Source organism: Neovison vison, chromosome 5 (assembly GCF_020171115.1).
Source record: "Neovison vison isolate M4711 chromosome 5, ASM_NN_V1, whole genome shotgun sequence".
In the NCBI taxonomy this organism is placed as follows: domain Eukaryota; kingdom Metazoa; phylum Chordata; class Mammalia; order Carnivora; family Mustelidae; genus Neogale; species Neogale vison.
Genome location: NC_058095.1, coordinates 122,225,646 through 122,369,824, shown reverse-complemented (window position 1 = coordinate 122,369,824; position 144,179 = coordinate 122,225,646). Strand labels below are relative to the sequence as shown.

The following is a 144,179-nucleotide window of genomic DNA, read 5'->3' as shown; positions in this document are numbered from 1 at the left end:
CTCACTTTCTCAGCACATATACTAAAAATTACACAATTATTATTGATTGTTAATATTTTTTAACAAATTAGCTATATCTAGAATATTGTTAGAATTGATATCTGTAATATTTAACATTTCTTTTTAAAATTAAAACTAGGGGCACCTGGGTGGCTCAGTGGGTTGAGCCTCTGCCTTTGGCTCAGGTCATGATCTTGGGGTCCTCTCTGCTTGGCGGGGAGCCTGCAGCCCCCTCTCTCGCTTCCTGCCTCTCTGCCTACTTGTGATCTCTCTCTCTGTGTCAAATAAATAAATAAAATCTTTAAAATAAATTAAATTAAAACTAGAGAGAACATGAGAGAGCACAAGAAAAGGGAGGAGCAGAGGGTGAGAGAGAAGCAGGCTTGGTGTTGAGCAAGGAGCGCAATGCACAGCTAGAATCCAGGACCCTGGGATCATGACCTGAGCCAAAGTCAGATGCTTAACCAACTGAGCCAACCAGGTACCCAATATTTAACATTCTTTCTAAGATGCTTTAGTCTGTATAATTCCATGTTTTCAGTTAGACAAAATAAAGATATCATTTTAATTATTATTGTTTTACATTTAGAGATGTCTAGCATCTGTAATTTTAGAGACCTTCCTTTGTCAATATCTAGTCTGCCATTCCCATTCAACCAGCATGTCCTGAGAGTCCACTGTTCTTTTACAGGAGTGAATAAAAGAGATCTGGTCCCTCACGTCATGGATCTTGTGTTCTAGTGAAGGAAGAAAGCAAATAAACAAATTAAGAAATAATGAGTAATAAAACACAAGGCAGTGATAGCAATAAGGATGAAAAGACAGAAAGAACTTGAAAAGACTGCTAGATCAGGTTGTTGGGCAGGACTCCCATAAGGAGTGATTCTACTAAACGCCTAAAGGATAAAAAATCTCTGACACTCTGGGAAAAAAAATAACCACCATGCTGTGTAAAATTAAGCACTCCTTAGGAGTAAGCTGGAGTGAAAGACATGGTATTGCTCCCTAGAATCATGGAAGGGAGCAAAGTAAAAATGAAACAGAAGAGGCCCCAGGATCCTCTTATTAGCATATCAGCAGTTGTCATGATCTTATGTACATCCTAGAACTATGACACTTTTTATGACCTTGGTGATTCTTCAGGCAGAAATGAGTTCTGTGATTTCTAAATTAAAAATGCAGCATTCCAATCAAATGGGCAAGTTCAAATTTCTGTGGAAAGAAACTCAAAATTCCAAGTAGAAAAAATAGTAATCAAATACCCAACAAAAGTTCAGAGGACTCTAAGAGCAAAAAGAAAGATGTGGTTCAAATCAAAGAAATAACTAACATGTTCATAGGTCCTGGAGTCAAGGTTGAGGGGTTAAGAAGTCCAAATTCAGAAGTTCATGATTGTCTTGCAATTTTGAAGAATATACTGATTTCTAACACTGTTTTCTTCAGAGGCAAATTAGTATCTCACAGATACTGATGTATACTGATGTATACTGAGTTTAAGCTTGGAATACTTTTTCTATAATAAGGAATCTAATATTCATGAGTGGGAACCTACTTTTTATTTTGGAAAAGACACTATAACCACCACCCCCAAAAAAACCCCCACAAAACTCTCTAAATATGCTGTCACTGATTTTTGTTTTTGTTTTTTTAAGATTTTATTTTATTTTTTATTTTTTTAAAGATTTTATTCATTTATTTGACAGACAGAGATCACAAGCAGACAGAGAGGCAGACAGAGAGGCAGGCAGAGAGGGAGGGGAGGAAGCAGGCTCCCCACTGAGCAGAGAGCCCGACGTGGGGCTCGATCCCAGGACCCTGGGATCATGACCTGAGCCGAAGGCAGCGGCTTAACCCACTGAGCCACCCAGGCGCCCCTTAAGATTTTATTTTAAGGCAATATCTACACCCAACACAGGTCTTGAATGCACAAATCCAAGATCAAGAGTCACATGGTTCTCCACTGAGCCAGCCAGGCACCTCTGCCCATTTTTTCTATCCTTATTTGGGAATATGAGTGAGTCCTGCAGTGAAGGGCTAGGGAAAGCTAAAGCTGAGAATTAGGTAACAGAGGTCATGGGGCTGTCCAATTTCCCAGCAGCCAAATGTAGAAGAATGAAACTGGACCATTTTCTCATACCCTACACAAAGATTTACCTCCCCCAAATACATTGCCAAATCATTTGTAAATTCCTCTAGATACCTGTGTGTAATAGACATTGTTCTTTAAAGTTATTTACTGAGAAGTTCTTTCTATTTTCATGAATAGAGGGCTGCCACATGGTAATTCACTTGTGTAAAATGTGAACATCATCTACAACAGAGTATAGGGCATTGCCATTATTGTTTTTAAAAACAATATTGTTTTTAAGTATAGGTTTTTAAAAGTAGTGATACTGATCTCTAGGGTGATAAATGAGTAACTTCCACTTGGTAGATGTGTTAAATTTGCCAAGATGTCAGAAGATCCTTTTAACAAAGGAAAAAATAATTTATTATATTAATAATAACGTGTTAACTGGCATACTGATTCTTAAAATAGAACATTTTTTCTTCTCACGATTAGGATGAGAATTCTGGCATCACTAAGTATTCGCAATCAAATGCCATCCCTGCATTTTGTAAAAAGTTAGTATTGACATTTTTAGGTATAAAATGACAGGATGATTTGTTTTGTTACCAAGGATTTGATAAATTGCAGTTTAGCATGAGTAACTCCTATAAGCATATATAAATGAAGTGTGGACAAAAATATTGTTTAGGGAATTTTGTATTTGTGTATATTAATTGCCTGAGTTTTCAAGGATGACTGATGCATTATAATTCAAACTTCAAATGCCCTTCAGATTAACAGCCTGTACATGAATTTAAACCCTTAAAAGAAATAGCACTGGAAGCTCTACTTTCTATTTTGAGGGTACCTAGAAATATAAATCAGTCTTCCACCTTCAGATTAAACTGTCTACTGACCATCAAATTTTTAAATGATCTGAAATATTTTTTCTAAAAAACAGTTTGTGTCAATGGATAAAATTTCAAGGTTAAGGGAGAAATAAGCAAGTTAAAAGCCCTATTCCAAAACTTCCAAAATTCATTTTTCTCAAAATCAAGTAGTAGTAGTAAAATAAATGAAATAAGAGTCCCCTGCTGTCTTCTTAGCATCAAAACACTTACTTAAGGATGTGTGGCAAAGAGATCTTCTCAGTTAGTCCACTCAATCTTGGTAATTTAGACGAATAATCAACTCAAACAAAACCCACCTAATTTTTATTTTAGAACAATCCTTTTCCAAGTCTCCTAATATTTCCTGGCTCACTGAATCAGGAGTGGTGATTTAAAAAATATTTTAGGTAGCTTTTCTTTACTTGTTTTTGTAACTTCATTTCCATTTCCAGACAAAATCAGGGAGTGCTAAAAATAACAAACGTGACTAATTCTCAATTACCTGCAATAAAGAGAAGGCAAATGGGGACCTGGCATGATGGAATAAATTACATCCACTGATAGCTTAAAAATCCAATTTTAACCATTACTTTCAAATTCCTTCTTATTAGCAAATAAAATTGGACTTCTCTAAGTTCCATGTCCTCTTCCTTCATCTGAAAAATCCCCTGATGGAGTTGCGGGTATGAAGATAAAAGTTCCAAAAATTGGTAAACAGAGACAGGGAGCAAAAAATATGGGTTATTTATATACTTAATGTTTCACTCCAAATAAAGAAAATTAGGAAAAATAACTGAACTGCCTTAAATATTTTTTCAAAGTACTAACCCACTCGCTCCAGAGTCAGGGTTCAAACGGACATTAGGGTTGGAAAAAAACAGAGAATACTAATATTGCTTTTAACTTTAAAAGTGCAGGCTTTTGTATATAATTATAATACAGAATTATATCTTCATAAATGGACTGCAAAATAATTTTTTACAACTCAGTAATTGGAACACATTTTATTCATTTAAAATATGAAACATTAGTATTGTGAGAAAATGTGGATTTGCACACAGAATGTTGATCTAGAAATCATAAAATCTGATTCATGATTAACCTTATTATCTTCCACAAATCATTTGATTTGGCCATAGATTCCTCATTTGTGTAATGAAGAAAATGATGATGTTAAGAACTACATGATCTCCAAATTATGTTCTAGATTAGATTTTTTTAATCTAACAAGAAAATATCAGCTATAAGCAAAAAATCTTAAAAGAAAACATAGTTTTTATTGGATGATAATCTGTGTCTGAAATCTGTGTTAGTCCCCATTATGCTTACATATTCTTTCATCCCTTGAAAAATTGAGTGGTGATAATTGAGATGGAGATAAATGTATAGATAGGTGATAAAGCAATCACAACAAAATAATAATTACTAGATTTAGATTGTATATATATATGAGTGCTTACTGTACATTTTTTCAACTTTTCTGCCTGAAACTTTCATAATAAAATTTTGAAAACAAAAATCAGAATTCCCTGAGAAATTCCCTACAAATAAATTAAAGGTAATATTAGAAGAGAATTAAATATCGTGTGAGTTGGTCTTTTCTGACCATAACAAGTATTTTGAGTAAATGGAACAACTAGAACCTTTGATGTGGGAAACAAAGGCAAATGAAAAAAATTAAATCTCCTTATTGCCTATAGCCCACTGGCAAGTCCTTGAAACAGGTAGAGTGACCTTCCTCTATGAGCTCATCTGTCTTGATATTGACACATCAAGACAAAGCCTGACCCCCAGGATCCTGTGAGTCTACTTTAACATATAAAAATTCCTTTGGAACTTCCTTTATCTCTATTCCCCAAGATACATGTTAGCAAACATCTTCCAAGCATAAGGCCCACTGATGTACATCTGAAGGGTCTGTGCCCGAGGGTTTACTAACAGTAATAAATGACGGTTTTCTAACAATAGGTAGCCCCCTCAAGGTTCCAGAAACTTTGTTTCCAAAATAGCTTGGAGTCTTGTGGTGCCCCTTGGGGGCTTGTGGTGTCCCCTCCCAATTTGAAAATATATAATCAGTCACCTGTCACAACCCCGGCGCAGCTCTTTCTGCTCATGGGTCCTGTCCCCATTTTTTAATAAAACCACCTTTTTTCCCTGAGGATGTCTCAAGAAAATTCTTTCTTGGCCTTTGGCTCCAAATCCCAACATTTTCTACATCACCTTCACACACTGCTGGTGGGAATATAAGATTCAACAACCACTTTAGGAAATAATTTGCCACTACCTTACAAATTTAAATGTGTAACTACTATGTAACTCAACTATTCTTATCCCAGGTATTCACCCAAGAAATTAAAAAACATATGGTATTCATAGTGGCTTTACACATCAGAGCCAAACACCAAAGAAAACAGGCATGTCTATTAGCATGTGATGGATAAAAAATTACCAAAAGGAATACTGATCATCAATAAAAAGGAATGAAATATTAATACATGGAGCAAAACAAGTGACCTTCAAAATCATTATGCTGAGAGAAAAAGGCTAAACAAATGTACATATTCTATGTTTTTACATATTCTATGTACATATTCTATGATTCAAACTAATCTACAGTGACAGATTTGTGCTTTTCAAGACCATTGGAAGCATTAGAAAACAATACGGAGAACTTTATTTAAAAAAATGGTATGTATAGGGCTTTCCTTGTGTAGAATGGCTATCTACTGGGTATCATTTCTAAGTAACCTTCATGGGCATGGGTCTTATTAGGTATGCCAGCTTTGCAGATGAACTTTGTGGTTGTGGAGGCTGAGTGGCCACAGAGGATTCCATGCTTGGCATAATGCCCTGCTGTTGCCCTCGCAAAATTCTTCATAATTTCTATTTTTATGTATTTATATTTAAAGATTTATTTATTTATTATTGGTTGCTGGGGAGGGCAGCTCTGGGAGAGGAGGAGAGAGAATATCAAGCAGACTCCTTCTGAGCACAGAGCCCAAAGCGGGGCTCCATCCCAAGACCCCGAGATCATGACCTGAGTGGAAATCAAGAGCTGGATCCTTAACCAACTGAGCCATCCAGGTGCCTCTCTTCACAATTTTTAACCAAGGGGCCTCTCATTGTCATTTGTCACTGCACCTGGCCAATTATGTAGCCAGTCCAGTCCCAGATCAAGGAATCTCCATGGAGGCAATTTAAAAGAATGAAGCCCCTTGATAATAAAGAGGAGATCTGTACTGGAAGCATCTGTGTCCTTGCTTTAGAAATTCTACAAGGGACAAGATATGAGAAATTAGGTTGCACAGTGTGGGTTTTTTTGGTATCATTGGCAAGATGGAGTGTTTATAAACTCAAAGTACATGCTAAACACAGACTTTCCTGATGAAACCAGGAAATAAGAACTACTCAAACAGCTGCTCAATTTTTTTTCACTTTTTTCTTTCTATATCAGAATATAAATTATACAACATTCCCTGATATGTGCTCAGTAGTTATAGGCCATCTCAAAGAGTTATCTGAGAGCTGATGAGGTACATGTTATTTGCTATGGGGTTCTGCAGAAACAAACATGTTACACCATCCTACACAGATGTTTATTACACCACAATTACTGAAACAGCCATGCACTGTACTAAATTTCCAAATAGAAAGCAGAAACAGAGAACGATTGTAAGAGTACTGATGTTATTCAATATCCTTCCCCCTACGCCCCCCCTTTTTTTTTTACCAACAGACATGGTGAATATCAACAAAGTGAACCCAGCACTGTCAACAAGAGGACCTGATTAATAATGCATCCCAAGGTAACTCCCTGGGATTTCTTTGTGAAACAAAATCTTACCTTCTCGGTTTCCTCTCCCACGTTAAAAGCTTCAGGTTTTTGTATATCACTGAGTAGAGGCCAAGAAAAAGCCCTTGCCTCAGCTACAGAAACTGAGATGAAAAATAACAAGTCCTGGGTCACTTGCTTGATGTCTTATAGCTAGATGCAGCTGCCTTTTACAACCTGTTTATTTAAAAAAAAAAAAGTTCTAAGACTTTGCAGAGCTATGAAACTTCTTCACTACAGAAAAAAATAGACAAATAAAAATTCAGGAGCTAAAAGCAAAAAGAGCTACGTGAAGTGTTCACTTTAATAACCATGAATTAGGCTTGCAGGATGGGTAGCTTGATAATAATGGGTATCATACGGCATTTTTCAGCTCATAGGCAAATTGTTCCTATCATTGAGGAAACTACTGTATTATGACAGGTTTGAGTCAGAACTCTGAGGATGGAAGAGGTGATGTGTCAACAAGTACAGTAGATGATTATCTAAGAGTAATGTCAAATGGCCTGAGCATTTCACCAACATGAGTTTTATGCCTTAAATACTGACGACTTGTTCATTCCATGGTACAGGAATGACCTTGAGCTAATTATTGGTTGGTTGACTGGCTGAGGAATATCTCAAGGTTTGCATTAGCAAAGAGCTCAAGAAGTTTGACTCTGTCCTGGGTCATCCTAGATCCAGGGTATAAGGAAAACCAAGAAAATTACTAGACTAACTCATGGTTTCTAGGTTCCAAGCCAGGATTCCTCAGCCTAATTGTGCCATGACCTTCAGAATCAGATGACAGCCAAATCTCTGATTTCATAATTTCAATTGCATTAGACACTTTTTAAACCCATTGAAGTGAATGCTCTATAAATTTAAAATAATATATCACACAGATTAACTGAGATCCCTAACTCAAGTTAAATTTGGTCACCCTGCTAAAGTGGACATTATTCCTGTTTTCACATTTATAATTGTGTTCTGGGTGTCACTCTCTTTTCAAACTTTAATTTTATTATGTTATCCCCACCATCTTGGAGTAGATACACCATCTCCCTCCCCTGTGTCCCCCGCCATCCCTCTCCCCCTCCCCCCACCCCAGAAAAAAGCAGAAGACAGAAGAGGAAAAGATGTAGAAGTAAAGGCAGAAACTGGTCATTCTACCAATGTATAAGGCTATACACGAAGTCCACTCAGCCATCTTTATGGTAAGATCACACAGAAGGGAAAAAATTCAGGATGTCAGAATAGGAAAGTCCTTAAAGCTATTCCAGGTCCTGCTTCTACTCTAAGTTTAAAGGCAAAGATTTTCATTTTCACAATAATACTGTTATGTGACATAGGAGTGCAAGTGAGAAAGATACATACTTAAGAAGAAGCAAGAACGTTATAAAATAATTTTACATTTATTTGGAGAAGGGCGATGTCCTAATAAAATCTCTGTTTTATCATACTGACCCCAGCTTGGTTTGATCTATACCAGAGTTTCTCAGCTTTGGAACTGTTGAAATTTTAAGCCAGATAATTATTTGTTCTGTACATTCCAGAGCTTTTAGCAGCATCCCTGGTCTCTACCCATTATATGTTAGTAGCAGCCCTGCATACTCCACAACTCATGGCAATTAAAAACTGTCCTCAGACATTGCCAATGGCCTCCTTAGAGAAACAGAATCACCCCTGGTTGAGAACTGCTCCCCTAAATAGTACTGCCTAGAAAAACACATGGCTCAGTCTCCTCATACACAGCATCTGTATAGACAGTTTTCTCTCCTGGCTTGATCTTCTTCACAAACACACACACACACACACTCTCTACTCTTTCAGATTTTTTTAAAAAAGATTTTATTTATTTATCTGAGAGAGAGAATGAGAGAGGGAGAGAGAGCATGAGAGGAGGGAGGGTCAGAGGGAGAAGCAGACTCCCCACTAAGCAGGCAGCCCAATGCAGGACTCAATGAGGGACTCGATCCTGGGACTCCAGGATCATGACTTGAGCTGAAGACAGTTACTTAACCAAATGATCCACCCAGGCACCCCACTTTCATATCTTAAAAAATGACTTTTTAAGGGGCTTGTGAAAATTTAAAGGCTATATTTCCTTACCTGAATTCAACCAATATTTACTGAACACTTACTATATGCAGAGTAGTGGGCTATGCATTAAATATGTTCTAAAGATGAATAAGGAAAATTCCCTTCCAAAAAGGGTTCACAATCTGTAAAGAGGGGCTGGAATAGAGTGCAGAGTAAATTAGCACCATAAGAGGGGAAATACGGCGAGGTATGGAAGATAGGACACCTAGGCGTATTGCTCATACAACCTTGTCGGGGCTCTTTGTAGAGTACTGTGCCCCTCCCTGCCCTGCTTCTTGAGGACATATTTAAAAGCTTCTGAACATAAATCTATCTCGCAAAACCACCTCCTCATGTTTAAGAACATTAGGAGACATAGAAGGATCATGGATTTCCCTCAAGTGACATGAAATTTCAAGACACTTAATCATAAGTGTGTGGTTATTTGTCACTCTTCAGTATTAATGCTCTTATGTTACGTTCCCTGCTGATGATGGTTTGCTCTTCACAGAACTTTGGGAAATAACTGAGAGAATTACTAACTTCATTTTTAGGAAAGAACTAAAGGCCCAGTAAAACTCACTGATTTTTTTTTTAAGACTGCTGTGAAAATTAACTTTACATTTTCCTCTAAAAACTTAATATTGGCAGCTTAAATGTGGATTAAAAGTTATACTCCAACGAGCTTAAATTACAATGGACAGTAGCTTCAATGAGAACCTGGTTTGGCTAGGAGCTAAAAAGCCAGCTAATCCTGTCATTAAGAGAGCCAGAAGAGAAAAGGTGTCACTTATAAACCTTCCCTATAAAAATCTGTAGCGATCCAAGCTTTAGTTTCAAAACAAAAGCTATGTGTCAGAAAGTTGATGACTACAGAAAGATCTTATTTCTTCCCTTTTGGTAATTATTTGCTTCCGTACAGTAAGAGCAAAGAAGTTAGGTGGAACATACAAGAAATCTGCTCCTGATCTGTTGTTTGTTTGTTTGTTTTCATTAAGTAGTTTATTTTAATTCCAGTATAGTTAACATACAGTGTTATAATAGTTTCAGGTATATAATATAGTGATTCAACAATTCTGAAGACCATTATTCAGTGCTCATCATTAAGTGTGCTCTTAATCCCCATCCCCTTCACCGATTTCACCTGTTCCCCCACCCACCTCCTCTCTGATATGCTTTATTTTAAATGACTAAACCAGGGATATTTTAAAAAATATATGTCATTTCTTTAGCTAACAGACTAAGCAAGATGAACAGAAAAACAAAAAGTCCTGTTTTGTGAGAATGCCACAAAAAAACCTCCCAAAACAGAGTAATGATCCACAATGATTTATTATCCTGTACCCCAGAGTTGCAGACATAATAGGTTCCAGAAGAGTAATATCTAATATGGCCACTCAGGCCTAGATACAGACAATGCTAATACTGAGCAAAGGTGAATAACAGAAGGATGGCTGGTGTTCAAATAAACCTCTTAAATAAACCTGTTTAAAGGAATACTGGCATTAATATTTATTATTAGAAGTTTTAATTAATACTAAAAATTATCATTTTTTAAATTACATTTTATTCTCCATGTGAGTCACATCTATGCATAACCTGCTGGTTTAGACTGTAAAGAGTAATCATCTTGCCACAGTACAAGTTAATTTAATGGTGGGTTAAGTATACAGGAGAAATGCGATAGCTCCCAACATCTTGACCTTATACCGGGTCACGAAATGGAAGTAAGTAGAATATTTTGATAGGAAAATCATCAGAAAAGACACAGCTTCATCCATGTAATAACCATGGAAAATGGGATCTGGGGCAGTGGGTTAACTGCAAGCTACTTCGGTATTTTGATAGCATTGAAGAAGGTATTTAAAAGATTTTTCTAAATTTTGAAATGATTGTGGCTTACAGAAAAGTTGCAAATATAATACAGAGTTCTCACTTTACGCAGTTTGCCTTAATGTTAACATTTCATATAATTTTGAATAATTACATGAATAATATTGATACAGTACTATAAAACTACAGATATTATTTGCATCTAATTTGCTTTCTCCCTTTTCTTCTTTTTCTGGACCAGAATCCTACATTACATTTAATTGTCATGCCTTTTTAATGTCTTTAAACCTGTCAGAGTTCTTTCATCTTTGTCATTCATGACCTTAACATGGTTGAAGAGCATTAATTAGCTCTTTTCTCCCTTAAAAATATCCCCTAATTCTCGCTTGCCTTCTGTTTTCTCAAGATTGTATTAAGGTCATCTTTTTTTTTTTTTGGCAAGAATACCACAAAACAGGTTATAACTTTCTTAGAACATCATATTAGGATAAATAATAAAGAACAATATGACTCATTATTTATGATCAACATTATACCTGCCTAGATTTGTCCACTATAAAATTACTAGAACCTTCAGAAGCAACACTGCCCTATGAACAAATTAGTTTTAGTGAACCCATTTTGAACATCTGATATTCAGAGACATATGAAACATTTTTGCATTGTTTTAAACTACTGAGTTTGTGATAATTTATTACAGTAGCAATAGGAAACTGATACATTACCTATATTATTAGTTAAAATGAAGGTATCCAATTTGTTAGAAATTTCTGAAGAAAAACTATTTGTATTAATCAGTTTATGTCCTTCAAAAATAATTTGACCTAGAACTCCAGAAAATAAAGCAGCTCTAATTCCATAGACCGCACTAGGTTGGAAACTACAGATTTTGAATCTGAAAGTGTCAGCATTTGCATTTGCTTTTAATTCCACACCTAGCCTAGTCCAGAATTAGCAGAGCCGTATGACCTCCTCAAAGAAACAAAAATCTGGAAAAACCTTTCAACTCAGTTGGATAAATGAGTGAAGTACATCAAGTTAACACCCAGATTTCTTAGTAACCAAGAAATTTTAGAAAACTATAAAAGGTTATCTAACTAAATCCTTTGTCTTGAATTTAACTGAATAAATTCTTCCACATACATTTATTTTTTCTGCAACCAAGTATATGTGTTTGGATGCATGTGCCTATGTTTGTATATATTCATGGTGGCTTAAATTTGGAGTTAATTTTTTTGAGAGAGAAAATGAGCAAGTGGGGGGAGGAGCAGAGAGCAAAGGAGAAGCAGACTGCACACTGTGCGTGGAGCCCACACAGTGCTTGATCCTACAACTCATGAGGTCATGAGCTAAACTAAAATCAAGAGTTGGGGGCTGAACTGACTGAGCCACCCAGGCATCCCTGGAGTTAATGTTTTCATTTCATTAATACTGTAGGTATTCCACAAGTATTTTCTATTGTTGATGCGGAACATGATTTTGATAACAGTGACAAAAATATTCATGTTATTTATTTTTTTCCCCTTGGATCACTGTAGACATTCTTTAATGTCAATTTGATTTTTTCTGGGTTAATTTTTCAGAAAGGTCAATTTCTTTTTTTCTTTCAGCTTTATTGAGATAGAATTGACTTATAACTTGTGTAAGTTTAACATGTATAATGTGATAATTTGATATATGTATATATTGCAAAATGATTAACACAATAAAGTTAGTTACATACCCACCATCTCATAGTTACCATTTATGTGTGTGTGGGGGGGGTGAAAACACTCAAGGTCTACTCTTTTAGCAACTTTCAAGTACACAACACAGTATTATTAACTATAGTCACCATGCTGTACATTATATCCCCAGGACTCATTCATCTTATAACTGGAAATTTGCATCGTTTGATCAATATCCCCTACTTTCCCCTTACCCCAGACCCTGGCAATCACCAATCTACTCTCTGTTTCTATAAGTTTGGCTTTTTAAGATTCCACATATAAGTGATACCAGGTAGTATTCATCCTTTTGTGTCTGACTTATTCCACTTAGCTTACTGCCCTCTAGGTTTATCCATGTTATCACAAATAACAGGATTTCCTATTTTTTAATGCCTGAGAAATACTATATCCTATATGCCTATTATATACATACACACACATATGCATATATAAATATATTCATATAAGTACATATACATACCACATTTTCTATATCCATTCATCTACCAGCAGACATTTAGGTTGTTTCCATGTCTTGGTTATCATGTATAATGCTACAGTGAACATGGGAGTATGGATACCTCTTCCAATTTCATTTCCTTTGGATATATACCCAGAAGTGGCATTGCTGAATCATAAAATAGTCCTATTTTTAATTTCTTAGAAACTGTCATACTGCTTTCCATAGTTGCTAAACCAATTCATACTCCCACCGACAGTGCCTAAGGGTTCCCTTTTCTCTATCACATTATTCTTAAACATTTCATACATTTTTGCACCTTTTCTTGGGTTTTACTTGAATAAAGTCATATACCTTTGGTTACAGGAGAACTGTTCTCACTCTGACTGGACACATTCCTTCCTAATCTCACTTTTGCTGCTTTTCTTGATTAGGGCATAAAATCAAAGCTTGATTTTTTTTTCTTGACTATTTCTAACAAAAAAAAATCATTATTCTTCTAAGTTTAACAATTATAAATTGTTGCCTATTTGTCAGATTTTGAAGGCACTCTCAAGCATTTTTCTCATTTTGGTAAAATAAATTTAATTTCAGAAATACCATACAAATTTAGAATATCCTAAAGGATGTCTTTGGTTATTAAAGTAAATGTAGTTTCTTTACATTGACTTATTCCATTTCAATTTATTTCCTTACAAAAAAAAAATCTGCAGTGTAAAGCAGAAGCTAAAATAAAGGTGACAGATGATAGGTGAAAGATGATAAAAGTGATGATCCAGGTAAATGTTGTAAGTCCTACTTCATTTAGAAATATTATCAAATTGGGCACCTGGATGATTCAGTTTGTTAAGCATTTGCCTTCAGCTCAGGTCATGATCTCAGGTCCTGGGATCAAGTCCCATGTCAGGGCTCCCTGCTCAACCTGGAGTCTGTTTCTCCCTTTCCTTCGTGCTCTGCTCTCTCTTGCTCATTTTCTCTTTCAAATATACAAATAAAATCTTAAAAAAAAAATATAACCAAATCAGGACACACTTTTTTTTCTTAATTCCTAGACAGAATTAGGAAAACAAGGATTTTTTTAATTTTATAAAATGCAAATGAATACCCTTGTTTACTAAAAAATATACTTTTGCTTCTCAGAATACACAGCAAGAAAGATTTTGTTTGTATTTATATTATATATAAAAATGATCATAAAATCTATTCTAATTTCTATTATTATTCATGGAGTAAGACATTTCTGAGTGTACACTATGTACAAGACACTGTGTTATAGTGATAAACATAACCAATGTGTGAAAATAAACAATAGGATACTGAGAAGCTAGCTGGAAGTGTTATTAAGCTTTTGGCTAGATTTTGCTTAGGGCAACACAGGCCAAGAATGGTAATAATAAACTGTACTAAGACAGCCCAGCATGTCAGGCTAAAGCCTGATGAATGAGATGGAGACACAGGCATTAGTGAGTGGGCTTTGCTTTCACTGATTTAAGTATAAGAGATAAAACTTGGAAAAGTAAAACTTTCCCTTAGGCAGGGAAAGAGATGCATGAGTGCTTCTCCAGGGGATGGGCAGCTGCCAGTCTAGAAAACAAGCTAACTAGTGTACCAGTCACAGCCAAGAAAGCCAGGAAGCTTTGCCAGACAGGCAAGGATGATTAATATTCAACCATTTATCCACCCACTGGGATACATTCATACTTCAGACAGCAGAAGTTGAACACAAAAAGCAATTTTTTCCCTTTGTAGTCTTTTGTGATGGCTTGATTGTTAACTAGCTTGCCTAGTGATCATGGTGATCAAATTACCCATATTGTCATCATTTCATTTATCTTCTCATATTCTGAAGAGATACAGCTGAATTGTTGCTGACTTGTTTCCTGTGAAATATTCTGTATTATATACAGAAATTCTTAGAACACTGCAGTAACTTCACGTGCTTCTTGTTCTAAATTACCTTAGAAAATTAACAGGAAAGGTCTCTTAGAAGCTCAGGGAGACTTTTGTATTTCCCAACACTAATGATAAAACTGGTACCTGAAAAAACAGCAACAAATTCAAGAGGCCAAACAAAGGTGATAGGGGACCTTCATTTATTTGTTATGCTACCCTTCCTGTGTCTTATTTGCTTAATGTTGCTCTATTGTTATTAGAGCCCCTACAGTTAGGGTAAAAATAAATCATAATTAGCATTAATAAGTTACCTTTTGGGTAATAGGACTCCTAGGTGAGTCTGGCACAGATTAAGCCTTCCATGAGAGTCTAATTAGAGTGTTACTTATTCTGTAGCCACTACTCGCCAATTATTTAAAATAATCTTTGACACCAGCTTATTCCAAAATCTAAAAATATTAAGGTAAAGTTAGAAGAGGTCTTTTTGAGATTAGTTCCTACACTTCCGTGAAACAATTAGGGAAGTAAAATAAGGAAAAGCCAAGATTATCTTGCTTAGATGATCTAGAACAAAAAATGCCTACCTCTATTTCTGTGGCACAATTATTTCACTGAAGTTTGTGATATGATGAGTTTCACAAGACTTAGGAAATTATATCCAGAGTATTTTTATGAATAAATGTGTACTTAAAACTTCTCTATCCTTTGTAACATCTGGGAAATTTTGGAAAAGCTTACAGAATTCTTTGAATCCAGTAGCCAATAAAATGCACAATGTATAATAAGATCCAGTAAAAATGTAGCAGTAGCAGTCAAAAAGTGAAGAGTTACAATTTTATGCCTTACATTATAAAATATAATAGCCAAAACAAGGGATAGGAGGTTCTAGGTTTGCATAGTGTTCAGTTCCTTCCACTGCTCCCATCCCTGCTAAAACAGGATGGAAAAAAAAGAGGTAAGTGAACAAAATACTCATTAATATCTTCCAAATTTTCTGAATTTGGAGGAAAAACAGTTAAAAATGAGAAAGATCTGGGGGCAAGATCCCATGAATAGAAGCTCCGACAACCACTTTGTGAACTACAACAGAGATAAGAGGGAAATCCAGGGCTTCTCATTCTATAGGACATTACATTATCAGAGAAGGAGATGAGGGAGACAATAAAGGGCCAAAGAATAATATCTTTTTCTTAATCAGGTTCTGAATATGTCAAAAAAAATAAGGCAAAAGAATCAGTATATGGAGACAAATTTGTCCCCACTAGTGAAAAAATTGCAAAGGAGGACGAGCATGTAGTTGCAAGGTAGCGGACTTCTTAATACTGATTTAGGTTCACTTTCCCAAGCAATAACAACCAGAGCTGGAAATCTGAAGACATTCCCCTGTGAAGGCTCACCCTTGTAAAAGTTAACAAAATCCAAGAGCAGATCAGCGCTCATGCTTTTTCCAAGTACCTTAGTTCCCAAAAGGAAAGAGTGGCTTAACTTCCACGGCCCAAACACCAAGCAAAACTCCTTCCAACTATTCTCATTTCCAAAGGTGGTGGATAAAGGTGGTAGTCTGGTCTACTACAGGAAATGTCTTCTTGGTAAAAGCTAAAGAATTGAAGACTAAGCTCCCTTTCCAACCAAAGTTATACTCCTGTTGACAGAGTGGGTTCTGTTAACAAAAAAATAACTGGGTCTTCGAAGAAAGACTAAAGTCTCAGAAGAACCCAGCTTCATCCCAGCTCTCCTTGTAGTCTCCAGAAATGCCAGGCCTCAGGAAAATGAACAGAAAGAAGTGGTAAGTGGGGTAGGAAAAGGTGGATTAGTCCCAAATAAGAGGAGTATCAAAAACATCTCTCACATTTCATCAAAACAAATATAAAGTTTGGATGAATATGCCTGTATCAGAGAGGCAAGTGAAAAGTAATGGTATGGCACTTCTGCAAACATCCTATAAACACATTTGAAGGAAAGAATGAACCAAAATGAGCAAAGAAAAACAACAAATACAGAAGAGACACAAAGAATGCAGCATGGGATAAAGTATCATCTAAGAAAAGCAGCATTACATAAGTGCTGCAGAAACACAAAAGTTAACACAATATAAAAAGAGCTCAAAATTAGACTGAGAATAAAAAATTAGACTGAGATGCAAACATAAGGAAACTTATAGAGTTAAGGGAAAAATATAGAAATAAATAGTTCTATTACAAATATATTGCCTAAAAGACAGTAATGAGTAGAATAGATATGGGTGAATAAGAAAAGATTTGACAAAATCATAATGGGTAAAAAAAAAAAGGCAAGAATAAAAAAATAACCAATGAGGAGGTAAAAATGTATAATGGAGATAAGTAATTGACATGAGTTCAAAGTAATGGTCATAAAAATGTTCACCTCTCAGAAGAATAGATAAATAGAAGAATACATGAATCCAGGGAGAGCTTCAACAAATAGATAAAAAATATAGGTAAGGACCAAGTCACAGAGCTGAAGAATACAATAACTGAAATAAAAGATACACTAGAGGGGTTCAATAGGAGACTAGATGAAGCAAAAGAAAGGATCAATGCCCTGGAAGACAGGTTAGAAAGAACTCAAACAGAACAGCATAAAGTAAAAAGAATTTTTTAAAAATGAAGATAGTTTAAGGAACCACTAGGACAATGTCAAGTGGAACAATATTTGCCTTATAGGGGTCCCAGAAGGAGAAGAGAAAGAAAGAAACAGAAAACTCAATGAAGAAATAATGGTTGAAAACTTGCCTAACTTGGGGAAGAAGGAAACATATCCAGATCCAGGAAGTCCACAGAGTTCCAAAAACATGAACCCAAAGACATCTACATTAAGATGCATTATAATTAAAACATTAAAAGTTGAAAATAAAAAGAATCTTAAAAGCAGCAGAGAAAAACGACTTTCTACATACAAGGAAACCACCTTAAGAATATAAGCAGATTTCTTAGCAGAAACTTTGCTGTCCAGAAGACAAAGCCATAATACTTTCAAAGTGTTGAAAGCAGTAAACTCCCACCTAAGAATACTCTACCCAGTTTCATTCAGAATTGAAGGAGAGATAAAGAATTTTCCAGACAAGCAAAACCTAAAGGAGTTAATCAGCCTTACAATAAATATTAAGGGGACTTTGTTAAGTTGAAAAGAGAGGACACTAATTAGTAACATGAAAACATATGAAAGTAAAAATCTTACTGGTAAAAGTAAATATATAGTTAAGGTAGTGGACTTATAATCACCTATAAGCTAACACGAAGGCTAAAAGACAGAAGTAGTAAAAATAACTATAACTACAATTCATTAATGAACATAAAAAATAAAGAGATATAAAATGTGACATCAAAAACAAAATCAGAAAGGGGGAGTAAAATTATAAAATGTATTTTATAATGTATTCAAACTTGTTATCAACTAAGGATAGACTAGTATATATGTAGGCTGATATATAATAGCCTTGTGGTAACCAAGAAGCAAACACCAATGTAAATACCTAAAAAATAATGAGAATGAAATCTAAACATAACACTAAAAAGAGGCAATTAAACTACAAGGCAAGAGAACAAGAGAAGAAAGGATCAGAGAGGAATTACAAAGTAGTTACAAAACAATGAACAAAATGATAATAAGTATGTACTTATCTATAATTACTTTAAATGTTAGTGTACTAAATTCTCTAATCAAAAGTCATAGAGTGGATAAACAAATAAAAAAACAAGACCCATCTATATGTTGCCTACAAAAGACTTATCTCAAATGTAAGGATAAACAAATTGAAAATGAAGGGATGGAAAAAGATTTTCATGCACATGGAAACCAAGGAAATACAGGGCACCTATACTGATATCTGAGAAAATTGACTTTAAAGCAAAGGTGGGCACTAAATAATGATAAAAGGGTCAATCTAGTAAGAAGCTAAAACATTTGCAAATACTTAAGCACTCAACACAGAAGCACCTAAATATATAAAGCACATATTAAACAGAATTAAAGGGAGACTTATTTCACTCAGCATAATCTCTTCCAGTCCCGTCCATGTTGCTACAAAAGTTGGGTATTCATCCTTTCTGATGGAGGCATAATACTCCATAGTGTATATGGACCACATCTAAGTCAAGCAGAGAGAGTCAATTATCATATGGTTTCACTTATTTGTGGAGCATAACAAATAGCATGGAGGACATGGGAAGTTAGAGAGGAGAAGGGAGTTGGGGGAAATTGGAAGGGGAGGTGAATCATGAGAGACTATGGACTCTGAAAAACAATCTGAGGGGTTTGAAGTGGCGGGGCAGGTGAGAAGTTGGGGTACCAGATGGTGGGTATTATAGAGGGCACGGCTTGCATGGAGCACTGGGTGTGGTGAAAAAATAATGAATACTGTTTTTCTGAAAATAAATACATTGGAAAAAAAATAATGAATACTGTTTTTGTGAAAATAAATAAATTGAAAAAAAAAAGAATTATAGGGAGAAGTCAGCAGCAATACAATAACATCAGAGGACTTTAATACCCTACTTAAATCAATGGATAGATCATCCAGACAGAAAAGCAGTAAGGAAACATTGGCCTTCAGTGACACATTAGATCAGATGGACTTAACATATTTACAGAACATTCTAATCAAAAGCATAATAATATGTATTCTTCTCAAGTGCACACAGAAGATTCTCCAGGATCGATCATGTTAGGCAACAAAAAAGTCTCAACAATTTTAAGAAGACTGAAATCATATCAAACACCTTTTCAGACCACAATAGCATAAAAGTAAAAATCAATCAATCACAGAAAAAAAAAAAACCTGGAAAAGATTACAAATGTGTGGAGATTAAACAACATGCTATTGAACAACCAATGAGTCAACTAGAAATCAAAGGAGAAACCTTGAGACAAATGAAAATGGAAAAACAATGCTAAAATCAGTTCTTAGAGGGCAGTTTATAGCAACACAGCCCTATCTTCCTAATTGGATGAATTAATATTGTTACAAATACTATTACCCAAAGCAATCTATAGACTCGATGTGCTCGCTATCAAAGTTAAATGGCATTTTTCATAGAAATAGGACAGCTTTAAAATTTGTATGGAACCACAAAAGATCCAATATTGCTAAAGCGATCTTGAGAGAGAATAATACTAAAGGTATCATGCCTCTGAAATTTCAAACTATATTACAAAGCTTTAGTAACCAAATACTATGGTATTGGAATAAAAACAGCCCCATAGGTCGATGGAACAAAACAGAGTTCAGAAATCAATCCATGGGGGTGCCTGGGTGGCTCAGTCAGTTAAAAGTCTGCCTTTGGCTCAGGTCATGATACCAGGGTCCTAGGATCGAGTCCCACATCAGGATCCTTGCTCAGCAGGAAGTCTACTTCTCCCTCTCCCTCTGCCTCTTGTTTCCCCTGCTTGTGCTCTTTCTCTGTCAAATAAACTAAACTAAAAAGCTTTTGCACAAGCAAAGGAAACAGCAAAATAAAAAGGCAACCTACTGAATGAGGTTAGATATGTACAAATCATATATCTAATAAAGGGCTAATACTGGAATTATATAATGAACTCCTCCAACTCAAAGACAAAAAACCCTAAACAATCTAACTTAAAAATAGGAAGTGGATCCAAGTAGACTTTTTTTTTTTCAAAGAAGACATAGAGATGGCCAACAAGTACATGAAAAAATTCTCAACATCACTGATCAGCAGGGAAATGCAAATCAAAATCATAATGTGATATTACTTCATACTTGTCAGAATGGCTATTATCAGAAAGCCAAGAAATAACAAGTATTAGTGAGGGTGTGGAGAAAAGGGAAACTTCATGCACTGTTGTTGGGAATGTAAACTGGTGCAGCCACTATGGGAAGCAGTATGGAGCTCCCCAGAAAACTAAAAATAGAATCACCATATGATCTAATAATTCTACTTCTGGGTTTTTAATCTCTAGAAATGAAAACATTAATTTGAAAAGATATATTCACCTCTATGTTTATTGCTGCTTTATTCACAATAACCAAGATATAGAAAGAACCAAAGTGTTTATCAATGGATGAATAGTGGAAGATAGAGAAGGGTCAGCAAAGTATCTTCTGAATTGAAAAGGCAGTTTGAGACTGAAAAGCAAAGCCACTGCATACCACTTACACAAATTTTTTTTCAGGGTAACTTACTGACAGAGGGAGTGGGTAGACAGATGATCTAGGTACTATTCTGCATTCAGTCTGGAGCTGAATCCACAGCTTTTATAGAGTGAAGGGTCACTGTAGTGTTGTCAAAGGATACTTATCTAAAGTAGCGCCATCTCTGTGCCAAGGATCTCTACTAGTTATTTAAAGGGACACTCTCTGTGTGCCTGTCATCTCTACTAGTTATAAAGTGGTGTACAAAATACACGCACACTTACTTTTTCTACCTAGTGGCTATAATTATTTTCCTACTAAGTGTATCAAATGAACAACAGAATTTTGATACTATAATTTAGGCAAAAGGTTAAATCCAAACTCCAAAATTGAAATGAACTCATCCTCTGTGAGATACACAAAGATCCCCCATGAAAAAATATCCTTGAGTCAATTCTCATTTCCAGTAATATATGTGTGTGTGTGTGTGTGTGTGTGTGTATCTTTCCACAAAGATTTTTTTTTAAGTTTTTTCTTTTAGGGGTGCCTGGGTGGCTCAGTTGGTTAAGTGTCTGCCTTTAGCTCAGGTCGTGATCTCAGGGTACTAGGACTGAGTCCCATGTCAGGCTCCCTACTCAGCAGGGAGTCTACTTGTCCATCTACCCCTACCACCGTTCATGCTCTCTCTCAAATAAAATCTTTTAAAAAATAAATTTTTTTGTATAATTCCAGCATAGTTAACATACAGTATTATATTAATTTCAGGTGTAAATATAGTGATTCAGCAACTCTATGCATCGTTACCCAGTGCTCATCATCATAAGTGCAGTCTTAATCCCCTTCACCTGCACTTCCTGAGTTGAGGTGACAGAGTCTGATTGAGAGTCTAAGGACACCAAAGGGGCAAGGCCTCACAGGGCAAGGTTTCAAAGAAGAAAAAGCTAAACACACACAAAAATCAGGAGATCTTCATGAAATCCACCTCAAATATTCAGCACCTGTCTACAAGGAAACTACACAAACCTGAGACAAGAACCATCCTAAATGATTAGAGGGGGCAGTTAACAATGCTCAAAGAAGGCCAGTAATAATTCCTTTTCCACAACAGTGACACTTGCAAACATTATTATCATGGAACATTAGAAATGTTTAATCTGAAGTGTTTTTCCCTAGCAGCAGGGGATAATTAGGCTCAGACTAAATATTGCTCTGGTCTAGCCCAACAAATCATAAGAGGATCAAACTGTTTCCAAGAACCCTGATTGTATCCCAGAAAAAATTTCAAGAAGACTTATAGAAATACAAACATATCTAGAACTCAAGTTAAAGTTCATATTGCTTGGCATCTAATCAAAGATTATGAGGCAAACAAAGAGGCAGAAAAACATGACTCATAAAGAGGGAAAAGTCAATTAATAAATGGTCCCAGAAGTAACACAGATTAAGGATTAGCAGGAAGACATTAGGACAGTTATTGTAACTGTAATCACAAATTTAAGTAGAAACATGTAAAATATTTTTTAAAACCTTTCAAACTTCACTGATAAAATCTATCATGTCTGAGAAGAAAACTACTACAATGAATGAGATTAGTATCAGATAGACTTTGAGGAAGAAAAGATTAGTAAATCTGAAGATACTGTAAGAGAAGCTTCCCATAATGAAATACACAGAGAGAAAAAGGATATTAAAAAGGGAAAAGAGGATGAATTAGTGACCTCAAGTGGCCAAGGATATTTATAATCAAAGTCTCATAAAGAAAGGAGGTATAAAGCTGAGAAGATACCTGAGGTAATAATGACCAAAGGTTTTCCATTCTTCATTAAACCATAGAACCCCAATGCAAGCTCAACAAACCCCATGCACAACAAACATGAAGAAAAATGCCAAAAGTCATAATATAATATGATGTTCAAAACCAGTAACAATGAGAAATTTTAAACATAGCCAGAGAACAAAGACACGTTACACAGAAAGGAACAAAACTAAGGATGGCAGAATTTGTTTAATTGGAAACAATGCAAGAGAGAAGAAAGAGAAGCATTAGGGGTTTGAAGTGGCGGGGGGGGGGGGGGGGGGGGTGGGAGGTCGGTGTACCAGGTGGTGGGTATTATAGAGGGCACGGATTGCATGGAGCACTGGGTGTGGCGAAAGAATAATGAATACTGTTTTTCTGAAAATAAATAAATCAATTTAATTAAAAAAAAGTGCAATTAAAAAAGAAATAAACTGTCCACAGCCAGTCTCTTCAACAAATGGCGTTGGGAAAACTGGGCAGCAACATGCAAAAGAATGAAATTGGACCACTTTCTTACACCATACCCAACTAAATTCAAAATGGATTAAAGACATAAATGTGACATAAAACCATCAAAATCCTAAAGGAGAACACAGGCAGTAACCTCTATGACAATAGCAACTTCTTACTAGAAATGTCTCCTGAGACAAGAACAACAAAGCAAAAATAAACTATTAGAAACAAGACAGGATAGGGAGGGAGACAAACCATAAGTGACTCTTAATCTCATGAAACAAACTGTGGGTTGCTGGGGGGAGGGGGGTTGGGAGAAGGGGGGTAGGGTTATGGACATTGGGGAGGGTATGTGCTTTTGGGTAAATTGGAAGGGGAGGTGAACCATGAGAGACTATGGACTCTGAAAAACAATCTGAGGGGTTTGAAGTGGCGGGGGGGTGGGAGGTTGGGGTACCAGGTGGTGGGTATTATAGAGGGCGCGGCTTGCATGGAGCACTGGGTGTGGTGAAAAAATAATGAATACTGTTTTTCTGAAAATAAATAAATTGGAAAAAAAAGAATTAAAAGCTGTAATAGATCAATATTAAAAAATAAATAAACTATTAGGAATTCAACAAAAATAAGAACTGGTACAATAAAGGAAACAAACAACAAAACTAAAAGTTAGCCTATTGAATGGGAGAAGGTATTTGCTGATGATATATCTGATAGAGGATCAGTATCCAAAATATATAAAGAACTTATACAACTCAACACCCAAAGAAACCAATAACCCAATTTTAAAAGGGCAGAATGTATTTAGAGACATGCTCAAAGATTGTGAGCAAAGACCCTGCAGCCAGCTAGAGTTTGAATTCAGTTTCATCATGACCTTGGGTAATTTACCTAGCCCACAGTGCCTGAGGCTCCTTATCTATAAATTAGGAATAATAATGACAGTACCCCATAGGTTTACTTTTAGGATTAAAATGAGTGAATGTAAGCATTTGGAACATTAACTGGCATGTAATAAGTGCCATAGAAGTGTTGCTATTGTGGGGTACCTGGGTGGCTCAGTAGGTTAAAGACTCTGCCTTTGGCTCAGGTCATGATCCCAGGGTCCTGGGATTGAGTCCCACATCAGGCTCTCTGCTTAGCAGGGAGCCTGCTTCCCCCTCTTTCTCTACTTGTGATTTCTGTCAAATAAGTAAATAAACAAATCTTAAAAAGAAAAAAAAGAAGTGTTGCTGTTGTATTACCATTCATTTTTAAAATGTTTAAATTGTTAATCTACATGTAAGTGTAAATTTTTAATTTTTACATTTAAAATTTTAAAATGTTTAAAAACTATGTGTGTGTGTGTATATATATATATTTTTTTTTTATTATATAACAGCTTAAATTGCCCTTTAACAAAGTAATGTATGAATTCTTCTCCTACCCACTTAAGCCCCCATGTTGCATCACCACTCCCTCATATCAGGGAGATCATATGATAGTTGTCTTTCTCCACTTGACTTATTTCGCTAAGCATGATCCATGAAACAAGATGGGATAGGGAGGGAGACAAGCCATAAGTGACTCTTAATCTCACGAAACAAACTGTGGGTTGCTGGGGGGAGGGGGGTTGGGAGAAGGGGGGTAGGGTTATGGACATTGGGGAAGGTATGTGCTTTTGGGTAAATTGGAAGGGGAGATGAACCATGAGAGACTATGGACTCTGAAAAACAATCTGAGGGGTTTGAAGTGGCGGGGGGGTGGGAGGTTGGGGTACCAGGTGGTGGGTATTATAGAGGGCACAGCTTGCATGGAGCACTGGGTGTGGTGAAAAAATAATGAATACTGTTTTTCTGAAAATAAATAAATTGGAAAATTAAAAAAAAAAGTAATGTATGAAATATTAAATGAAACATTTATATATGACTTTGTTAAATATATATTAATGAAAATTTATTTAAATGAAAATTTATTTATATAATTATAATATAATATACAATATGATATATAAATATTTATATATAAATATATAAATGAAATATTTATATAAATATAATGAAATATATAATTATATATAAATGAAATATATACAAATAATGAAATACTTATATATATATATATTACTTTGTTAAAGGGCAATTTAAGCTGTTATAACACACACACACACACACACACACACACACACACAAAATGGGTAGAAGACATGAATAGACATTTTCCAAAGAATACATACAGATTGCCAACAGACACATGAAAAAATACTCAATATCATTCACCTTCAGGGCAATACAAATCAAACTACAATGCGACATCACCTCAAACCTGGCAGAATGGCTAAAATTAACAACACAAGAAATAACAGGTGAGGATATGGAGAAAGGGGAACTGTCCTGCACAGTTGGTGGAAATGCAAACTGGTACAGCTATTCTGGAAAATAATATGGAGGGTCCTCAAAAACTTAAAAATAGAACTACCCTAAGATCCAGAAATGCACTACTATGTATTTACCTAAAGAATAAGAAAACACTAATTCAAAAGGATACTTCCACCCTGATGTTTATAGGAGCATTATCTACAATGACCAAAGTATGGAGGCAGTCCAAATGTCCAGACTGAAGAATGGATAAAGAGGTGATATTTATACAAAAACAATCCAGAGCTCAGAAAAAAGGTACATCCAGCATTGGTGATTCAACAATGAAAGTCATACTGGAGAAAAGATGGCATGCTTCTCTATTTTGAAGATACATGGGGGACATGGTAAACAATAAAGGTGAAATGAACAGTTCTTCTATCACAGAATCAGTTGCAAAGGAATGTGCATACTTGTGGCCCAGGTATGGGCCTCCAATGCTGGCAGCATCACACGATTCTTTGGTACATTTGTTTAAAAAAAATTAAAAACTATTTTGCTACCCAAAATAATTTTATATGCATATATATTGTGTACACATACACACATACATACACAGTAATATTACTCAGCCATAAAAAAGAATGAAATCTTGTCATTTGTAATAACATGGATGGAGCTAGAGAGTATTATGCCTAATGAAATAAGTCAGAGAGACAAAAACTATATGATTTCACTTGCATGTGGAATTTGGGAAACAAATTAGCAATGGGACATACACTATATGCTCAATGTCTATTAAATGAATAAGTGAGTGATTGAATAAACCATGAAAAACAAATTAGTCTGAATGTTCTTTCCCAGTAACAGCATTTGCTTTCTTTATATGTTTTTCTGCTAAAATCTTTGTCATGCTATTTCTTATGTATTTTTAAAAATGTCTATCTACCAACCAGAAGCTGACCAGATGTTCTAGCATGTAGCACAGATCTTATGAATATAACATATATTTTTATGAACAAATGAATGAGGGGGAAAGAAATAAAGGAATAAAAGTTGATAAAATATTTCATATGCTAGTGTTTATAACAAGTTATCTATTCACTATTATTGATAAAAAGATACCTTTGTCACTTCAACAGCATTTTCTTCTAGTTGGAGATAAGTTCTGGGATTTAGACAGTATCTAAATTTGTGCATTTTGGACCAAATATAATAGAAATTAACAATAATGATATCCATAATCCAGAGAAAAATGTAAATCTTTTTACAGTTTCCAAACTTTTCTGCATATCATTTTTAAAACTACATGTCAAATTGTAACACCATTTTATAAATAAAACAACTTAGTGAATTCCTGATTTTTTTAAGCAGTTTTTCTGGAGTTACTGGATTTAAATAATTTATTAAAAAATTGCCAACATACGCATTTCAATTTTTTTTATTATGTTCAGTTAGCCAGCATATAGTGTATTGTAAGATTTTGCTATAGTGTTCAGTGAATCATTAATTGCATATAACACCCTTGCTCATCTCAACAAGTGCCCTCCTTGATAACCATCACCTGGTCACCCCATTCCCACACCCTTCTTCCTTCCGTAACTTTCAGTTTGTTCCCCAGAGTCCAGAGTCCCTCATAGTTTGTCTCCATCTCTGATTTCTTCCCATTCAGTTTTCCCTCCATTGACCTGTGGTTCTCTGCTCTATTCTTTATGTTCCACATGAGTGAAACCATCAAATGGCGGGTATTCATCCTTTCTGAGGGCTGAGTAATGTTCCATTGTATATATGTACCACATCTTTATCCATTTGTCTGTTGAAGGGCACCTCAGTTCCTTCCACAGTTTGGCTATTGTGGGCACAGTTGCTATGAATACTGGGGTACAGGTACTCTTTCTTTTCACTATATCTGTATCTTTAGGATAAATGGCTAGTAGTGCAATTGCTAGATCATAGTGTAGCTCTATTTTTAACCTCTTGAGGAAACTCCATATAATTTTCATTGTGGCTGTACCAGTTTACATTTCCAACAACCATATAAAAGTTTTCCCCTTTTTCTATATCTTTACCAACATTTGCTGTTTCCTGTCTTATTAATACTAGCCATTCTGACTGGTGTGAGATGGTTATCTCATTGTGGTTTTGATTTGTATTTCCCTGATGGCTAGTGATGATGGACATTTTCTCACATATATGTTAGCCATTAGAATGTCTTCATTTGAGAAGTGTCTGTTCATGTCTTCTGCCCATTTCTTGACTGGATTATTTGGGTTTTGGGTGTTGAGTTTGATAAGTTCTTTATAGATTTTGGTATCAGCCATTTATCCAAAATGTCATTTGAAAATATCTTCCCCCATTCCGTGGATTGCTGCCTAGTTTTGTTGACTGTTTCCTTTGTTGTGCAGAAGCTTTTTATCATACGAAGTCCAGAAGTTCATTTTGCTTTTGTTTCTCTTGCCTTAGAGATGTGTCTTAAAAGAAGTTGCTGTGGCCTATGTCAAAGAGGTTACTACCTGTGTTCTCCTCTAGGATTTTGATGGATTCCTGTCTCAAACTGAGGTCTTTCATCCATTTTGAGTTTATCTTTGTGTATGGTATTAGATAATGGTCTAGTTTCATTCTTTTGCATATGGTTGTCCAGTTTTCCCAGCACCATTTATTGAAGAGACTATTTTTTTTTCATTGGATGTTCTTTCCTGCTTTGTCAAAGATTAGTTGACCATAGAGTTGAGCATCCATTTCTGGAGTCTTTATTCTGTTCCATTGATCTATGTGCCTGTTTTGATGTCAGTACTATACTGTCTTGATGACTATTGCTTTGTAATATAGCTTCAAGTCCGGCGCTGTGATGACCCTGGCTTTGGTTTTCTATTTCAAGGTTTCCCTGGCAATTTGCAGTCTCCTGTGGTTCCATACAAATTTTAGGATTGTTTGTTCCAGCTCTGTGAAAAAATATCTGTGGGTCTATCCAACAAGAAGAGCTAACAATGGTAAGTATCTATGCCCCAACATTGGTGCAGCCAATTATTAAAAACCAATTAAACAAAATAAAGAAACATAGAGATAGTAATATATTAATAGTAGAATTCAACATTCCACTCACAGCAATGGACAGATAATTTAAGGAGAAGATCAAAAAAGAAACAAGACCTTTAAAAGACACATTGGACCAGATGGACTTTGTAGATAAATACAGAACATTCCACCTTAAAACAACAGAATATTCATTCTTCTCGAGTGCACATGGAACTTTCTCCAGAACAGACCATGCACTGGGTCACAAATCAGGTCTCAACTGATAGCAAAAGATTGAGATTATCCCCTGAATATTTTTGAACCACACTGCTGTGAAACTGGAACTCAGCTACAAAAAGAAATTTGGAAGGAACTCAAACACTTGGAAGTTAAAGAGCATCTTGCTAAGGAATGATTGGTTCAACAAGGAAGTTAAAGAAGAAATTAAACAAGTCATGGAAACTAATGAGAATGAAAACACATCGGTTCAAAGCCTATGGGATACTGCAAAGGTGGTCCTAAGAGGGAAATATATAGCTACCCAAGCCTCTCTCAAAAATTAGAAAAATCCCAAATGCACAAGCTAACCTTATACCTAAAGGATCTGGAGAAAAAACAGCAAATAAGACCTAACCAAGTAGAAGAAGAGAAATTAATAAAGATTAGAGCAGCAATCAATGAAATAGAAACTAGAAGAACAGTAAAACATCAATGAAACTAGAAGCTGGTTCTTTGAGAGAATTAATAAGATTGTTATTATTCAGAAGAAAAGTGAAAGGACCCAAATTAATAAAATTATGAATGAAAGAGGAGAGATCATGACTAACACCAAGGAAATAGAAACAATTATCAGAAATTATTACCAGCAACTATATGCCACGCAATTAAGCAATCCAGAAGAAATGGAGGCATTCTTAGAAACTATTAAGACAGAAACAGGAAGAAATAGACAATATGAACAGACCAATAAACAGCAAGGAAATTTAAGCAGTAATCAAAAACCTCCCAAAAAACAAGAGTCCAGGGTGACATGGCTTCCTAGGGGAATTTTTCCAAACTTTTAAGGAAGAAGTAATACCTATCCTACTGAAGCTGTTCCAAAAGATAGAAATAGAAGGAAAATTCCAAACTGCTTCTATGAGGCCAGCATCATCCTGATCAAAAAGGAGAATTACAGGCCAATAACCCTGATGAACATGGATGCCAAAATACTCAACAAGATTCTAGCCAATAGGATCCAACACTACATTAAATAGATATTCACCACAACCAAGTGAGATTTATTCCTGGGATACAAGGGTGATTCAACATTTGCAAGTCAATCAATGAGAAGAGGGGGGAGTGGCAGAGGGAGAGGGAGAAGGAGGCTCCCCACTGAGCAAAGAGCCCAATGCAGGGCTCAATCCCAGGACCCTGGGACAATGACCTGAGCCAAAAGCAGATGCTTAACCAACTGAGACACCCAGATGCCTCCAATCTTGAGGTATATTTAGGTTAAAAATGTGAACATCTGTTTTTTTCTTATTTATGTTTCAGGAAAAAAAAAAAAAAAAGCTTGGTAAATCTCATCAGACAACATTTCAAAGAAACTCACTGGCATCTATGTCCTAAGTAAGGGCTGGAAATCTTGGTCATCTCCACAGTATTTACTCACCTTGTCTAAACCACTTGTGCACAGATTCACACTATGAGGTTTGGAAGTTCCAAACCAAATGGACAGATTGTAGGTCCTGTAGTTAACTTGTATATGTGTGTCTGCAGGCTTCTGAGCACTCAGCTATTTCTGGGCCATTATCACTTTGTCTGGAGGCGTATTTCTTGGCCAGAAGTGACTAAACTACATATTGTCATCTTTAATGAACTTGTTGTTAGTCATTTACCACCCCTTTTTCACTTGCCATTTATATTATCAGAACAAGTATGCTTTGTAAGCCTCATCCAAATTTTATTTTGGGAAGTGCTTTAAAAAGGAAAATTCTTGGCTGAAGCATCATTGGAGTAATGATATATTTTAATCTTTTTATGTGGGGGATGTCTATATTGGAGACTCTCTAAGTTTTTAAGATGAGATCACTGAAATTTCAAATAATCTAGGATTCTGAATGCATCTATGACTTAAAATACATGTTTTCAAGGAAAACAGAGGTGAGATATGTAAGTGCTGGTTGAAATATAGATAAGGGAAAGATTTCATAAGGAAAAAGCTTGTCCTGAAAATTTTAAGATTTGATTATTCACTGTCTCATCTCTTGCTTCATTACTGTAAATGTTAGTATTTTCTATCTCTAGCATTTTTCATCAACACTGGCTTTCACATAAGAAGATTACTTTTGAAGACTTTAATATTGCCAATTTGGTTATAGCCAACTCTAATAAATATAAATTCAAAGTTATGAGCACAGTGTGGTGGTGAAAAAGGCTGTGGTGTCTGAATACTTGATTTTTCTTGGGCTACATCACATGCTAACTTTATGATGTAGAGCAACTTGCTTAGTTCTTCTGTATCTCCATGGCTTCATTTCCTTTTATTTTTTCAAGTTTTTAGTTAAATTCCAGTGAGTTAACATACAGTGTAATATTAGTTTCAGGTGTAGATTTTTTTTTTTCAACTGAGCCACCCAGGGCCTTGTAGAACTTTCTTAAAAACCTTTTTTTTTTTTCAGGTGTAAAATTTAGTGGTTCTTCACTTACATACAACACCCAGTGCTCATCACAAGTGCTTTCTTTAATCCCATCACCCATTTAACACATTCCCCCAACCCCCTGCCTCCCACCTCCCTTCCAGAAACCCTCGGTTTGTTCTCTATGTTTAAAAGCCTCTCTTAATGTTTGCCCCTCTTTTTCCCCCCATGTTCATCTGACATGTTTCTCAAATTCTACATATAAGTGAGCTCATGGTATTTGTCTTTCTCTGACTTATTTTGCTTAGTATAATACTCTCTAGCTCAATCCACATTGTTGCAAATGGCAAGATTTTTTTCTTTTTGATGGCTGAATAACATATATATATATATATACACACACAAATACATACACACACACACATACACACACACACACACACACACACACACACCATTTCTTCTTTATCCACTCATCAGTTGATGGACATCTGGGCTACTTCCATAATTTGGTCATTGTATATAATGCTGCTATAAATACCGGGGTGCATGTGTCCCTTTGAATAAGTATTTTTGTATCATTTGGGCAAATACCAAGTAGTGTAATTGCTGGATCTTAGGGTAATTCTATTTTTAACTTTTTGAGAAAACTCCATACTGATTTTCAGAGTGGCTGTACCAGTTTGCATTTCCACCAACATTGGAAGAGGGTTCCCCTTTCTCCACAACCTCCCCTACACCAGTTGTTTCTTGTGTTGTTAATTTTAGTCATTCTGAGAAATGTGAGGTGATATCTCATTATAATTTTGATTTGTATTTCCCTGATGATAAGTGATGTTGAGCATCTTTCATGTGTCTGTTGGCCATCTGTATGTTTTCTTTGGAAAAATGTCTACTCATGTCCTTTGCCTGTTTTTAATTGGGCTATTGACTTTTTGGGTGTTGAAACTGGTAAGTTCTTCACATATTTTGAATTTAACCCTTTATTAGATATGTCATCTACAAATATCTTCTCCCATTCCAAAGGTTGCCTTTTAGTTTTGTTGATTGTTTCCTTCACTGTGCAGAAGTTTTTATCTGGATGAAGTTCCAATAGTTCAATTTTGCTTTTGTTTCCCTTACCTCAGAAGACATATCTAGTAAAAAGTTGCTATAGCCAATGTCAAAGAAGTTACTGCCTATGCATGGCTTCATTCCCAAACTGTAATGATAGTAACTTAAAACATAGGCTGTTTGGGAGCATCTGGATAGTGCAGTTAGTTGACCATCCAACTGTTGGTTTCAGTTCAGGTCATGATTTTAGGCTCATGAGATCAAGCCCCGTAATGGACTCTGGGCTTGGTGTAGAGCTTGCTTGAGATTCTCTCTCCCTTTTCCTCGTCCCTCCTCAATCTCTCTCTCTCTCTCAAATAAATAAATAAATCTTAAAAAATTAATGGGCTGGTTTGAGGTTAAATGAGATCACGCTATGCTTTGCAAGAGTAAACATTCAAATATCAATATTACTAACAGTACTGCAAATAACTTCAGTGGGTTTCTGCTTCCACTTTTGTCTGTCTACAATCTGTGCTTCTCACAGCAGCAGGAGAAATATGTTTAAGTATTAAAACAAAAATAATGTCACCATTGTGCTTGAACTCTTCAGGAGCTTCCTATACATTTAGAATAAATTCCAAACCCCTTAACAAGGCTTAAAAAGTCATGGTGATCTATCCCCAGACTGCTTTTCTGGACCTGTTTCCTAATGTTAGTGCTCTGGCCACAATGGCCTTCGTGCTTCTATAGCACACCAAAGTCTTCTTTTTTTTTTTAATTAAGCTAAAACAATTAAGTTTTATTTTAATTAGGTTAAACATTTGTTTACAATTATGTCAATTTATTTATTTTCAGAAAAACATTATTCATTATTTTTTACCACACCCAGTGCTCATGCAAGCCGTGCCCTCTATAATACCCACCACCTGGTACAGCACACCAAAGTCTTCTTGACATAGCACTTTGCGTGAGCACTTCTCTTAGAGCACAGGATAGTGCATGGTTCATACTTTATTTTCCTTTGGGCCTCAGTTCTGGTGTTAGCAAAATCTTCTTTAACCATTATATTGTCCTGGATTCTTTTATTTGTAGAATTCAGCCCTAACTAAAATTACCTTATTTATCCATTTACTACTTGTTCTTTCTCTCAGTAAACTAAAAGGCTCACAGTTATAGGGACATTTTCTATCTTATTTTCTATTATCTCCAAAGCCACAACTGTACTTGATAAATATTTGCTTAATGACTATATAATTATAGCTTGGCTCAAAGGTGATACAATTTACGATAATTTGGCCAAAACCCACATTAGAGTAAAAAATCTCTATTGCAGGAAGAAATGATTTGTAGCTTAGGAGTGCTTTATTTCATTTAAATTTTATAATCCCTTTCTGTCGTGGCTATGCAAACCATGGGAGGTTTGTGACTCTTGTTTTTTTAAACCACATACATTCATTTAAGTCTCAAAAATCAAGTTCCAAGTCTAGAATTATGTGAATATTCATAAAGGTTACAAGATGGCAGAATTTTTATGAAGAATAGCCTATATACCATCCAAAAGACTTGACTTCTGACAAGTTTTCCTAAACAAAACTTTCTTCTCCTATATTCTTCTCATCCAGAATCCATACTCTGACTCAATGTTCTCAAGAGATTTTGCAGATTTGCTGCACCTTCCTTTTACTTTTTCTAATCTTAAACACTACTTTAATCAATTATGATATTAGATGAAACAGAGGACACATTCAAAGTTGGATAATGTGAGGAAAGATTAGTAGGGGAATTATTTCCTAAAGAGAAGTGGGTAGGAGGGCTGGTACATATTCTGTTTCTGGGCCTTCACAAACCACTGATCTTAGAGTGACCAGAATTCAGAGTTAAGTGCTTGAAGAGGGTAGCCAGACCACAGATGGCATGAGGGGAATTTACCCATCTGGTTGCCTACTAGCAAGCAGGGAGGCAGGTAATCAACAGCCGATCTCATTTCTCCCAACCTGCAGACATCTTTTGCTGGTGCCTCCCACTGACCCACAAAGGCAGTCCATATGAGTAATTTGTCCCTGCCCTCCTCCAACAGGGAGGATGTTGACAAGGGAGAGCAGACTCTAAGTTATGAAGAGAAGATGGGCAGCACCTCTCTATATAGTTTGTCCTCGCTCTATAGTTTGTGACCCACCCATAACAAATTTGAAAGAATTAAACCCAAACCTAGCAGTTTTGCTACAAAAGTCCTTCCTGAGACCTCTTGTGTGCTCTGAATGCTACATGTGGCCTGTACTTCCACTCTCCACTTCTCAGACTGTCAGTGTCTCCTACTCAGTTTTGTCCATTATGCTGGAACACATGCTAACCTCAACCCAGAGAGAACGAAGCAGCAAGAAGGGCAGTACACCTTAAAGGACCTCTATATTTTCTCTTCTAAACTCTTCACAGAAGTAAACTACTCCTCTTGTTCCCTTTATGTTATCATCTTCTCTCTCCTTTAATCTACCATATCAATATGTTTCCACTAAATCTTCAAACATCCACTACAATTATTTAAAGTTCAGCCTACCACTAAACAAATTACATTATCTTTCTTCAACTTTCCATCCTTTTTCTCTGTCTCCAAAGTCACTGTCATCTGCAGGGTTCCACTCTTTGCTACATTTCTACATGTTGTTTTAGTTTTATCCTAACTCTAAAGAGTCTAAGTCTTCTTAGACTTAGTCTTAAGTCTTAGTCTTCTTAATACCATGACTTCAAATACTTCTATTTAAGATTTTGTACATTGACAATGCCTCTATTTTTACCAAACTAAATAATTATTCCCTCCCATTTGATCCACTTTCAAACCTGTTCTACCTATCTTGGTTATACTTGGCTATCTTTCTTCTAATATCATGGGAGAGAAAAATAATCTCATTATTTATTCTACAAAATCAATTGGTAGGTAAGTCCTCCTACATTTTCTTTCGTACTATCTCTACTATCAACTTATATCAACATCAAGCCTTAATATTTCTTGACTAGACTGCTGAGGCTATCAATTGTACTTTCTTCCCCTTAAAGTCTTCCCTAACCAACCACCCTTCTCAGCACAGGCCAGAACGATCTTATAAAAATCACAGAACTTATAAGGTAATTGCCCTGAGGAGAAATTTTCAGAAATTTTCAGTGCAGTTTCCACTGCATTCTGAATAACTGACTCCAATACTAATGCATATAAGCAATTTCCCAGAGAGCCTTTAGTCATCTAGTTAATGTTTTTTTTTTAATTTAACAAGAAAAATTCCAAAGAATAAAACTTAATTTATCAGTTAAAATGCAAATATTATAAAAATTTTACTAAGTCACTGAGGAAAAAAAACATTTCTTTTGAAATGATTTAGCCTATTATTTTAGTTGTCTTCATGACTCACTTTCTGAATTTTGCTAGATGTGGATGAGGAAGGAAAGCACTAAAATTTACATGGCTTTGTGATAATTTACAATTAAAATATTTACACTCTTGCTGTTAATTAATTTTATCTTTTTTAAAAAACTCCCTATCTATTTAAGTTCATGGAAAGATGCAGCTTTCCAACTAGACCGGGGAATTTAACTATAGAATTAGGTCTTACTTTTTTTGTATTATGGATGATGTTGATTAAAAGGGTAATAGGAAATGACTGTAATTTTGATATTAGTTATATATAATAGAAGTATCCTTATAAGAGCTCTACAGAAAAGAATCTAAGTACTTCATGCAGAATTAACTGTACTTCTAGAAAAAAAATTTACATTATTTCAAAATGAAACATGAGAGTACGACAGTAAAATGTAGTGGGAGATTATATGAAAAGACATTTGAAACAATCTGTGTTAAGGGGAAGGGACTGAGCATCGCATCTAGAGCAGCCCAGGAGGTCACCAGTCAGGAGCAGGCAAAACAGTCTCAGGAAGGAACTCCAGGAGACTAGCTACCACAGAGTCAGGCAGCCAAGGAGAAGCCAAGGAGAACGCATGTTCTGTAGATGCTGGCAGTGAGAACATCACCTCCCTGGAGGGGACCTGGTAGATTAAAGTGCCATTTCTATGTGCGACTTTACCTGACCCCAGGATCTGAGGCATACAAATTTATTAGCTCACTTTATTCTCCAAGCACACTAAGAGCCTGTCCACTAAAAGACAAAGAGACTGGCTGCTGCAGGACTAGCCTAGGGTACAACAAGGACTTGGCTCTGAGCCCCCCAAGTTTTTGCTCACAGAATGTCCAAGAAGCCCTCCAAGAGCCCCTCTGCCCCTCTGCCAGATGTTACCCTGAAGCCAGCTATAGAAACTGCAGAATGAGCACAGCAATGGCCAGTACCATGTCCACCACCAAGATCATCCTGTCAGCACTGGGGACCTGCATACTTATCAACTTGCTACAGCAAAACAAGAGCCAGGCATACTGCCTGCAGGAGGGGGTGGAGAATGATGAGCTAAGACCTTGTGGCAGAGGATCAGCCAATCTAACAGCCAGGTGCACAAGCTTCAGAAGAAGCTGGAGTCACCTTCCACCCCTAGCTGCAAACCCCCCAAGATGAATTCAATTGTGGCACCACCATCCTGGATGCAGGTTATCTGGATGCCAGATGACCAGGACCTACCCCATGCTACAAACTTCTAGTACCTAGAAGAGGTACCCATCTCCCATGTAGTTCAGTCCCTGTAGAAATTCTGGTTTGACACCTTCTACCCTGACACATAAATCATGCACAGGGAGTATAGCTTCATCTACCTGAAGCCCAATACCAACAAGGTGGCCTTAGCACTCAGAACTCAGGTATTGTAGAGATGGAGGGCAAAGTGTACCAGCAGGAGCTGTGCATGGTGTCCCACTCCATCCCCAGGCTATCTTTGTCAAGGAGCCCTATGTAGGTCAGATTACCTGAAAATTCAGACTGAAGTCAAACTTGAACAGTTTCCATGGCAATCACTACACAGCCCATGACTCAGTATCTTCATACGAACTACAAGAAGGTGACATCCTGATGCAAAGTAGAACTTCGTCCTAGGTGGGGCCTGGTCATCTGTGTGTCATGACACTTCAGCTTCTATGTCCATGCTCCACAGCAGTCGTGCGTGTGACCAAGAGCAAGAGTATTGCTACTCAACAGAAATTTATTTTAAAAAAAAGGGGGGGGGAGGGACTCCACACAGATAAATGATTTAAATGTTTTTATTATTAGAATGAAATTTATAATGTATAAAACTAATTACTTACATGTTTATTACTACAAATATTATTTTAAGTTTCTAATCATAATTTAATACTGCTATACAGGTCTTGAAGCAAGAATTTGGCTGATAACCATGTTCATTAGCATTTATGAATAATAAAATCCTTGAAAATTAAGCCTTTTTACCTTCACATAATTGTTCTTAGAATTATTTTATGAATCAAAGAAATACTAATATAATACAGAATCATAATATAAAATTGTATTTTATAGCAACTGTATTTTATAGCAACTGTAAGATCAGAATAACACTAACATACTTTGAACTAGTTGCATTGTGATCAAGAAGACATAATGTAAATCATCATGAATAGTCTGTTTAATGTCAAGATAATATAAAAATGAAGCAATTATTAATCTAAAATAGTCATTCAGACATGAATGTCTAAAAGTATCTGGTGAGGACTAAAATATCTGATGCTCTAATTGCTAGGAAATATATTTTTACCTTATTATTTTGTTACCTGATCCTTCAGCCTACCACTAGAGCATGCTCCATTAGCTAATTAGACTAGTTGAAATAAAAGACTAAATATGATCTTGATTAAGAACATTCAAAAAGGTTTTTAATTTAAAAAAAATAGGAAGTTAAAAAAATTTAGCCATGTTCAGCCAGCTGAAAATAACTGAATGTCAACTGGCCAAAACCTATTGCCAAGTAGATATATATATTTTTTCAGTTTTAGGAGTGTTAATAGTAGGTTTTAGTGTGTTATTAACTTCCAAGCTCAACAATACGCACTCATCAGTATTCTCCTAACCTTTTCAGAATGAATTGCATAGGACTTACTGTGAACTCCAGTGTTAATGTGACCATCTAGAAACAGTGGTCAAATTTCAGTAAGATGGTTTCTCCCATATCACAATATAATATATCAGTGGCAGTAGTGTTTAAAGTTTTTAAAACATTTTCAGATCCTTTATTTTCTTTTTCTAATAAATGAATTTGTGAAATAGGGAAATCAGATATTTTTCTTCCAACTAACTAAAGGAAGAAAATAATTTATAAGGAAGTTAACTGGCTTACTAAAATGCATACATATATATACAGATATATATGCAAAATCAGAAGGCTAGGCTCCTTGACATCCTGTGCTTTTTTGCAGTGAGCAACAAAACCTGATGGGCAGTGAGCACATTCTCTCAAAAAACATTTTATCATCATTGTTACCTCCAGAAACTGCTCCACTGATAGGCTCAAGACAACCCCACTTCTATTTCTGCTAGCATGGTGATACCTAATTAATAGCTAGTCATCTTTCCATTCTTCCCTTTTTTCTTTTCTTTTTTTCAACATAAACCATTCAAACTATGTCCTCTCCTCCTACTCCCCCAAAGGGAGAAAAGAATATCATCAATGGCAATAGGCAGTTGTGGAAGCAACACCTAAAGCCAGCTTCATGCTCAAGAGAGAACACTGAACATCCTCCTTGTGGTCCTTACTTTAAAATAGACATCTTTCATAGATACCTGAACAGCATGACCCTCACCTCTTTTAACAGTCCATTCACAACACTTCAGTGATATCACCTTTCCTAAAAGGATCTCTACCCAGATCTTTCTGTTTCTCTGGAATGATGGTCACAGCAACTCTAATATATTCATCTAGAATGTAGGAAATCCTGGATTGCCTAATAAATGGTTGAATTAGCTCACATAAGTAACAGGATTGCTGATAACACTGCTTAGAGATTTAGGTTCAAATAAACTCACCTTGCCTCCCTACTTTATCTTCATAAATACATCTTAAAGAACACCATGCAAAGGTTAAGAAACATGCTGTTCATAAGCTCAATCAAAAAGGACACAGTGATAACAGGCCTACCACAATAAACAGGGAAAAGTTCAAATAAATAATCTGACCTTACACCTATGAAACTACAAAAAGAACAACAAACAAAACCCAAGATGAGTAGAAGGAAGGAAATAAAGATCAGAGCAGAAATAAATCACATGGATATTTAAAAAATAGAAAAAAAATATCAACGAAATCAAGAGCTGGTTCTTTGAGAAGATAAAATTGATAAACCCTTAGCCAGACACATCAGGATAAAAGGAGAAAGTACTCAAGTAAAAAAAGTCAGAAGTGAAAAAGAAGTAACAACTGACACCAATATAAAGAATTATATAGAATCTAATAGAATTATAATTCTATATATATATAATATATTAATATAAATATATATATTATATATAAAGAATATATAAAGAATTATAAGAGAATACTACAAAAAATTATGCCAACAAATTAGACAATCTAGAACAAATAAATTCCTATAAACAGGAAGAAACAGAAAATCTGAACAGAATGATTACTAGTAATGAAATTAAATTAGTAATCAAAACTACCAAAAAATATAAGTCCAGAACCAGATAAATTTACAGGTGAATTCTACCAAACATTTAAAGACAAATTAATAGGGGTGCCTGGGTTGCTCAGTGGGTTAAGCTTCTGCTTTTGGTTCATGATCATTCAGCTCAGTCGTGATCCCAGGGTCCTGGGATTGAGCCCCACATCTGGCTCTCTGCTCAGCAAGGGGACTGCTTCCTCCTCCCCCTCTGCCTGCTTCTCTGCCTTCTTGTGATTGCTCTCTCTGTGTGTCAAATAAATAAATAAAATCTTTTTTTTTTAAAGACAAATTAATATCCATTCTACTCAATGCATTCAAAAAGCCAAAGAGAAAGAAAAGCTGCCAAATGTACTCTCTAGGGCCAACATTACCTTGAAACCAAAGCCAGATGAAATGCTAAAAGTGTATTTAAGTTAAATACTAAAAGTATATTTAAGATAAATTGAAGTATCTTTACGGACAAATTTGTAAATATCTGGAGCTAATAATGAATAAATGAGTAAATAAATGAGGAATGGGAGACACACAGTAAGCACCTAATAAGGATTAGAACTTACCCCCGTTGGTTTTGTGAATGTATGTGAACGCACAGATGTGCATGCACAGATATAAATGTAGAGTTTAGACAATTTTTTATACTTCCCAAATCACCAATCCCTTCAATTAGCAAGTGGAATATGATAAATCCTTAATTCTGATACAGCTCTGTCTTGCTTGGTATATTAATCCTCTCAACATTTTTGCCCAGATTTTCCTTAGCATAAAATAGCTTGGCAGTACAAGGAAGACTAACGGTGAGACTATAAATTCTGAGACATGCAATTCCAAAAACTGTAAAGAAGACACGGAAAGCAAAAGAAACAAATCTGGTAACTGGAATACAGAATTTCTCTAAGTGGTTCTCAAGTATATTTAACAGAATGTCATTAATGTCAGTGGAAAGGGGAAAATATCCCCAGTGAGTTTAAAGCATATAGTGTAAATTACCTGTCACACATGAATTTTCAAATTACTTTTCTTGTTTTATCATCAAATTTCATCGTTTCCCTATCCTGATTTATAACATATGTATGAATGTTTTAATATTAAAAAGTATCATTTAAAAAAATAGAGAGAGAACCAAATCACTTTTATGTAATATTGACATTTAAGGTGAGAAATGCTGTGTTTGTCTTTAAGGCTTACATAATGCCTGGGACACCAGCATTTGTCTTCATATAGTGAAGTATGTGTCTTCAATAGTGCATTCCTTTGAGAAGGACAGAATTCCATGATATCATATTCTATAAAAGATGTTAAAACCAAGTTTGTCCCAGATTTTCCCACTGCAACAAGTGTAGTGTCTACTAAGTTATTGGGTAAGTTGATATCACAAAATTATATATTTAGACAAGTTTATTGTATGAAAGAAATAAATAGAAACCCATTCTAAGTCATTTAAGAATAGGGAAAACAAGAAAAAGCTAAATGTCATTAATGAAAGTTTAACTTGAAGATTGTACTGCATATAACTATGAAAGGCAGTAAATTATGAGCTGAAGAATAGGGAAATAAAATATTAAAAAACTGCCAGGAAAAACTAAAGTCATTTATTTATTAAAAAAAATATATATATGACAGATGTAGTGAAAAGAAGGGCCATCTGTACCCCAATGTTTATAGCAGCAATGGCCACGGTCGCCAAACTGTGGAAAGAACTAAGATGCCCTTCAACGGACGAATGGATAAGGAAGATGTGTTCCATATACACTATGGAGTATTATGCCTCCATCAGAAAGGATGAATACCCAACTTTTGTAGCAACAGGGACGAGACTGGAGGAGATTATGCTGAGTGAAATAAGTCAAGCAGAGAGAGTCAATTATCATATGGTTTCACTTATTTGTGGAGTATAAGAAATAGCATGGAGGACATGGGGAGTTAGAGAGGAGAAGGGTGTTGGAGGAAATTGGAAGGGGAGGTGAACCATGAGAGAGTATGGACTCTGAAAAACAATCTGAGGGGTTTGAAGTGGTGGGGGGTGGGGGGTCGGGGTACCAGGTGGTGGGTATTATATAGGGCACGGCTTGCATGGAGCACTGGGTGTGGTGCAAAAATAATGAATACTCTTATACTGAAAATAAAAAATAAATTAAAAAAATATATATGTGTGTGTGTGTGTATATATATATGTATGTGTGTGTGTGTGTATATATATTATATATGTATATATGTGGGGGGGTGTAGATAGATAGATTTTAAGCCAAATTTTAAAACTTGATTCAAATTCTAAGATTGTGTGTATGTGTGTGTGTGTGTGTGAGAGAGAGAGAGAGAGAGAATGTAGTCCTCACTTTACATAGTAATGCAAGCCCATAAAGGTAGTCATGCAAACTAAAACAACGCAAAGCAATCTTTATCATTAGTGGGAAGAGTTGCAATTGTTCTGTGACATATAACTTGCTTTGGATTATCTTTTTTTTAATCTTTATATCATTTATTACTTAATGTTTATGTAATCCAAATGTTTCACATTTCATTTCCCTTTATTTTTTTTTCACTGCTACCTTTCTTTTTATTTTTATTTTATTTTTTTTTCCAATTTATTTATTTTCAGAAAAACAGTATTCATTATTTTTTCAACACACCCAGTGCTCCATGCAAGCTGTGCCCTCTATAATACCCACCACCTGGTACCCCACCCTCCCACCCTCCCGCCACTTCAAACCCCTCAGATTGTTTTTCTGGATTATCTTTTTCAAAGAGTTTTGTATAGCAAGAAGCTTTGGAAGGCAATATTTGCTGGAGATTTATTTACTTTCCAATTTAATAAAAATAAGCACTCAACTCTGGAGCAGCTACACTTAACAGGGTGTAATACATAAGGCCCCTCTCTCAGATCAGACTTCCTAAACTCAAGGTTCTTCTATAACATACTCCACTGTGTATACAGGCATCACCTGGCTCTCCTCTAGTTGCCTTATGGTAACTGGGGCTTACAATTCAACAGAGAGAAAGAGAGATTGAGTATGATCATGGGGAGCAAGAGGGAGTTGTCACAGGGAGCCCAATGTGGGGCTTGAGCGCAGACCTTGAGATCATGACCTGAGGCAAAGGTGGCCACTTAACTGACTGAGCCACCCAGGCACCCCAGAACTGGGGCTTAGACAAGCAATACCACAATGTTACTCTGGCTGCTATTGTTATAAGTGACATATTGTTTCTGCCACCTACCCAGGAGTGTCCTGTCTTCTGTCAGTATTTATTAAACTATGGCAAGCTAAATTTTCCAAGGACGTCATGAATAGGTCAAGAATTCTATCATTTCTATTTTTCAAAATTATTAAGATTTAGAAAGCAGTTACCAAAAAAGAGTTTATACATTAAAAAGGAGAACATTTTTGTATTATTTTCACACAATTGTAGAAGCAATAAATATTAATTGGAATTTAACTAAATTCAAAAAATTATACTTTGAACTAGTAATTAAAAAAAATAAAGCAGCCTTATTCCCCTCCCTGAAACAGCTAAAAATGAAGGGCAATCAGAATGAGACCCAGCCAAATACTAGACTTAATATAAACCTAACCTAAAATAAAGTCACTGTGCTCTGTAGACGACCTCACATTTGAGTTGGCAGGCATGCCTAAACTTATTAGTTTCATAATTTCATAGTTTTGTATAAATTGGGATTTAAAAAATGTTAACATCTTTGTGTTCTTATTTGTAGTTAATAATATTGATAATAGTTTATTTTAGGATATCTTAAAAATTACGAAATACACAAAAATAGAAATCAAGCACAATTCCATCATGCAAAGAAGTATTTGTTTCCCTTTTTTTACTCATTACAAAAGCAATACATTTGGTCATAGAAAAATGAGCCTCTACAGATAAGTCAAAAGATGAAATAAATTTAAAATCTCCCACAAACACACCTCTTAAGAAATGAATACAGTTAATACTTTCATAAACTTATATCCACACATTTTTCTATGCATATAGATTAATATCAATATTCTGCTTAGTAACTTGAATTCTTCACATAATCATACATCATAAATATCTATTAATGTTAATGTTTATCTGCAATACCATCTTTAACTGGGTGAAAGGTGTTGCATTTTATTAATGCACTATAATTTACTTAACAACAATTTATAGATATTAATGGCTTTTTCCTCTCAATATCTTAATATAATAAATAAGGCTACAGTTTCTTAGAACTAGCAGGTATAGTGCCTGGGTTTTATAATCTAGACTCCTGACTTTAAGCTTGTTTCAGCTAATAATCATTTTGTTTCTGTAATACATTTTGCTTGTATTACATCCAGCTGATGGATCCTGTTCAGAGTCTTAGATGTTTTTGTGCAGCCACTGCCCCCTGAAAAACTCTCACAACAAAAGAAGGCAGAGAGACTGCCTCTAGTCCAACCACAGATTACATTCTCTTAAGAAACTCCTGATCAATAAAATCTTAACAATGGTAGAAATCCAGATGGCATGAATGAATGTCCTGTGGCCTGATTTCATCTGCCCGGGCCTAAAGTGGGGGCTAAGAATGAGAAAGGTGCTCTTTGACATCTGGGAACTAATCTGTACTGTCAACTAGGCCTTGATTTTCTCCTATTGAACATAAACAACTTTTTAAATTTCAAGATTTTATTTATTCATTTGAGACAGTGTGAGCATGCATACAAGCAGGAGAGGGGCAGAGGGAGAGGTAGACTCCCTACTGATCAGGAAGCCCCACAAAGGGCTCCATCCCAGGACCCTGAGATCATGACCTGAGTGGAAGGCAGATGCTTCACCGGCTGAGACATCCAAGCACCCCCAAAATAAACAATTTTGTAGAATATCAGCATCATAAAAGGCTACATATTACTACATGACTATGATGGTTCAAGAACAAAACAAGGTCAATCTGTAATCATGCCTAAACACAGAGAAAAACCTGAACATTGTCCAAACAACAAAAATAACCCAAACATTCCTTTATGCTGCCAAATGAGTGACTACTTTCACAATTATAGCTTTGGCCCTATTCTATTTCCCTCCTTCTAGATAAGATTAGCATAACCAATCTGGAGCAAAGTCCTGCTTCCTTAAATCTTCCTGAAAATGACCAATAACAGGATAATAGGCCCAAATCTGTAAATCTTGTTGATAGTTTCCTACTGAGATGCCCCATTGCTCCCCATGCCCCATGGCTCTCTTACTCCTTAGAAATATTCATGATCCCAAATTATTCAACCACAGATGTGGCTAGAGAGCAATGACACTTTTAAAAGACTTAGAAGAATTTCTGGCACAAGGTAAGTGCTTAATAAATGTGACCTGTTGTCATTATAGGAAAGAGCTTATTATAAGCTAACATCTATGGATTGAGAAATCAGGGGCACCTGGGTGGCTCCACTGGCTGGGTGTCTGACTCATATCATGCTCGGTTATGATCTCAGGAGTCCTGGGATGGAGCCCTGTGAGTCAGGCTCCATGCGCAGCAGGGAGTCTGCCTGAGATTCATTCCCTTTGCTCCTACTACCTGCTCGCTTGCTCTCTCTCTATCTCTGAAATAAATAAATAAATATTAAAAAAGGAAAAAAAGAACTGCACTGTCTTGGCCAAATCCCAGAATTTTCTGAACTTCATTTCTTTATCTGTAATGTGAGTTATAGCAACATTTCCCTGCAGAAAATTGAGTATTATTAGATGAAGACCTTATTTAATATTAATTTATTCCTCCATTTATTTTATCAAATTCATACTCTATTTCTAGGACAGTAGGTGAACTTTCAAAGGAATAATACATTTGTTTTTAGTTCTCTCATAGATACCCACAACAAGCACAAATAAAGAAACCTTTTAAACAGGGGGATCATTTATGCACAGTCAACTTTTAAAATATTTTTCAGGGGTGCCTGGGTGGCTCAACGTTAGTCATCTGCCTTTGGCCCTGGTCATTAACCCAGGGTCCTGGGATTGAGCCCCACTTCGGTCTTCTTGTTCAGTGGGGAGCCCGCTTCTCCCTCTCCCATTCCCCCTGCTTGTATTCTCTCTCTCACGGTCTCTCTCTCTCTCTCTCTGTCAAATAAATAAAATATTCTAAAAGATAAAATAAAATATTTTTGCAAACAAGCTATTGCAAACTTGCAGGAGAGGGTAAAGAAATGAAAGATTGAAGGTATAGCTTTTTCCTTGGCCAAGATAGAAAAGACCAGAACCAGAAAGAAACGTTTCTTAGAGACTACATGGCTAGTTATATAGAGCCATCCCTATACATATTTAACACATGGTCGGATATCTTAAAAATTCAAATTATATGTAACTTCAACAACCATTCACTGCATAAATAAAAGTATGCTTGAGGGTAAACATTCTTTATTAGTCAATGCACTAACAGAGGACATTTGACATGAGAAGATAGTAATATAACCTTTTTCCTGCTTTTTGAGCTTAGGTCTACTATGAAAAAAAAAAACAAAAAAGAAAAAAGAAAAAGAGCTTTTTTAAAAGCCCTTTTCCCCACCAAGGGTTGAATAAGAGAATAGAGGGGGTGAAAAAAGACAAGGACAATAGGTCATATTCAAATCAAATATAAAAATAGAAATATGTGTACTGGAACTAAATCAGTGCCTGTATTACACAAACACTTTAACTGCTTCAGGTATCTTTAGGTTTATTGAAGGATGTTATATACTGTTTTTCTATGAGACTGACATTCTTCTCCAAGGGAAAAAATTCAGAATAAAGGGCTAAAATGAAAAAAAAAATAAATAGAGTGAAGAAAACTGTGTCCAGTGGAAATTAATTTTCAGTATATTAGAAAACATCTAGTCAGTTTGCTTAATCTTGATTTTTTTCCATTTGGTTACTTAGAAAAACACTTAGTGGAACTTTAACCTCATCATTTAAATTACCTCAATTTCTGATGAAAGCAAGAGAGTGAAATATCAATTTATGGATATACTAACAAAATGGGTCAACTAATATGGACTAATCAGGAAATCACTTAGAAAACAGGAAATGTAATTGAGGAGAAATTTCGTTGGAATTTATTGGTATATTTTCACTCATCTGTCATTTTGTGATTTCTGGAATATTTTTTGGTACTTATATTCTAATATACTTAAATATATATTCCATTTGTAAGTACATACAATTTTACATTCCAACATTAACCATTTCATTCAATATATTCGTTTCAATTAAAATTCATTATTTATATGCATAATTTTAAATGTAGATTTTGCATTTTTTAACTTATACATGCCATAATTGTTAAGTTATTCTCTTTCTTAAGATTGATTATTGAGTTTATAGCCACTTACTGCTCTATTTACTGATTATCTTACATATAATGAAAACAATGCAAGTATCCTATTGGTTTTACCACATGTGGACAGATTTGAATTTTTTAAAAAATGGCAAAACTTTGGTATTGGTTTGTGACACTAATTATAGTTTGGGAGGGCTGTAAATAGTTAGGTCTTTAAAAAATTCTCTAAGGAGTATGTAAATGGGAAAAATAATTAATCTTTAATGTGTGTGTTAATGAATCTCAATAGCCAACCAATTATGCAAAAAGTCAAGTTTTATATTTTGTAAAATGACATTATTCCTCACTCTGTGACTCCATTCCATCAACCTATTGAGAAATAAAAATAACTTCAGTTCTTCCTGTGTTTCTTCTTCTTCCTCCTGGAATTGACCAGGAAATTGATTAGGAATTTAGGGGTACCCCTCAGCTTGACTAAACCTTAGGCTTCTTACTTACCCTATGCCTCCTTCCCTCCCATTTATTCAAGCATTTGCTTCAGAAAACTTTAATTAATTTTTTTCTCTGTCCCTTGGAGATGTAAATGTTTTAAAAAGCTTCCTGACAATTTTATACTCCAGGAATGTCCTTCTCAAAAACCTAGAACCATCCTTTTTAAGTTGAGGTTGGTAACACCCCTATCTGCCTCTCTCTGTGACAGAGCAAGAACTTACCTTCTGTGGGAGCCAATTAGCAAGCACAAATGGCCTCATTACAGAGGAAAATATCTCAAACACGAAATAATTCAATGTGCTCCTCACATCCCATTGATCACCCCTCCACTGATGTCCTCCATTGTTTTTCCAGTAGCTCACCCCAGCACTTAAAAACCTTTCTACATTTGGGCCACCTAGGCGGCTCAGTTGGTTAAGCATCTGTCTTCAGCTCAGGCCATGTCCTTGGGGTCCTGGGATTAAGCCCCATGTTGAGATCCCCACTCAGCTTGTCCCTCTCTTTCTGCCCCTCTCTCTGCTTGTGCTCTTTCTCTCTAATGAATAAATAAAATCTTAAAAACAACAACAACAAAAAAAAAAAAAAAAAAACTTCCCACTCTTCATTCTTAAAGATAAGTAGATACCAATATCTTTCACTTACTCTTGAAAATTACTTGTCCTATCACACTTGCTCGGGAGCCCACCTACACATGGCTACAACATTTTTATATTCTTCTCACTAGAATGCCCCTGGATCAGTTCTGCATGCAACAGAAACCAATCTGGTCCCCTTACCCAAAAGTGGCATTTGTTGAAAGGATTGTGAAAGGGTGCGCTTGGGGCTAAACAGCCAAGAGCTGCAGCATCACGTTGCAAGAATCACCAATGCTTTTGTCTCTCTATTAGGCACAGACATTATTACTACCACTTGCCTTGACAATTGCACTGACCTGGCATATTGCTGCCTCTGCTTTCCCTAGAAATAGGAAATAGCTCCTTTTGCTACTCATGCTGCTGCTGATACTATGGAATGCCACTCATTGCCAGATTGGATCCAGGGTGGACCTGACTTCCTCATGGTAGCCTTGTACAGTATGTGCTTATTTCCTAGCTGCAGAGAACCCTGGACTATGAGTATTTTGCATTCAATAGTGAGGAATGAGCTCTGCCATATAAGCTGGAAAATCCCAAAATTATTGGGAAGTGTTTTAGATGCTAAACTCTAAGATAATGACAAAACCCATGTAAATTCCTTTTCCTTTCAACCTTACATAAAAATCTAACACTACTTATTCCATTATCTTTTCATGCCTTTGCTTCCAAAAATCTACCTGGTGCAGCGATATGAATGAACCTGGAGGATATTATGCTATGTGAAATAAGCTAGACACAGAAGGACAGATACTACACAACACTTATGAAGAATCTAAAATAGTCAAACTCATAAAAGTAGAGAGTAGAATAGTGGCAGTGGGAAATGGGAATATTAGTCAAAGGACACAAAGATTCATCTATACAAAATGAGTAAGTCCTGGAGATTTGCTGCATAGCATGGAGTCTATAAGTAACAATCACATATTTTATCCTTAAAATTTTGCCAAGGAGGTGGATCTTATGTTAGGTATTTTTATGCATATAAAAAGGAAATAATAATAATAAATAAAGAGGGTGAGAGGAAGTTTTTGGAGGTGATGGATCTGTTTATAACATAGATGTTGTTTCACGGGTATATACTTAGCTACAAACTCATCAGGTTGTCTACACAGATATGTACAGCTTTATATATGTCAACCATACTGCAATTAAAATGGTCTAAAAAGAGAAAACTGGCTCTCAGGAACTAAGTGAGACTAATATTCTAAATGAACATCTGTGAACCTCTGGGATCCACACTGTAACTACCCAACCTCCTTCCCCTATTTCTCAGCGTAAAACCTCACCTTCTACTGGACACAAATTCTAAGGCCAATCTTTTCCACATGTTCCACCCTCTGCCTAGAATGCCCTTGCCTTAATTTCTCTCTACAAATCAGGGATGATAAACACTTTTCACCTCTGATGATATCTGTGATGAAAAACAGGGTCTTCCTGCAGCACTACACTGAGAATGATTAATATTGCTTCCAGGTTCAGTGGCAAGATGACTGATTAGTGGTGTCTGCCATGCCTGCAGGAGAAGGAAGTGACTCCTTCAGGTAAGATATTCATCCTCCCTGGCCCAAACACAATTTTCAAAACTCTGCACAAGTACATCCTCTTCTATTAAGCCTCGCCCATCTATTTTAGCTCACCATGACCAATCTAATTTTAAAACTTAGCACTAATGTTTTCATATTCATTTTGATACTTCTCTATCTCTTTTCAGTGCCATGTACATATCATATATGCATGTACCATGTTTTGTAGGTGGTAAATTCCTAAAGGGTAGGATTTTATTCTTTCCTTCTTTTGCACATCAGCACATTAATCTGTACTCTGTCTTCAGCGGATAGTCAAGATGTTTGTTTGTTGAAGAACAAAATGCCACTGTAAACCTATCTCAGGCTTGTCTTCCTTTTTAAGATGTTGGGATCACATATTCTCCACAGTGACTCCTATGATATTTTATGTTCCTGATGTACAAGCTGGTTTCTCAAGTTCCTAACACATCCCTGGCAATGATGCTAGTAGATAAATTGGCTCAACCTCTCAAGTAAATTCCCTAAGGTTCCTTGAAGCCCAGCAGCTGCTACAAATGTGCTGTACTTGATTCCCTTGGCAAGCTCATTATGCTCACCCCGGTCACCTGTTCTCACATTGCTTTGGCAAATTCACCTGTTGTGACAAATGTTCTTTCTTTTCAGCCAAACAGTGGTTCGGCAAATATCTTAATCAGGAATTTCCTCTTCTAAGTCTTTCTATGCATTTGTTCTTCTCATTATTCCTCTGTTCTGAGGAAAATAATGTCTCAGATCCTAGAGAAGGGAAAATCCTCTATTAAAGGGCCTGGCAGGAGAAAACTACGGCAATGTTTTGTGAGGGTACAGGTTTTGAATTTTGAGTATGTGAGTGTAATAGTTCTTGTCGACTTTCTAGAAATTTGTCAACAAAGAGGGGCCTCAAGGAAGTATTATATGTACGTGTGTGTCTGTGTGTGTATGCATACAACCGTTTTCCATTAAAATCATTAATTTTGGAGAAAGTAAAAATTACCTTTATTCCTAGCTCCAACTTAAAGTAAAATGAAAAAAAATCTGTATTCAAGTAAGAAGCTGTTCAACAGTCTTGCAATTTCTCCAAAGAGCAAATGTATCTAAAGTCTCTTCTGATATCCTCATTCATTTCCTCATTAAATTTCCAGCTTACTGGATATTTTCAATACCACAAAACTTTCAAATGCCTAATCTAGCAATTATTCAAAATCTTTCTTTCCAATATGATCAGTACCCAGCAAAATGCATATCCTGAAACCCTGTCATAGTTCATCCTTCAGCCACTTCAATGCTCCCAGCTCCACACAGATCTCCAGATGAGTTCTTATTTCTTCATCTTGCAATAAGTCCCTAAACCCACTTTCTGCCAACGTTCTGCTAAGTCATCATGAACCACTTCATACACCTCCTTTTCAGCAAAGCTTGCCTCAGATTCTCAAGGCCAATTAAAAGTGGTCCACTAGGGGGTTTGAGTGGCTCAGTTAGTTAAGAGACTGCCTTCGCTTCAGATCACAATCTCGGGGTCTTGATATCAAACCCCACATCAAGCTTCCCGCTCAGTGGAGAGTCTGCTTCTCTCTCTTCCTCTGATGCTCCCCTTGCTTGTGCTCTCTCACTCATGTTCTTTCTCTCAAATAAATGAATAAAATCTTTAAAAAAAGAAAAGTGGTCCACAAAGTTCCCACAAAAGTTTTCTATTACGATTGTCTAGGTTTCTGAAAGTCTGCACACCTGGAGACTGTGAGCTCCAAAAAGGCAGATCTTATCCTATTCTTTATATCTTTGATTCCTTGCATAATATATGATACATATGATGAACTCAAATATAGGAAAAATCACTGTAAACTTATAATCACTTTTGATAGATTTTGTTTGTTCTAAAAAAAAAAAAGCAAAAAACAAAAACCTAAGATAGAGATTTGCATTTTCAGCTTTATGGTATTTCTACATAAAACATAAAAAGCATAATTGTAAACCCATTACTGGACTGATGAGAGAATTAGAAATCCATAATAAAACTGAAGGCAAAGAAGATAACTGATGATTCGGAGGTTCCTTTTTAATGTGTATATGGGGTACAGCATGAGAGGTAAGGAGGGGTGGGTCCTGGAATGTTAACTCTACCCCCAAGTCAGTGAGTCTGATTAGACACCACTGAATAATGCTAAAACTTAGAGCCGTACACAGTCAGTGTGACAGTGAACTTGAAATAAACTGCTGTGCAGGAACAAAGAGCAGCAAGGGAACTTCCCTTTCCCCATATTATTACTGGGTTTGGGAGCAGATATATTCTCTCCCCATAATTTGGCCCTCCTCAAATGTGTGTTCACAAATCCCAGTACTTGGATGGTTCAAAAATCCTGAAATGGAAATCTTAATTATAAAGTGACTATTGGTTAATAGCATTCCTAGGGATCTGGCAGAAGCAAAGGCAACTCCTTTTTGGATTAACTGAGTTCTCAGGGATTTATCACTAAAAAAATTTCTAGGAACATAAATTATAACACAGAATCATAATCCACACAAATAATACCATAATATCCAAAGAAACAATAGAAAGAAATGAAATGCACAAAGTTTTTAGATACTGAAGTTACTGATATAGAATATATAATAAAAATAATCACGTTAAAAAAAGAAACTGAAAAATATGATCAAGGAACAAAATTCTTTCTCTAAATAACTAAGAAAAAAATTTTTGGAACAAAGATAACTTCTAATAATGAAATAATTTCTACTAATAACTGAAATTAATTTCACAAATGAATTAAAAGACCAGATTAGACAGAGCTAAAAAAGATAACTAAAGAAATTCAAGGATGACTTGTAAAAACTCTCCATATTGCAGCCATGAAATGCAAGGATAAAAATGTAAAGGGTGTTATGTAAAAAGATTAAAAGACTATATTTCATTTTCATGAGTAGGAAAAATTATAAAATAATGATTCAGTCACTCCCAAATGCTATGCAGACTCAGTGGCATTCCAATAAAAATACAGAGAGATTTGGGAACTTGAGTAAGCATAATCTAATGTGTTTTGAAATGAGAAAATATCCAAGAAGGACCAAGACACACCTGGAAAATAATAAGGAAGGAGACTCACCATGTTAGATAGTAAGACCTGTCAAACATTATTATATTAAAATGATAACATAATAAAGATCATGTCTATAAGCACAAAAACCAGAGAAACAGAGCAATGAAACAGAATGAAGAATTCAAATTATAGTGAAAATATTTAAAATGTATCTCCATGCCTTTACCATGGATGGATTTCTTAAATATGATGTTGAGCATAAATCACATCATGAAAGAAACATCATTATTCTATTTCTATAAAATTCCAAGTTATATAAAAATAAGTGACATATTTTAGGAATACATTCACAGCTGATGAAATAGTAAAGAAAGGTAAAAGACTATGAGATACAAAATCAGGAGAATCTTACTCATGAGGAAATCGAGACAGACTGAAATACAGTCAGGATGATGTGGGAAACAAAGTCAGGAGAAAAATTATTCAATTTCCTTACTACTTACAGCCCATTGACAAGTCCTTATAACAGGCATAGTGACATTTCTCTAGGGACTCAATTGCCTGGATGTTGACACTTTGCTAAGGGCAAAAGGCAATCTTAGCCCAAACTCCAGGATCCTGTAAGTCTATTTGAACATATAAAAATTCCTTTGGAAATTTCCTTTATCTCTACCCTTCAGGATACTTGTTGGCAATCATCCCCTAAGCATATGACCCACCAATATACATCTGAAAGTTCTCATGACTCAGGGATTACTAAACAGTAATAAATGACCTTTTCCTAGCCATCAATAGCTAGCCCCCTCAAGGTCCTGGAAACCTTGCTTCCAAAATTCCTCAGAGACTTATGCTATCCCTAACCCCTTTCTAACTTGAAACTATATAATGGACCACTCATGACCTCAGTGCAGCTCTTTTTGCCCACGAGTCCTGTCCCCATGCTTTAATAAAATCACCTTCTTGCACCAAAGACCTCTCAATAATTTTTTCTTGGCCATCAGCTCCAGACCCCATCAACATTCCAAAACTTCATCATTTGGTGACACAGATGGGAACCCTCTCATTCTAAAGAGCTTTCTTTCTGTTCTCACCTTTAGTTAATAAACTATCACTTCACCTTTTTGTGTCTGCGAGATTCATTCTTCGACATCGTGAGACAAGATCCCTGCAATCCTGTAACAAGGACACAGCAGAGTTCTATGAAATTGGTCCTACTCTCTTACTCATTTGGAGTGGTGAGATTACAGATGTTTGTGGTGGTTATTTTTTATGCGTCCATTCACATGTGTTAGGAATACTACTTTCTCCCCTTATAATAAAAACTGAGATTTGATTTTGAATGACTAGGATTTATTAATGAATTCAACAAACACTTATTGAGAAACTCCTGTATTCCAAGCACTGTTTTGGGTGCTGGAATAGAGCAGTAAATAAACTAGATTAAGTTTTTATTCTGGTGTGGCTGACATTCTAGTTTTAGAAATAAAATGGTGAACATAATTCTTTTATCTTACTAATGAAGAAACTGAGATATCCAAAGTCTAGATGACTTTTTAAAAGTTCCAAAATGAGGATAAATCCAGACTTAAGCATCAACTGTGCTAACACCTGTGCAGTCTTCTTTTCCTTACAAACTCAGCTATCTATATGCAGGAGAAATTCTATATAAGGGAGGTAGAAAGATGAATCAAAGGTGGGGAGATGGGGAAGAAGAGGGATACACGTTCATAAATATTATACCTAAACAAAAGTAAAAACAATACACCGAGGATTGTGTTCCTGCAAGCATTTGTCTGTTGGATGACAGCATGTACTTTCATTTCTGAAAAGTCCTCATAAAAGGTCATCTCCTAACAAACATAATCATTAACATCTCACTTTCATTTTAAATGGTGACAGACACTAAAATATGCATTTCAATACCCCTAATTAAATGTGAGTAATTTAGCATCAATGATTAATCGATAATAAATCAAAAATAGCAAACTGCCTATGTGGATGAACTTATATATTTTTTTAGTAATGACCTAGTGCCAAGAGTAATACCTTCTTATTTTCTTTTATGCTTCCAGGCCTAAGTGATAATTGATCAAACAAGGAGGTCTTTGTTAATTTGGAAAGAAACAGATCTGGCTTACACCCTATATTAAAGACAGGATGCGGATCATGTATTTAAGCATCTTTAAAATGAAAGTGCATAAAGCACAAATAAGTACTTGATATTCTGTAGAGATGACACATACTGGTGAATAGCAAGAAAACCTCCTATGCCATAATGTGTAACTCCACCTCTATCCTTTTTTCTAGGAATATCAGTGCTACTTACAAAAATTCAATAACTCTTTAATGAAAGGATTTAATGCAATAGTCTCGAGGCTAGTTTGATTAGTTATTCCAAAGAGCAATCAGTTAAGAAATATTGACTATTTTCCCTTGAGAAGAATAAATAATTATTCAATAATTGCAGCTTTTTTTAAACCAGCAAGAACATGAATTTATAACAATGGTTATAAAAGACACACTACATCATGTAATACATATTTACACAACAGGGATGGGAGACAAGGAGACAGGAGAGAATTGGAGACAGTGTCAGGGGTGAACACAACCACAGCGAAAATCCAAATAGTTAATCGATGTGGCTTTCTCTGAAAATGTCTTGAAATTTTATTTTTATAGAACTATAAAAGTGTATCATGCAAGCTACAAATTATGCATGTTATTAAGTGAATTTAAAAGAATTGATTCAAAAGTCCTTGAATCGGTCATAGTTTCAAATTATTCAGCCACTCAAAAAAATCCTTCTTATTAATAAAGTCTATTATTTTTCTTTTTGTCATAAATAAAAAGGTGTTTGCATTGTCAAATCATCTCCTCTTCAAACCCATTATAGAGATTCATAGAGATAAATAATATGGTGTGATGTGACCCAGAATTCAAAACTACCGAATGAAGAAAGTACAGCATATGGTTTTAGCTTATTTAATATTTCTAATAAATAAACCTATCAGTCCTAGAATAGATTAAGGAATATGGCTTTTTATAAATCATACAGTGTTAATGACATCATCATTTATGCTCTGAATTAAAATGACCGGATTACCAAAAAATTATATAGGTACTTTTTGATCTGGAAATATAATTAATAAGCTCATAGCTCAACTAGTCAGGGGTGGTTATAATACTTATTTCTATTTTATTTAAGTCTGTGTCATCTGTATTGCCAACTATAGACCCCAGTATGTCAGTCACTTAATATTACATCCTATCCTTTGGGAGACTTGAGGTTTTCATATGCTAGTTGAATCTACTAACTCAACAATACTTAGTTCTATCTTATTAAAACTCAACATATTCCCACACGGCAGTGACTCCTTTTTTCCATAGTATTCTACATGTTTCATGGAAAGATGAATGAGACGTTGCCACTGGCTCTGTGATTCTGACATCCCATTCAGTGAGAAAGACAAGAGCATGAAAAAAATTCTCACAATGTATAAAGTACTTTATTCAAAGTACTTTGAGAAATATAGTATGGCAGATACTGTACATTACTGCATATCCATGGTTACTCCTTTTCCTTACTAATTTCTTCCATAGAGATCTATTAGCCAAAAACTGATTATTAAGCTAAAAACCAATTAACTAGACCCACTGCAGACAGGAATTGCTTTGCTATTCAATTCAATGAAATGTAAACAGAGGAGTGCTGTTTCCTTTTCTTTTTCCTCCTCCCTGATGTGAATGTGAAGCTTGGTTTGGGACCATCTGTATTGTAACCTTTAGGATGACAAAGCCACATATTAAAAATGGCAGAACATATGTTGATTTCCCATCTCAATGCTTAACTACCACTTTTGAATCTCTGGGTGTGTAATATATAAAAAACCCTTACGTATTTCAGCCACTGTTGTAGGCTGTTCTGTGACACTGGGATTTGACCCTAACTGATGCAACAGTGAACGGTAAGTTAGTGCTGCTCTTGACATTAAGGGAAGGTTTCTTATCTGAAAACCTTCGTAGGACCTTGAATGAAGCAGAAACAGTGAGGGGAAGGAAATTTGAAAAAAGTGGAGAAAATAGCACTCTGTGTTTGAAGCATAGGTTTTGGGGAGTGAGTGCAGGGAGCTGGTTTAGGCACCTAGAGGCCTAAGTTTGAGCTGGAGTTTGATACTTGGGGGTCTTGTGTTTGAGGCACCGAAGTCTGTACTTTACTGCTGTGTTCAGTGATTTATGATAATCTCCCATTCACAACCATTTGCTTTAAGGCTCTGGATTAACATTTGCCAATGCACAAAATTCAAGCATGATTTACAAAGTGAATTAAGCTGGAAGCCAATATTCTCACAGGTCAGGGAGGTCGACAAAGTCTTGCTGTAAGTTCACATGATGACTGCAGCGGCCAATGATGATTTTTGTGATTTCCCACAAAAAGAGAGGCTTTTGGGACGCCTGGGTGGCTCAGTTGGTTAAGCAGCTGCCTTCGGCTCAGGTCATGATCCCAGCATCCTGGGATCAAGTCCCACATCGGGCTCCTTGCTAGGCAGGGAGCCTGCTTCTTCCTCTGCCTCTGCCTGCCTCTCTGTCTACCTGTGCTCTCTCTCTCTCCATCTCTCTCTGACAAATAAATAAATAAAATCTTACCAAAAAAAAAAAAAAAAAGAAAAGAAAAAAAGAGAGGCTTTTCCAGCATCTCTACTCGTTTACAGAAGTCATGCTAGTTAGATTAGAAGCAGTCTATTTCTGTTCTGGCTTCCAGATCTTTATTCCCTGCACCCCTCCTTCCTCCAACGTAAATGCAAGCCTGATTCCCATAATCAGTACTTCACTGGTAGAGCAAATTTACACTGGTGTGCCTGAGAAGCGGTGAGAAGCTAATTTTACATGAGTTCTCATCTGGTTCTTTTGCCTCTCGTCTTACGTGTTCCACCCACTACACTGTGATCAGAATGCTCTTTCAAAGCACACACTATAGATTTTCATGACTTCAACCCCTTCAATGGTTTTCTGGAAGCCACAAAAACTGCTCCTGGGACCTGCTAGATAATTGAGGTAGAGCAGCCTTCTCCACACAGTCCAACATCAGCTCTCTCATCATCTTTGTTTTCAACCTGACATCTACACCAAACTGTCTGGCTTCCTGGCTTAAAACTCTTTTCTGCACCTTTGTACCTTTCCTCCACCCTTTCCCATGCATTCTTTCCCAATTTTCATCTCAGTAATTTTCTTCACTTGCTCATGGTATAATACAAACATCTCTCTATGATATGCTCTTTCTTTGCCATTACCTCCAACCTTGCCCACTTGATTGATACCACTAAGCTCCCTGTGCGCTCCTCAACATCCTACACACACTTCTATTACACACTGGCCATCTATTGTTTCATTTACCCTTGTCTTTCTCCCTCAGTAAGACATGACTTGACTGTGAGTAATTATTGTGACTCCATTGTTTAGTTTAGTAATAACATACTCTGAATACTTTTGAAATCAATGTCTCTTTTTTTTAAATTTTTAACTGAAGGTTTTTAGGCCAGTAATAGCATAACTGGATTTGTATCTAGAGAGATACTCTCATGAAATGTGAAATAAAGTGTGTAGTGAGAAGAAACAAAAGACAGCTAAAGGAGTCGTTAAGTATATGATTAGAAAATGTATGAGAAAATTGACTACATTCCTATTTGGAGTGGTTACAGTCTACGACATTGTCTTGAAATCCCTATTTTTCTAGGCATTTGCTGCTGAGAACTTGGCAATAGTTTCCCGATGAATTTTAAAGCTGAATTAGCTTTCTTGAGGATCCAGAGAGACTGTTGCTACCCTCCGATCACTATTCTACTATGCTACAAACCCCAAGGATCCTCTCAGATCACTATGTGCCCTGACTTCAGGGCCACTGTAAAGGCCCCCAGAAATCAAAACACCTCTTTAACCCAATCACTAATACTTGAGGAATAATATCCATCAGCCAATAGTGATGAAATATAAGATTGCCCCTAGGATATAAAGCACTCTGGCTTTGAGATGTATTTTTAAGCTATGACTAGCAACTGACTTTTTCTGTTTTTTGTTGTTGTTGTTGTTGAATACAAAAAGATAGACTGCCAGGCATGTGAGTTTCTGAAAGAGAAGTAAGAATAAGGCCCATGAAACCCATCAGATTAAATGTACCAATTGAAAACTTTGTATTTGTGATAATTTGGGCCTCAGATTGCTTTCCATGCATTCATGTGGTTATTTTTACAAAAATTTACTGGTGTCAAATATTTACCAAGTATATAATTGGACACTAAGGATACAGAGGCACATGATCATCACCATTTGTGTGTCAGACACTAAGGAGACAAATAGAATACAGCATGGACAATGTTCTGATAGGCCTCTAGCCAGCAGGCCTCTACCACCAAATGTCCTGCTTTAAAAAATAGATGTCTAAACATTTGCCAGCTAACATAAAAAATAATCCCACAATGGTATAAACCTACCATCACATCAGGTACTTATAATCCTGGTAATCCACTATAATTGACATAGGGCTGCCCCATAAAATATCCCATTTGACCGTGGAGTCAAGTGTACCTGACCCTTGTTGTTTCATACCTGATCCTCCAAGGTCTCTTTCTTTCCTAGTTAAATAATGCTGCTGTTGACTTAACCTCCTACAGCACATAAAAGATGTATGTCCTCAGATGCACTTGTGCCCAAATTACATGCCATTAGAAGCCTCTGCAGAGGGCCACTCCCGTGCTATTATCCTGCCACTGCTACTCAGTTAGCTACTGACACTCCTTTAAGTAAATGGTGCATAGCACACAGGCCTCCCTTCCCTGATCCCAGTGCCCTTAAATACACACCATTAGCATCCAAGGTCCTTCCACTAGTTCCATGACTCTTGTTATTTTATTTGTATAAATGTTGAGCGTTCACTCTGTGGACACAACTCGTGTCCTGCTCAGAGGGTGTTCTGTGAGATTCCTGAGATTCCCCGTTGCCTCTCACTTTTGCTCAGTATACTTCCTTAGACCCTTTAATTCAGTGTATACTAGTCTTCTTCAGCTTTTCTACCCAGTGTCTATGGCCTATGAGAATCTTATTTTTCAATTCTTCAAAGGGCCCCAAACATTGTCGCCAACAATATTTACAAATATTAAGCTCCTCTAAGAGCTAGCAAACCCGTTTCCAGAAAGAAACTCCACCCAGAACTTCACTGGACCTTCAGTCTTTAGAAATTAAAAATCACAAAATATGTTATCCAGTCAAATCCCCATCATAGTTCTTAACACACTGACATTTAAAACTACATTAAAGTTGCTTTTTTTTAAATTGGTTTTAACCTCTAGGGAACTAAACACTCCTGATATTTGAGGCCATGTTTAATTCAGTTATTGTTGGTTCTGCACTCTGCTCACTGACTTGCCCAAAATAGAGGTTGAGAAATATTTGTTGAATGAAAGAATAGATGCCTAGATGGATCCAATAATTAGGCACTTTTTAGGGTCTATAGATCTCATGCCATCAGACTTCCTGCTCAACCTCTTCATATACCAAAGTCCAAAGACTTGCATTTGTATAAATCCTGACTCTGCCCTTTATAGCCATGTGAGTTTGGGAACTTAAAACTTCTTAGAAACAGTTGCTCACCTGCAGAGTGAGATTCAATGATAGTGCCTAACTGAAAGGTTGTTATAAAGTTTAAATTACAGAATACCTGTAAAATGTTTATTAGAGAGTTTGGCGTCTATACATACTTCAGATTATTATAATTAATATACTATATTTGCCAACTTCATTTGAAAATAAATGACCCAATTTTGTTTATAGAACACTTCTAAAGGGAAATTTTCTCACATCTCTGTACTCCTTAATCAACAAAGGTTGACATATCTAATGCTAATATGAAATAATCTTCTGATAGGTTCTTCAAAAATGAAAAAGCCTATTCCATTACCTCTCTCTTTTCCAGATGTTAGCAGGAGCTAAAAGAAGAAGAGAAAATTAAAGCCTGACAAGTAAATAAGTGGTAGAAAATATTCTATGTAAGATTGAGGTCTTGTGCTTATAGGACTTGGCAAACTATTGTCTGTTTAATTGAAGATTATTTCAAAGACTGTCTAATGAATACAAAGTTAATTCATTTTTTTCCTGTGATAAGAAATATATATATTAGCTTCTGAAATATAGTCTGAACCATTTTCTCTTTTCATTTCAAGGACATTTTAGATACCTCTGCAATTCAATCTTTTATTGTAATTTCATATTGGTAAAGTACAAAGGATTGTTTATGTCAATAATGGACTATTCAGACATGAAGATAAAAGTTCAATAATCAGTGATAATGTATCTTAACAGATAAAATCAGTGTAACTTTAATGTGGTAAACTTTGACCATATTTGTATAATTAACTGTTTATATCATTCCTTTAGTGAAATTCAGAGGAAATAATATTATCCTTCACCTTGAACAATACTGATGTTTAACCAATTATCCTTTTTTTAAAATAATCTTTTTTTAAAAGATTTTATTTATTTGAGAGGGACAGAGACAGCGAGGGAGAGCAAGAGCAGGGAGGAGAGGGAGAAGCAGTCCTAGCTGAGCACGGAGCCTAATGTGGGACTCGATCCCAGGACCCTGAGATCCGGATCTGAGTGAAAGCCTGTTGCTTAACCACCTGAGCCTTCCGGGCGCCCCAAACTGATTATCTTTAAGAAAAGTAGAGATTTATCTCTGTTCATCAGAATACTCTTATAAAAATTATTTTTACATCTGGTAAGTAGCAGTGCATATTTTATTATTTTTAACATAGAAATAAATTTTAAGAGGAGATGATCACATATTGACAAATTTATTCTGCTCTATTAATTTTGGTGATTAACATCAAGTTAGTCATTTTAGTAACAAAATATAAAACTGTTTAAGCCTTACTGTTTAAGCAAGCTTGTAATGCTGGAATATTTACTTACTATTTTTGTGATAAGAACACTTAACATAAGATCTATGCTCTTAGCAAATTCTTAATTATGCAATACAGTAATGTTAACTAAAATAGTAATAGTGATAAATAAAGAAGGTTGGAGGAAACTATTGGTTATTGATACATATGTTCATGGCACGAATTATGGTGATGATTTCATGGGTATATACTTCTCTCTAAACTCATCAAGTTGTAAATATACATTAGTATGAACAGCTGTTTGCATGTCAATCATACCTCAATAAAGTGATTTTTTTAAAAAGAAATATTTGAATATTCATGTCTTGAAGCTTCTTATTAGGGGCCCTCATTCCAGAATTTCATTAAGCTTTTAAGGAATATTTGTGTAATTACAACTAAGGGAAGATATTTCTTATCCTCTGGGGCCTGTTAAAAAATTATATAGTTAATAATAATAGTAATATTTCTATAATGTAGATTGCCTACATGAGAGTACTGAGTTCAAAACACTGAGTTACATGTAACTACTTATTAAAAAATAAACAGCAACTTACTATTTGGCTATGAAGATTACTCATTCTTCAAGAAATGGTGATTTTTTTTTTACTCTTTTAAGATTTACAAACTTTCCTTTTCACTTTTTAAGCATTACATCCTTCTTGACAATTTTTGAATTAAGCACTGAGTAAAAAAATGATTAATGAAATTAGGATATCCCAATTACCTTGTAACTCTTCCTTTCAATCACTTAAATGCAAATCAAATGGTTTTTAGAAACAGTAGTAACACTCTGCCAAAATGTAATTGGCTGTAAGCACTGATTAAATTTATCTTTTTGTGTCTCATATTTAATTATTTTACTTTGACACATTATCCTCACTGGGATTACTCACGGGGTCATAGCTGTCTATATTTTGCATTGAGATCTGTCATTTAAAAACACAGCTCCTGCTTTAACTTATATAGCCAGTGAGAACCCTTGAGTCCTAACATTTAAGAATATATATTATTTGAGGAATCAAAACAAAAATACATGGATTGAAGGAACTGCTGGTCACAGTATTAGGGTCAGAATTAAGAAAGTATTTTTGCTTGTGACATTTCCCTACTTGAGTCATTATTTGCTTTAGTCTGCTCACACATCATTAAACTATAGTTATTTCAAAATATAAAAGCTCCAGGGATAGATGGAAGTGTTACCAGTGGAGAAGAGGGAGACACACAGTAAAATGCAGAGTGAAACCTGCAAAGCTTGGGTATAAAGAGCAAAAAGTTTCTCTTACTCCTGAAACAGACATGTGGAGTTTTGTGACAAAGAAGAAATCATGGTAGATCCTAATGTTCAATTTTCAACCAAGAATGTGGTTGTCGAGACCTTACCAATTTAACCTTCTGGGAGGAAATGTAATGTCACTCAGGCTTGAGGCAAAGTTAAGTATACGTTAATGTGAAGGTAAGTAGGTTGACACACTGTCATGAAAAGTTGTACTTTTCTCTGGGCTTGCTAAAGGTCAGAGACAGAAAACATGTGTTACATTCTCTTCCCAAACACATAGTGAACCTAAGAAACTGTGTACCAAAGATACAGTGCAGTTTAAATATATGAATTGTTTCAATAAAAATTAGTGAAAATTGAAAATACTTTAGTCTACAATAGGAAATTGCTACTTCTGGTAGATCGAGTCAATGCAGTCATAAAAAAAATCATAATTAGAAAAACATAAGTATAAAAATTCACAAAATAACAATAAGTAAATAAGCTTAAAACAAAGACTGTTTAAACAATTAAGATTAATAAGGTCTAGGTGGAAATAAAAACAAAACAGGTCATATGTTAGTTGAATTAGTAGGACTTTCTGCCTAAATTTCTTTAATATTTTTTTTTCTGTTTACATAAAGTTTTGTGCAACAAAATAAAATAAGGAGAGTACAGGGAACGTGATGTATTTTTTTTTAAAAAAGATCTTATTTATTTATGGGGTTATGGACATTGGGGAGGGTATGTGCTATGGTGAGTGCTGTGAAGCATGTAAACCTGGCGATTCACAGACCTGTACCCCTGGGGCTAAAAATATATTATATTTTTATAAAAAAATAAAAAAAAATTTAAATTAAAAAAAAGATTTTATTTATTTATTTGACAGACAGAGATCACAAGTAGTCAGAGAGGCAGGCAGAGGGGGCGGGGCAAGCAGGTTCCGGGCTGAGCAGAGAGCCTGATGCACCGAACCAGGTGCGGGGCTCCATCCCAGGGCCCTGGGATCATGACCTGAGCGGAAGGCAGAGGCTTTAACCCACTGAGCTACCCAGGCGCCCCAAACATGATGTATTTTTGATCAATTATAATAGTTGGTAAAAGAAGGTTAGAAAATTTATGAGCATATAAACTAAATACATTCTTACTATATATATATAGCCCTGAAATTTCACTTCTACACACAACCCAATATAAATGAATATAAAAGTTCATCAAAAGCCATGTTTTAAAATATTCTTGGTAGCACTATTGGTAATAACTTTAAACTGGAATGTATTCAAATAACTATCAATAGTAGAATGGATAGGCACTGGATATTCACCCAGGTGAATGCTAAAGAGCAATGCAAATGAATTTTCTATAATTATGTGCCACAATATGGACAAATCTCAGAAATGTTATTTTGCAGAGAGAAGAACATACAGTCTTGTGTCTCACTTTGCCCATTCAGTATTATGTATGTGAGACCCCGTTTGTACAATGTAATTGAAAATCCACATTAAATCCTTTCAGACCAAATGCACATTTCAGTCCATGGGAAAAAAAAAATTTGCCAGAGAAAACTAAGAATTTCAATGTGCTGTTAGGAGTACATGTACATCGAAGTTGAAATTTGCTAAAATGACAATTCGTTTTACTTAAAAATATATTTTTAAGATTTTATTTATTTATTTGACAGAGAGAGTACAAGCAGGGGGGGCAGCAGGCGGAAGGAGAGGGAGAAGCAGGCAAATGGAGGGAAGGGGGCAGTGTGAAGGAAGTGCACTTGTTCTTAACCCACGGATCACAACCGGAGCCAAAGGCAGACACTTAATGGATTGAGCCATCCAGGCACCCCTACATAAAATTCTTTGTAATATTTTCCCTTGCTATAAAACCTATGTGCATGCCTATTTATGTATGCATACTATATATATATATATATATATATATATATATATATATGACATGTATACATATTGTGTGTGTATATATATATGTATATAGAGATATATACAGCTGTTCCTCATTTTACAATAGGGTTGTACTCTGATAAACCAATTTTAAGTTAAGAATATTATAAGTTGAAAATGCATGTAGTATATCTAACCTACCTTAAATGTGCTCCGAACACTTTCAGTTGGGCAAAATCATCTAATACACATCCTATTTTATAATAAACTGTTGACTATCTCATGTAATTTTTTAATACTTTACTGACAGTGAACAACAGAATGGTTGTAAACCCTCCTGGCCAACTGATATCTGCAGCTGGTGCTGTCCAGCATCCAAAGAGAGTATTCTAGGACGTATCAGTAGCCTGGGAAAAGGGAAAACTTCAAAGTATGGTTTCTTAGGGAACATGTATTGCTTTCACATTGCTGTAAAGTTAAAAAGTCATAAGTCAAACAATCCTAAGTTAGTTTGGAGGACACCTGCATTCTAAAACTTTTCTGTGGTGAAAACAGCTCTATCTGTCTACCAAAGTATTGCTCTCCCTTTCCATTGTGAGGGCTACTGCTGAGAAGTGGCCATTCAACCAAGACGACATTTATTAGCCCCTCAAACATTCTCTCCTTGGGTGAGATAAAATAACTACTTTTAGCCAGTGGAGCATGAGCCCTTTGGTTAAGACAAATGCACTTTCTTCACACTGCCCAATTCCCTCCGTTTGCCAGCAGGATCCAGAAAATCCAGAATAAAACGCCAAGATACTAGATGATGGACAAGTCATAAGATGGTCAAAGCATGAGTCTCTGTATCTCCATGTAGGAGGCTGCCCATCTAAGAGAATCAGCTATATTGACTGAACTATTATATGAGCCCCAAATAATATTCTGTTGAGTTCAGTTTAAAATTTGGAGGTTTGTTTGGTAGCAAATTAGTTTAGTACAGGTTTTTGTTTGTTTGTTTGTTTGTTTGTTTTTGGTTTTGTTTTTCTTTTAATGCTGGCTTCATCCAGACTTGAGACTGTGGCTGATCAGTTTCCCTTTTTGAATAGCTGTTATTACCACATGCCAACCATTTCTTTCATCAGGCTCTCATACATTAGGCTACTGAGCCCCTGCCCTCCTCACCCTGAGGCCAGGTATGCCCCTGGAGCCCATGAAATTATCCAAATTAGCCAATCTACAAGGAGACCAAGAAACCTAAATAACTCTATATTTCTTGCACGTGATGTGCAAGCTCCAGCTTGTGGTTATCCCCTTCCCCAGGTGCAATTCTCCTCCTGACCCTGCCTCACAGCCTTCTCTTAGTTGAAGATGTAAGTCACAAAGAATTCTGCCTTTAATCTACCCAAGTATTGTGTCCTACCATGGAAAGAATCTTAAATCTTATAAAACATGAATTCAGGGCTATGTTAATTAAAATATATCCCAAACTTCTTTCTGTAAAATGTAGTCATTTAGCATTGAAAGATTTAATACTTGTGGGGTTTTTTTTCCCCTAAGCATACCAAAGATTCACTATGCACAGTAGTTTGTACATTTGCTAAAACACAAATCTGAAAAACTTCAAGGATGGCTGAGTACACAGGCTATTTAACTAGCACTTGGGTTTATCAAGTTGCCCAGCATCTGCATTTCAATGGGTTTTGTTCTTGCCTCATAATTATCTTCACAGAAAATACAGTAAAGTGCCAAAATCTGTATTTCTTTGTAAAAAGCAATCATTGAGTGAAAGATAAACTTCAATGAAATCTGAGAGGGTTAACAGGGCACAAGAAACAAGTGGCTCTTCACAGAAATGTGATTCAGGAAGAAGTTGAGAGACTGTATAAATGGCATTAATTCTCTTGGATTTCATGTTTTTTCAAAGATATCAACTATATCTCTCCAAAACAACAAAAACTAATCATATAAATGCATATGTATTGTATATAAATTCTATGTAGTTCAGTTTTTTCTTTTCTTTTTCGGTTTTTTTCTTTGTCAATCTCCTGTATTTTTTCTTATATAGTATTAAAATGAGAAATGTGAATTATTTAAGGATAGAGGTTGATTATGAGCAATTAGTATGTGCAATTGGAAAGAAAAATAACAATCTCAGTATCTATTCATCCTACTTACCTCCTTCCTCACTTCTGTAAAAAAGAGTGTATCTGGGACTGAAATTTTGCAGCTTATGTGAATATGGCTAGGAAATGAGCATTAGTTTCTGTTTACTAGAGGTTACTGTACTGAATTCAAGGGAAACTGTGTTAAGAAAAAAAGGAAAGAGATCATTTAGCAGTAGTTACAGATAAACGGTGAGCCTTTGTATAAGATTCTCAATAACAGGGATTATCAAAAAATACCTTTCTCTTTCGATATTGCCTTCTTCCAGTAGTGTGGCCGTGACCAAAAGATGTTCATGGAAATTAACCTGAGGTAAAAAACAATTTGGAAAATAATTATTAATCAGTTACCAACTTCTGAGGATTTTTAAAATCCTCACACACTGAAGTCTATAATTGCTGTCATCCTGCCACAGACTGCACCACATTTAATCAGTTTCAAACTAAGACACAGATGGCTCTTGTTCCATAAAATCACCAGTTTCTTTCTCCTTCACTGACCACATAGTCAATATGCATGAATCACATAGCTGAGACTTAACATTTTCTTCAATTAGCCCAGGGCAGTAATAAATCAAAGATGCATTTCTGGAGAAGGCGAACCTCACAGATACAATGCTGTGAGTATTAGACAGACATCTGTTTCCTGAAAGAATGTTGCTTACTGGTGATCAGCTACACATTAATGCATAATTTTCACTCATTTTTCATGAGTCAAAATCTTCTTAGGTTTACACCTATTTTTTGTTACCGAAGTACAGACTGCTTTTACTTAGATGGATACACAATAATCAAGGTTTCCTCAGACCAGATATAATCAATGTATACTTTTTCTACTTCAGCTTCCTGATAGATCTCAAGCACTGGCAGTAAACTGGACCAAGCTTTAGCACATCCTGACACACTAAAACATAAACCACGTTTTTCCTTCTGGTAGTTCGATGAAAGTAGTTCTTGGAGAAACATATTGGCCTTATTAGAATGTATTTCAGTAAGCTTTCTGGGAGATAGAAACTATGATCTGAAATTAAGAGGGGTTGTTACTGAGGTCTTCTTGAAGGAAATTAAGGACAAAAATGACTGATATTTGAGGCTGGGTGGAGAAAGAGTAAGGAAGAGTAAGACTACAAATGGGAAGAAACTTCAAAGGAGAAACGTGTAGGGAGTTTCAGCTGAAATGTAATATATGATTTTGACTCTTCCTGATGACCCCTGGAATTTTCAGTTAAATTACCTTCCATAAAATTCTACTATAAACTTGGTATGAATGGTATTTTGGTTTTGTTTTTGTTTTTGTAGCAATCAGGAAAGAGGGGCACTCGAGTGGCTCAGTCAGTTAAGCATCTCTCTTCGGCTCAGGTCATGATCCAAGTCATGGGATCGAGCCCCACATCAGGCTCCCTACTCAGCAGAGAGTTTGTTTCTCCATCCTTCTGCTCAAAAAAAAAAAGAAAGAAAGAAATCAGGAAGGAATCCCAAATCTTGCAACAGGATAGGAAAAGAGTCAAAACAGCAGTGGGTCGAGGGCAAGAACAGCAGAAAATACTCTCCTATGCACTATGGCACTGAACATGAGTCATGTTCCAAAGCAGATAGGATGCGTCATAAGCTCTCCATGGCATTCTAGTCAAATCCATAGAGTGGATGTTAGCATGTGTATAAATAAAACATTACAGGCATGACACCTGGGATGCATGAACTTTCGGTGGTGGAGAGATACAGAGAACTCTCATGGATAAGTGTAAAAGAAATTTTCTTGAAGAAAGTGTCATCTAGAGATCTGAAATAAGAAAAGAAAATATCCATGTGGAGAAGAGATGAAGAGTGCTGAAGAAAAAGAAAATGGTTTATGCAAAAGCCCAAGTGAAAGAGAGAACATTCCATATGCAAAGAACTAAAATGATTTCTGATTTACTAGATTATAGAGTAGGAGATAAAGTATGTTGAGAAATAAAACAGAAGAATATATGAGTCAGACCATAAAAGGCCCTTTAGTTTATCCTTAACAGTGTAGACTTGATCCTAAGGAAGAAAGTCATTAAAGGATTAACTAGGTCACTGTACCAGACCCAGTAAAACAGATCCTTGTCCATGGCTTCCTCTGGATGTGCCTGTACCCACACAACAAGAGGTACAAAGGGCAAGGACATGAACCCACCTGGCACCCATGCCCATCCCTCTGGAGCACATTCTGTGTATACATTCACAAAGAATTCCATGCCCAGATGATTCCATGATTCCATGCATGATCCCATGCTTCTATGGCTTGTGTGATATCTATCCCAGGTCTAACCCCTAAGAGCAGATTACATCTGTGGGTTTACCTCCAAGCCTGAGGGAAGGTCCCTGAGCAGCTGTTAAGGAGAGGATTGTTGTGGACAATGATCAAATATATAGGTTGGAATCTCTACTGATAAATGTATGTAGTACACTTATAAGTATCCTGGCAGTAAGGGATGGATCATGAAGGTAGAGAAGGGGGCTCTTCCACTCTTTCTGATTTTCTATGCTTGTCTGAGCTCCACAGATTTGAGGACTGGGCCCAAGTCTCACATTTGTGCTTTAAAAGATCACTTTGTCTATTCCGCAGAGAATGGAATGTAGGCACAAAGCACTGGAAAAAGCATAGTCTTTAGTAATCTGCTGAATATTCCTGGAAAGGGTTGATATGGTGTAGCCCAGGTAGTGTAGTGGGGATGGAGATAATTTGACGGAACCTGGTGTTTGACTGCTGAGGGGGCTGAGTTAAGAAGGAAGTCGAAGGTAATACCCAGATTTTCAGTTTTCACAGCTGGATTGATGACAGTAATTAATTTTTACTACAATAAAAAAAAAAGAGGAAAATTGTTTATAAATGGATGATGTTGACTTCAGTTTGGAGTAATGAATTTAAAGTATTTGTGGGTGGGGTGCCTAGGTGGCTCAGTTGGTTAAGCGGCTGCCTTAGGCTGAGGTCATGATCCTAGGCTCCTGGGAAGGAGCCCCAGGAGCCTACTGTTCTCTGCTCAGTGGGGAGTCCACTTCTCCCTTGCCCCCCCACTTGTGTGTGCATGATCTCTCTCTCTCCCTCTCTCAAGTAAACTTAAAAATATAATAATAATAATAATAATAATAAAGTTTTTGTAGGAATTAAGATGGAGAAGCCCAATAGGACATTGGATTTCGTGATCTAAAGAGTTATATGGGGATGCCTGGGTGGCTCGATTGGTTAAGCATTTGCCTTTGGCTCAGGTCATTATTTCAGGGTCTTGGGATCGAGTCCCACGTTGGACTCTCTGCTTGGCAGGAAGTCTGCTTCTCCCTCTCACTCTCCTCTGCTCTCCCTCTCTCTCAAATAAATAAATAAAATCTTAAAAAAGAAATAACAAAATAAAGAGCTATATGTTAGAGAAATACATGTGAGACTTATTAGCAAACAATAATAACTAAAGCCCTTGAAGTAGAGAAATCATCTGAAAAGTGGTGAATAAGAAGAGAACCAAGGACATATCAGTGAGTAAACCCAACATTTCAGGGATAAGAAGAGAATTCCACTATTAAATGTGTCCACGGATACAGGTAGTGTATTGCAAAGAAAGTTAATGAAATAGAGTAAATAAAATGAGTAACATAAATCAATTCATAAATGAATCAATAAAATTAAATTCAGGTTGTGATTAAATAGCCAATACCAACCTACCTAACACTGGGGGTGTTGCCTGCAGAGATTTTCAGCAATTTTTTATACATATTCAGTAAACTCAGTACAAAAGCCAGTATTAGTACTCCACTTCCCATCAATGATATTCTTTAAATGGTTGTTTTTAAAAATCATAAAAATGTGCCATATTTAGTAATTATAGTTGAAACTGAAAGTAATTGATTATAATATGTACTGTTTACATTTAACTATACTAAATTAATTTATTTACTCTTCATTGACTACTCTATGCCAGACACCATGCTAAGAACATTTCACTCATAATCTCATTTAATCCTCATGAAAAATTTATAAAGCAGCTACTATTATCCCCTTTTTACAAATAAACCAACCAGAGTTTAAGGAAATTAAATAACTTGGTTATGATCACAGACCTCCTAAGTGGCAGAGTTGGATTTTGAACTTAGGCTGATTAGTATAAAACATCTTAACATTATAAATTTATTTTAGTATTAGGAAATAAAAAGATAAAGATGCTCTTAACAGTCATTTTAAGTTTGAGTGGCCTTTCTTGACACACCATAATTTATAATAATGAGTAATATGAGAACATCTACAAATTGACTTTATGTGCTTCCTATTGAAAAAAAACTGAATCAACTTTGAATTAGCTATTTGTTTTGCTACATAATAAGTGACTAGAATATATTTAGTTTTAATTGAAGCATTTAAATATTAACTTATCTTGGTATGATAGCCAACAAATTCTTGTCACCTGCATTAAAGTTATGTAGAAAAATCTAATTAACTTAAAATAATTAAGAAAAACACAATTTGTGACTCTTCATCTCACGAAACAAACTGTGGGTTGCTGGGGGGAGGGGGTTGGGAGAAGGGGGGTAGGGTTATGGACATTGGGGAGGGTAGGTGCTTTTGGGTAAATTGGAAGGGGAGATGAACCATGAGAGACTATGGACTCTGAAAAACAATCTGAGGGGTTTGAAGTGGCGGGGGGGTGGGAGGTTGGGGTACCAGGTGGTGGGTATTATAGAGGGCACAGCTTGCATGGAGCACTGGGTGTGGTGAAAAAATAATGAATACTGTTTTTCTGAAAATAAATAAATTGGGAAAAAAAAAAAAGAAAAACACAATTTGAATATATGTAAATTCTTAACAAGAGAACATCAAAAAGTTGGTTTGTTATTTAATTCATATCTAACACAAATTAAGACTAGTTCTAAAGAAAATTGAAGAGATAAGTTCTAAGTAAAATAATGTAACATAGTAAAATAAGATATGCAAATCAAAATAATTTTAACTGATCCACTGATGATTATTACCATGCAAAGTGACACTGTTAAGGACTTGAAACATAGTCTCACAGTTAAATGACCCTCCTAAATTTTTAAGTACACTAAAAATTTGTATAATAGGTTTTTTCTTTGAGTATAAAAGTAAATTTTAGCATCATTTCTAATTAAATCATCATAAATCCCTAATTAGTTAGGCATAACTAATGAGACATGACATTATTTTTAATTACTATAATATCCTACAAGCATCTCCATATGCTATATTAAATATAAAGATGAAATATCAAAATGGGTTTTAGTTAGTATTGTTATAAGGTAGGTCATGTCATAAAATTGGGTCTATAACATTGAGGACCATAAGGTAGATGGACAATCTCAATAAATAAATACTCACCTTCTAAAAGTAGGGCAATAGAAACTTGGGCAAGAAATAAAATATGTAGTGGGGGAGAGGGAAATATTTACTTGTAGAAAATCAATTCAATAAAGATGTTCTGTCTACTCATAAATATACATAAAACATAAAACATCCATTATTGTTTTTTAAGATTGATATATATGCACATATATTAGAGGGAGGAAGAAAGAGACAGAAAAAGAGGGAGAGAGACATGCTAGCAAGATAGACAAACAGGTAGATCTATCATTTTTATGTATTGATTTTTTTTCCCCAATTTATTTATTTTCAGAAAAAACATTATTCATTATTTTTTCACCACACCCAGTGCTCCATGCAAGCCGTGCCCTCTATAATACCCACCACCTGGTACCCCAACCTCCCACCCCCCCGCCACTTCAAACCCCTCAGATTGTTTTTCAGAGTCCATAGTCTCTCATGGTTCACCTCCCCTTCCAATTTACTCAAATTCCCTTCTCCTCTCTAACGCCCCTTGTCCTCCATGCTATTTGTTATGCTCCACAAATAAGTGAAACCATATGATAATTGACTCTCTCTGCTTGACTTATTTCACTCAGCATAATCTCTTCCAGTCCCGTCCATGTTGCTACAAAAGTTGGGTATTGATTTTAATAAACATTTTAAGCTTTCTCTGACTATGGTCTCTTTTTCCATAAACATTATCATCAATAATGAAATTTTATCCAGTCAGAGCTGCCCCACACATGGATACTCTCTTCAAATACATTATTAGGTCTTCTTAGTGCATCAATTTTTGCACACTCTGAAGGTTTCCAATTTGTGAATTACTCTTTTAATATATTGAGTTTATATCTGTACTTTCAGATCTATCATGTTATTAGTGACTTAATTCCTTTTATATAGCCAAAGATTCTATGATTCACTAAGATGTGGTAAGGGGGGAAAAGAGCAGTAGGCTTCGTATTACCTAGTTGTCAACAAAGAAGAAAAGCCTTATGCTGCCCCTGCTTTAGAATTTCATGGTCTTATGATAACCTGTTCTTCCACCCATCTATACATTCAGCTTTTAGTAGGTTAATTGCTAACCCATACTTCAGAAATTTCCCTTCAATTAATCACTCATTCAAAATATATTTGAGATCACCTCCTTTATGCCAGGCATTATATTTTGTGCTCAGAGTACAGAAATGAACAGCATATTTCCTGATCTCACTAAACTCATAGGTAAGGAAATGAGGAAATAAGCTATTGCTATGATCTAGATCAGGAAGGTGGACCCACTGTACCTTGTGGGGATGGCATTAAGAGGATATAGGAGGAAAAGACATAAATATACATAGGGATTCAATGAGGACAAGGTTATAAATGTAAAGGTGAAAAGCATCTTCAGCATAGTAGATGATGGGCTGTGTCTTTGTAATATTAAAGTGTCAGCAGCCAACTAATCAGCTACTCAGATTTAGATCTCAGAAGAAAGGCAGAGACAAACATCAGGAAAGCAACATTTATATAGGTGACAGCATTTGGTTGAAGTCACCCAGGGAAGAAGGCAAAGAGTGAGAACAGAATGCAAGGATAGTGTCAAATTATTTTACTCAGAGTAGGAAACTTCAAGTTACAAAACACTAAAATTCAAATTTTCAAATGATAGGAAGCTGTTGCTTTATCAAATGCAAATAACTCAAATCCACACAGTAAGCCATCTCTAATGTGATCTTTATTTTGTAAACATTTACAATGAGCATGATTTCTATCTGACTTTAGATCTAATCTTCACATCATGTTCAGAGACTGATCCAACTTGAAGCTAATGAAGCTTAAATATCAAGGTCCCTCATTTGCATAGCTTCTTTCCAAGACCCAGAAAAAGGTCCTGCTATGTGTTCATATGGTCACACAATTTTTTTTTAAGTTCGCAGAAGTGGGGTATTTTAACTGTAATTGATTAAAACTAATATTGTTTTCTACTAATATTCCCCTCTTGTTAGGTAGCATAGGATGATTTCAAGCAATTTGGAAATCTAGCTAAGGGGAGATTAAAATGGAGATATGTACAGTGGGAAATATGTTTATAATTCAGTCTCTTCTATATACAACTAGATCCAGGACAGGAACAAGTTCCAGAAATACCCTCTCCCCATTGACCTAAGAGGCTATAAGGTCAGAGTCATATGGTGATCTAAGCAGGCCCTAATGGTACCTCGACCTATGAGTTAAAGAATAGAATCTGGTTGTAAAGTGTCTGGAACCAGCAGTTAATCTGTTTGCAATTCTAAATCTCACTCATACATTTTAAAAATCTCTCAGAGTCTTTCCAAATTAAAAAAAAATCTAGAAATTACTTGGCATTTTCAATAACAAATAAAGCTAAAATGAACATATATGCTATCAAAAATAAATACATTTTGATCAAATATGCTGGGGAAAAACGTTTCTCTCTTCTCTGTGTAGAAAAAGATATAAGAAAAAAAAAAACAAAACAACAACAACAAAACAAAAAGAAAAAGATAGAAGGAACCTATTATAACATAAAGAATTGATCAAGGAGTAGTAGGCAGCCAAAAATGGGGGGGGGGGAAGAAGGCATCATGCAACTAGTTGAGTAAATATCTTATCAGTTTTCTGGAAATTTTGTGACATTTGTAATTTTGGTCATTTTTAAAAATATAATATTAATTATTATTTCTTTCTCATCCTAAATACTCACTTTCATACTTAATTACACACTTATAATTTTTCATTACTTTGTTAAACAGGACCTCTGAAATTATATAAGATTGACCTCCTATAAAACCTAGTTCTTCCCTAATGGAGAAAGGAAACAGCTTGAAATTATTATTATTATGTTTTTAGTATTCACTACACTACTGTGGAAAGAGCAGAGAAAAAAATGTATTGGATACTATTCAAAGATAGTCATGAAAATTATTTTTGAGTGCTCTGCAATATTCTATTTCTTTAAATGTTTCTTAATCTACCAAATACTATTATGAGAGTAACACTATTTCAAAAGCATCATTTCACATAACAAATTTGTCTGGGTTTTGGAATGCTATAACCTATACATCATTGATGTAAAGGCATGTTGATCTGTTTTATACTTTTTGAACAATTATCTACTGCTTTGGCAAAATACTGAGTTTAATAGTACAGGGTATACAGTCACCACTTTATTGCTTAAACAGAAAATAATATACTGAATTTTAGTCCTGGAAAAAAATCAGTTATTTTCAAAAGGTATAATGGTAGCTATAAAAAACAAACAACAAAAAAAACACTTGGTTTTTGTTTTATGTAGCAAAGATACCACACTGACATACCACATTATTGCCAGACCTACCCTTAGCTATCTGAAGAATAGGAGGGCCAAAAAAAATCATAAAAATGACTGTTCTGATATATTAAGTGTAATCCTTGCAAGTACTGATATTTAGAGATGAATAAAATAAGAACCTCATTTTCTAAAATGTCAATTGTGCAGTTTGTGCTAGCCTGAAGCACCTCAAAATTGCAAAATACCCTCTACCAGACAAGGTGAGGAGCTTCACCTTCCTAGCAGAATGGAGGGAATGGATTTCTGAAAACTAATAGTTTTTATAACATTTCTTTGGAGTGTTGAGTGAATTTGATGTATACACATTTTCCCTTTAAAGTCATTTATAACCTAATTTATCAAGATCAGTATTTTAAACTATATATTTATAACTTTTAAAATTTTGTTTATCTCTGATATAAGAATGTAGAATCTTAAAGAATTGAAAGGGTAAATTTTTCATATTATTTAAATCAGGATGTATATGTCAGATTATTTTCACAGGAAATCTTCCAGCTTCTAAACTAGGTATATATGTCTAGCTCTTTAGAAAACAAACAAACAAACAAACAAACAGAATTTCCCTGAAATCTCTTCAGAGTATATATGTGAAGAATGTGGGCTGCCTCCAGTTCATACTGATGTGGTTTTGGAATATAGGTGAGGTTCAGTGGGGTGGCGTCTGGAGCCAAGGACCAAGCGGGGATTCTTGACATCTTTGCTGCAAAATGGGGGTTTTGTTAAAGCATAGGGACAGGATCTGTGGGCAGAAAGAGCTGCTGCATGGGGGTTGTGAAGGGTGGCTGATTATATACTATGGGATTGGGAGAGATAAGGAAAAAGGGAGGTTTCAGAAGGATTTTCATATGTTAAGACTCACAGGACACCAGGACACTGAGGCCTTGCCTTTGTCAAGTTAAGGTTGTTTTTCCCTCTAGCAAGGCATTAACAGGAAGATAGTTGGCAACCTCCTGGAGGAACATTACATTCTGCCTGATTCAAGGATCTGTTGAAGGGCTGCAGATTATAAGGATATTTAATTGTATCTACATTTCCTTCTGGAAGCAAGGTTATTGATAGAAATGCTTTGTTCTTATAGATTGCTCAAACATTTATAAACTGAGACTCATGTCCTGTAGGATTGTGACCTCTATAAGTTCAACTATTTGTTTTTCCTTTCCTTAGCTTTAAGGCAGCCAAGTAGTGCATGAGGAATGTCACATATATCTCATCTGTGGTGGTGGTGGTGGGAGTTTGTGGGGTGTAAGTTTCTGCTTTATCCTCAGCTTGCCTTCCATTCCCTTATCAATACTATATGCTGCTTTCTTAAGTTCTGTCTGTCCTCTAACTTTTCACTGAAATAGCAATTTGGACACATATGAAAATGCATACATCCAATAGCTCAGAACAATATGGGTAGTGATTTATCATATACTAGATTATGGGAAGCATTTATATAAAATATAATACCTGGGCTAATTTTAAAAATCCAGTTAGTGTCATGTTATTATTCACACCCTGCCTCTTACTCTAAATATATTATATAGTAGATTATTGTCCCCTTAAATACCTACATTATTGTGTATTTACATGCAAGTTCTTACCATGCTTCCTACCTATTCTAACTTAAAAAAAAAAAAAGCATATCAGTAATTTTCTAGTAAATGTTCATTGTTTTGCAACTGAAGTTCAGTATAAGTGTTAGTTGTTAGACAATAAAAGTAATAGTTTGGTTTTCAATCTAAAGTGCTGCTTAATTTCACATTATAAAATTATTGATTAAATTCATATATCTGCTAAATTAAATCTTGAAAACTAAACTCCTATTTCTCTTATAGATCAATTATATTTATTTTTTACTAGGTAATTAACTGTGGTTTTGTGCCTATGGTGCAAAAGAATTGCCTGAAGCTTTAGCTAAATGTTTTCCCTAAATTTATTAGTAATTTAATCATCTTGGCTACCAAACAATTAAATTTCAATCATTCTACAGTTGGTTTTAGGATAGTTTCCCTAATAAAGAATATATGGTCTACACCAGTCAGTGCATTTTTTTTTAAGTTTCCAGAATATTCTTCCTAAAGGTATATAAGAAAATGAGAGAAATGAAATATTCTTCAAAGACTTCACCTTGATCTTTGTAGCAAGAAAATAATTCAGCATTTCACAAATGATGAACTAAATTGCCATCCTGCCATTTTAATACACTTCTGTATGAGCCTGACCCTATCTGTACACATTGATTGGACTATTTTGCTGTGGGTTCTTCACAAATAGCTCACAATAAATGACCCTGCTGTGCAACAGTCATTACAAGACAATTTAACTAGTACTTACAGCTCTTCAGTTGTAGAAAGAAAAAAGGGAGATTATCCAGAACTAATAAGATAGCAATGATATTCAGCAGATCAAGATAAAAAGAAAAGAGAGAGAGAGAAAAGAAAAGGGAGAAATTCAAAAGAATTGGCAAATCTTCCTGTTCTCAGGTCACTGCTGTGGAAAAAGTTACCATCAAATACAAATGTATTTATTTGTATCCATATCTGAGATTTTTGCATCGCAACTACTCAGGCAATTAAGAAGATAACTCATGTTAGTAGTAGTAATGAACAATTAAAGGCAAAAAAAAGAGTTGCATGTGTTTTTATTTTTATTTTTATTCATGATTAAAAACAAGCCAGACCCGTGTCCTTACATTGAATTAATAGCTAGGTAACCAGAAGCTCTGAAAATTGCAACATGTGCTTTGTGGCAAAAATACTGGGCCTCAGTAAATAATCCAAGTTTCAACACTTCAAAACATTACAACATCATCAGTGATAATAGTATTACAAAGCTGAGGTATAGTGGGTGTTCCAAGCGATGACTTGTTCCCACTGTAATTTCTATTAAAAAAAAAAAAGTACCAGAATGACTCTGAGAACAGTTGGAAATACAGATGTAACTGGGCTAAAATCAATAATGTAAATAGAACTTCATATTAAGCTTGGGTTTTCATAGAGGAGAACTTTCTGGTTACAAGAAAAAAGTCACTTTGTTTTATTTTATTTGTCCTTATAATAATAAGGGACTATGTGCTTCTCTGAGTCATAGACTTCCACAATCAATATACATGTCAAAATATCTTAGGGTCTTATTCAGGGCTCATCTGACTTCATTGGGAAGAATTAGACTCAATGAATATTAGAAATAGGGACATAAATCGCATGGAGATAACATTTTAAATACCCCTGTCTTTTTTCTTTTGCAAGTTGGTGAGTGTGTTAGGGGACATATTGGATAGAATGGATTCAATACTAAAAGAGTTGGGAAATGTTCTTCAAATGGCACAGTTGATTTCACGGAAGTGAGTTATAAGATACTAGTCTGAAATGTGGACTACACTGTTGTGTTTAATGTAATATGGCCACATCGACTTATGAGAATCATATTCCACCACACTACTGTGTAGCATGAAGAGCCCTCCCTCTGTCCTCAAGAGTTACTAACTTTGGTTATGAAACGTGTTGCCATTTTCATTCTGTATTACTTAATTCACAGTTTTCTAAATGAGAGTTTCCAGTACCTCTACAACTGGGACAGCTCAGTTCATGAAACCCAGAAGCTCACTATGGCGCTGAATCTCAAGGGATGGGATGTATGCTCCTTTTGGGGAGATCGCAAAGCTTCTGATAGCTGATTAATTTAGGAAAGATCCTGTAGGTGATTATAATGTGCACTCCAGGTGAGGAGAACCCCCTACCTTACATATGAAAATGGTGGATTTGGGATAGTTACACTGAAGTTGATGCTAAGAGCTCTTTAAAAACAGAGACACAGGTTCAGGTTTTCCCCATCTGAAGACAGAAACCTGATAATCATCTCTGATAGTTTCCCTCTCTTTTAAATGCTAAATCAAGTATCGCTAACTCTACTTCTAAAACAAATTTGGAATCTACCCACTTTTCTCCTCTCAATGCAGCAAGACAAGCCCAAAGCCTAGTAATCTTTCACCTAAACCACTGCAATACCCTCCTAATCATTCTCACTTCCACTATTGCTCTTTTCTAATCCATTTCCCATACAGTACCAGAATGAGCAATATAAAATATAGATAAACTCATGTCATCCTACATGAATCCTTCAGTGACTTCATAAAACACTGGGGTCGGACTTGAGTGGGGGAGGGGGAGAAAACATTCATTACCTTTAATATAGTCCTCAAGTCTCATGAGATTAAGAGTCACTTATGGTTTGTCTCCCTCCCTATCCCATCTTGTTTCATGGATTCTTCTCCTACCCACTTAAATTTATTATATATATATATATATATATACCTCAAGTCTCTCTGCTAATTGCCCCTACCAGCCTTCTTTCAGCTTTTCAAGATCCCCTAAGCTCCTTCCTTGTTCTTCTGCCTGAAAGTCTCTTCCCTGATGTTTCTGCTTGCTAATGTCACTCTTCCTTAGATCTTACCTTAAAATAATCATATCCTTGAGAGGAATACACAGGGGAATGCACAAGGAGAATACTTCTTCAAACCCACTGGCTTGGAAAATGAGAGGGGCTGAATTTCAAGAGTTCTTGCAGCCAGTGGGGCTTAAAGCCTGGTCTTAAAGGTCAGTGGGTTTGGCTGGGACAGAGTCCCCAGGGCTCCCTGAGAGAAGGCTGGCAAACAGCCCAGGGGCAGAAAGTTTGGAAAATGTGAACTGCATACACAAAAGGGAAATGATTTCCCCTTCCAGCACATAGCTGACAGGCAGTATTCACAGAGATACCTCACTAGGAACACATCATTTCTCTCCCTCACCCTTCAGCATAAACACAGAGCCACCTGAGGGACACAATGTAGTGCCAACCCTGGCTGCCTAACTTGCTTACACTACGCACCATCCACCTGTACAACAGTGGAACTGCTCTTCTCAGTTCCACTTGCCTCAGTCCTAGTGAGGGAGGCTCCTCCACCAGAAGACCAGCACAAATCCCTGCTCACACCACATCTCCTGACCACAGAGTTTGGCAGGACCTCAGTTCCAGTAGAGGTGGTAATAGGTCTCGGTTCACAGGAGACCAAAGCACATCTAGTTAAAATTCACCACACTTTTGCCAGGGACCAAACATTGCCCATAAAAGGCAAGAAGAATCTCTGCAAATGACTGGCCTGAAGAATAGAGCAGCCAGAACATAATAGCAGAGCGCATGGAACACACAACAGACATTCCCTGAAGTGCTAGGCCCTGGAACATGCATGACCTCTTCTACATAAGGCCATTACGTTCAGGAACAAGAGATATAAATGGCTTTTTTAACACAGAGAAGAAGGCAGGGACTTAGACAAAATTCTAAGACAGAGAAATTTATCCCAAATGAATGAATAAGGCTATAGAGAGATAGCTAAGCCAAGCATATCTAAGTAATATGCCTGATGGAAAATTTAAAGAGATGATCATAAGGATACTCACTGAGCTTAAGAAAGGAATAGAAGACATCAGTAAGAACCTACCCCAGTAAGGGTTAAAGAAGAATCAGAGATGAAGACTACAATAAATGAGATGAGAAACACACTTAATGCAATAAAGAGCAGGCTGGAAGAAGCAGAGGAATGAATTAATGACCTAGAAGACAAAGTAGTGGAAAGCAATGAAGATGAACAAAGGAGAGAAAAGAAGTTATGCAAAATGAGAATACACCTAGGGAACTTAGTGATTCCATCAAATGAAATAACATTCATATTCTAAAAGCCCCAGAAGAGGAAGAGAGAGAAAGGGCTAGAATATTTATTTGAAGAAAAAAAAGCTGAAAACTTCCCTTATCTGGGGAAGGAAACAGACATCCAAATCTAGGAGACACAGAGACCTCCCACCAAAACCAACAAAAGCAGGCCAATACCAAGACATATTGTAATTAAGTTTGAAAATATAGTGATAAAGAAAAAAAAATCTTAAAAGCAGCAAGACAAAAAAAAGTCATTAACTTACAAGGGAAAACCCATAAAGCTAGTTGGAAATTTTCCAACAAAACTTGGCAAGCCAAAAGGGAGTGGCATGATATATTCAAAGTCTTGAATAGGAAAAATCAGCAGCTAGTAATTTTCTATCCAGCAAGGCTACTATTCAGAAGAGAAGACAAACAAAACCCACTAACCTTAACCTTAATATTTCATGACCACTAAACCAACATAGCAAGACATATTACTCAGCGATTAAAAGAATAAAATGTAGCCATTTGCAATGACATAGATGGAGCTAGAGAGTATTACGCTAAATGAAATAATTCAGTCAGAGAAAGACAAATACCACATGGTTTCACTCATATGTAGAATTTAAGAAACAAAACACAAGAACATGAGATGGAGAAAGAGTGAGGCAGCCAAGAAACAGATTCTTACCAAAGAGGTTTCCTCAAGGGGAAGTGGGCGGGGGAGTGGGTTAAAAGAGTGATGGGTATTGAGGAGGGCACTTGTGATGAGCACTGGGTGTTAAACATGTAAGTGACAGATCTCTAAATTTTACACCTGAAACTGATATTACACTATATGTTAACTAATTAGAACTTAAATAAAACTTGAAACAAAAATAACAAACATACAAGAACTAATTGATAATAATGCAATAATAGTAGGGGACTTCAATACCCATACCCCACTAACATCAAAGACAGTTTATCTAAGAAGAAAATAACAAGGAAACAATGGCTTTGAATAACACAGTAGATCACATGGACAACATATATTCAGAAACATTTCATCCTAAAACAGCAGAATATACAATCTTCTCAAGTGTACGTAGAACATTCTCCAGAATAAATCACATGCTAGGTCACAAAACAGACCTCAACAAATATAAAAAGACTGAAGTCATACTATGTACCTTTTCTGACCACAACATTATAAAACTAGAAGTCAACCACAAGAAATAATCTGGGAGGGACGCCTGGGTGGCTCAGTTGGTTAAGCAGCTGCCTTCAGCTCAGGTCATGATCCCAACGTCCTGGGATCGAGCCCCACATCAGGTCCCTTGCTCCACAGGGAGCCTGCTTCTCCCTCTGTCTCTGCCTGCCATTTTGTCTGCCTGTGCTCTTTCTCTCTCTGACAAATAAATAACATCTTAATAAAAAAAAAAAAAAGAAAAGAAAAGAAATAATCTGGGAAGGTCACAAATACATGGAGGTTAAACAACATGCTACCAAATGATGGGCCAACCAGGAATTCCAAAACCTCTGGGATGCAACAAAAGCAGTCCTGAGGGAAGTATATAGCAATATAGGCCTATCTCAAGAAGAAAAAAAAATCTCCAATAAACAACTTAACCTTACACCCAATGGGGCTAGAGAAAGAACAATAAAGAAAGCCTAAAACCAGCAGAAGGAAGGAAATAAGAAAGATTAGAGCAGAAATAAACAAAACAGAAACTAAAACAAAGAAGCAAACAAAAACAATCAAACAGATCAATAAAACCAGGAGCTGGTTCTTTGAAAAAATTAATAAAACTGATAAATCCCTAGCCAGACTTATCGAAAAGAAAAAAGAAAGGACCACATAATAAAATCACAAGTGAGAGAGGAGAAATAACCAACGTTACAGAAATACAAGCAATTATAAGAGAATATTATGAAAAGCGATATGCCAACAAATTTGACAACCTGAAAGAAATAGACAAATTTCTAGAAACATATAAACTACCAAAACTGAAACAGAAAGAAATAGCAAATTTGAATGGACCAATAACCAACAAAGAAATTAAATCAGTAACTAAAAATCTACCAACAAACAAAAAGTCCAGGACCAGATGGCTTCAAAGGTGAATTCTACCAAACATTTAAAGAAAAGTTAATAGCTATTCTTTCTAAAGTCTTCCAAAAAAAAATAGAAAAGGAAGGAAAACTCCCCAATCATTCTATGAGGGCAGGATTTCCCTGATACCAAAACTAGATAAACACTCCACTAAAAAAAGAAAAAGAACTAGAAGCTGATATCCCTGATTAACACAGATGCAAAAAATTCTCAGTAAAATACTAGCAAACTGAATCCAATAATACACTTTAAAAAATCATTCACTACAATCAAGTGGGCTTTACTGCTGGGCTGCAAGGGTGGTTCAATTTATTCACAAATCAATTAACATCATAAACCACATTAACAAAAGAAAGGATAAGAACTGTATCATTCCAATAGATGGCAAAAAAAAAAAAAGCATTTGATGAAGTACAACATCCATTCATGATAAAAAACCCTCAACACAGTAGGTTTAGAGAGACCATACCTCAACATAATAAAGGCCATATGTAAAAAACCACAGTTAAATCATCCTCAATGTGGAAATAGGGAGAGCTTTTCCTTTATGGTCAGGAATGAAACAGAGATGTTCATTCTCACCACTTTTTTCAACATAGTACTGGAAGTCCTAGCCACAGTAATCATCCAATAAAAAGAAGTAAAAGGCATTCAAATTGGCAAAGGAAGAAGTCAAATTTCACTATTTGCAGATGACATGACACTCTATATAATAAAGCCATCAAACTCCACCAAAAAAGTGCTGGAACTGATATACAATTTTTTAAAAAATTTTATTTATTTAACAGACAGAGATCACAAGTAGGCAGAGAGGCAGGCAGAGAGAGGAGGAGGCAGGCTCCCCATTGAGCAGAGAGCCCGATGCGGGGCTTGATCCCAGGACCCTGGGATCATGACCCGGGCTGAAGGCAGAGGCTTTAACCCACTGAGCCACCCAGGCGCCCCCCCGATACACAAATTTAATAAAGTTTCAGGACACAAAAAACAATGTACAGAAATCTGTTGCACTTTGGGTGCCTGTGTGGCTCAATCAGCTAAGCCTCTGCCTTCAGCTCAGGTCATGATCCCAGTATCCCAGGATGGAATCCCTCATTGGACTCCCTGCTCCAAAGGGAGTCTGCTTCCCTCTCTGACCCACCCTGCTCTAGTGCTCATTCTCTCTCTAACTTTCAAATACATAAATAAAATCTTAAAAGAAAAAGAAGTTATAGCAATAATGAAACAGTAGAAATAGAAATTAAAGAATCAATCCCATTTACAAGTGTACCAAGAAATAATAGGATACCCAGGAATAAATTTAACCAAAGAAGTGAAAGACCTAAAGTCTGAAAAGTATAAAACACTGATGAAAGAAACTGAAGATGACCCAAAGAAATGGAAAGACATTCCACGCTCATAGATTAGGACAAATATTGTTAAAATGTCTATACTAGCCAAAGAAATCTACACATTTAATGCAGCGACTATCAAAATATCACTAATGTTTTTCACGGAGCTAGAACAAACAATCCTAAAATTTATATGGAACAACACAAGACCCCATCAGTCAAAACCACCTTGAAAAAAAAAAAAAACAAAGGCAGAGGTATCACAATTCCAGACCTTAAGCTGTATTACAAAGTTGTACTAATAAAAAACAGTATAGTACTGGCATAAAGAGAGATTCATTAATCAAAGAAACAGATTAGAAAACCCAGAAATGTAGCCATAATTACATGGTCAGTTTATCTTCAGCAAATTAGGAAAGAATGTCTAATGGGAAAAAGAATGTCTCTTCAACAAACTGTCAGGAAAACTGTACAGCCATATGCAAAAGAATGAAATTGGGCCACTTTCTTACACTATACACACAAATAAACTCAAAATGGGTGAAAGACTGAAATGTGAGACCTGAAACTATAAACATCCTAGAAGAGAGTACAGGCCGTAAGGTATTAGATATTGGCTGTAGCAACTTCTTTCTAGATAAGTCTCCTGAGGCAAGGGAAATAAAAACAAAAATAAACAATTAAGATTACATCAAAATAAAAAGCTTCTGGACAACAAAGGAAATAACCAACAAAACTAAAAGGAAAGCTACAGAATGGGAGAAAACATTGGCAAATGATATATCTGATAAAAAGTTAGTATTCAAAATATAGAAAGAATTTATATAACTCAACACCCAAAATACAAATAAACCAATTAAAAAATGGACAGAAGATATGAGTAGACATTTTTTTTTCCAAAGGAGGCATATAGGTGGCCAAGAGACAAAAGAAAAGATGTTCAACATCATTTATCATCAGGGAAATGTAAATCAAAACTACAAAGAGTTATTACCTTATACCTGTCAGAATGGCTAAAATTAACAACAGAAGAAACAACAGGTATAAGGGAGGTTGTGGAGAAAGGGGAACACTCTTCTACTGTTGTTGGAATGCAAACTGGTGCAGCCATTCTGGAAATCTGTACAGAGATTCCTCAAAAAGTGAAAAATAGAATTACCTTAAGATCTAGCAATTGCACTACTAGGTATTTACTCAAAGAATACAAACACACTAATTCAAAGGGATACATGCAACCCAATGTTTACAGCATTATCTACAATAGCCAAGTTATGGAAACAATGCAAGTGTCCACAGAGTGATAAACGGGTAAAGAAAGTGTGATATATATATATATGTATACATATGCATGCAACAGAATATTACTTAGCCATAAACAAAGAACAAAATATTGCCATTTGAAATGATGTGGATGGAGCTAGAGACTGTTATGCTAAGCAAAATAAATCAGTCAGAAAAAGACAAATACCATATGATTTCACTCATGTGGAATTTAACAAACAAAACAAATGTGAAAAGGGAGGAAAAAAGAGAGAGGCAAACCAAGAAACAGACTTAACTATAGAGAACAAACTGATACTTACCAAAAGAAAGATGGGTAGGGAGAAATAGGCGATGACAATTAAGGAGTGCACTTACTGTGATGAGCACTGGGTGATGTAGAGAATTGTTGAATCACTATATTACATATCTGAAACTAATATTACACTGTATGTTAACTAACTGAAATTTATTTATTTATTTATTTTTAAAATGCTTTTTTAAAAAACTTTTTAAAGATTTTAATAGAGAGAGAGATGACAAGTAGGCAGAGAGGCAGGCAGAGAGAGTAAGAGGGAAGCAGGCCCCCTGCTGAGCAGAGAGCCTGATGAGGGACTGGACCACAGGACCCTGAGATCATGACCTGAGCCAAAGGCAGCGGCTTAAGCCACTGAGCCACCCAGGCACCCAACTAACTGAAATTTAAATAAAAACTGGAAATAAAAGAAAATGAATAAATGGCTTAGGAAAGTATCTGGCATCCAGTAAGTGATACATATATTTTAGCTATAAAAAAATAAATAGCTGTGCTACTTTTGCCTACACTGAAACAAAATTATACACACACACACATATATATATATGTCATTATATATACAAACAAAATTATATATATATGTCATTATATAAGTTTGGATCAGATACTCACATATATATGTATATATATTAAAAAGTTTGGATCAGGTATATATATATATATGTGTGTGTGTGTGTGTGTGTGTGTGTGTATATGTGTGTCATTATATAAGTTTGAATGAGGTATTCATTCATATTATTCTTGATTCATACATCAAATTCTTCCTGACTATTCAGTAATGAACTTGAATTCTAAATTGATTCTTTTAAACCATAAACTTAAAAAATACTTTATCCTTCAGCAGAGATAGTAATGGAAGTGTAATTGAGGGCATGAATTAATTTACATTTGATGGAGGTTAACAGTAGTCCCTCTGTTCAAATACACAGTAATCTGATATGATATAGAATGTGCTTGATTTTCTAGTTGGACTATTTTTTTATGCTATTGAAAAAAACTACATTTAAATTCAGTTGATTGTTTGCCTTTTATATACCAATATGGAAAATCAATAAGAAACTCAAAGCTTTAATCTCACAATATTCCTTCACCACAGAACAAAATGCAAATGTCTTTCATTTTCAATTAAGAGATGTAGCAAAAAGGCAATAAGCCTTTTCTGAAAAAAAACTGTCTTACTTATTTTTATGGGAGAAGGAAAAAATCATAGTTTTCTACAGTGCTTTTGTTTGTTTGTTTTTCATATTTTGTTTTGTATTGATTATCAACACTGTCATCACAGTGGAAGAATACAAAACACTCCCTTCCATGCCTGGTCTGCAGAGCCCAGTTAAAGAATGCTGCCAAGTCAATTTAGAGAGAATCTTCCACCCTACACATCTGATCTGCTTGGCCTGCCTCAGCAAGAATTGTGTTGGGTTAGTTTAGCTAGAATCCAGACTACTCTTGGTATTTCCCTAAGTAATTTCCCACCCACCCAACTCCCAACCCACTCCGCAGCTACAAAGCCCCACTTTTTGCTTTCTGTATTCAGAATAAAGAAAGTATCTCTTCACTATGGTGTTAGTCCTGAATTGTCTCCCTTATTCCATCATCATGTATCAGACTAATATTTTTACTTTAACGGGACTCTAAAAATGGATCAAAAAAGAGGAAGGTCTTTTTTTTTTGCTCTAAGTTTGCTGTATATCTACCTGCATGTAGAGCAATTCAATAATACATGGGGCAAAAGTTCAATGAAATTATGAGTTTGTTTAAAAAGAAGATATAAGAGGGCAACTATAAAGTTTGTATTTTCTCCTCTTCCCCCTCATTCCTCTTTCTTTCTTGTTATGGTTAGCTAGAAATGGAGATGGCTTTTTCTAGAAGACTTAACATTTGCAACCAATAATTTTAGGATTTTGCATTTCAATTGGAATAATGAAGAGTATAAAAATAACTCTATTAATATTTTTTTCAAAAACGAATTCATCGTATGCATAATAGTAATTAAAAATTTTAATGCAAACTGACAGAATCTTTGCACTGAAAGGTTGAGTTACATTTATTATTTGTATTATGTTAAAGATTTATAGGAAGAATGATTTGAACTGGAAAATATCTAAATTGCCTTTATACTGAAAAATGTAAGATGAAGGGAAAACTGAATGAGTTATAAACGTAGTTTAAAACTAATATTTTATTCATTTTACCTATGAATAGAAGGGAAAAATTAAAATTTTCTCAAAAATCCCAGATACAAATTCTCATAATTTACGCTTCTTTTAATCTTAAATTTCTATACTTAAAACGAAGGACCATCTGGCATTATAGTAGAAATCACCACACTGTAACATTTTCAATTAAAAATAACTATATATATGATAACTATCCTTAGGGAATAACCATCATTTTCTGAAATAATCATAGCAAAGATGCAAGATTTTTAAAAGGAATTATCTACACATGTGAAAAGATTAGAACAGAGGAATCAAAGTGTCATTCTACATTTGGGTACACTAAATTGGTATTTCAGAAGCCAACATCTGTAACCTAAAATATCTTCAGACTTTAATAACTAGTTCATTAAAGTCCCTCTGAAAATAAATAGGTACCAGACAGGCTTTTGCTATTGTTGTTTTGTTCATTGGTCTTTGGTTTTTGTGTGGGAAGATGGATAGAAAAAAAAAAAATTATTTTTTTATTTTCATGAGTTTCTAGCTGAATTTTTTTAAACGAATAAACTTGTGGGTTTTTTTTTAAGATTTTATTTATTTAATTGACAGGCAGAGATCACAAGTGGGCAGAGAGATGCGGGGGGGAAGCAGACTCCCTGCTGAGCAGAGAGCCTGATGTGGGGCTCAATCCCAGACCCTGGGACTGTGACCTGAGCCAAAGGCAGAGGCTTTAACCCACTGAGCCACCCAGGCATCCCACAAATAAACTTGTTTTTAACATAATTTGCTGTGGGAAAATAATTGCTGGAAAGGTAAAAATACTGCTAGAAAGGTAAGTTCAAATAACCAATGGTGATACTTTATATACTCATATAACATCTTCCATCTTTTCTGATATTTTCACCTAAATTGGAATTAGAGAGGAATAGGCGAGATCCCTAAATATCTGAAGTTTGGTCTCATGTTCCTAATTGAGAACTAAATCTCATTGTTCTTTTTTCTTCAACAATTTCTCAGGTGTTTCACTTTTGTTTTTAAGCAGGAAAATGAAGGGAGTAGAACCATCTAATAGCCACATGTCCAAAGATGCTCAATATTAAAAATACCTATTCTAGGGGTGCTTGGGTGGCTCATTCAGTTAAGCATCTGTCTTTGGCTCAGGACATCATCTCTGAGTCCTGGGACTGAGCCCCATATGGGGCTTCCTGCTTGGCAAGGAGCAGCCTTCTCTCTCTGTTGGCCTGCAACTCCTAATGCTTATGCTCCCTCCCTCTCTCTCTCTTTTTCAAATAAAATCTTAAAAAAATACCTATTCTAACAATCAGAATTACCTAAAGATTAGATTAATTTATTTGCCCTATGATGAGTATTTCACCTTTAAAACATGATTAGTTGTCAAAGGGTTTCAAGTAGTTGCTCAACTAAATGGTCAGACCATTAGTGTTTCAGCATTTGACTATAATAAACAATATGTTCAGGTCAGTATACACATGGATTTATCATATAGGAAACTCTCAATGCAATGTAAATAATAATGGTCATAACTCTGTAACCCATTTTCTTTTGAAAGACAAGAGAATATTGAGAACTACTGTTTCTCTTCAAACAAATTAAAGTCAACAACTAAAAATCTGTTTGAATATGTCACCAAACAATGTTCACAACCACTATAATATTTTTTAAATGATTTGGGAATTCTCCTGGGTGTGAATAGATGTGTGCTATGTGCAGGTGAGTGACTATTAAGTGCATGTGTATACTGTCTGTGTACACTTGAGTATACAGTATATGTGTGTCTGTGTTTTAAAGAACTGTTTTGTGGTCAGTCCAAATTAATGCCAATTAAAACTGGACCAAGTTAAATTATAATTACATTAGTTAATCCTCAGAAATAAAGTTTAAGAATGAAGTAGTTGCTGATTTGGAACTTTAAGAAAAATTTAGACCTAGAGTGAGAGGCAAGATGTCAGAGGAGTAGCAGACTGAAATGACATCAGATACCAGGAGTTCACCTAGATAGGTATCAAAACATTCTGAACACCTACAAACTCAACAGGAGATAGAAGAAAAGAAGAGCAGCAATTCTAGGAACAGAAAAATGAACACTTTCTGAAAGGTAGGATGTGCAGAAAAGTGAATCTGAAGCGACAGGAAGATAGACTGCAGGGGGCAGAGGGCGGATCAGTTCCCGGCAAGTGGCAGAAGAGTGGAGCACAAAACCAGAACTTTTAGAAGTCTGCTGCTCTGACAGACATTGCTCCAGAGGCTAAGCAGGGGTACAGCCCTTGCAGAGACAGTGTAGTCTCAGGTCCTGCGGGGTCATAGAAAGATCGGGGGTATCTGAGTGTGGCAGAGCTGCCAGGTATCAGAGTGGGGAAGCTGACTACAGAGACAGAGTGAAAGAGTGAGTTTTCAGATCGGGGTTATCTTAAACCGTGATCCAAGGCACAGTCAGGGCACTGCTCTTTGAGAAGGGACCCCACAGTGGCTGATCCAGGGAGACTCAATTTCCTGCTTTGGGAGGAGCAGCACAGCTTAGAAGCTCCAGGAGAGGCCATGCACCAGAGTTAGAAATGCTCAGTAACAGGCCAGTTGAGCTCAGAGTGCAGCCGGGACCGGGAAGATAGAAGTGATTGACTGCTTGTCTCTGGGGGCATAATGAGGGGTGGGGCCTCGAGCTATCAGCTTCTCCAGGCCAGAGATTGGCAAGCTGCCATTTTCATTCGCGTCCTCCAAAGTGGTACAGAAAGTGTTAAGGGAGGAAAAGCTTTGAGAGCGAACCCAAGCAGATTACTTAGCCCGGTCCCTGACAAGGGCAGTACAATTCCACCTCTGGGCAAAGACATTTGAGAATCACTGCAGCAGGAACCTTCTGCAGAAGATCAGCAAGAACATCCAGTCAAGACCAAGCTCACCAATCAAGAACAGAGGAACTCCAGAGCTAGGGGAAAGCAACATACAGTATTCATGGCTTTTTCCCAATGATCCTTCAGCTCACAAAGTTAATTAATTTTATTTATTTTTTTTTCTTATTCTATTTTTTTAACTTTAACTCTTTTAACATTTTTAACTAGTTTATCTTAACAATACGTTTCTTAAAAAAATGTTTTTAAACCTTCATTGTTATAGTCATATTTCTTCCCTTCATTGTATTTAACCTTATTTTTTGTACACATATAGGTTTTCTTCTTCTAAAAAATTGTGGGATACAATTTCTTCTAATAGATCAAAATATACCCTAAATTAGCTCATGGCTTTATTCTAGTATCCAACCTGAGCACATTCCCTCCTTTTTTTTTTTTTTTTAATTTTTCCAACCAACTTACTAATTACTTTTTTAGAATATTTTTGGATTTTCATCTTTAGAGTTATATTCGATCTCTTCATTGTGTTTACCTCTATTTTTGTATATGTATAAGTTTTTCTTTCCTTAAAATTATGGGAGATAGTTTCTGCTAAGAGACCAAAACACACCCAAAATCAAGTGGGTGACTCTGTTCTTTTCAAAGTCTAAAATGTGTGTGTGTATGTATATATATACATTTTTATTTTTATTTTTCCCCTTTTATGCTCCCTCTGGTTTTGGATCTCCTCTGATTTGGTTAGCGTACATTTTTCTGGGGTATTTGCCACCCTTTAGCATTTTACTCTCTCACTCATATATTCTTATCTGGATAAAATGACAAGGCAGCAAAATTCACCACCAAAAACCAGAAAAAGAGGCAGTACCATTGGCTAGGGACCTAATCAATATTAACATAGGTAATATGGAAGAACTAGAGTTCAGAGCGACGATTCTCAAGGTGATAGCTGGACTAAAAAAAGGCATGGAATATATTAGAGAAAAGCTGACAGAAGAAATAAAAACCCCTTCTGGAGAAATAAAAGAATTATAATCTAACCAAGTTGAAATAAAAAAAAGTTATTAATGATGTGCAATAAAAAATGGAGGCTCTTACTGCTAGGATAAATGAGGCAGAAGATAGAATTAGTGATATAGAAGACCAAATGACAGAGAATAAAGAAGCTGAGGAAAACCCACCACAACCATTCTTGACTGGCTTAGGAAAAAAAAAAAAAAAAAAAAGAAGCTGAGGAAAAGAGAGACAAACAACAACTGGACCAAGAAGGGAGAATTTGAGAGATACATGATACCATAAGATGAAACAATATCAGAATAGTTGGGATTGCAGAAGAAAGAGAGAGGGGGGCAGATGGTGTATTGCAGTGAATTATAGTAAAGAATTTCCCTAATATGGAAAAGGGGACATTCCAGGAGGCACAGAGAACCCCACTCAAAATTAATAAAAATAGGTCCACACCCCATTGATCTAATAGGAAAATATACAGTCTTAGTGACAAAGAGAAAATCCTGAAGGCAGCTCAGGACAAGAAGTCTGTTACATACAATGGTAAAAATAATTAGATTGGTAGCTGACTTATCCACAGAGACCAGGCAGGCCAGAAAGAACTGGCATGATATAGTCACAGCACTAAATGAGAAAAACACACAGCCAAGAGTACTATATCCAGCTAGGCTGTCATTGAAAAGAGAAGGAGAGATAAAAAGCTTCCAGAACAAACAAAAACTAAAAGAATTTGTAAACACCAAACCAAACACCAAACCAGCCCTATAGGAAATTTTGAAAGCGGTCCTCTAAGCAAAGAGAGAGCCTAAAAGTAGTAGACCAGAAAGGAACAGAGATAACATACAGTAACAGTCATCTTACAGGCAATACAATGGCACTAAATCCATATCTCTCAATAGTTACCCTGAATGTAAATGAGCTAATTGCCCCCAATCAAAAGACATAGGGTATCAGAATGGATAAAAAAGCAAAATTTTGCTGTCTACAAGAAACTCAGTTTACACCCAAAAAACCTCTAGATTTAAAATAGGGGGGGGCAATTTACCATGCTAATGGACATCAAAAGAAAGCTGGAGTGGCAATCCTTATATCAGATCAATTAAATTTTAAGGCAAAGGCTATAATAAGAGATAAGGAAGGACACTTTATCATACTCAAAGGATCCATCCAAAAAGATCTAACAATTTTAAATATCTGTGCCCCTAACAGGGGAGCAGCCAACTATATAAACCAATTAATAAAAAAATCAAAGAAACACATTGACAATAATACAATAATAGTAGGGGACATTAACACCCCCCCTCACTGAACTGGACAGATCATCCAAGCAAAAGTTCAACAAAGAAACAGAGGTCTTAAATGACACGCTGGACCAGATGGACATCACAGATATATTCAGAACATTCCATCCCAAAGCAACAGAATACACATTCTTCTCTACTGCACATGGAACATTCTCCAGAAGAGATCACTTCCTGGGTCACAAATCAGGTCTCAACTAATCCCAAAAGACTGGGATCATTCCCTACATATTTTCAGACCCTAATGCTCTGCAGCTAGAACTCAATCAGAAGAGGAAATTTGGAAAAAACTGAAATACATGGAGGCGAAAGAACATCCTACTAAAAGAATGAATGGGTCAACCAGAAAATTAAAGAGGAATTGAAAAAATTCATGGAAACAAATGATAATGAAAACACAACTGTTCAAAATCTGTGGGACACAGCAAAGGCAGTCCTGAGAGGAAAGTATATAGCCATACAAGCCTTTCTCAAGAAATAAGAAAGGTCTCAACTACGTAAGCTAACCCTACACCTAAAGGTGCTAGAGAAAGAACAACAAAGAAAGCCTAAACCCAGCAGGAGAAGAGAAGTAATAAAGATCAGAGCAGAAATTAATGAAATAGTAAACAAAACAACAACAGAACAAATCAATGAAACTAAGAGTTGGTTCACTGAAAGAATTAATAAGATTGATAAACCCCTGGCCAGACTTCTCAAAAAGAAAAGAGAAAGGACCCAAATAAATAAAATTACGAACGAAAGAAAAGAGATCACAACCAACACCATAGAAATACAAACAATTATAAGAACATATTATGAGCAACTATACGTCAGCAAATTTTGCAATCTGGAAGAAATGGATGCATTCCTAGAGACCTTTAAACTACCACATCTGAACCAGGAAGAAACAGAAAACTTGAACAGACCCACAACCACTAAGGAGATTGAAGCAGTGATCAAAAATCTCCCAAAAAAACAAGAGCCCAGGGCCAGATAGCCTCCCAGGGGAATTCTATCAAACATTTAAAGAAAAATTAATACCTATTCTACTGAACATGTTCCAAAAAAATAGAAATGGAAGGAAAACTTCCCAACCTGTTATAGGAGGCCAGCATTACCTTGATCCCCAAACCAGACAAACCCCACCAAAAAGGAAAATTATAGACCAATATCCTTGATGAACACAGATGCAAAAATTCTCACCCAAATTCGAACCAATAGAATCCAACCATACATTAAAAGGATTATTCACCATGACCAAGTGGGATTTATTCCAGGGCTGCAAGGTTGGTCCAACATCCGCAAATCAATCAGTGTGATACAATACATTAATAAAAGACAGAATAAGAACCACATGATACTCTCAATAGATGCTGAAAAAGCATCTGACAAAGTACAGCATCCTTTCTTAATCACAACTCTTCAAAGTGTAGGGATAGAGGGCACATACCCCAATATCATCAAAGCCATCTATGAAAAAACTGAGAGCTTTTCCCCTAAAGCAAGGAATATGGCATGGATGTCCACTATCACCACTGCTATTAAACATAGTATTAGAATTTCTAGCCTCGGCAATCAGACAACAAAAAGAAATAAAAGACATCTGAATCAGCTAAGACAAAGTCAAACTCTCACTCTTTGCAGATGATAGGATACTTTATGTGGAAAACCCAAAAGACTCCACTCCAAAACTGCTAGAACTTTGTAAAGGAATTCAGTAAAGTGTAAGAATATAAAATCAATGCACAGAAATCAGCTGCATTTCTACACACCAACAGCAAGACAGAAGAAAAAGAAATTAAGGAGTAGATCCCATTTATAATTGCACCCCAAACCATAAGAAAGCTAGGAATAAGCCTAACCAAAAAGGCAAAGAAAACTAGAAAGTACTCATGAAAACTAGAAAGTACTCATGAAAGAAATTGAGGAAGACAAAAATAAATGGGAAAATGTTCCATTCCCATGGATTGGAAGAACAAATATTGTGAAAATGTCTGTGCTACCTAAAGGAATCTACACATTTAATGAAATCCCCATCAAAATACCATCCCTTTTTTTTTTTTTCAAAGAAATGGAACAGATAATTCTAAAATTTATATGGAACCAGAAAAGACCTCAAATAGCCAGAGGAATGTTGAAAAAGAAAGCCAAGTTTGGTGGCATCACAATTCCAGACTTCAAGCTCTATTACAAAGCTGTCATCATCAAGAAAGAATAGTACTGGCACAAAAACAGACACATAGATCAATGGAACAGAATAGAGAGCCCAGAAATAAACCCTCAACTCTATGGTCAACTAATCTTTGACAAAACAGGAAAGAATGTCCTATGGAAAAAAGACAGTCTCTTCAATAAATGGTGTTGGAAAAATTGGACAGCCACATGCAGAAAAATGAAACCAGACCATTTTTTTACACCACCACACATGAAAATAGACACTCAAAATGGATGAAAGACTTCAATGTGAGAAAGGAATCCATCAAAATCCTTGAGAAGAATATGGGCAGCAACCTCTTTGACCTCAGCCACAGCAGCTTCCTTCCAGAAACATCGCCAAAGGTAAGGGTAGCAAGGACAAAAATGAACTATTGGGACTTCATCAAGATCAAAAGCTTTCGCACAGCAAAGGAAACAGTCAACAAAACCAAAATACAACTGACAGAATGGGAGAAGATATTTGCAAATGACATATCAGCTAAAGGACTAGTATCTGGGGCACCTGGGTGGCTCAGTGGGTTAAGCCTCTACCTTTGGCTCAGGTCATGATCTCAGGGTCCTGGGATCGAGCCCCACATCAGGCTCTCTGCTCAGCAGGGAGCCTGCTTCCTCCTCTCTCTCTCTCTGCCTGCCTCTCTGCCTTCTTGTGATTTCTGTCTGCCAAATAAATAAATACAATCTTAAAGAAAAAAAGGGCTAGTATCCAAAATCTATAAAGAACTTATCAAGCTCAACACCCAAAGAATAAATAATCCAATCAAGAAATAGGCAGAGGACATGAACAGACATTTCTGCAAAGAAGACATCCCAATGGCAACAGACACACGAAAAAGTGCTCCACATCACTCAGCATCAGGGAAATACAAATCAAAACCACAATGAGATACCACCTCACTGGTCAGAATGGTTAAAATTAGCAAGTCAGGAAATGACAGATGCTGGTAAGGATGTGGAGAAAGGGGAATCCTTCTACACTGTTGGTGGGAATGCAAGCTGGTACAGCCACTCTGAAAAACAGCATGGAGGCTCCTTCAAAAAGTTGAAAATAGAGCTACTCTATGACCCAGCAATTGTACTGTTGGGAATTTACCCTAAAGATGCAAATGTAGTGATCCAAAGGGGCACATGCACCCAAATGTTTATAGCAGCAATGTCCACAATAGCCAAACTTATGGAAAGAACCTAGATGTCCATCAGCAGATGAATGGGTAAAAAAGATGTGGAATATATACACAATGGAATACTATGCAGCCATCAAAAGAAATGAAATCTTGCCATTTGCAACGATGTGGATAGAACCAGAGGGTATTATGCTGAGCAAAGTAAGTCAATCAGAGAAAGACAATTATCATATGATCTCCCTGATATGAGGAATTTGGGAGGCAAAGTGGGGGGTTTGAGGGATAGGGAAGGAAAAAATGAAACAAGATGGGAGTGGGAGGGAGACAAACTATAAGAGACTCTTAATCTCACGAAACAAACTGAGGGTTGTTGGGGGCTGGGGGTGTGGAGAGGGTGGTTGGGTTATGGACATTGGGGAGGATATGTGATATGATGAGTGCTGTGATGTGTGTTAAGTCTGACAATTCACAGACACCTGTACCCCTGGGGCAAATAATACATTATATGTTAATAAAAATAATTAATTTAAAAAAAGAAAGTTTAGTCTAATACTGTAATAGATTAATATAAAAAAATCACCAAGAAGACCCATTATATTTTCCTAAAATCAGACATAAAACTAGACAGTAGGTCTGTTATTTGCCACTATGCAATTATGAAAGAACTAAAATGTCCATGATAATAATCCAAATTACAGTGTATTATTGAACCACTTAAGTCTTTTCTCTGTACAATAAACACCAACCATGTCCCAGTCCATAGATTTGTAATGACTGGCAACCAGTTCTAGCTTCTAAGCTGAAATAATAGCAACCACACCTTTCTTCACCCATACATGGAAAATCGCACACAGACCACACAGCTGGCATCAATTAACTCTGATTAAAAATATTATAGTTGATTTGGAATCAGAGATTTCATTCCCAACCCTTCCGTTCAGCACTGTGTCACTGAGCCAATTTCATTTACATCAACTGAAAACTAGCATAAAAAGGATTAGGCAAATGGCAATCTAATAAAATACAAACAAAAGAATATTAAATATTCACACACACCCCTTTTTTTCTGATTTCAGCTCTAGTTGAGATGTAGCCAAATGGAAACCACTTAGAATGTCAGAGATGTTTTGAGACATTGTGATACACAGCTTATTTAAACTGACTGAATCCAAAGCAACTATACCATATCTATGAAAAAACACTGTAAAGGAACAGTGCTTACTCAATAGCCAGATAATTAGAAGCAAATGGAAAATTAGAGCAAAATGTAAAACAGTACTGTTTCACTTTATGGCCTATTTTAACATGAACAGAATACTTAGTTTGCCAAAGTCCCTTGTTTTGAAAGAGTACTATAAAAATGTACACACCTGCTTGGCATTAATTGTAGCATTAACTACATGAATTGCAAATGGTAATAGGCAACTTTATCTACTGGTAATGATTTGAGCCAGGGACAAGATGCACATTTTTCCAGGCATTATTTAACAAGATGTCTTTGCAATCTTAAGCCTAATATTCTTTGGAAAAGATATAACCAATGTATAAAATAAAATTTTAAAAGATTCATTTAAAATAAATATTTTTCTTTCTATTTTAAAGTTCTTTTCTTAAATAAAAGGTAGAATTCAGCTATTATGCAATTTCTGTCTAAATTCTATTCTACATATATAAATCATATATGTGTATATATTTATATATATTTCATTTATCTATACTTATACACTGAGAGTTTTCAAAAATCACAAATACTGTCTTGATTTCCCTGCATAAAATTTTTTGGATTGCTCCCCGCTGCTCTAATATTCAAGCCCCAAATTCCTACTATGTATAACCTTACCTTTTCTGTCCTAAAAAGTACCTTCACTTACCATTGTATCTTTACTCTCTCCTTTGGACAATCCTCGGTTCTTTGCATGTATAATTTTGGTTTTCATAATACTTTATTGTTTTATTTCCTTCTATGTCCCTGATTCTCTCCTGCTGCAGGCATTGCATGTGATATTTTGTTTGAATATGACATTTTCTCAGCATAGAATACTTACCCTAATTTAATCTTCCTTGATTTAGTTCTCAGTTTAGGGGTCACTTCCCCTGGCAAGATCTCCTAGACTAACTAAATGTATGTTGGTTCCCAGTCTATATGCTTCAGAGCTGCATTCACTACCTTATCAAAAGCCACTCAGATTGCCTGCTTCCCTCTCCATGTCCTTATTGACTAAGTTCTATGAGATAAAGAAACATGTCTGTCTTATCTGATATTTCTTCCCAGCTCTGGTACATAGTGTAAGTCAATATCTGTATATTGAGCAAATTAATGAATGACACAATCTGTAAAAATTCATACATGGCATTAGTTTAAAGGGAAAAAAATGAATGGGCTTTTATGACTGAGTGTCTCTGGGGTCTAAGAGTAGGTGAGGGACAAACCGTTATTGTTTCCTTCCTTCTGTTCCTTGAGAAAGTTAACTTCACCTCAATGTGATGAGACGAAATGCAGATAATGATAATGGTGCACATCTCACATGGCTTTCTTTTTCTTTTTTTTTAAGATTTTATTTATTTGACAGAGAAAGAGATCACAAGTAAAGCAGAGAGGCAAGCAGAGAAGGGGGGGATAGGCTCCCCATTGAGAAGAGAGCCTGATGTGGGGATCGATCCCAGGACCCTAAAACCATGACCTGAGCCGAAGGCAGAGACTTAACCCACTGAGCCACCCAGGCGCCCCATGGGTTTTCATAAATTTAAATTAATTAACATATGAAGGCACTTAGAAATATGCCTGACACTTCCTAAGGGCTTTATTTGCGGTATACATTGTAAAAGAAAAACTGCACCAGACCAGCTAAAAAAGCAAGAGAGATTTTATTCAAGATCATTGCAATAGAGGAAATAGACTATCGCAATAGGAGAGACTGAAAGCAACTTCACTGAAACAAAAGGTAGAAGTGTTTTTAAATACTGGGTAAGCCGGTGAAAAAGCACTACAGGATATTAGGGTTCACACGTGATGATGCCATCTGTGTTTACTCACTGGCTCTTAGTGAGTTAGGCTTCTACCTTTCCACAGAGAATAGAAGACAGGGGCACTACCTTTCCTGATGATTCCAGGTCCTTGAGAAAGGCATTTCTGGATTGTAGATTTACTTCTCAAAGGAGCAGAGAAAGAATTTACAACTGCAAGTTGTCTAAAGTAAATGTTCTAATAAGAGGGGGGTCAGAAAGAAACCTGTCTAAAGTTTAGTCAAACTGAGGGGAATTTTTTAAAGCTATCTCAGCCAGAATCAACTACTTTACTATTAATTAAATAGTAGATACGAAGGTAAATTGGTTTGATATTTTTTAAATATTACAAATATACATTTTTTACTGTTTTCCAATAATATCATTTGTATACACCAAGTAAGGCCAACACACTTCTCAAATTAAAATGACATTTTATACTGCTAGAGTCCTTGCTCCATAAAATATATCGTGAAGTCAGAACTGGAGCCAATGAGAGCATAATAAGATATACTTTTCTATAGTGGCAAAAGAAAAGGGTAACAAGGTATTATTTAGCAGATGATAGGCCATACCAAATCACTTCATTCCTGACTAGAAATTATGAACTGCTAATCTGCAGGCCATGGAATTCCAGAACATTATCAAATGTATTATACCCCCTAGGAAGGAATGTTTCTCATTCTCAAAGTTTCTTGAGTATGTGAATAGACCTGTCTGAGAAGCTACCAATCACCTCCAACTCATCAAATTTGTTCAGTTCATTCAGTATGTTTCCAATTTTGGTAAATATGTTGTAAGTCTCATGTCACAATACAGACAACTACTATTTAATCAGAGGGTAATGGGCTAAAATATAGCACGTGCTGGTTAAGCTTCCTAATGTAATTTCAACCTTCAAAAGCAGTTTTTGTGTAGTATTCACATTTAAGGGAAGCAAGGATGACTGAACTAATACTCTATGTTCAGCTACAAGTCTAGTGACTATCTGTTACCTTAATTAAGGTACCTTAACTTCAATGGGCTTACTGAAAAGTTTATCAACTGAGAAGTCATGTTAAGAAATGAGTTAACTCAAATGGTGCTTCTCACAGTAACTACTGGGATTTCAGTTACCTTGAAATCAGAATATAGACACATGTTATATTAAAAAGGATGAAATAGAGGTGCCTAGGTGGCTCAGTGGGTTAAGCCTCTGCCTTTGACTAAGGTCATGATCTCAGGGTCCTGGGATCAAGCCCCACAACAGGCTCTCTGCTCAGCCGGGAGCCTGCTTCCCCCCACCCCCCACTGCTTCCTTCTCTGCCTACCTGTAATCTCTCTCTCTGTCAAATAAATAAATAAAATCTCTTAAAAATAAAAAAATAAAAAGGATGAAATAAAATTTTAGTGACTTTAGAATAAGAATTATTCTGATCTCAGGTAGGTGCTGCATGGTTCTAGTGAAGCCTATGCTGTGAAGATTATCCCTCTATACCCACTTTATGTACAGAGAAAAAGCCTCACGATGGTAGTCTACACATCTAGGCCAGCTGTCTCACAAACAGATTCTTATTGTGATAAGAAGTGAAGGAGAAGACTACGAATAAGGGTGGGGAAGCACAGCATTATTTTTCAAAAAAAAAAAAATTCTCAAAGCTCATGCCTTCCTCTTAAGTAGGCAATGTGAACATAAAGGCCAGGCCATTTCACTTAAGTTGCAAAGATTCTCAGGGAAGAGACTCCACAAGCTTTCCCTCTTTTTTTGTTTTCCTTTTAAATTATTTTATTTATTTATTATTTATGGGAGAGAGAGAGGAACAGATGGAGAGGGACAAGCAGACTCCCCACTGAGCACAGAGTCTACACAAAGCTCGGACTCTATGACCCTGAGATCATGACCTGAGCCTACATCAAGAGACCCATGCTTAACTGACTGAACCACCCAAGCCCCCTTCCACAACCTTTTTTGGCAGCTAATCTTTAAAAAGCTACTGCTTAGGAAATTTCCTAAATCTTTAATGAAGTTGTTTATGATCCTTGGTAAAACCATGCAAGAGCCTATCAATGTCTTTTGCATAATTTCTGAGCTTATAAAAGGAAGGTTGTGTAAGGAAAAAAATGCATTTTTGGAGCAAGATAAAAGAGGACTGAATACTTTCCTAACGTTATTAACTGTATAGGAAAGTTATAAATCTCTCTGTACCTCATTTTGTCCTGAGAAGGTACCTTTACCCCATATTACAGTTGCTATAAACATCAGAAGGAACAATATATTTGAACATATATCCAGCACACAGTATTAATAAAAATTAGTTTTCTTCCTGCATAATTAAAATTTTATTTAATTTTATTATTTCTCAATAAAATTTGGGTCACTTAGAGACTCTGAAAGTATATGTTAATTAAAGTGGGGGAAAACTTAAATGCTGCCTTGGGGAAATCAGTGGGCCAAATTTAACATTATCCTTCCTTCCACATATATTCCAGAGATCCAGAAACTAGTAGGAAAGTGTATTTGGCACTAGCCTCGGAAGACCTAAATATATTTTCTTGGTTCTAAGCTCTATCCTTCGGTTGTATTTTTTGAGGTCTGACTTCAGAGTTCTAGTTATATTGTAGCTGGTCCAGGATGGCTTAAAGACAAAACAGAAGCCCACAAATATGAAATGTTTTGCTCCCTAAAGTCAGGAGTGTTGCAAGGTGTAAGGCTACATTTCTGGGAGTCTCTATGAGATAGTCTCTATGAGGTATGCGTATCCTAGCCTTGAGTAAGGGGAAATCGCAGCAATAATAATGTTGTAAGTATTTTGGCTGGTAAAAATGTCAGGTAAACATGTCAGAAGCCAAGGTCTACTATAAACTACCTGTCTGATATTTGACCTGCAAATAAGCATCTATTAAAATTAGGTGTCTGCTCTATCTCTCCTTGAATGTATTACACAGTTCATGAAGCAGATCTGTAATACCAGCTAGAAAAATCTTCTAGAAGATAGTTTGTGTTTCTGTATGCATGGGGACTTATTCCAGGTACTGCATGAACACCCCCAGTGCCCTCTTGAAAAGTGGAGTGCAAGGATTAGAGAGATATCCCATGCACCCTTGGCAGCAGGGAGATATCAGGCATTTAGTCTGTAAAAGGCTGTTAGTTACTCAAAAACAAGATGTATCAAAGAGCCAACACTGTGAAACTCTCCTATTTCTCAACCCAGAATACCAAGATTTTTCTATCCTGACAAGAGTTTAGTGTAAACTCATGCAGGGTGTTACTATGGAAGCATTAAGAATAAATTTTAAAATGTTGCAAAACCCCTGAAATAATTAAGATGTTTTTTAAGCTAATCTCTCCATGATTGTCAAAAAATTATTTCTTCTTCAATACAATCAGAGATTTGCAAATCTGTGCTTAAAATCCTGTTTTAAAGAATTTATAAATGGACTTACTAAGAGCTTAATATATTATAATTGCCTGAAGAGTTTGCTTTATATGATTGTTTTCGTTCTATCAGTGCAAGTGCTGTGATTATGAGAAAGATGTTTCAAGTTCTAGAAAGCTAGCTTTGACAATAGTTAGTAATACAGACAAAATTCAAATGAAAAATTGTATGCACTATAAAATTTAATTATTATAACTACTTGTTTGTGATTGCTATAGAGTAAGTAGATATTTGAAAAAATAGTTTTGTTATGCTTAACATTTATACAACAAAGCAGAATAACTACTATTAATATTCCCAACTCTGAGCCTGCAAAATATATTTAAAAATCTAACATTATAAAGACAGACCAATAAAAGCAAAAGTCAGATTTAAAGATGAAATTGTTAGGGCCGATTTAATGTTAAAATCTGTTTAACTATTAGGGCCTGCTTAGCCAGAGCGGCTCCATATTGCCTAGGTAGCCATACTGTTGTTTACATCCACAGACTTCATTCCAGGAATAAATGCCCCAGTAGTTCCTGGTGTCAGTTCCGGGTATTGATTCCAGGAGTAAACGCCTTAACAATAGAAGCCACGTACCTTGGGTCTGTGGTTATGCTCTATAAAACCAGCCTGTGAGATCGGGTCGGGGGTCACTCTCTTTGGAGGCATCCCTGGACAGTCAGTCTGTCTTCTAATGCTTGGCATAGAATAAAGCTTTGCATAACTTTCACTTTGTCTGTCTCGTTCCTTTGATAATGGACCCCAACAGAAATAAGATCTCCAAGAAGGAGCTCACCTAAGTAATCTACTAAAATTGTTGTTTAATCCTAATAATTCATAATTAATTAATTCATTTAACATTTAATAAACACATACTATGTGTCAGACACAGGAAACAGCTCTGGGGATATAGCAGATAGCAAGACAGCATGATCTCTGCCTTCAAGAAATTCAGAATCTAGAAACAAACAAACAAACAAAAGAAGATAGAGATTTGAACAGATTAGAAGTCCGCTGAATGTTGGAGGAAAGACCAGAGATCTATGTAACTGTTCGACAGAGGAGCAAATTAGTTTCAAAATTGGAGAAGACTTCAGTTCAGGAAATAAATTAAATTGAACTGAAGAAGCATGAATGAGCTTTGTCACTCCTCAGCAAAATGAGTATCATTTACCAAAATCTTTTTTTTTTTTTAAGAATTTTATTTATTCAACAGAGAGAGAGAGAGAGACCACAAGCAGGCAGAGTGGCAGGCAGAGAGGGAAGCAGACCCTCTGCTGAGTAGAGAGACTGATGCAGGCTCAATCCCAGGACCCTGAGATCATGACTTGAGCCAAAGTCAGAGGCTTAACCCAATGAGCCACCCAAGCGCCCCTCATTTACCAAAATCTTGATCTCAAATGCAAGCTTCTCTCTCCTTTCCCAATTACTAACCCTATCTGACTGGCCCATGCTCCCCAACAGACAGAATACATGAACTTGTACTTAAAGAACACTCAAAATAATTAATCATTTTTCACTGAAGTAATTGCAACCAGAAGATAAACGAACCAAGTCCATTTTAAATAGCTGTCTCCTTTGGGATCATGGGTAAGAAGCTATTGATTAACTCCCTGCCAAACACCCTTCATAAGGTGAGGGGTGTTCTCTTCCCATAAAGGTGATAATTAGTCATAATTGTGGCTTCATAGCTGATTTTTGCTATGTGTATTTTGAATCATTTTTGGTGCACATATAGCTGATGGAACATTTCTAGAAACTTTAATATCTGAAGTTTTAAAGGTTATTGAAAGCTTACTGGTGTTGATGGTACATACTCTTTGGCTTTTTAATTCTTAAAACAGCACGAGTTCCAATAGTGAGATTCCAAAATTGATGGATTCAGAGATGGCATTAGAAAAACACATACAATGATGCAAAATAATTCAATTTAACAGATATTATTGAGCTGTCACTATGTACACAGTACTATTCCAGGTGTTGTGAGAGATTGAGGGATAAAAATAACATTGCACTTGCCTGAAAGAATTTTCTTGATTAAGATCTTTGGCCTCTGTAAGTTTCTAGTGTATTATTGGATGTACAACCTCAGGTGTTGTCAATGAGTTAGTATGTTCTAATTTTGTAAAACACCTCAGGATCTATTGATTGCTTTGCCTTCATTATTTCTTTGCTTTTATTTATTTTGAATTTAATGTGATCTTCTTATGCACATGCTGCAGTTGTTGGGTAAGGATGCTGCATATATGTGAACTGAATGAAATTAAACTGAATGTATTGTTTAATTTTTTGTTATCCTTATTAATTTTCTATTTCTTGTCCTAGGAACATCAAGAGAAGAGTACTGAAATCTCCAACTAAAATTGTGGATTTACCTATTTCTTCTTCTCACTTAGGTCAATTTTTGCTTAATGTACTTTGAAGTTGTGCTATCAGATGTATACACGTTTTAGACTGCTATGTCTTCTTTATGGTTGACCCCTTTATCATTATGAAATGATTATCTTTATTCCTGGTAATATTCATCATTTTGATATCTACTTTTCTGATATTAGTAAATATCTGATACTAGTAATTCTATGGTATATTTATCCACTTTTTCCTTCAGTTATCTGTGTCTTCATTTGTTATTACTTTTGGTAGAAAGCATATTGTTGTTTTTCTTTTTTAAAAATATTTATTTATTTATTTGAGAGAGAGGGAGCATGGGGAGGAGGAGCAGAGGGAGAGAAGGTCTTAAGCAGACTCCTCACTGAGTGCAGAGCCCAACATGGGGCTCAATCTCAGGATCCACAGATCACTACCTAAGCCAAAAACCAAGAGTAGGACACTCAACCGATTGTACCATCTGGGTGCCCTGAGTTTTTCTTTTTAATCTGATTTGCTTTTTAATGGGAGTGTCAAGATCATTTACATTTAATGTAATTATTGATATGATTGGTTTAAATCTATCATCTTGGCCTTAGCATCCTAATGGTTTGTGTGGTACTTATTCCTTTTTCTGTTCCTTGGCTTTTATAAATTGTGAATTTTCAATGACTTTATGTTATATACACTTATGGTTTAGTAGCTATGCCTCTTTTATTTTCTATTGATTTCTCTGGGGTTTATAATATCCATTTTTAATGATCACAGTCTACTTTAAATTATGTTATACCAATTTATTGATAGTATTAAAAATGTATATATTCATATCCCTCTTTTCATCTTTTGTGTCTTTGTTTTGTTTTGGTACATGTTAGAAACTCCATAACATATTGTTCCATTTTTGGAATGAAAAACATCTTTCATGTTTTGGAAATGTCAAACATCTTCCTGGGTGCCTGTGTATCTCAACTGGTTAAGTGACCAACTGACTTTTGGCTTTAGCTCAGATCATGATCTCGAGTTCATGGGACTAAGCCCAGAGTCAGGCTCTACACTCAGCAGAAAGTATGCTTGAGGATTCTCTCTCTCCTCCCTCTTCCTCTGCCTCTCCCTCTGCTCTCTCTCTCTAAAAGACAAATAAATAACTTTTTTAAATGGTCAAGAACCTTTGAATAAAATTAAAAGATGAAACAAATTTTTTAAAATTACACATGTGTGTCATTTTTAATACTTTTCATTTCTTGGCTTGGATCTAAAATCATTTTTTTTTTTTGCCTGAAAAAGATCTTTATTTTCTCTTTAATTCTTGAAAGATAGTTTTTCTGGTATAGAATGTGGTAGTATTAAGATTTTCTATTTTCCTTAGGTTTCCTAGGTTTTTGGAAATTTGATAGTGACATGCTTAGTGTGGTCTTCCTTATTAATATACTGTTTCAGGTTTATTAAACTTTTGGATCTATGAGCTTCTAATTTTCTCAAATTTGGAAAGACCTCAGCCACTATTTTTCAAGTATGTTTTTGCTGCACTTTCTCTCTGTGACTCCAAGTATTCATACATTAAAGGGCTTGATAAATTACCATAGTTCACTGAATATTTTCCTCTGTGCTCATTTTGAATAATACTGTTACTATTTATGTAAGTTCACTAACATTTTATTCTTATATTGTTTTTATATTTAATTCTTCAATGTTGTCAGCTCTTAAACCAACCCAATAAAATTTATATTTCAGATATTTAGTGTTTTGATTTTTAGAATATTCTTTTTTCCTATTTTTCTATAAATTCTGAGGATACTGAGCATCTTTTAATAGCTCACTTAATGTCTTTGTTAATTTTATCATCTCTGTCATTTCTGTTTCTATTAAATGATTTTTCTACTGGTTATGTATCACAAATCTTTGTTTCTTTACATATTAGTAATTTCTAATGGATTGCAAACATTTTAAATTTTACTTTTTTTAAAAGATTTTATTTATTTATTTGAGAGAGTGAGAGAGAGCATGAGAAGGAAGAAGGTCAGAGGGAGAAGGGAGACTCCCCATGGAGCTGGGAACCTAATGCTGGATGTGATCCCAGGACTCTGGGATCATGACCTATACCAAAAGCAGTCACTTAACCAACTGAGCCACCCAGGTGCCCATAAATTTTACATTGTTGAGCACTACATATTGCTGTAGTTTTACTGAGTTATTTGAGTTCACACTGGCAGGCAATTAGGTTACTTAATGAATCATTTAATCATTTAAAATCTTGATTTTTTCTTTTAAAAGATGAGTCTTAAATAGTCTTTCCTGCAGTGCTATTTTAGCCCCACTACTAAGGGATGGTACTTCTGGAATGTCCATTGCATGTCTCCTCTTTTCTTCAATATCTTTTCACTCTGATTCATAGAAACTCAGGCAAATAACCCTAAATAAGCTTTGGAAATTGGACTTATAATTACCTGGTAACTTTTCCTTCCCCATAAACTTCACAGGCTATGCAAGTTTCACCCTAGTCATGTGTAGACTGGTATAGAGCCTAAGATATAAGAATACTCTGGATTTCTAGAGCTCTTTCTCCATGTATCTCTCCTCCTTTCAACTATTCTTATCCAAGTTTTAGCCAACCTGGCCTTCCCAAACTTTGACAACCTTTCCCTCAACCCAGCTGGGCTCCTTTGGGATTCCTTTCTTAAAAAGATTGTGGGACTTTTATCATTTATTTTCCTTTACTCAGGAATCACAGTCCTATGTTGATTTTTGTTTTCTTTCTCTCCCTTCCTCCCTTCCTCCCTCTCTTCTTTCCTTTTTTCTCTCTCTCTCCCTTTCTTTCTTCCCTCCCTCCCTCCCTTTTCTTTTCCTTCCTTCCTTCCTTTTTTGTGACTTTGGTTTAATTTCTAAAAATATTTGTTTCATATATTTCTTTCCACCTGCCTTTTGATTTTGGTGGAGGGAAAATGTGGACCTGGAAAATGCAGAACCTCTTCCTATTCACTATTTTAGGTTAAAAATTTATTTCTACTCTTGAATAAAATTATTAGTACTAAAAATTTATGTTTAAGTCTTCCAAACAAGTAAAATTAGTATGTTGGAATTTTAAAAATAATTTAATATAATTTTATATTAAAAAGTTGGAAAAAATAAAAAGCTATGAAAACAAAGTATAAAGATATAGAAAGTAAGAAAAAACATGAATATTAAGAATATCAAAAGCAGGTTACAAAACTCAATATTTAATGATCCTAAATCTGTGCAATTTGTGGATGTGTGTGATGGTGGTGGCAGCAGTGGTCAGTGTGTGTGAGTGCATGCAGAGAAATAAAGAGTAAAAAAAAAAATACAGTGAAATTAACTTTTTTTTAACACAAAGTTATTGAATACTTGTTTCAAGGTCCTTTGATATTATTCGCAGATTGCTGAGCTGGAAGAGTTTCCAGGAGATCAGTTGCAGGTTTCTATTTGTATTCCCATGGATAGCTGAATAAAATGAGTGCATTAAACTGGACTATTAGACAGTTCTGTTTCATTTCTTTGTTGATAAAAATTGACCTTGGCACTCTGTCACAAAACTGAACTAACCAAGCACATCTTCCTGGTTCTTCTTACTATTATAATGAACTCTGGACAAATAAATTTACTTAGTAAATGATAACTAATATATTGACACACACTTCTAAGTTCAATAATGCAGAATTTCTATTATACCTAGTTATGTTTCACCATGCACTGTCTTAGCTTTTTGCCTGAATCTTTTGTTTGTGTTCATTTTATATTTTCAACCATATTACAAGTTCTTTGCAGTTAGTATGGTTCAGCCCATTGACTTTTATTCTATTCCTAGTTTGTTTTTTCAAGTTTTGCTTATTTAAGTAATCTCTACACCCCGTGTGGGACTCAAACTCGCAGGCCCCAAGATCAAGAGTTGCATACTCTTCCAACCGAAATCCCTATTCCTAGTTTTGATACCTTCTAATACGATTATAAGCAAGATAGTCTCTCTGGATTTCAAATTACTACATTTCTATGGTTTATACATATTTTGTTCTTAAAATCATTTGATTTTTACTTTCCTCTGTCTTACATAGGGTTTGGGACTAGGCTATTAGTACAGCTCTAGGGAAATGAAAAAAGGGTGGGGTGATGATTTTTTTTAGAAGCCTATCATAGACCAGATAGCAACACCTCACACACACATGCATCAAATCCACATATATATACACATATGATATTACATATACAAATTAGGAATATATAAGCATAAGTGTGAGAAAGACAAAATTGATTCTCCTGAATATCAGAAAATAATTCTTGAATGAAATCTACAAAATGTTACTGGATGATAAGACTTCTGCTATATAATTGCCAAGGCTAACATATATTAATTTATAAATGTAGAGGTTATAAATAAAAGTCACAGAACACTATTATTTAAACTGGAAAAAAAAGTATTCTACGTCTTTCTGAAAAAATGATCACAGGAAAATAGATTATATGAAAAAGAATAATTCTGTTGCTAAATATTAAAGATATTCTAAAGCTAAAATAACAGAAACTCTTAATACTAGTACAAGAAATTGATGAAAACGGAACAGAACAGATCAGATCATTCAGGAATACATATAATATATTTTAATGTGTTAGGTGATCAAATATAATATGAGGTAATTGGTAATAGATGAACAAAGCAGTAGATGGTTATTTTGTCAACTAAACATTTGGGGAAAAATAATAAATTACCTCCCCATATAATGCTAATCAACAAAATTATTTTCAATGAATTAAAGAGCTAAAGGAAAATATAAACATTAAAAATTCTGGATAAAAACTTAGGTGGCTAGTTACATACACTTGGTGTGGGAGAGGCCTTAAGACTTCTGAAGAAGCCAGAAGGAAAAGATCAATGGATCCAACTACATAAAAATGTAAACTTCCACACCTAAAAAAAAAAGAAAAAGAAAAAAGAAAAAAAAATCACCTCAAAAACAGATTAAGTTGACAAAAACAAAGTTGAAGAAATTACCTATATTTTATGGAAAATAAATGACAGCTTTGCTAACTTGTTTTTCCATATCAATAAGAAAATATAAACAGAATCAGAAAAACAGTCAAAAGAAATAACTAAGCAACCAATCACAAAAGAAGAAATACAAATGGTTATCAGAAATAACAAATATTTAGTTTCTCTAGCAAAAAAAAAAAACAAATTTAAATAAACATTCTTCTATTTATATTTAGATTTTGCTATTGGAGATACTGTATGACCTTCTGCATAAAATAGAGAGATATATATCTATAACCCTAGGAATTCTCATACCTTTCCACACAGTGATTGTGAAAATAATTATGAGGCACTGGCTTAGAACTCATTTCCAAGGCATGGTGGTGGGAACAGTATGCCCAGGGTGCTGGCAATAAGGAGGGGCATTGTGTATAGAGAATTTATAACAATAATAAAGCTGACTAAAAGCTGGTTTGCTTTTATTATCACCATGCACAGGCAATTTGAAACAATATCAGTGATTTAAATACTCCTCCCCACCAAGCTGACTGCCTCTATGCCTAACCTTGGAATTCTACTATTCTAAGGAAATAAAATATTTGTGTGCAAAAATATTTGATGCATAATATTCATTACCCTATTCATTAATACTGGAAAAAACTATCCTAAATGCCTAATATTACAGGATTAGTAAAACATATCATATAATATTCATATTTCACAATCATTAAAAATGGTGGTGCTATTCTGTGTTTGTTCATCTATGTTGTATTATTAAATGAAATGAAATACAGAACAAAAATTCTACTAACAGTGCATTTTTAAATGCATTTATATTAAAAAGTTCTGAATAGTTTCAGTCACAGTCTTTACACAGTATTTACACAGACTTTAAGTGTATTTTTCTTATGGTGTAGGAGAGAGGTATCAGGAAGGATAAGTAAGATCTGTAACACCCGTTCTTCCCAACACACATACATGCACACACTCACATGCACATTTTTTACTATAGCAGTTGTGTTCAACTGGCTCAACTTGGCTGCACATTAGAATAGCCCCGGGGGCTTTTAAAATCCTAATACCCAGGATACATCCTTATCAATTAAATCAGAATCCCAGGTGGAAGAGGGGAGGGATGTGGCGTCAATATATTTTTTAAATTTTTTATTTATTTGACAGAGAGAGAGAGAGAGATCACAAGTAGGCAGAGAGGCAGGCAGAGAGGGGGAAACAGGCTCCCCACTGAGCAGAGAGCCCGATGTGGGGCTCGATTCCAGGACCCTGAGATCATGACCTGAGCTGAAGCAGGGGCTTAACCCACTGAGCAACCCAGACGCCCCTGGCATCAGTATTTTTAAAGATCCCCTGATGTGTCCAACATTCAGCTAAATTTAGAACCAATCAACTACTGTTGCTCACAGGTTGTCCTGGACCCGCCACAGTAGCGACCACTGGGAACTGGTTAGAAAGGCAGAATCTTGGGCCTGCTTCAGACCACAATCAACATTTTAACAAGACTCTCAGGTGATTTCATAGAAGTTCAAGAAGCACTGATGGGGGGCGGGGGGAGAAGCACTGATAGAGTACCTCTATTTCCCAGCTCTCCAATACACGATTTCATTGGAGGAGAGGCTTCTGATGATTCAAAAAAAAATATTGGATCTCTAAAGTTCTCTCAAAAAATTCTGTGATTCTTATTCATTTTGCCTTCCTTCATCTAGAAGTACATACAGATCATTTTTGCTAATCCATATTCCATAAGAAAATAAAGCAATTAGAAATTCATTGGAAACAGGTTTAGAATGTAATGCATCTCCTTGTTCTTGGGATGAACAAATTGCATCATGATATTTCTTTCTCTTTGGTCTAAGAGAAAAGAATTTTCCAGACTTTGAGCTCAATATTAACTTACTGGGTTGTCTTTTGCAGAGATATATTAGCCGAGTAATTTTATAAACTGAGCTTTAATAAATTTGCCAAGTCTCTAGGAATTAAATGATAATATCTCTTGTCCAGATCAAAAGAACAGCTGAGTCACCCATATATGTCATTCTAATCCCAGTGGTTGTATAAGTAACAAACTGCAAGTGTGTAAAGTTAATAAAAGAAAAAAAAATTGAAGCTTGGGGTGGAGTATTAAAGTGAGACAAACTTTTAAATTGAGAAAGCAATTGCCAAACAAAGTATTTTGGGTAGGGACTAAATTTACATAATGGAAATTCTAGGCAACCTGAATCAATGCAAATAACCCAATGCAATAACAACTTTATTAAGATAACAGCTATATACATATAGAAAATAAAGGCTTTTCCCTCAGCCATGAAATAGTATTCTCCTAATAGAAACCAGCATTACAAACTCACAGTAACAAGAAAATTGACTGATACACGATGTTTCTTGTGTTAACATAATAACACAAACTCAGTTTCTCAGCAGTTTCTGGTATAAACATCACTACTGTTCTGTATGATGGATAAAAGTTTAAATTGAATTCCATATCAAAATTTTGATTAGCATTCCAGAATTTTTAAAGAATTTTCTCTTCCCTTATTCATTGAACCTTCATCACAACTCTGTAATGAATTATTATCCCCATTTTAGAGATAGAGAAACTAAAAGTTGGGGGAGTTCTAGGTATTTTACCCAAAGACTAGGAAATTTCTGATTCAAAGGGATACACACAACCCCAATGTTTATAAAGGCATTATCCACAATACCCAAATTATGGAAACAGCCCAGTGACCATCAACTGATGAATGGATAAAAAAGATGTTTTATATATATATATACATATATATATATATATACATATATACATATATAATGGAACATTACTCAGCCATAAAAAGAATGAAATCTTGGCATTTACAATGACATGAAGCTAGAAAGTACTATGCTAAGCGAAATAAGTCCATCAGAGAAAGACAGTGAATACCATATGACTTCACTCACATGCATAATTTAAGAAACAATCAAAGGGGGAAATAGTGAGAGAGGCAAACTAATAAAGAGACTCAACTACAGAGAATAAACTGATAGTTACCAGAGGGGATGTGGAGAGGGCTGATGGGTGAAATAGGTAATAGGGATTAAGGGGCACACTTGTGATGAATACCAGGTGTTATATGGAAGTTTTGAATCACTATACTATACAGTTGAAACTAATATTACACTGTATGTTAACTAACTGGAATTTAAATACAAACTTAAAAAAAAAAAGTTGAGGAGTTACCTACCATATCCAAGACCACATGGATGTGGTGAAGTATATACTCAAACCTTGACTGTTCATTCTAAGTTTCTCCTGTATCTCAGCTTCTCAAGTAGTTTCATTCTATTTCTTTCAATATTTACTTTATTCATTGTGTTTTCTGAGACAACACAGACAACCATACATACACAACCACACCCTCACATGCACTCTTGGATAATCCTGGCCAAAATCCATGTCATAGGTAACTTGTTAAATATATACATTTATGAAGGTTGACATTTTTAGATTCAGCTGCACAACTCCACACAACTAAATATAATGGAATAGGATCTTTTTTTTGGTTTCATCCATTTTCTGAGAGTCAACATTAAATTCTACTTCTCATGCAGATTGTCCTTAGTCGCACTTGCCCAGATCAGCAAAAAAATAGTTAAAAAGAAAGTATTATTGATCATTTTGCAAGGTAAAATTAATTTTTAACTAAATTCTACCTTTTTTGAGATGTCATGCCACATCTCTTCATATGTGCCTGAACATCTACTGTTGCATACTTTGTTTCATTCTGAATGCTTTTTTTTTTTAGTTTTAAAAACTGTCTAGTATATTTTCATGGTACAACAGAACACCTGGGAAATTGATGTGTATGTATCTAGAAGGCAGGTTAGAGTTAGTTTACTTAAACATAATGGTCACAAAATTTCTTGTTTCGTTTTTCTTTTTTCTTAAGATTTTATTTATTTGAGAGAGAGAGAGAAAGAGATTGAGAGAATGAGTGGGAGGAGGGGCAGAGGGAGAAGCAGACTCCCTGCTGAGCAGGGAGCCGCATGATACCCCTAGGACCCTGGGATCATGAACTGGGCCAAAGGTAGATACTTAACTGACTGAGCCACCCAGGCACCCTCATGTTTCATTTTTCTTTTTCATTTTCTTTCTTTCTTTTTTTTTTTTATTTTTAAAGATTTTATTTAGTTCTTTGTCAGAGAGAGAGAGAGCACAAGCAGAGGGAGTGGTAGACAGAGGGAGAACCAGGCTCCCCACTTAGCAAGAGGCCCATATGGGACTAGATCCCAGGACCCTGGGATCATAACCTGAACCGAAGGCAGATGTTCAACTGACTGAGCCACCCAGGGATCCCTCATTTCATTTTTCTATAACTCATTTGGATTTACTTCTAATTTGTGAAGTTCACTTGATATGTCCCCTTGTGTGTCTGTGATACACATTTCCATGCATATCAAGGTAAAAGAGCATTTTGAGGAATTCTAATAAATCTTGATATTAATGTTCTTCTATTTAATAGTTTTATACTTAATATAATCTTCATAGAACTATGAAAATCAAAAGAAAAAGTAATTGGATATATACTTAAAATGAATGAATAATAGCACATACAATATGAAAGTTCAATACTCAATTCCAAATAATTTCCATTCTAAAGAATTCATAATTTCTCTAATCTCATTTTATTTTCATTCAGCCAAAAGCACAATTTCTAATATAAATAGGGATACCTTTGGCATAGTCTAATTATTAACATAGTATATTATGTCTTCCCTGTTCTTTGAAAGTAATTGTGGTCGCTGCACAATATAGAAGTGAAAATTAAGAAAACCCTTAATTAAAACTATTTGAATATTCAGATTTTTTCTTAACCATACATTTATTTAACTATACATTTATGCTGCTGATATGCATGTATCTGATTCAATTTCAGATCAAACTAAATTTTCAATCTAGCTCATGGAAAATAGATTAAATGTTTTCCCATGTATATTATTTTAGTTAGAAAATTATGTATTAACCAACTAAGTTTTAAAAGGAAAAGGTATTACATTTAAAGAAAATGCTAATTGTAACAAAAAGAAATTTATCTTTGTAGTAGTAATCTCCAAATATGGTCCCCTAATCCCTAATGGACTATTCACTCCCTTAAATATAAGCTGAAATTTCCTTGAGTATGGGCTGACACCACAATTTGCTTTTGCACTATCAAACACAGTGTAAGTGTTCCTGTGTTATTTCTGAGGTTACATCATAAAAAATTTTGTAGTTTACACCTAGATCTCTCTAAATGTTTGCTGTGGAGGATGCCAACCCCACCTTGTAAAAAGCCAAACTACCTTTGGTGAGGGAGCAGAAGTTGAGGACAAAGCACAAACTGACACACTGCAAGCTCCCCAGCTCCATCCTGGCTGGGATATATATTATATCCCTCCAGGAAGCTCTCAACTGTCTTAATGTCTTACTAGAGAAAAAACAACCTTAACCTGACAATGGCAAGGCATCCAGTATCCTGTGAGGCCTTAACATGTGAAAATCCTTTTGAAACCTCACTTTTCCTTACCTCCCCCAAATCCCAAGTATATAATCAGCCACCCCTCACAACCCTGGTGCAGCAGCTCTTTCTGCCCATGGGTCCTGTCCCCGTACTTTAATAAAACCATGTTTTTGCACCAAAAACCTCTCAAGAATTTCTTCTTGGACGTCGGCTCTGTACGTTACCTATATTCCCAATCCACATCACCTTGAAGTCACCATGCTGTGAAAAATCCAAAATGAGAGAGAGAATCAGAGACAGAGAGAGAGAGATGGTTGGCTAGCTCTCAGTTTTTTAAGGATCCAAATCCAAGCATCAGATAGGTCAGTAAAGACACCTCTTAGACATTTTAGTCCCAGGACATATCACATAGGGAAGAACCCAGAAATCAGGCAAACGGCTGTAACCAGGGCTCCAGATATCTGGCTCCAGTTGACTCATCCAATCATCTCTACCCACCAGGGCTCCAGTTATCTCAGGAGACAAGAAGGCTTGAGCCATTCTCACCATATTCTGATGTAATTTCTGACCCAATTCACAGAACTATAAGCATAATTGTTACAGAAATTGGTTTTAAAAGAAGGCCTCTGTGATTTCGACTCCAGGTTGTTTACTCTTCAGTGCAGACTGAGACCTATTAGCTCAAAATCCCTCTAGTGCCAAACACAAATTTTTACATATGCAATTGTCTTAGAAATAGCTTACACAAGCAGATTTTTGGCCATTTAAGGCCTGCCTGCTTTGTATATCCTGAGAAGCCTCACCCACCCTCTGCCAGCCATAGATAAAATAAGCCTGTGGTTCAAAGACACCAAGCTGCCACTGTTCTTCAGAGCCTTCTGACTCAAAGACTTTTCCCGTGCTGGTGATCAACATTACCTAGATCTCCTAGACAAGTAAACCCCCGCAGAAGCATCTGGACAGATTTTTGCTTTGAGGGATTTGCCCACATGCAAACCTGTCAAAACAGCCCAAGAAAGCATTTATAGGTTACTGTCACCTCATGATCATATACTATCCCTTGGATCAGTTCCCCAAATCCCTTAAAGCCCTACAATAATAAAATGACTTTCATTTTATGCAACTAAATTTTGGGGCTACTTGTTAGGCAGCAACATCAAATAATAGAAGCAACTTAAACCATTTCCCTGAGTCATTCAAAGCCAGCTGTAAAACAACTAACTGCCCTGATTTATAATGTGTTAAGATTATAATTATACCTTAATGCATAAAAACTATGCTCCAAGTTTAGATGGTAGAGTTCCTTAAATACTGTTATTTCTTATGGTCTATCAAATCCTTTAAAGAATGCTATGAGATGATAAAAAAGATTTAGTAAGAATAAGGAACAATTTTCACAATAGAAACTTCAACTCTTATTAATATGCAATATAAATTCAAAACCACAAGCAATCTTGTCTATCAAACACAAAAAGTTTTGGAAATAATCAACTGTTCCTAAATTGTTAGTATTAATGTTCCTTTTTAATTTGTTTTTATTGGGTTTTTGCCATCCATTAACATTCATGGGCAAATAAGTTGTAGCAAAAGTTTTCAGAAAACATTGAAGTAAAAAGAAAACCTGGAAAATTAATTTATTTTCTGCAAACTCAGAAATAAGAAATAACTTCTTTATAACCAAGAAAATTAACCTTCTTGAAAATTAGAAAGAGACTCTCATTATTGTTTTTTGGCACTGTAACACTCTGGTCCACTTGCCAAACACAGTGTTCTATGTTAGCACCATCTAAGAACAGTGATGTAGAATTATTCTATCACACATTTACTCTATGCAAAATAGAGCGAAGGAGAATTAAATAGTGAGCCCTCTATTTAATCTATTTGGCTAAATCACGTTGGAAGTTAAAAACATTTGCAAGCTGGTGTCTGAACACAGATCACAACTGAGCATATCTTCCCAGTTCCCAGATTAGGAATACACCACTAATTCACAGGTGACTGATGTATGCTTATGAGTCTACTCCTTACTCAGCTGTGGGAAAAAACATTCCACAGACCAGAGAAATTGAACAAACGAAATCTTGGTTTTACTTCTCACTTTACTACTTATAGTGTGACTTCAGGCAAATTTTATAACCAAACTGAGTCTTTGTCTACATGTTCATAAAATCACATTAATCTCAAATGGTCATTTTGAGGATGAGATACTATACATATAACTGTCTTATATTACATAACTTGCTATATAAGCAAGCTATTGTTTTCATGGACTATTTTAAGATCAGCACTGTTACATGAGTTTCAGGAAGAATATGATCTCTTTCTATTGTACTTATCAGGAATATACATCACATGACCTAACACTTTCAGGAAAAGTATGCAGGTTCTTGCTTTCATTATATTTAGCTATGCCACTAATTTGCCACTTACATGACATAATATAGTAAGATACACTGATTGGCAAAGAAACTGTAAATAAAATAGTCCTGTGATGCCCAGTTAGAAGCTTTAAAAGCAAAGAAAACAAAATTCATATGATATGAATTGCCACACCTAACCCCAAATATACAATTCCATTTAACTTGCAAATAATAATAATTAATTATAGTTTAACTTTATATCAATAAATCTTCTTAAAATCAATGTGGAAAAATTATTTTCTTCATTTTACAAATAAGGATATGGAGATATCAAGAAGGAAGAGAGTCAAGTCTCTAAACCCTCTTCAACTTCTCCCTTGATAAAAATTTTATTTCTACCTGTCAACTTTTGAAGGAAGGCACAGTTGGTTAGCTCTCATTTGACAAAGGAAACTGAACTCTTACTGGCCTCTGAAGGTCTGCCTCATCGGTGGCTTTCCCTACCACCACCCAGCAGAAACATTTGGATTACCTGTAGTTCTTGTCAAATTAGGCTAGCATCCAGGTCACTGGTACCTCATCTCACTTGGGCCTATGCCAAAGATGTAAAATTTGGTGCAGATGCCCACCTTAATGCTTTCAGGTATAGACCTTTTAGCTGATGCTGTAGCCATTACTATAGGGCCAAAGGGAAGAACAGCAATTACTGAACAGACTTGTGGAAGTCCCAAAGTAACAAAAGATGGTATGACTATTGCAAAGTCAACTAACTTAAAAGATAAATAAAAACATTGGTGTCAAACTTATTCAAAGATGTTGCCAGTAACACAAAGGAAGGGGCTGGGGATGGCATCACTATTACTGTCTTGGCATGCTCTATTGCCAAGGGAGGCTTTGAAAAGTTTAGCAAGGGTGCTGATCCTGTGGAAATCAGGAGAGATGTGCTATTTGTTGTTGATGTTGTAATTGTTCAACTTAAGGAGCAGTCTAAACCTGTGATGACCCCTGAGGAAATTGCTCAGGGTGCTAAGATTTCTGGTGACAAATTGGTAAAATCCTTTCTGATGTAATGAAAAAGTTTGGAAGTACGGGTGTCATAACATGAAAGGATGGAAAAACTAAATGATGAATTAGAAGTTATAGAAGGCATGAAGTTTGATCGAGGATATATTTCTCTTTATTAATGCATCAAAAGTTCAGAAATGTGAATTCCAAGATGCCTACGTTCTATTGAGTGAAAAGAAAATCCTAGTGTCCGGTACATTGTACCTGCTCTTGGAATTGCCAACACTCACTGTAAGCCCCTGGTCATAATCGCTGAAGATGTTGATGGGGAAGCTCTGAGTACACTCATTTTGAGAAAGCTAAAAGTTGATTTTTAGGCTGTAGCAGTGTAAGCTCCAGGTTTTGATGATAATAGAAAGAACAGGTTTAAAGACATGACTATTGCTACTGGTGGTGAAATGTGTGGAGAAGGATTGACTTTAAATCTTGAAGATGTTCAGCCTCATGACTTGGGAAAAGTTGGAGAGGTCATTGTGACAAAAGATGATGCCATGCTCTTAAAAGGAAAAGGTGAAAAGGCTCAAGTTGAAAACCATATTCAAGGAGTCATTGAGCAGTTAGACATCACAACTAGAAAATACGAAAAGCTGGGGGCACCTGGGTGGCTCAGTGGGTTAGGCCGCTGCCTTCGGCTCAGGTCATGATCTCAGGGTCCTGGGATCAAGTCCCGCATCGGGCTCTCTGCTCAGCGGGGAGCCTGCTTCCCTTCCTCTCTCCCTCTGCCTGCCTCTCTGCCTACTTGTGATCTCTCTCTCTCTGTCAAATAAATAAATAAATCTTTAAAAAAAAAAGTTTAAAAAATACGAAAAGCTGAAAGAATTTCTGGCAAAACTCTCAGGAATAGCTGTGCTTAAGTTTGGTGGGACAAGTGATGTTGAAGTGAATGAACAGAGTTACAGATGCCGTCAAAGCTACACAAGCTCCTGTTGAAGAAGGCAGTGGGGTTGTGTTCTGCTTTGGTGCTTTCCAGCCTTAGATTAAATAACTCCAACTAATGAAGATCAAAACATTGGTATAGAAATTACTAAGAGAACACTTAAAATTCCTGCAATGACCATTGCTAAGAATGCCTGTGTTGAAGGGTCACTGACGATTGAGAAAATTATACAGAGTTCCTCAGAAGTTGGTTATGATGCTATAGTTGGAGACTTTGTGAATATGGTAGAAAAGGAATCATTGATCCAACTAAGGTTGTCAGAACTCCTTTCTTGGATGCTGCTGGAGTGGCTTCTCTGTTAACAGCAGCAGAAGCTATAGTCCCTGAAATTCCTAAAGAGAAGGACCCAGGAATGGGCAGAATGGGAGGAATGGGAGGTTATATGAGAGGTGACATGTCCTGATTCCTAGAATAGTGCTTTACCCTTATTAATGAACTGTGAGAGGAAGCTCAAGGCTGAGCTCCTCAACAATAACTTCAGAGAAGTCAGCTGAAGGAAAGGACTAAAGAAAAGACTGGATGATGTTTTAAAAATCACTACAACTATCAGTTACTGGTTTCAGTTGACAGCATATAATGGTTGACTATTGTCACTGTCCATGCCTACAGATAATTTATTTTTTATTTTTTAATAAGACATTGGTATATTACAGATAACTGAATACAAGAGCCAGGTACCAAAATACTGCTTTCACCTTAAATCACAGAGGCATTTGTATTCTGTTAAAATCAGGATTTTGGTGCTTGCCATCACCAGATGAAAAGTTAAGAAGCACCTTTCTGTGGAGAGTTAAGAATAATTTTGTACAAAGTAGAGAAATATCCACTTATGTGAAAACCTTTGTGTAATAAAAATTTGTTTGAAAACAATGAAAAGGGGGACTGAAACTGAATTGAGGTGATGATTCTCATACGATGTTTAGAGATATTTGACTTTTTGGAAAGAACAAATGCTTACCTAAATTTATTAAATACTTATTGTGGAATGTCTAACATTACTGACAGTCTAGTGATGCACTTATATGTGTCAGCTGGCATGGCTCCTATACTAACAGGCTCAGAAGATCCTGGAAAACCAGGTCATTATGCATGATTGATGGGTTCCAACAAACAAGGCATGAAAAACAGAAGCCAAAAGAAGGTCAAACTGAGACTGGATAGTCAAAGGCACAAGATACAAACAAGTATCCTATGGTTAAAACACTAGTCTATCCAGGTAGAAAAGATCAGTTAAACTGGAATGGAGGGACAGAATGCTAGGCAAAGACAATGGCAATAATTTGTTTTGGTATGAAAAATAAAAGTATGAATTGAGAGGAACAGAAAGAAGGTACCAAAATGCCAGAAACAAGATGAAATTGAACAGATTATAGAGGTAAAAACAACATGTAAATCTATTTTATAAATTAAAAATCATTATAAACTGTAATTAGGTATTACTGGTGAGTTAAATTTCATAATATGGCCCCAAATTCATCTCAGCAATTTTTGAAAGCTCTCCCTTACTCCTTATTTACACTAATCCTTCCTTGCCCGAATTAGTTAACACTTACTTTACCAATTTTTCAATCTCCATACTAATCAAACCACTCCCATTCAGCTTGCAATCCTATGACCCTACTGTAACAATTCCTCATCAGGTCATCCATGACATTTATAAGTAATCTAAATCAGTGGGCAACTTTAGCCCTGATTTTACTTGAGTTTCTAGAATGCTAAACCCATCTGAGTACTCCATCTTTATTTCAACTTCTACATCACGTCCTCCTGGGATGTCCTCTATTTTCTGACTGCTCCTTCTCTTTTTTCTTTGCTGACTCAGTTTTCTCAAAACAATCCTGAAATGTCAAATGCCCTTCAAGGCATATTCTTCAATCCTTGCCTCTTTTCATTCTGTACATTCCTTGTACAGACACCCTTCCTTTGGTCTTCAGTTACGAGGCATATTTTTGTGACTTTTACATATAAATCTCTAGCAGGCTTCTCAGTTTCAGGTTGATATATCCAATTTACAGTGTTTTCACTTGCACGTTCTAGACATATCCTAAACAGCCAGTTGAGCCAAACTCCTGACCACCTTCCCAGTCTCTTCTTCTCCCACTGTTCGCTATTGAACAGCATGCTCCCCTATCCTTCAAGCCAGAGCAATACACCACTGAATAGCTAATAGCCAATACACCACTATATTTTGTTGATTTTAATTTATAAATTGTAAAGTTTCCATTTCTCTTTTCTATCTTTACTGAGTCCAGGTTACTATGGTCTATCATGTAGACATATTGCTAATAGCTTCCTGACTAGGGCTTCGCGAAACTTACTCTCTAAACTGAAGCAAAAGTATTTTTTCACTCTAACCAGGTATTTTCTCTGTTTAAATCTCTTGAGAAGGTTGAACATCTCTAATCTGGGTTACAGGGACCCAGGTGATCTGCTCCCCACGGCCATATCTAGCCTCTCACATCCACTGCATTTTGCTCTCCAGCCACACCACACTGTTTTCACTGTGTCACTATATCGTGCACTGTCCTGCCACAGCCTTTGTACAGCCTGTTCCTTCTGCTTCGTGTACTTTTCCCCATTCCTTGTCATTGCCTTAAATTAACTCCAACTTATCTTTAGATCTCAGCACCAGAGTCACTTCCTCAGAAAGTCTTCTTTGACCTATACCTTCTAGCGTCCCCCCAAAGAGTCAGGTGTCCTATATACTCTCATTATACCCTGAAACTTTTATACATAGCATCTGCCATGGTGTACAATTACAGAATTATTTATGTGATTACAAACCTGGAAGGAAGGGATGCTGCTGCTCTTTGATCACATTGCAAGCTCAATGCCATTATAGCAGTCATCACAGAGGAGGGGTTCAGCATTATTTGTTGAATGATTAAATGAATGGACTGAACTGCCTGGGTGAATACCTTTTCATCTTCTCAAGGCTCTAAGAAAGCTTCCTCAAACGAATGTTTCCTCCTCTGCACTCATAAGCAGCTCTGCTTATGTTAGTATCATATTTATCACATTGATGATTGTATCAACAATGATTTTCCAACACAGGTTATGAGTTCTTTAGATGCCTGAGGTTAGAAATCATGTCTTGTTCACTGTTGTATCCTGAGGCCTCTTGCAGTTCTGAGCATATCACAGCCACTCAGAAGCAGAAGGAACTGAAGTAGAGAAAAAGATGAATTCTGCTGGTTTTAAGATTTCAATTGGTCTTGCTTCAAGAATAAACCCATTTTCACACAGGAGGCAAAGCCAGGCATTACTGAGGAAAATTGCTTAATCTGCTCTATGTATTATAGATAATATCCTGAATCTGCTATCAGGCCCTGCCAAAACATGCTGAGCTCCTGAATAATTCAAAGCTTTCTTCTCCTGTTCCTTCTTCCTCTTCCTCTTCTCCTTCTTTTCCTTCTCCTTGCCCTCCTCTTTCTCCATTTATAAATACAATCTGAATATTAAAACTTCATTACCCTTTCATAAAAAAAACAAAATCCTTCATGATAATTTCATATTTTTTGAAAAAGGGTAGACTTTAAATACAAAATAAGTAGTTGGGCTTTTTTTTTTTTAATCATACAATTAAAATAAAGCATTAGTTTACAAAGCAGGTGATCAAGTTTTAAAGTTCACCATCCAGAGAGGCCTGGGTGGCTAAGACAGTTAAGTATCTGCCTTTGGCTTAGATCATGATCCCAGGGTCCTGGGATGGAGTCCCATATCTGGTTCCTTGCTCAACAGGGAGCCTCTTCTTCCCTCTACCTCCAGCTCCTCCTGCTTGCTCTTGCTCTCTCTCTCTCTTTCTCTGACAAATAAATAAAATCTTTAAAAGAAATAACGTTCATTATCCATAGATATGATGATAGAATTAAGAATGGATTTTATTTTTAAAGGGTTGATTATATTTATGAGTAATAAAATCTTAAATTTTTTTACTAAGACAAACTGGATGTAGTTAACCTTTAAAATTCATACTATAAAGAAAAACTGAGTCCTCTCATGACCTCTTTCTTGAGGCATTTGTTGTCAACATAATATTTCTCTAAGGAGTCACTGATTACCGCTCAGGTTCTCAATTTCTAGCTTAAGTGCTCTGCTAAATATAACAGATAAATACATTTAGGATTTTGTTTTAGTAACGGGCAATCTCTCACACAACTTAGGAAAAAATATGTGTCATTAGCTTGTTCCTTGACTTTCAAACCTGAAAGATTAGCATTAGCCAAGTGAAATGTTCTATTTACTTGGTAGGGAAATTTGGGGCACTACCCATGACATAGATAATGGGCCTGCATTAAAAAAGACAGGCACAGGAAGCTTTGAAGTGTTCAGATAATAATCTCCTAGATAAGGAAAGAGTAACTATCTTTACCTGCTTTTAGCAACAAAGCACATCATCAAAGCAAGAACACACTAGAAGGAATGCCATGGATATGATTTAATGAGTAATATTTTAGAATAACATTATACTGATACTTCATTTATATGTATTAGCTGATATGCTTATTAGGTATAACTGAGCTTGTTGGAAAGAATATTTCCAAAAGATCTCATCTTCATTGGTTTGGGTTAACAGATTTCACACAATTAACTATAGATTAAGATATAAATAGAAGATATTAATAGAGAGATATCAATTACTCCCTATAATTTTACAGTAGTTAAAAACAGACACAGAAAATTACACTTTTAATTTTTAATTTGACTTTTTTGAGATTCAGTATGCATATAATAATATATCATCATTTTTTAAATGTACAGTTCAATAAGTTTTAACAAGAGTGTGCAACATGAAACAACTGCTTTAATGGAGATCTAGAATACATGAATGCACAACTTGTTCATCTGTGGATAAACATTTCGGCTGTTTTTAGTTTGGGGCTATTACAATTAAAGCTATGATGAACATGCATGCACAAGTTTTTCTGTGGACTTTTTTGTTTCCATTTCTTTTTGATAAATACCTAAGGGAGGAATTGCTAAATCATACCAGGAGGTATATATTAAACTTTATAAGAAACTGCCAATCTAAAAAACATACTTTAATTAATAAAATTCAAAGGTATCAGGAGGGCATAAATATATATTCAACATGTATTCATTTGTTCCACAAATGTTAAGAAATTATCTATTATACGGCAACATGAGTTTGTGCATTGAACATATAGAATTTAACAAGACATAGTCCTGCCCTAAGGACATTCAGAGAACATGGGAAATACTCTCTTGTGCATGTTTGAAAAGACATCTCTCTATATACAATATATCTGAGAAAGCAATGCTTGTGTAATTGGATATGCTAAGCCCTAGGTCTGCTATCAATTAGTTATCTAACTTTAAGAAGGCTCTTAATCCCTTTGAGCTTTATTATCTTTAAAAAGACAAGACTGAAATAATTAGCTATTTTCAAACACTAAAATCAATCATTAATTTGTAATGGAAGTAAAAGGAAATAGCAATAACTCTCCAAATTTGTTAATTCCAAATAAAGTTGATATCCTAAAGTTTCAAAGTAGTTGATACTTTTGCTAAGAGATTGATTAATAGGGTGATTTCTAATAAGTATTAGCAATTATTTCTTAAAGCATAGTAATAGTTCATATGCACAGCATTAGAACATGAATTGTATCAATCACAGGCCTGAAAATTTACTCTCCACTGAATCACAACCAATCTGAAATCTAGGAATGAAGACAAACTGTAGCCAAACATAACAGAACACTAAATTGAAAAAAGAAAAGCCAAAAGCTTCCAATAGCTCCTGACATCATAAGTTCCAACTGTCATATTTTAATGCTCTAGATACTAAATAAACTGAAACTGGCTTTATCCAGCAACTGTTAATGAGACCTCTCTTAGCAAATAGTTCAAAAGTGATCTTCATGGAAAATCAAAACAGGGCTGGTAATCAGCCTCATGTAAGAAATATGTATAGAATAGTCCTTGTCCATAATTTTTTGTATTAAGTTCAATTAGCCAACATATAGTACATTATTGGTTTTTGATGTAGCGTTCAATGATTCACTAGTTGTATATAACACCCTGTGCTCATCACATCACCTGCCTTCCTTAATATCCATCACTGGTTACCCCATCTCCCCATCCTCCTTCCTTCTGCAACCCTCAGTTTGTTTCCCAGAATCCAGAGTCTCTCCCTTTCTGGTTTGTCTTCCTCTCTCAATTTCTGCCCATTCAGTTTCCCTCCCTTCCCCTTTGATCCTCTGTGGTATTCCTATATTCCACGTATGAGTGAAACTAAATGATAATTGTCTTTCTCTGCTTGACTTAGCATAATCTCACTTAGCATAATACCCCTTCAGTGCCATCCATGTTGATGCAAATGATAGGTAGTCATCCTTTCTGATGGCCAAGTAATATTCCATTATATATATGAACCATATTCTTTATCCATTCATCTATTGAAAGACATCTCAGCTCCTTCGACTACTGGCTATTGTGGACGTTGTTGCTATGAACATTGGGGTGCATGTGCCCCTTCTTTTCACTATATCTGTATCTTTGGGGTAAATATACAGTAGTGTAATTGCTGGGTCATACGGTAGCTCTATTTTTAACATCTTGAGGAACCTCCTTACTGTTTTCCAGAGTGGCTCTACCAACGTGCATTCCCATCAACAGTGGAAGAGGGTTCCCCTTTCACAATATCCTCACTAACATTTGTTATCCCTTGTCTTACTATTTTTAGCGATTCTAATTGGTGTAAGGTGGTATGTCATTGTGGTTTTTATTTGTATTTCCCTGACTACAAGTTCTGTGGAGCATTTTCTGACGTGTCGGTTAGCCATCTGTATGTCTTCTTTGGAGAAGTGTCTGTTCATGTCTTCTGCCCATTTCTTGACTGGATTATTTGGTTTTTGGGTGTTGAGTTTGATAAGGTCTTTATAGATCGTGGCTTGTCCTTGTCCATAATTAATAAATCTTTTAATATATACTTACAGATTTATAGGAAAAGAATTCTTATTTCTTTTTATGACAATTTCATCTGTCATTTAGCTCTGCCACCATGTTCACACTAGGACTCTTGTTTCTTAGACATTACTCAGTAATTCCACATATACCAGTAGCCACAATTCCAAACAACAGAGACACCAATTCTCTAAAAAAGCTAAGTATTCAGTCAAGAACACAATGCACTAGGTGGAAAAGATTCCTTATCAGGAAAAAAATGAAGAATGGAAACTATCTTCTCCCAGCATTTTAATAAACATGGAGATCAACACATTAGTCAGAACATTACTGAATAGTCAATAATAAAGTGCATCTGCCTACTTTGGAGGTCTTACAGAGATTGTTAGGGCATGAAATCAGGACAGTACCAGGAATCAATGACTTACTGGTCCATGTAACCAGAGGTAAGTCAACTATTATTTTTCTATGCCTTCTTATCCCTATAAGAAAAATAATGCTTGCTTATATTCACAGCTCTATAATAGTGAACAGGAAAATCATGAAAAAATATTCATTTTTATGTAACATACAGTTTAGAAAATGATAAAATAAAGGTATTTCATACATTATATGGCATTGTACAAATGTAAAATAATCATTATTGTCATGATTACCATTATAATTTTAAATGTACATACCATTTATGATTTCTAGGTAGGATCAGAAAGCACTTCTTAGAATAACAGAAATTTCTCATGAATTCTTGGGCTTCAAATTGAGCCTAAGAGTAAGGCTAATTTTCCATCATTGCTGGACTTATTTGACTTATTTCAAAGTATATAAACTATGGGATCATACTTTACCACCTATAAAATAACCATGAAAAGCATATGAGAGATGATCATCACATACATATAATGAGTACAAATTCACTCCTGGATATAGCCCCAAATCCATTATGTTATATCTATTTTTCCCACAATCAAAACAGTGGCACCCTCTATCAGAACAAGACTCATCCACCCAAGACCTTAAATGGAACCTCGTTTTCATATACTAATTGGTCAAGAATCAGAGCAGAATGACTAAAAGGTAGAAGAGGTAGCTGACAAATATCTGCCTGGCTCTCAGTTCTTTATCTGAATTCTGGAGGGTTTGGGTTTTTTCTTTCTTATTCCTGGTTTATTTAAGTCCATCCTCTGTCATCACTTTAAAATTCTCCAGTGTGGTAGGAAGCAAGAGGAAATGGAGGCAATACTAGAATGAGTGTTCAGTGACCATCAATCTTAAGGCTATCAAAATCACTGGCATCATCCAAGCTGAAAACAAAAACACTGAATCTGTCATCTAGGCTCTTCTGTACATCCAAGGCTAACATTAAGCCCATGTCTCTCCAGAGTTAGCTGAGGCTGAGTAGAGTCACACAACCTTTCATTACTCACTAGCATTTCCTGAGTAACAGCCTATGCTGCTAGTAGCCTTCTCTCTTACATATAAAATCATTTCTCTGTTGCTCTAATCTTTCTTGACTTTTTCTCTTTAATTAAAAATAAATAATGTATATTCCTTTAATAGTAAGCCATATCAGGTAGTTATTGAGCTAACTGAATTACTTGACCCCTCTGTGTTTGGTTAAAAAATTTTTAAACATCAAGATGAACCTTGCAGAAAACTTTGACCAGTAAAGGAGTAAGAAGCAGGGGAAGTCAAAGGCATTCAAATGTCAAAATTATAAATTATATTTAAAAAAATGAAGCTCAAGAGTGTATTCCTTCAGTATCTCCATATCATATTGCCAAATTGTTTTACAAATTCTTCTTGTTTGTTTATTGAGCAGAGATGCCAATGAATAACTGTTAAGACTTGAAAGATTTTTTAATTTTCTAAAAAATATTTAATTTTTTTATTTGACACAGAGAGAGAGATGATCATAAGTAGGCAAAGAGGCAGGCAGAGAGAGGGTGGGGGAAACAGGCTCCTTGCTGAGCAGAGAGCCCGGTACAGGACTCAATCCCAGGACACTGAGACCATGACCTGAGCTGAAGGCAGAGGCTCAATCCTCTGAGCCACCCAGACGCCCCAAGACTTGGAAGATTTTTTAAAAAGGGAAGTAGAATTTTTATTGTTTTACCTTTTTCTGCAAAAACACTGCATTATTTGGCTGATTTCTGATGTTTTTCAAGTTAATTGTTGTTCTTCCACCTCAAAGCAGATCACTTCAAGTTCTATATAGATACCACAGAGCTCAGTGAAATTTAAATAGTAACATTACATAAAAGTAGAGATCTTCAAAACCATAATCCATTTCTTTTCATTTTGATGTATATAAAAATGGAAATGAAAAATATATTTGATATCTATATAGTATTAGATATAGCTGACAAATATTTTATTTGAATATATATTTGAGCAATATTCTTCAGAAGTAAATTGCGCAAATAGGAACATGATTCTATAATTATACAAATACTTTCTTTTGGAGAAGAGCATGGTCTATTTTTACCCCTCTCGAGAGCATTCTGGCAGTCACTACCAAAATTTTATCTGCTTCATTTGATAAGGACATTGTTAAAAGGTGGATTACTAAGAATGAGTCACAAGTGCATGGTTTACCTTGACAACACAGAAAATTTGTACAAAAACTCAAGCAAGAACAATGGACTCTGGTTTCTTTGGTTTCAGTTCTGACTCCTTATAGTAAGAAACAGCCTTAGTTCAGGATAAGCGACCTGAGAAAAAGTGGAGGAAAAAGAATGGTGGATACCAGATATCAAGGGAGAAGGATAAAAGAGCTAAACGGGACTATCCTCACTAAATATGCTATGTATTATTAAAATATACTTTCCCTTTATAAACTAGAGGGGGAATTTGGGAAGTTAAAATGTCACAATTTATAGAATTAAGATTATTTCCTTATATTTAAAAATAAATGAAAATAAAAGGTATAAGTCTAGTTCAACATGTCAACTTCATGGCTGAATTTCTCAAATCTTCCTGAAACAAACAAGTAAATCATTAAAGTTGTAAGTGAGTAAATAACAAGTTGTGGTGAATTTAGTAAAAGGAAGAAACATTAACAAGTTAGCTATTGGTGACTTAATTATCTCCATTTTTGCTGTGATAGTATTCAAATAAAATAAAATTCAAAGCCCTGGGAAGCACAGTTTTGTCTGGTTTTAGATTAAACACTTAGAAATGCATGAGCCAAAATATTGCAGGAATCTTTCCAAGGAAACCATTAACTTGCTGCATGACTAATATAACCCAAAATAATTGATAGAAGACAATAGCATGCTAGATTGATAGGACAGAGCAAAAGCTGGGATTTCTACTTAAATTACACTCGTGGTCAGACTCAAATCAAAGTGGTAAGGATAGAAGGCAATCTGAAATAATCTATATTCTACTACAAATCTGTTTTCAGCTTTAGGTCTGTCTCTCTTGTAACACCCTGCATAAATAAGTTTGAATGCCTTAAATATCCAAGAGAGTTATGCAAAGACAGAATCTTCTGAAGGGATAAGAAGAGTGTTGGGAGGACAACCCAACACTTTCTTGGAAGACCCTAATCTATCGCATCACATTTCAGCATTGAGAACATATCAATTTAATTTCTTACAACTCTTTTTCTCTTTCTTCTTTTTTTTCCCTATTGCCTTTCTCATTTTCTTTACCCATATTCTCTGCATCAGCACTAATATTATTGGCAGCAAATGGGGTTTTCAAAGAGTGTTAAAACCTTAGTAGGAAAGTATTATCAGGGAACAAGGACTTTCTGTTAAATCAGCAGCAATATGTTAATCATCATTAACATATCATAGTGCCTTTATCATTATCAAAATGTTTTATAACAGGCAATAATTTAATATTTTTGTAGTATATGTAGATTCATACTTGTATGACATCTGAATATCAGAGTAGTATTGTACTGAATGACATAAATAAATAGCTCCAAGTGTATTTACAAATGTGTTGTACTACAAATATCCATGCTCAGTGAGGGACAGGAGTTTTAAAATTTTCTGTGTGCTAATACCTGGTATGAAGAATTAGCTATACCACAAAGATAAAATCTTGGATTTTTTTTATATAATGGCTCTCCTTTGTACCCCACTAACTGCTTTAGACTGTATCTCCTGCTTCTCCATCAGTAGTATTCCTTGCCTGGTATAGGAATCCATATGCACTGATCTCATGCATAAATTAGACAATTTGGAATCAGCAAGGCATAACTGGACTATGGAGGGTGAGAGAATACAAATATTGTGGAATGGCCAGATATTGCAGCTAAATTGTAGTGGAGTATACCACCTAATATCTAACAAGATAATGAACAAGAATTATCAAAAGCCACCCTTCTGGACATATCATATGGGATATGGGTAGTTCCCTCAATTGAGAGGAAACTGGAAAAGCCAACATGATTGTTGATTTCATAAAACATTTTGAAAGTTTGCCAACTTGTCAGACTTGGTACAAGGCATTACCTACTTCACTCTCACAGAAGTCTTGATATTTCTCCTATTCACTGTTTCCTCATCTCAGCAAATGGCATTATCACCATCCTTCAAGTTTAAAAAAAAAAAAATCAGTTGATTTGTTTCTTTACATCAATCCTAATATCAAATCCATTACCAAAGTCTGTCAAAGTTCTACTTTAAAATAATCTCAAATCTATTTTCTTTTCTCTATCTTCATTACCACCTCCTTATTCCAGTCTCTCATTGTCTTACCAGAAGTTCCACATTAGCAGATCTTATATACTCTACTTCTGTGCACAATGAAATATTTTTCATTAATATAGATAAATTTATGTTTAAAAAAAAATCACAACACATTAGTCCTCTGACTAAAATCGTCCAGTGGTTTTCTACTGCAACTGAATAAAAATATCCTCCAGACCATGACCTTCAATGCCCTGAATGATGCCATTTGTATTTTTTTTTTTGCCATCTTTTCTGAGATCTCAGTCTGAACCCATTTGATTAATTATTTACTGTCATCCCTGATTTGAATTTAGGTTTCAAGTTCCTAGTAATTGACACATATTACAATTTTATATACATCGATATAGTAAATATGTGATATTCATGGTATATGACAAATGAGCAAATAAATACATGCAAGTCAGTTATCTGCTTTATCTACATTGCTTATGACACTAAGGGCCCAACCACAGTAACTCCAAGGAAAATGCCTTCAAACCACATTTCAGTGACAATCACTTGTTAAGCTGAGTCCCCAACCCACAATTCTCTAGACAAAACTATAATGAGTTCCACAGTCATTCTACTCTTATAATTAAAAGTTTTAGTTACATAATTGGTCTGCAATATGACAAAAATTAAGTATCATTCTTTTATTTTTATAGACAAGGAAAAAATATACAGAGTATATTAGCATAAATCTTTATGCTAATAAGGTTATGCTATAACATTTAAGAAAAGTTAACATATTGTTGAAAGTATAAGGCTTTGCAGTCCAAGATGGTGACACAGGAAGGCCCTAAACACAACTCCTCCATGTGTATGTGCACACTTTTCTATAAGTGGACAAGAAAAGGCCACAATTAACATATAACAATTATGAATAAAAAGATGGAAAATATGATAGCATATACATAAAATGTGGACTGGTGAGTTAGAAAAAGTTTTTGTAGAATGTATTTGAGCTTAAATGACCATCAATTTAAAATAAATTATTGTATACTTGGGATGTTATATATGAACTTCAAGGTAATCACAAACTCAAAACCTATATTAGATACACAAAAAATAAACATAATAATACAGAAACTTATCAATCACAAAGAGAGCAAGAGAAGAAAGGAACAGAGAAGAACTAAAAAAAAAAAATCCTAAAACAATTAACAAGTGGCAGTAAGTACATACTTGTCAAGAATTACTTTAAATGTAAATGGCCTAAATGCTCCAATCAAAAGACATAAGATGGCAGAATGGGTAAAAAGAACAAGACCCACCTAATATTCTCTCTATAACAGACTCACCTAAAGTTAAGGGATGGAAAAACATTTACATTTGCCATGCAAATAGAAGTGGGGAAAAAGTTGGGGTATATCAGGTAAAAATAGACTTTAAAACAAAGACTGTAACAAGGAAACAAGAGAATTACATAATGATAATTCACTAGAGGTTATAGCAATTGCAAATATCTATACACCCAACCAGACTGCACCTAAATATATAAAGTAAATATTAATAAATTTAAATGGAGAAATTGATGTTAATACAAAAATAGTAGGGGACTTTAACACCCACTTACATCAATGAATAGATTTTCCAGGCAGAAAATGAATAAAGAAACAGTATCTTTGAATGATACATTAGACCAGATGGACATACGATATATACAGAACATTCTATCCAAAACCAACAGAATACACATTCTTTTCAGGTGCATATAAAATATTTTCCTGGATATATGAGATGTTAGGCCAAGAAACAAGTTTCATAAATTTAAGAGTACTAAAATCATACCTGCATTCTTTCTAACCACAATGATATAAAACTAGAAGTCAATCACAAGAGAAAAAGGAAAAAACCAGCAACATCTGGAGGCTAAAAACTTGCTACTAAATAACCAATGGGTCAATAACGAAATCAAAGAAGTTTTAAAAATACACAGAAAAAAGTGAAAGTGAAAATTCAATAGTCCAAAATATTTGGGACATAGTGAAAGCAATTCTCAGGGGGAAATATATTGTGATACAACCCTACCTCCAAAACAAATAAAAGCTCAAATAGCAATCTAACCTTACATGCAAAGAAACTAGAAAAAGATGAAAAAGCAAATCGCAAAATCAGAAGGAAGGAAATAATAAAGATCAGAGAAGAAATAAATAACAGAGACTAAAAAAAAACAACCAAACAACAACAACAACAAAATAACAATATAAAAGATAAATGACTCTTCAAGAAAAAAAGAGAAAGGACTCAAATAAATAAAATCAGAAATGAAAGAGGAAAAAATAAAGAAATGAAAGAGGGGAAGTAACAACTGACACCACAGAAATACAGAGTATTATTACAGAATACCACAAATATATATATATATAAATATATATATATACCAATGTTTGATTAGCCTAGAAGAAAAGGATAAATTTCTAGAAATATACAATCCTCCCAATGAAATAGAAAAAATGGAATATTTCAGGAAGAAATAGAAAATGTGAGCAGACCAATTACTAGTAACAAAATTAAGTTGGTATAATAAATAACTACTAAATAATAAAAGTCCACAACCAGATGGATTTATAGGTGAATTCTACCAAACATTTAAGAAAAGTTAAATACCGATTTTTCTCAAATTATTCCAAAAAAACAAGAGAGGAAGGAGAGTTTCCAAATATATATTATGAGGCCAGCATTACTCTCATACCAAACCAAAGACACCACAAAAAAAGAAGAAACTACTGGCCAACATCCCTGATAAATATAGATACAAAAATACTCAATGAAATATTAGCAAACTGCATTTAACAATACATTAAATAATCATTCACCACAATCAAGTGGGATTTATTCCAGGGATATGAGGATGATTCCATTTTCACAAGTTAATCAATGTGATAAACCATAGCAAAGAAAGGAAGAAAAAAATCACATGCTATCTCAACAAACAGAAAATGCATTTGGCAAAATTCAATATCCATTCATGATAAAAACTCTCAACAAAGTGGTTTTAGAGGGAACATTTCTGAACATAATAAAGGCTAAATATGAAAGACCCACAGCTAACATTATACTCAATGGTAAAAAACAACTTTTCCTCTAAGATCAGGAACAAGACAGGAAGCCCATGCTTTCTACTTTTATTCAACGTATAAGTAGAAGTCCTTGCCACAACAATCAGATAAGAAAAAGAAATAAGAGGCATCCATATTGGTAAGGAAGAAGTTAAATTATCACTACTTGCAGATAATATGATCTATATATAAATCTACAACTACTATAAGTAATAAATGAATCTAATAAAGTCACAGGATTAAAAATTAATACCCATAAATTGGTAGCATTTCTATACACTAATAATGAAGTACCAGAAAGAGAAATTAAGAAAACAATTCCATTTACTATTGCACCAAAAGGAATAAAATATTTAAGACTAAATTTAGGTAAGGAGATGAAAGAACTGTACTCTGAAAACTACAAAACACTGATGAAAGAAACCAAAGGTAATACAAACAAATAAAAAGCTATCCCATGCTCATGAACTAGAAGGACTGATATTGTTAAAATGTCCATACTACTCAAAGCAATCCACAGATTCAGTGAAATCCCTATCAAAACACCAACAGCATTTTTCACAGAACTAGATCAAGTAATATTAATATTTTTATGCAACCACAAAAGACTATCAACAGCCAAAGTAATTTTGAGAAGGAAGAACAAAGCTGGAGGTACCATAATTCCAGATATCAAGATATACTACAAAACTGTAGTGCTCAACAGAGGATGATACTGGCACAAAACAGACATACAGACCAACGGAACAGAGAGTCCAGAAATAAACCTTTGCTTACGTGGTCAATTAATCTATGACAAAGGAAGAAATAATTTACAATGGGGAAAAGATAGTTTCTTCAATTAATGATGCTGGGGAAACCAGACAGCTACATGCAAAAGAATGAAACTGGAAACTAGAAACATTTTAAGTACCATACACAAAAATAAACAAAATGGATTAAAGGCCTAAATGTGAGGCTTGAAACCATAAAAATTCCAGAAGAGAACATAAGTGGTAATTTCCTTGGCATTGGCCACAGAAACATTTTTCTAGATATGTTTCCTCAAGCAAGGGAAACAAAAGCAAAATTAAACTCTTGGGATTACATCAAAATACATCCTTTCATGGTAAAGGAAACCAACAAACAAAAAGGCAGCTTATTGAATGGGAGAAGATATTTGCAAATGCTGTATCTTACAAGGAGTTAATATCCAAAATATATAAAGAATTTACACAACTCAACACCAAGGAAACAAACAATCCAATTATAAAATGGGCAGATGACTTAAATGGACATTTTTCCAAAGACACAGAGATGGTCCAACAGACACATGAAAACGTGCTCAACATCACTCATCTTCAGGAAAATGCAAATCAAAACCATAAGGAAATATCATCTCACACCTGCCAGAATGGATAAAATAAAAAATACAAGAAATAACAAGTACTGGTAAGGACGTAGAGAAGAAAGAACCCTAGTACACTGTTGCTGGGAATGTAAAATGGCAAACACTGGGGAAAACATTGTGGAAGTTCCTCAAAAAATTATAAATAGAAATACGTATAGTGTAAGAATTCCACTGCTGGATATTTATGGAATGAAAATGAAAACACTAATTTGAAAATATACATGCAACTCTGTATTTATTGCAGCATTATAGCCAAGATATAGAAATGACCTAAATGTTCACTGATAGATGAATGGATAAGGAAGATTCAGTGTGTGTGTGTGTGTGTGTGTGTGTGTGTGTGTGTCTGTGTGTCTGTGTGTGTGTTTGTGTGATGAAATACCATGCAGCCATAAAAAATGATGAGATTGTGTCATTTATGACAACATGGACAGACCTAGAGGGTATTATGCCAAGCAAAATAAATCAGACCAAGAAAAATACCATATGATTTCACTCACAATGTAGAATTTCAAAACAAAGCAAATGATTAAACAAACAGAAAGCATAATCAGACCTGTAAATACAAAGAACAAACTGATGGTTGTCAAACAGAAGAGGGTCAGGAAGATGGACAGATAAATAAAGTGTAGTGGGAGTTATAGGCTTCCAATTTTTAGAAGAGTAAGTCATGGGAATAAAAGGCACAACATAGGAATAAAGTCAATATTATAATAATGCTGTGGTGTCAGATTGGCACTACACTTGTGGTGAGCACAGCATATTGCATAGAAATACTGAATCATTATGTCATACACCTGAAACTAATGTAATATTGTGTGTCAACATACTCAAATAAATAAATTATTTTAAAACAACAGATCTGTTGGACTTTTCCCATGGCACTACACAAAAATGAATTGGTAATAAAAATAATAGAGGAGACCTCATAGATTAGCATATTATTAGTAATAACAAAGTTATTTGATAACAACAAAAAAGAAAGTATATTTAATTATTCATTCTACAGCCTTCTACTGAGGGTCTCACTGAGCTGTCTCAGGTTTTGTGTGCCCTGAAGCATATTAAACTGGGTGGGGGAGAGATTCCTTTAATGAAGACAAAAATAGCTTTCAAGCATATGACCATATAAACACATTTCTAGGGCTTCTCCCTAGAGCCTGTGCAAATGAGGCAGCCTGAAGTTTAAGTGCAATATGCTTGATGGCAAGTGATACTGTGAGAGCCTACAAAACATTGTATGGACCACCAGAATCAGTTGTGAAAGATACCCTCAAGATCCAAAGGGTCAATGATGCAGAACTATAGTACATATCACAACCCCTGGGATCAAGGTGAGCCCAGGATGTTTGGGAAGCAATTAGAAATGGAGGACAACTCAGGGAAGGCACTGAAAGAGGTAACTTTGTGACTGAGTGTTGAAGTTCAGCTAAGACTTGTCCAGGCCTTAAGAGGGGACGGGAAAGGATGGGGCTGATGAAAATGAAGTAGGAGCACATCAGAAAGGGGGAATAGCCTTTGCAAAGGTCCAGAGATATATAATAGATTGGTATATTTGTGAACTATCAGTACTTAGGGTTGCATGGTATCTGAGGGGATATCACCAAGTAGAAATGAAATAATGGCAGCAGGCAAAAATCAATTAAGAAAAAATCTGGTGTCACACTAAGGAGTCTGCGTTTTCTCCTGAAAGCTACCAGACATGTTTAAACAGGGAAATGGTATATGAAATACATGACTTAATAAGATTATTCTTTTGGTAATGTGGAAATGGATGGAAGTGGGCCAAGACTGGAAGAAAAGGGAATGGATAGAATGTGCTTGTTGTAAACAATGAGGAAGAAAATAACAAAAGCCTGAAATAAGGGGTCAGGAGGATGGCCACTTACAGCCCACTTTGCTCATTCAAGGACGAACTGTTTAAAGAATGAAATACATAATGGGGATTTTATTCTCATTCAGAATGAGAACATGGGGAACTTATGTGTCCTGGCTAGTTGTCCCTGAACTGCTCCTACTGTGTCAGCCTTGACAGCTAATTAAACCTCAGTTTTCTCATCTGAGAAATGGTGAAACTGACCAAGATAGTCTTTGAAGCCCCCTGCAATTCTCAAATTCTATGGGCAACACAGTTTCCCAATTTCCATTATAGAGCTGTTATTTATTGTTCTTTTCTGCAAGTTAGGAGAAGAAAATGAGCTCATTAACTCAGAATTAATCCTCCAATTGTGCCGTCTTATATCTGGAATGCCAGACACTGATAGGGACTTTTTACAAATAGTAATTAAAACTCAGTTATCTTTATTGGAAAACGTTCTTCAAAAGAAGAGTATAATTTAAATATAAATTCTAAATTAAAGAGTTAGTTGTGTTTTCTCCTATGCCGAAACAGCAGGAATTTTCTCTCTTTCAAAATATCATATATTACTTATCTTAAAATAGCATAAATTAATAATTATGACCAGCTAAGCACCTCAACATTCCATGCTTGTAATTATAAATGATGTTGAGGCTGTCTTAAATAATTCTACTAATTAATTCTAACTATAGTTGTGCTGAGGTGCTCCTGTTCCACACCTGAATCAGGAAACTGGTATCAAGCAAGTGCTTGCTCACTGTTTACTAACTGGACACAGGTAAGTAAGCCATTCAAGTCCTCTAGCCCACATATATTCAAATACATTACATTTAATTTTACATATTAGGTAAACCATATGGAATGGAAGTGCTTATATTTGAAAGTGTTTGACCCCAAAGCAGCGATTTCATATGGTTCATTTGATATATCAGGTGATACAATATATGAGAGATACTTCACATGCCTTACACTAATATATGAGTCATTAAAAGATGATTTCTATTTTCAATAATTTTAATGCATCATAGATATTTTAAGGGACATTAAGATGTAAAATACAGGATATAAAATCCCAAACAAAGTAAGCTATATCATGAAAAGACCACATCTTCAAATTTACTAGAAGAAAATTCTAAATAAAAAACTGAAATTCTGAATTTAATTGCTCATTCTGTTGAACCACCCCAAGAACTAGCATCTCTATGTTGAGTTTTTCTAAATCATCTGTGGAGGAAGAGAACAAACCACACACATCAAGTTCTCAACAGAGGTGACCTGGGACTCCAGCTGTAAAATGCATAACTTTGAAGTAGCTAGACTGGATATAAAGTAGCTTCTGATTACCAACAGGAGACTACATACTTCATGGGTCGCAGCAATGCCAGGCAAAGGCACACCTTGGTTTAGGAAAATAAACTAAAAATGGCTTTGGGATACTCTAGTTCAAGTGCATTAATTAGCAAGAGACAGAATAGAGGATTGGAATCTGCATGGTTGAACTGTGAGGTAACTTTGTTCTAACAGGATATTGGGGAATGTAAAATAAGACAAAACTTGGAGCAAGTTTTTTTTTTTAATTTTCTTTTTGTGTTAATGAACCTGGAGAGGACTATTCCAAAAATATGGACATTCAGAGGGTGGATTCTCAGTGCTAAGTTTAGAATGTACCCACCCAAAAATATGTCCTATGGCACATATGGGAAAAGTTAATCAAAATAAGATAAGCTCCATCATAGAGTAGTGTGAGCCAAAAGGAAACTAGAAAATATATGGGAAAATGAAATGTTCAATAATATTATACTAGAACAAAATAAGTTAGGCAGTGATTCATGTCATTTGGAAGTTATCTGGAAGCTCATCATAAACTTTACATCTTCTGATTAAGAGCTGAAACCACAAAGAATTTTTGACAAAAAGAAAAATACAAGGAACTCAGTAGAAAAATGAATAAAAATATAATGAGGCAAATATCATAAAAGGAAATGACAATATAACAACAAACATTCAATCTTACTAGTAATTAAGGAATGCCAATTAAAACAACACACTACTTTACATCCCTCAGACTGAACAAAATAGAAATTCAGATAGCATCAAGAACACATAAGGATATAGGGAAAGTGGACCTCTCATGATCTAGGAGTGAGATGCTAAACTATTACAGCTATTATAGGGAGAAGACCACAAGTATTTAGTAAAATTTCAGTATGTGTATACAGTGTGATATGACCCATGACCAATGATCAATTCTAGTATTGGATATAGATTCACAGACACATGAGAAAACATATTCAAGGGCCATCAAAGAATGGGTTCATGGAAGTAAAGTAGGCTAGATATCCAACACTTGTCAAATGGAGACAAAAATATGGTGGAGGTTTAAACTTATGCAACAGTCAGAAGGACTGAATGAGACATTTCTGGAGCTGTGTGGATAGAGCTCCAAAATTAGTCTTGATTAAAAACAGCAAGAAACAGAATGAGATTTATATCATGATGCCATTAACTTATTTTTAAAACACACTTAATAGTATAAAATTTACACAGAGAGACATCAAAGCAAATGATTGTGTGAAAGGGGAATTGGAAAGACTAGCTGAAAACCCAACAGGGATGCTCATGGGAAAGGTGAAGGACAGTGGGCATGAGAGTCAAAGACAAAACATAAAATAGATCACACATGGAGAAATGAGAAAGGAGATCCTAGAGTAATGACTGAGAAGCAGTTAGTTAACTCAATCCTATACTTTTGATAAAATAATAATAAAGACAAAAACAGAACAGCTTCCTCCACTCTACTTTCAAAACTTACTTGGAGTATATTTATAAATTCCCTTCCTCAATCTCTTGTATAATTTTTTTTTCTTTTCTACAATGTACATCCTTGGGTTACTCATAATAAATTGCTGCAGTTATCCTTGGTCAAGTTTCTACTGTTTCCAAAGTCTGTAAGCCTCAGGTGGTTATCTATAATAATGGGGGTAGCAAAACTGACAATTAAATAAAAGAATATGGGTACAACAATATTTGGTATGTGTAACATATTAGGGTTTTAATATAAATATTAGCTCTGTTTCCTCATCTTTCTTCCTTCATATTAATCTTCCTTATCTCTCAAGTTTCCCCAAATTCTTACTACTTTTTCTACTATATGACTTTGCAAATAATTATTTTAACTTTATCTAATCTGTTCTGTTTGCTGCCATTCATCTTGGTTTTTTCAATTATTCCTTTTTTCTAATAGCTACTGTTGCTTCCAGCAAAGGCTGTGAAGGCCTAAGAAAGGAAGTGAGTTAAGGGCATGGAAAAGTTCTCACTTGGCCTCTCTAAACTCTCCCAGCCTCTGGGTATCTGGTACTTTACCTCACCTTCCATGCAGTTTACTGGACCTGATGAACATCCTATCAAACTCAGCCTCTTTTCATCTTGCCACATTGATCCTCAGTAACTTCTCCTGCATTCCTTGGGAGAGCTGGCAAATTCTATACATGATATCATTCTACTGGCCTTGTTCCCAATAGGACAGCCAGACATCAACACCCTACCCTCTAAATTTCCTGGACTGGGGCGCCTGGGTGGCTCAGTGGGTTAAGCCTCTGCCTTCAGCTCATGAAGGCAGAGCTGAGTCATGATCTCAGGATCCTGGGTTCGAGCCCTGCATCAGGCTCTCTGCTCAGTGGAGACCCTGCTTCCCTCTCTCTCTCTGCCTGCCTCTATGCCTACTTGTGATCTCTCTTTGTCAAATAAATAAATAAAATCTTAAAAAATAAATAAGTAAATTTCCTGGACTGGGGTCAGATCTCAGCACAACAGTTTGCTTGAGCCTCCTCAGGCATTTGTTTTTACTAAAACTCACCAGCTGATAACATGATTCATAATTACAGAATTGGGCCATGGGAAGCCTTCACCAGACCTGACATAAGAGGACAAAAAACTTCCCAGCTTACCCTCATCAGCAACATCAGAGGTAGGAGAGGACTCTGAGCTTTCTCCAAAGGCATCTGTTTGTAAAATACCTCTTTCCTACTTTCTCAGTCCTCTAAGATCTTAGAAGTAGACGAGGAAGCTCAAAAGTCCTAGGACAGATTCTCAAATTCTTTCTTTCCAAATCCTTATATTGTAATTTAGAATTAAAATTTTGTAACTCTTTTTGTGCCTAGTTAACACTTAAATTTTAATATTATATTACATATAGAAAGCTAAAACATTGAAATTTATTATCATTGTGGGAGATTCTGAAATTTATAGATCATAAAAACAAAAATTAAATAAGAATATTAAAGAATGATTTTTTAAAAACATGACACAATATATACATATAATAAATCACTGTTGTATGCCCCAAACTAATTCAATGTTATGTCACTTATTTTTCAATTAAAAAAAAAGGAGAAAAAAACGAAAAGATCAATCTAATAGCTAGTAAAACTGAGAGTAAAGAGAATACACATTCTTTTCAAATGTATATGAGGATATGGTCCGTGTGTTAAGCAGGCCACAAAATTAGTCTCAATAAATTCCACATTCTCTGGTCACAACATATACAATTAAAGGTAAATAACAAAATTATAGTTAAAAGAAACCTATGTATTTAGAAGTAGAAATTACAAATATAGGTCTGCTTAATAATCACAATGAAAATACTATGTATTAAAAGATGGAATATGGCTAAGGAGTAAAGTTATAGCTCAAATGAGACTTTTAATATTTAAAAGAATATATCCAATGATTTGATTTGAAACCTAAGAAAAAATAGCAAGAGATTAAAAGCAAATAAAGATTAATGAGGAAAAAACTATTTTTCTCTATAAAAATTAATAAAACATAATAAGCTTCAGGCAAGACTGATCAAGAGGGAAGTCAAAGATAATATTAGCAATGAAAAAGGCACAGACTATAGGCACAGTAGAGATTTTTAAAAATTCTTAAGTACTTTAAACAATTTTATAATGAAATTTAAAAATATAAATGAAAAGAACACTGAATATAAAGGGCTAAAACAGATTAAGTATCATTTAATAAATGGAAGTCCATGTCAGATATCCCTCATCCCCACAAAAGAACCCAGGCTAGATGGCTTTATAGTTGACTTTTAACAACCTTTAAAGTAAAAATAATGTATAAATTTCACAAAGTGTTCTAGAAACTAGAAAAATAAATACCTCATTTCATTTTATGGGTCATTTAAACCCTGATTCCTAGTTAAGACAAAAACAAGACAAAAATTTGGAAACAGAATTATAAGTCAGTCTCACTTATGCCATCAAATGAAAAAATATTAAATTAAAATTTCACTTAGAAAGTTTGACAGGTTTCTCTAAGGAAAGATTGATCACAAGATAAAATGATCAAGTTGTTTGTCATTTTCTGAAATCTCACTTTCAAGAATTTCCAGGCATGTGTAATGCAATCATTGGTCTTCAGATTTGAGGTATGATAAAAAGTCCTTTGCCTTTAGCTCTTTACTCTTAATTACATACAAGCTGTATTTCATATTCAGATTGAAAGATTGGAAGCTGTGCTGTTTAGTCTGGGGATTTTTTTTTTTTTTTAAGATTTGTGTGATTGTATTTAGCAACTCTCAGAAGGTCTTGGAAAATATTTGAATTCAACAAAAGACACAAACAGCCTTGAGGGAAGTGAGGAGAGTTTTTTGGAGTAAATGAGCTCATGGTTGGTATTTCTGTTTGCTGCCCAAATTACAAATGACAAGAGAAAAATAAAATTTGAAGTAAAGGCACACTTTTATTGATTTATTTAGTGAAAAGACCAAATTACCAGGTGAACATATTGAAAAAAAATTCT

The 144,179-nt window shown here is 35.4% G+C and overlaps 1 non-coding gene and 1 pseudogene across 1 annotated transcript; one reads left to right on the top strand and one right to left on the bottom strand.

Moving 5' to 3' along the window:
- The first annotated feature begins 36,090 nt into the window (after positions 1-36,090).
- LOC122907455 lies at positions 36,091-120,852 on the top strand (annotated as a pseudogene).
- LOC122907954 lies at positions 38,641-38,847 on the bottom strand. The gene has a single exon (XR_006384808.1). It is a non-coding gene; the product is annotated as a small nucleolar RNA U3 (small nucleolar RNA).
- Positions 120,853-144,179: the final 23,327 nt, after the last annotated feature.